The sequence below is a fragment of the Pteronotus mesoamericanus genome, unplaced genomic scaffold, assembly GCF_021234165.1.
Source record: "Pteronotus mesoamericanus isolate MK-2021 breed Mesoamerican mustached bat unplaced genomic scaffold, CSHL_Meso_final contig_1193, whole genome shotgun sequence".
Taxonomy (NCBI): Eukaryota; Metazoa; Chordata; class Mammalia; order Chiroptera; family Mormoopidae; genus Pteronotus; species Pteronotus mesoamericanus.
The window spans coordinates 2546989-2678930 of NW_026555039.1; the positions used below are offsets into that span (position 1 = coordinate 2546989).

Here is a 131942-nt window from a genome sequence, read left to right on the forward strand (position 1 = left end):
TCGGCTTCGCTCGGACCCGCCCGCTCGGAGCTCGGCTCTTCTCGGCCCCCACTCGGCTCCGCTCGGCTCCACCCGCCAGGGAGTCGGCGCCGCTCGGCTCCTCTCGGTCCCGCCCACCCGGGACTCGACCCTGCTCGGCTCGTCTTGGACCCGCCCGCCGGAAGGCCGCTCGGCGGGGGCGGGGGCGGTGGCGGCGCCGGGGGCCCCCTTTCCGGCCGGGGCCGCTTCCTGAGCGGCTGGGAGGGTTCTCGTCCCACCGCCGCCGCCGCCGCCGGCTCCCAGAAACCCACACGCGGCCCCGCCACAACCGCAAACGAGCTGAGAAGCGGGCGGGACCGCCCCGCGCAGGCCCACCGCACGCCTCGCGACCCTCTCCAGGACGGGGCGGAGCACACCGCGGGGTCCCCACGCGCGGGGCGATGTCACAGCACGACCTAGTTCCCCTCACGACAGGGACGCCACAAAACATGACCCGGGTCCCATATAAGACGGGGACTCCACACAGTACGGCACAAGGTCCTACGTAGGACAAGGACGCCATGAAACAGCGAGGGCTGCTAACGGGTTCAGGTGGAAACACCCCAGAGACCCCGTACAGGAGACGGACACCCCGCCGCCGTCCCAGGACCCCCAACCGGCGTGAGGGCCGCTTAGCCCTGCCCCCAGGTGTGATGGACAAGCAGCACCCACCGCGTCCTGACCCTGCACCTTGGTCCCCACCACACAGCCCGCAGGGCTTCGTTCCGCGCCCCGTGCTCCCAGGGCAGGATCACCGGCTGCAGGGGCGGCGCCGTGTCCAGGACGCCGTGCCCTGTGCCAGGCCGGGTTGCCGTCCCGGCCAGGCCTAGGCTGGGTCCTCCCAGCCCAGATCCTCCGTGCCTCGGGCGGAGCGGGCCAGCAAGACCCTTACCCTTCAGCCTCCCTGGCCACCGAGCCCCATGCACATCTGCGGGGCACCAGGGCCATGGCCAGAGTGAGACCCCAGTGCCTGTCCTTCCGCACACTGTCTGTGTCCTGGGGAAGACACAGAAGGTGCCCGCTGGGAGCCCGGCGGCCCGAACCGGGTGGCCCCCAGAGGCGGCAGAGTCCGGCGGAGGCCTGGGGTGGGACTCGAAGTCAGGGGAACAGTCCTGGCTGTTTTAAACCTGAGTGAGGGCAGGACAGGCCCGCAGAGCAAGCGGTGGCACCTTCTCGGAAGATCGAGGGCACCCTCCCCAGCCTGGGCAGTGGGGAGACGTGGGGACCCCTGCGGTGCTGGGCAGAGGTGATGGTACCACACCCGCTTCAGCCTGGGTGACCTTCAACTTGCCACCCACCACTCCTGCCTCCCCAGTGGAAGCTGGAACTGACCCCATACCCGGGCCCCTGGGGGCAGCGCCTGCCCGGGGAGCTGACTAGGCGCCTCTGCGGACCTAGAGGTGCAGGCGGGTCCCTGGAGAGGCAGCTAGGGCCATGGGTGACCGCACGCCCTCAGGGCAGAGAGGCTGCAGGCACCGGGTGGGGGCGGGGCCTGAGTTTCAATGCTGTGTGTCACGTTTGAAAACCCTACCCCGCCTGTGCCCTGGGGACCCTCTGTCCTGGTCGTCACTCCGGGCCCCCAACGTGCGGCGGCCCCCACACAAGGCTTCTCTGCGCTCCAACACGAGGACACTGAAAACCAAAGAAAAGGGACGGACTTGTCTCCAGAAATCAGTTTCCTGGCCCACACTGGGACCAGGAATGTTTGCACTCACCCCGAGGGCCTCAGCTCCTTCCATGGGGACTGGAACCCTGCACAGCCTGGAGCCTGTCACTGAAAGAAGGCGGCTGGTGAGCGCGCAGAGGGCTGGCCGGGTGGGGCCGCTGGCCACGCGGGGAGCCCTCCGGCTCCTTCGGCCACCGGGCACGGCCCACCCCAGCGGGCATGCTGACGCACCCGCTCCCCGCCCGAGTGCACCTCCTGGCTTCGCGGGGCTCCGGGGAGGGGGGTCAGGTAGAGCCCGGCCCAGGGCCAGCACGTCCACGCGGCCGCAGAATCCAGGGAGAGGCCCACGGGGCTGTGCGGGGGTGAGTGGTGGGGGGCGCGGCAAAGGAGGAGCCCCCAGGTGCGGAACGGGGGCCTGGCTGCTGTCAGAGGCTCCCGCGCCTCGCTGGACGTCGAGGCCTCCTCCCGTAGGTGCTGGTGTTTCTGGGAGCGGCCGGGCCCTCGCCGCCCACCCAGGACCAGGGGTCTGTGCTGAGCCGCCAGGCCCTGCCCGCTTCCGAGCCTGAGCCTCGGGGGGTGGACGGCCCCCACCTGGCGGCCTTCCTCCCTGCCGCCCGTCCCAGCAGCCACGCTGGCCAGCAGCCCGCTTCTCCCGCTGTCCCGTGACCACGGGCCAGGCACCACGCCGGCAGGCGGAGGGCCCAGGCACTGGCACGGCCATGCACCTTGGGGGCTGAGGCAGGGCCCCAGCCCTTGCCCCATGATGGCTGTGGGCAGCCGGTCATGCGTGCGTTCGCTCACTGGTAAACACACGGAGCGTACGCCCCGCAGGTGCCGGCCAGGGGCCTGGGACCACTCAAGTTCTCCCCGCGTGGCTTCCATCTCCTGCCGAGACAGGCACAGAGTGGAGGAGACTGGGGACGGAGTGAGTTCTGCAGGTCCCCAGGAGGCTCCCGGGGGCAGGGGCTGCCCAAGGAGCCGCCTGCGCTCCCAGATCAGCCAGAGGAGGCTGCTGGTGACGGCGCAGCCCCAAGCCCCGCTGGGGAAACCGGCTGCGAGGCTCGGGCTGGTAGGCCCCCCACCAGAGGCCCCACAGACCGCCTGGCCTCGGGGGCAGCGCTGCCCTCCCGGCTCCCACCGCCCTGCCCCCTGCCCCATGGGAAGCACCAGGAAACACCTGCTGGCAACCTGGCACAAACCCCCGCTGTCAGGAAAGTGCCAAGAGATTGTCTTAAAACTTTAAATTTGGGAGCGGGGGGCATTCTCGAGTCACGTGCTCTTGATAAAAATTTACAGAAGAGTTTTTTGTCTCCGTTTGAGCTCCACCAAAAGTGACCTCGGCAGAAAGAGCGGCGCAAACAGCTTCCTCAGGAGGCCATCGCAGGACACACAGCAGGATGCAGTGGGAGTGGGGGAGGGGAGGCAGGGCTGGCTGCCCCGGGGCTCCTGGGGCCCCGGGCAAACGAGGGAGGCGCCGCTGGAGCGCGGGAGACTGCAGACAGGCCGCGCAGACGAGGCAGCTCAGGCCAGGCAGGGAGAGGCAGGCGACCTGCTGGCAGGGCCTGGAACCCACGCCCAGGAGCCACACGCGAACCGTATGGCGGTGTGGGGTCAGAGTTCGCGATGAGCACATTTTACTGTTCGTCAGCCGACAGAAAAGCTGCAGGCGCGGGTGTGTTCGCGCAGGTCTCCGCGTCACCCGCAAGGGCGACGCCCCAGCAGCAGCGAGCACGCCCAGAGCCCGCACCTTGGTTTCTAAATTCCACCCTCGGCTACAAGGCACCGGAGCTCTTTAGGGAAGCGGCTGGTCCCAGGGCTGGGGCAGGGCGGCTCCAGGACAGGTCTGGAACGTGTCACTGCGCCGGGAAGCGCGGGAGGGCTCCGAGCCTGACAAGGAGGGGTCGGAAGGGCTCAGGGTCCCCCCTCGGGGACTCACAGGCAATCGGAGACCCCAATTCTGCTCGTGGATCGTAACCGGGGAACGAAATAGGAAACCATGCGTCCACGCACGCTTAAACATTTTTAAAAGACTTTATTTTTAGAGAGAGGGGCAGGGAGGGAGAGAAACGGATGTGCGATCAGTTCCCACTCACGCACGCCCCCCAGCTGGGGGCCTGGGCCGCAACCCAGCTGTGGCGACTGGGAATCGAACCGGCGACCCTTTGGTTCGCAGGCCGGCGCTCAATCCACTGGGCCCCGCCAGCCGGGGCTGTTTTTCAAAGAAATATATTGACAGGCTGAAAGCTTGAGGAGAAATGGACCCTTTGCCTGGTTTTAAGGTTACTCCCCCTAAGCTCCCATTAGTCACAGAGGGAAGGGGTGCGAGGTCCCAGGGAGGCCAGGCGGACGCCACCGTCACCGCCCCGTCCCACACGTCATCTCTGTGGCTCTCCGGCCAAAGAGGCACAACCCGCACCTGACTGTGACGAAACCTCCGGCGCCCACGTTGGGGACTTTGTACGGCACAGGCCCAGGGCCCTCAGAAGTGTCCAGGTCGCGCGGCAGGGAACGGCCAAGGAATGTTCTGGGCCGATGGAGACCGGCCAGACAGGGAGGCTCGGTGCCACGGGTGGGCCTGGGTCTCGTCACCGCGGAGGGTGTGGGCGTGGCCGCCAAAAAGCCTGGGACGTGGCAGAGGAGCGGACGGCAGCCCCCGCCCCCGCCCCGGGCGTGCGCTGCGGCCCCGTCACGTAGCGGCCTTGCCTGGGGAGCGGCAGGATGCCGTGTGGGCATCGCCCGTCCCGTGCGGGGCGGGGGCACTCCCTGTACGATTCTCGCAAGTTTGCGGGGAGCTGGAGGCCGTGGGAAAGGCACACACGTCTGCACGGGTGTCCTGGGGGGAGGCCTGAGGGGACACAGCGGGACCCCGGAGCATCTGCCACGACTCCGAGCCGCAGGGCAAGGAGCTGTGCCTTCCTCGTCCCCCCTCCACGCAGGCCAGAGGCCACAAGGATGCTCTTGCAACGTCCCGGGAAGGGGCCCCGGGAAGGCAGCTCTGCAGCGCGGGAGGCAGGCGGCCGCAGGAGCGGGGCCGGCCTCGCACCTGCAGGGACGGAGCCCAGGTCCCCGGCCCTCTGAGATGGGACCGGCGGCACCAGGCTGCGTCTCGACAGCCCAGGCTGAGTAGGGGATGGAGGCGGAGCCCAGGGAGCAGCCGGCCAGACCAGGACAGGAGTCCACAGGGGGCCGGGAGCGCGGGACGTGCCCGGCGAGGTCAGCCCGGCACGAGGGCCGGCCGAGGGCGGCGCGATGAGCGGCAGGGACGGAGAAAGGCCAGCAGAGGAAAAACTGGAGCAAGGCAAACAACTCCAGGAAAAACAAAGGGGGCACCTCAGCAGAGCGCACTATTTGGCCCGGCAGCGGACAATATTGACACAGTGGGAATAGTGTAAACAGCCGAAATGATGCAAGGCCTGTGGGGAAGATGGATGGAGAGAGCCCGGCCAGGCGAGGCTGCCGGGTGAGGGCCCCGGCGCTCCCGCGTCCCGGGCCGGTCGGCGAAGGGAGCACGGCGGCGGCTGTCCGGGGCTCAGAAACATGGAGGGAAACCAGACCGGCGGCCGCTGAAGGAACCAAGGGGCCGCCGCCAGGGCGCCAGGCCAGCGCGGGCGGGGCCGGGGACGCCGCAGGCTCCTCACAGGGATGCTGGCCCTCTGGGCTCTTTCTGTTTTTTTAAATCTGTGTGTCTTTCTTTGGTAAGAGTTAAAACAAACAAACCAGAACTCTAAACTAAAAATAAATAACAAAGGAAAACAAACTGACATTCTCGCCACGAAGCACTGCAGTTTGGGACGTTACTTGGAGCAAGTCATCGATTAAAGGAGGAATCAAAAGGGAATCGCAAAATGTCGACGCCGGACGGCAACGACGGCCTGTCGCCCGGAACCCCAGGGCCCGCGCGGCGCCTGGGTCTCCGCGGCCCGCAGCTCCTGCGTCAGGGGACAGGAAGGCGGGGTTCCCTGAGCGAGGGGACTGCAGACATTTTTAATGTCTCCTTTGTGCCGACCTGCATTTTCCAGTTTCCAAAAAAGCTGCTTTCAGTTTTGTTGACCTTCACCGTGGTTTCTTCGGGACCGTTCCGGCCGGGAGAGACCCTGCCTCCCGCACGAGTCTCTGTGGGGCCCGCCGCGTGGCCCACGCAGAGCTGCCAGCCCCACGCGGCAGACGGTGTGTGCCTGCCTCCCTGGGGCGGTCGGGGGCTGGGGTCCGCGTGGCATCACACGGGGGTCCCCGCCAAGCGGAGGGCCGCGGCCTGGGCGCAGGTCCTGCCGCTGTCCCCTGGGGAGGGGCGGCGGCGAGCCCAGCACGCAGCTGCAGGCGCTGGTCCGGCAGCGGGAGTTGGCTGCCTCGTGCCGAGCCCCGGCCCTCCCATGGCCCCAGCCGACAGCACCGCGTGGGCCTGCCGCGGCCCGGGGCTGCCCTTGGGTCCCTGGAGGGAGGAGGAGGGGGAAGCGAGGGTCCGTGTCCCGTGCCACACGGAGCCGTCCAGGTGTCCTCACGGCTCCGAGTCACTGCCAGACCACCACGCTGCCCAGCCCCCGGGGCCCGGGCAGGGCCTGGGCTGTCCTGCGAGCCAGAGGGTGGTCTGACCAACCTCTGGACCCAGAGCCGGGGTGGGGGGAGACCGCACACCAGCCCCAGGCTCGGGGCCGAGTAGACCAGACTGACTCTGGAGCCCCTTCCCCTGGGGGACCCCTGCCCAGCCCCTGCGGGGCCAGCACAGGGGACCTTGTCCTTGAGGAGCAGCAGCAGGAGCCGGGCGGGGGCGGGCGGGAGGAGCAGGGACACCGAGGCCTCAGCTGGTGGGTGATGGTGGCCAGGGCCCAGCCTGGAGGAACGTGGAGGGAGCCTGCGCCCGGGCCACCCGCAGGACCCTGTCCCCTGAAGCGTCCTGTGCTGCTCTGGAATGCGCACCTTGCTGGCCACGGCCTGCCTGGGGCTCCGGCCACGCCCTGCCGATCAAAGGGTGGCCGCCTGGCGCCTGTACCTTATAGCCCCGGGCCAGCGGGGGCCCGAGGCCGGAGCCCCTCCTACGTGCAAAGCGCGGTTGGGGGTGGGGGCGGAGCGCGAGCGGGGCTGGGCCGAGGCCTGGGCACCCCGCTGTCCTCATTCGGCAGACGTGGCCGGCAGCCGCCAGGCCGGCACCGGGACCGACGGAGCAGGAAGGCGGGCCTTGCCCAGAAGAGGTTTCCCACCTGCGCCCTCCAAAGGCGGCCGCAGGCCCGAGCGCCGGGCAGCAACGGACGTGGGGCCGGGGGTCCTTGTGGAGGCGGCTCGGGGCTGGGCGTGAGAGAGCCTTCACACGTCGTGCCTCCGCGGTGCCACCGCCGAGTCAGCGCAGGGCACGCTGAGCAGGGCTCAGGGCGGCCCGACACCATGTGGCAAGGGGACAGGAGCCCAGGGGAGGCCCCGCCACCACGGCGGGGCGGGGGCAGGCAGGCTCTGAGGGCTGGCTCCCCTGGCCCTGGAGCCGTCCCACGAGGCCCATCTTCCCGTTTTATGGAGGGGTCGCCCCTCCCGCCGCCGGCCCCGCGTGGCTCTCCCGCCCTCTCCCACGCGTGCCCCCCCTGCCCCCGCCCCGGGACACGGCTCCCGCCCCTGCTCATGGGCCCCTGGCTCCTCAGCCGCCTCCCCTCTGTGCCCATGTCCCGGGAGAAGGAGGGCCCTGTGGCCGCCCAGCACTGGCCTCAGCCCCGGTGCCCCCCGCCCCTGCCCCGGGCGCCCCCTTCCCCGCCAGGGGCCCGAGTGCTCCCCTGGCCCTCGGGCAGGCGGCCAGCGGCCTGAGGCAGTTCTGAGCGGAGGAGCCGGTGCCCGGCCTGGCCCCAGGCCGGGGCCAGGCATCCCCGGCTGCGGTGCCTGGGGAGACAGTCCCACGTGTCTGAGGGGCGCTGCCCCGGGGGCCCTGCTACACCTCCCCGAAGCCCCTTCCCTTCTCTGGGCCTGCGGTGGCCCTTCTGGAGAGGGAGGCCGGCTGGGCCGACCTGGGGTCTGGGCCTGCTGCAGAGGAGGCAGGGGTGGGGTGGGCCACATCCCAGAGGGGAGGGGGCCGGCGGGGGCAGGGCTCGGGTCCCTGGCAGCAAGGGGGAAGGGAGGGGCCGTCCCCCCGAGCAGCCCCCCCGACTTGCTGGGGAGCTGGGTCAGGGCGGGAGGCGAGAGGCCGCGGCAGCTGGTGCCCACACTCCGAGGCTCCCGGCTGCTCCCCAGAGGGTCTGGGTGACCGAGGAGAGGCCTTGCTCTGGCCTCAGGGTCCTGGCAGCGGCCGGCTGCAGCGGGGCCAGGGGAGCAGAGCGGCTCTGGCCAGGCCCGCGTTGTCCGGCCGGCAGCCCCCCGGCCACACGGCCAGGCCCCTCTCCTCCCGGCAAGCCCCCGCCCGCCCTCCTGCCGTCACTCCTGGCAGGCGCTGCGGTGAGCTCAGCCGTCTTACATAAGGCATGTGAGCTATTCCCCTCCGCGGGGCTCCGTTTCCCCCTCTCCTTCTCCAGGCACCAGCCACTGCCGCCCAGGGGGTCCGGGCCGCACTCCCGGGGCCCCGCCCAGCCCGCCCCAACCCTGTGTGGGGGAGGCAGCCCCGCCCAGGCGCCCGCCCCCCACCCCGAGAGCGGCGGCTCCCTCCTGGCACCCCAGGAAAGGGCACCGGGGGCGGGGGCGGCGGGCAGCCCCAGCCCCGCAACGGCCGGGCTCGGGGAGGAAGGCCGGCACCCAGGGCCACGCGGCTGGCTGCTGCGGCAGTCGCTGTCGGGGTTGGGGGCGCTTTTCGTGCTTGACATCGGGGTCTCCCCGCTGGCGGCCCCCCCGGTGCTCTCGGCCGCTCCGAGGGCGCCTGCCCCCCGAGGGCCCCGGCAATGGCGTCTCGGCCCGGACGCACACCCCCAGCAGGGTCAGCGCCCAGGCCCCGCTTCGGTCAGCACGAAGAGCCCCGGGGAAGTGCCACCCTGGGGGAGGGCCGCGCGGTTTCTGGAGGGGGACCCCTCCTCGCAGCGGTGGGGAGCCCAGGACCGGGCTTGCTCTGTCTGTCCTCGGCCTCGGGGCAGGGCACCTCGGGGCCTCCGCCCCATGGCTGTGGCCTGGGGCCGAGGGTGGCCCGTGAGGACACCGTCGACACCCACAGACGCCGCTGGAAGGGACGTGCCAATGGCCCGTGTCAGCCTCCCGAGGGGCTGGCAGGCAGCAGGACGGTCACCTCCTCGGCTGGAAGGAAGGTCGGGGGGAGGTGGCTTTTCTCGGGAGCTGGGGGACAGGGCGGAGCCCCTCGGAGGCTCGGGCGGTGGGCGGCCCAGGGGCCCCGCTTCCTCTTTCGGCAGGAGAGCTGGGGGGGCCTCCAGCGCCTCCTGCGCTGACCCCTCCCCGTCCCACTTAAAGGAAGTCCACGCGCTCCGGACTTCCAGACGCTTCTGCCGGGAGCCTGTCACGCTAGCCACACCCTGTTTGGGGACAAAGCTCCCAGGCAGCAGGGACGGGACCTTGTGCCAGCACGCGGCGGCTGAGCCTGAAACCCCGAGGCCCCTCCCGCAGACCCGCCGCGCTGAGGCCCCGGCCCGCCAGAAGCAAGCCCGAGCTTTCCTTTCTTCACAGAGACTCCGTTCTTGGAACTTAAACCCTCTTGGGTTTGCTATTTTTACCCACCCCGAGCCTTCCGGTCTCCATGGCGACGCCTCCAAACAGCAGATTCCAGGCAGCAATGACGTCACCTTTCCCTCTCCTGCCGCCCCGGCCTGGAGGCACCGCCCGGCTGCTGCGGCCGCCCGGGGCTCCGCTCTCGCCTCCCTCTGCACCCGCTGCCCGGCGCGCCCCGTGCAGCGCCCCGCTCCCGCACCCCCGAGGGCAGCCCCGTGGAGCCCCGGGCCGAGGGCACGGTCCCAGGAGCTGTGCCCCTCCTGCCCCGGACGCCCGCCGCGCCGGCTGCCCGGTGGGAGCTGCCGCAGGCCTTGGCGGCGGGCGGCAGGGGCGGGAGGCGCGCTGGCTGCTGGGGCCGCAGCCCGTCTGGCCTGGGAAGACCCTAGGCCGGGGTGTCCGGCCCGCGGGCCACGTGTGGCCCAGGGTAGCTACGAAGGCGGCCTGACACAGAATCGTGCGTTTACTTACGCCCTTTTTCTCACTCATCAGTTTTCGTCCATGTTTGTGCGTTCGATGCGTGGCCCAGAGACACCAAAAGGTCGGACGCCCCTGCCAGCGTCCACAACAGACCAGTGACGGGGGCAGGGGCCGCGGCCTGGTCAGCCCAGGGCCCGCCACGGTGTCCGCAGCACCTGGCGCCTTGGTCGAGGACGCTGGGCGCACTGGCCAGGGCTGCCGCCCCCCCGCTCGGCGGAGGCCGAGCCCGGGCCGCCCCGTCCTGACCGGGCCGCCCCGTCCTGACCGGGCCTCAGGCCGCAGCCCCTCCTCCAGGCCCGGGTCTCTTGCGGCCGGTCCTCGGGCTGTGCCTGTGGCTGGGCCACACTGCGCTGCTCCCCCCCCCAGTCTGAACCGAGGGTGGGACCCTCAGGGCCGGAGGGCCACCGCTGACCGGGGCAGGCTGGGAGGTGGGCCCCCTGCAGGCTGTGCTGCGCCCCCGGAGAGGCAGCCCCCCGGGGGCGCTGGCTCTGCCGTGATCTCGGGCCTTTGCCGACAAGGCCGGGGAGGCTTTGCAGGGCCGTGCAGGGTGGGCGAGGGCCGCTCGGAGAGCTGGGTCCCCGCCCGGTCACACGAGAGCTTGTGGAGGCCTGCCGCTTGCCTGTGGGTGCTGGGGTCCCGTCCCCAGGCAGGGCCTGCCCCGCCCATCGCCCCGCGTGACTAAATGAACCGCCGCCTCCCCCCGCACCCCCGCCGCGCGGCCTGGCGACAGGCCGGTCTGGGGTCGAGGGGAGGAGAGCAGGCAGGGTTGTGGGCTCGGTGGGGGGTGGGCCCCAGCGCAGGGTGGCGGGGGTCGGGGCCCGCGCCATCCCGCCGCACCCAGAAGGGCCGAACAGACGCCGAGCAGATGCCTCGCCAGCTGCAGCCTCTGCTCCCAGAAGGGGTTGCGTGGCTCACATTCCAGCCTTTCTGCTGGATTTCAGGCGCGAAGTCCCGACTCGCCCTGCTCCGACTCGGGCAGGTCCACGCGCAGGTCTGGGCACGGGGCGGCAGGTGGGCAGCCGTCTGCAGCGCCCCGCACCCCCACCGACCCGCTCCCAGGGAGGGGTGCAGAGGCGGGGCCCGCCGCCCCGGGGCCTTCCCCCGCCGCCTCCAGGAGCCCCCTGTCCCCCGGGCGCGGAGCTGGGAGGGCCCCGCGGGAGAGGCCCACACGCCGCTGCTGTGCTGCTGGATCTGGCCCCCACGCCTGAGCGCCGGTGACTTCAGCGGAGGGGTGGCCGTCGCTCGGGCAGTGAAACACCTACTTTGGCGAGGTCCGGCGGAGAAGGGAGCCGGAGGGGGACAGGGCCTGGCACTGCACCGTGGCCTGCAGGCAGCCTCCTCCGCCCCACGTCCTTCCCCGGGGTGTTTGTGGGAGGTCCAGGGGGCGGCCCGGCCCCTCCCTCCGGAGCCCCTGGGTCTGCGCTCCGGTCTCGGGGTGCCCTGCCCCGGTGGGGCCCTCACCCGAGGGGCTGCGCTGGGGGGGCGCCACCAGGCGGGTGGACTTGCTCTCACCCGGTCGCCCACTGGCCACGCTGTGGCCAGCACAGTGCGCCGCCACCGGTGCCCCAGAGCCCGCAGACCCCAGGTGCTGGCTGAGGCGGGACGTGCTCCTCGGGAGGAAGCGCCAGAGGGAGGCGGTGGGGAGCGGGAGCCCGGGGGCTCCTGATGAGAGGTGGGCAAGGGTGGGGAGTCCTGGGCCGCGGGGTCCTCATGGGTGGGGGGGAGGGGGTCAGGGTCGTGAGAGGAAGGGGGAGCGGTGGGGGGGCAGAGGCAGGAGGTAGTTGTTCGCCCCCAGGGGGTGGGGGCCGGGGGGCGCTGCCCTGAGCCGGGGGACCCCGGAGCCGCGGCCCGCTGGCCGGCTGGGCATGGCGCCGCCTGCAGGGCGGTGGGGGGTCTCCAAGCGGGGGAGAAAGCGCAGCCAACAGCCTCCGCACCTCCACTTTCGTGTTGGGAAAACCGAGGCCAAATGAGGATCAATTTGAAACAGATGAGGCCGTTTTTCTGAACGTTTTGTTCCCAGTCCCGCCCCCAGCCTGGCAGAGGGCTGGGGTGACCGGCCGACAGCCCCCGGGCGGCCCCTCCCTGCCGGCCCGGGACCTGCTGCCCGCGGTCCTGCCCGCTCCGGCCGAAGGGCAGGGGTTAAGTCAACAGGCGACTTCAAAGGGCGGGACCTGAGGCTGGCAGGACGGGGACCCGGGCGAGGGCGGCCGCCGACGCTGCAGGGAGGGCACCCGTGGCCGAGGCCTGGCAGCGGCCTCCACCCGCGCCCCCCACAGACCGTCCACCTCCAGGCCGCACGCTGCCCCGCGGGCTCTTGTCCCCGTGAGCAGTATTTAACTTGGAAGGGCCGACGGACAACCGCGGGCTGAAGTTAACAACAGGCTTGGAGTGCAGCGCGCTCCGGCGGGGGGCGGGGGGCGGGGGGGGGGCGGGCAGGGCTGAGAGGGAGGCAGCAGGTGGGGGCTGGGGACCAGCCACGCCAGGGGACTGAGGGGCCCAGACCCTGACAAGCCACGGGACCACCCCCTCCGTGAGCCAGAGCTTTGTGGCTGTAGGGCCAGAGGCCCACAGTGGGTCGAAGCTGAGCCCTGCTGCCTCGGTTTCCACCATGGGACCCACCCTGCTCCGGAGGAACCTCGGGCTCCAGCTCTGGGGCAGGGACACAAGACGTGTGCACACAAGACGTATATACAGCACACGCGCAAATCACAGGAGAACACACACGTCACGCACGCACGCCACACGTACACGTGTCACACACGTCCTACGCATGCACACGCGCGCGCACATGCGTTGACACGTCACGCATACGTGCGTCTGCACGTCACACGCATGCACGTCACACGCACACGTCGCACACGTCGCACACATTACACACCACACATGTCACACGCGTACACGCGCCACATGTGCACCCATGTTGTGTGCGTGTGATGCACGCACGCCCCACGAACACACAGATCACGTGCAGCCGTGGGCAGAACAGCCGCCCGCAGCTCTGTGGCTTCAACCCGCGGGCGGAACCGCCCAGGAGGCAGGGCCCAAGGTGAGGCCCTCGAGGGGCGGGGGGCAGGGCCGGGCCGTCCCCAAGAGAGGATTCGAGCCCCTGGGGTTGACGGCCAGGCCTGCGGGGCCGGCCCCTGCCCGGTGCGCCCCGGGCCAGAGCAGCTCCCCAACGGCCTGCGTCCTCCGCCCGCACATCTGAAAGCGCCGGGCAGCGGGGACGAGGGTCGAGGGGGCTCACGCCCGCGCCTGCGCCCACCACGTCCTGGGTGCGCCTGGCAGTTTGCGGAGCCCTGGGCTATGGTCCTCAGATGAGGGGGCTGTGATGAGCATCTGGGGCCCTTTGTCCCCGCGGGGTCCCCGCAGCCGCGGGGCCACCCTGAGCCCCGGGCGGACTGAGACCTCAGCCGCCTCCCTCCCACACACGTGGTCAGCACCTCACTCCCTGCGCCCCGCGGCCAGATGCTCTCGTCCCCTGGGGAGGACAGGCGGCTTATTTGGGAGCCCTACCCACCCCAGGGCTGATCCCCATGGGGGACAAGGAGGTGGCAGCCGAGGCGACGCGGGGCGGCTGGTCCGTGCAGCTCCTCTCCGGGTCTCCCGGCGCCACCCGCAGGCCTGTGGCGCTGGCAGGCCAAGCACCCAGGCCCGGGGCCCCGGGGGGGCACCCGCCGCGCAGCCGGCGGCAGGGCAGTGGATGGGGCGTGCGCCTAGGGAGGCAGCCCAAGGCCGCGGCAGAGCGTGCGGCTGGGCCCGGGCACAGCCTGGCCAGGACCACCCTCTCCCTGGGGGTGTTGGGAACAGCCGGTGGGGGCGCCTGGCCACCGGGGCCGGGGGGAGCCGGCCTCCCCTCTGCCCGGCCCTGGGGGCGTGGGCGCAGAGGACGAGCCCCAGGCTGTGCCCGGGGGTCGGCCCACAGGGCAGGCTGTGGGAGGAAGCGGGCGGTGGGCCCCTGGCTCAGCCGACTAGGTCCTGACACAGCCCGAACGTCTGCAACCCGGTTTGGTTCTGAGACCTGGGGGCCTGCCCCTGCCCCGACCCAGGACCCCGGCAGGCCTTGGGGCCACCGGCCAGCCCGAACTGGCCTCGGCCTCCTGCTCTGCCCTCCCAGAAGGGTGGACAGTCAGCACCAGGCCGAGCAGAGGGAGAAGGAGGGTGCGGGGCCCAGCCCCACGCACCGTGGCTCCAGGGCTGCCCGCTCAGCTGCGATGGGCCTGGCCGGCGTGGTGTTCCGGGAGTATGGCCCCAGAGAAGCCCGGCCGCAGAGGAAGGAGGAGGTGGCGGGGGAGGCGCCGCGGGGCTGTGCCGGGCCCTGGAGCCGCGGTGGCGGGCAGCTGGCGGCCCTCCCCGGCTCTGCCTGGGCCTCAGCGCCACGGAGCAGGGCGGCGGACGTGCCGCTGTCCCGGGAGGTGGCGGCGGGGTGCCCGTTGCCTGGGGTGGGCTGTGGCCCGGAGAACGGCCCGTTCGTGTGTCCCCAGGCCCATCACTGCCCCCTACCCCCCCCACGGCCCCCTCCCCAGTGCCCCCTCCCTCTCTTACCTCTGGGGTTTCTCCAACTTCCTGTTACTCCCCCTCCCCAGCCCCTCTCCTCTGAGGGGCCAGATGGCCTGATGGTGCCTGAGGGACTTTGAGCGGAGAGGCCAGCTCTGTCCCTGGGCTGCTGACCCAGCCAGGCCGCCCGCCCTCCTGCCAGCTCGGCAGTGGGACCTGCAGAGCAGGGAGGCAGCGGCGGGGGCCGGGGGCAGCGGGAGGGGTGGGAGGCCGGTCCGTGATCGCCCGGGTAGCCGCTCGGCGTGTTGCCAGGCTGGGGAGGCAGGAGCAGCTCAGCACCCACCTCAGGCCCGGCCCGGGGTGGCGGGAGAAGGGGTGCTGGGGGCCGTGCGCTGCTCCTGCCTCCTGGGTGGCCCTGGGTGCGAGGCCAAGGGGCCTCTGGGCAGAGCCACCCGGCCCTCTGCCCCCCGAACCGGACCACAGGCTGCCTGCCCTGCACCTGGCAAGTGGAAGGGGCGACAGAGACCCTCCCTGGGACTGGAGTCCCTCGCACGTCACAGGCTGATGGCCCCGTGACCCCCGGTGGCCCAGGGCTCCCCGAGGACCCAGGGCGGTTCGGAGGCAGATCCGAAGAGTTCTCAATATAACGAGAAAACTTTTCTTTTATTCCTCGCCCGAGGACACGTTCATTGATTGTGGACGGAGAGAAAGGCGGGGGTGGGGGGGTGGGGGAGAGGGTGAAACGCCGGTGTGGGAAGCAGGGCCGCCCAGGCGCGTGACCTGCCCCGCGGCCTCGCGGTTTACGGGGCAACGCTCCGCCTGCCCGAGCCGCACCGGCCAGGGCAGGAGAAAGCTTTTCATTTTAGCGAATCTCTACGGGGAGCCGCGGTAGCTAAAACCTCCCACGGGGCGTCCGGCCTTTCGGGGTCCCCGCGCCACGTGGGAAGGCGGGGCCTCGGCCAGGCATCAGTGCATGGCTACACGCCATCGCAGCAGCGGCTAACAACGCTTCAGGTGAATTTACGATTTTGTGTTGGGCCACGGTCACAGCCACCCGGGGCTGCCCGTGGCTGTGGGCCGCTGGCTGGACACCCTGCTGTGTGACTCGGACACATGCGCCTCAGGCAGCAACGGGTGCCAGCCATTTCCCCATAAAACTGGACAGAAATGACACAGGATAGGCAGGCGACCTAACCTGGGAGCGTGGGCCCTGGGATGGGGTGGGGGGGGCGGCGGAGGGGCAGAGGGGAAGGGAAGGGGCGGGGGGAGGGGCGGCCACCGCTGAGGCCCAGGGGCTCCTTGGTGAGCACCCTGCCTGTGGGTCCCTGCAGGAGCCACCAGGTGCCCCCAGGACAAGGACAGTCCCCCCGCCCCGCACTGAGGAGGCCCCCAGGGCAGGAGACAGAGCTTTCCCCATCAGACATCCCTCCTTGACCTGGGGCACACGGCGGCCGGAGTCGGGCCGAGAGGGTGCAGGGGCAGAGCCGACTCAGGGCAGGGAGGCCCGGCCACGCAGATGGGGCGAAGCTGCTCCCCTGGGCTGAGACGTGGGGGTCCCCCCCACCCAGGAGACACTGGGCGTGCGGCTGAGCTCACACTTGCTGGGGGGGCCCCCTCTCAGCCCCTCCTGCGCTGCGGGCTGGTCCACAGGACGCGGGGGCCGGGGAAGCGGGTTCTGGAGCCTACGTGCCCGCACACCGGCCGCACAGGGTCTTGGAGAGGCCCCAGAGCCCGTGATGTCCCGTGGCCGCGGCCGCTGCACACGAGGCGGCGGGCGGGGGCCCGGGGCGCAAACTCAAGGTGCCACAGGGCCAGGCTCCCTCCAAGGGTCTTGGGGAGGCTCCTCCCTGCCTCTTCCGGCGTCTGGTGGCCCCAGGTGTCCCTGGGCTGGTGGCCCCGGCGCCCTGGCCTCTGCCCGTGTCTGGCTTCCCTCTCCTGACGAGGGCCCCGGCTGACTGGGCCTGGCCCCTGCCTGGCCGGGCGCAGCCTCAGCGTAACGGGATTCTACCTGCAACAACCGCGTTCCTGAGGGAGGTCGCTTTCAGGGCTCCCAGTGGACGGGGATCTGGGGGACTTACGTTCCTTCAGGGCACCACCTGCAGCAGTGGCCTCCCTCTCACTCGGGATTGGTGGGCTGGCCCCCTGAGGCTGGGGGTCACTGTGGGGGGCGGAGTGCAGGCTTGCCCTCCCGGGAAGCCAGGCAGCTCCCGGCCCAGATCCCCACTTACGGGCAGGAAACCCTGGTGGGGGGGCTGGAGAGGAGGCTTCCCGCCGGGGGTGGGGGGCGTTGCCAGAGCAGAGCCCCAGGGCCATCAGGAGCTGCCCCCTTGGGGGAGGAGACCAGCGAGGGCAGCAGCCTGAGCTGGGGACAGAGAAGGACCGCGTGGCTGAGGGAGGGAGGGCAACACCGAGGGGGCAGTGGGGGGTCGGGGGCCTCGCCGTGAACGCTGGGAGAGGGTGGCTGTTCCGGAGGCAGGTGGCGGCGGGGGTGGGGCCTTGGAGGCGAGGCTGCTGTCTCTCTCGCCTGCCCCCTCCCAGCTGCCCCTTGACTCTCGGGCCCCTGGGGTTGCAGCTGCGGGCTCGCCCGCGGGGCACACGCAGGCAGGCGGGTGCGGCAGAGCCTTAGGGGGCCCAGCCCCCGGGGCCGTCCTTGCCCCGCAGTCGGGCATAGGCAGGGCGCCCTGAGCGGGTGCCGCGCCGCCCGCCGTCTCTGAGCTGACGGCGTGCGCCTGCTGGGGTTTCCCTTGGGAACTGGAAGGGGCTGGTCCTGCTACCTAAGCTGTTGTAACCCCGCCGGATGGCAGAAGTGATCCCCCCAAAGTCAAAGAAGTGTGTGGGGAAGCAAAGCGGGGCCTGGACCACCCCACCCCCGCCAGCTCTGGACCAGGCCCTGCTGCGTGAGGCAAACCTGTCCCCCACTGGCCCCAGGAGCCAGGAGAGCACTCACACCTGTCCCCTCTCAGGGGAAGGTGCCAGGAGGGGCCCTGGCAGGCCGGCTGCACGCGCCATGCGCACCGGGTGCCTCGGAGGGGGCGCCGAGCTGGCTCTTCACCTGCCGCTGTACGCAGCCTGGGGCCTGACACTTCTGCCCCTCAAACTCTGCCTGGGGGGAGGGGCCCCTGCAAAGCGCTGAAGCCTTCTGGGTAAACATGGATTTTGTCTTGTACAAACTTGTTTCCGTGGTGCCAGCCCCGGGCCCGATCAGAAATTACTTTCCAGGAAAGCTCCGCCGTCGGTCCCAGCGGCAAACGTCTCAGAAAACAGGAGCCTGTTCACTAAGTTCAACGCTTCAAGCCCCCCCCCCCAGCCCCACCAGGGCCCCCGCAGCTCGCTGATGGCAGCGGGACAGCGGGGGTGAGGCGGGGCTGCAGGGCCCCCCTCCTGGAGGTCGCCGGGAGGCCTGGGGCGGGGGCGGCAGCTGTCGGAAAGCAGGGGCGGGGCTGGGGGACGGGGGCTTCCTGGCGCGCTCTGGCACCTGCTGCGCCCTGCTCAGGGTGGCCCAGCTCTACTCTGGGAGGAAAGGTTCCTCCCAGGCGGCAGGTCTGTGTGCTGACGGAGATGCCGGTCCCCGGCAGCCGGACGAAACCAGAGAGGAGCCCCGGTGACCTACACGCTGCTCTGGCCTGCCCTCCGCAAAGTGCCAGGCTCCCGGGGCCTCTGTCCCGCCTGCTGACACAGTCCGGGCCTGGGGCCGGAGTCCTCTCCCCGGTAGCCAAGGGAAACGAGGCCCTTTGGGGTGGCTAAGGCCAGAGGTCGGGTGGCCCCCTTCTGCGCCAAAGGCTTTATCCAGGCCCCTCCTGGGGCACCTGCCCTCCCACCAGGCCAGCGTCCTGGGTCTCTCTGAGGCCTCTCGTGTCTTTCGGGGTTTGGGCCATGGGGGGCGTCTATAGAGAAAGGGGCCCGGAGGGGCGGGAGTGGCCTGGAGGGGCTGGGACGCTGAGGACCCTGGCGCCCCGTTCCAGGCAGCGGCTCCTCCCTCAGCTGTGCCCACGGCTCCCCAGCATGGCCCGAGAGCCGGGCACACACTGGCCGTCGGAGGCCTGGTGCCACCCCCCCGGAAGGAAGGCCCCACGCTGGCTTGCAGAAGCGCGGCGACACTTCCAGGAGAGACTCTGAAGCCAGGGGCAGCCAGGACCTGGTCAGGGAACCCCAGGCACAGCTGTCTGGGCGTCCTCCGTCGGCTGGCACCTGCCGTGTGCCCGGGCTGGGAGCCCCCACACCTGGGCGCCGGCCAGGCACACGAGCCGCCTCAGGGGGCCGGGAGCCGCTGCTGCAGCAGCCGCGCTGGTTCTCGCATGGGGGTGGGGGCTGTCGTCCTGCGGGGACAGCCCTGGAGTGGGGGCCCTGGCCCTGGGGTCTGCAGCAGCGAGATCGGCCCCTGGCAGGGGCGGATGGGCGAGCACCCCGCCCCCGCCCTGCAGTGGGCTCAGGCAGCTGGGCGGCAGCCGGCCTGCGTCGCCTGCACTCAGAGACGGGGGTCCTGGGCTGGAGGTGCCCAGACTTGGGGCTTGGAGCGGGCGGGAATGTGACGTGGAGGGGGCTGAGGTAAGGAGGCCGGGCAGCGTCCCTTCAGAAGTAGGGTGCAGAGCAGAGCCCCCAAGCTGGGCTGGGGACAGCAGAAACGGCGGCGCCCCAGCGACATCTGCTTGTGTCCACCGAGAGCGGCTGCCTGACACCCGCCGCCTGCCCTCCACCACCGCCCGGTGGAGCCACCCCCGGGCCACCCCGGGGCTCGCCGGACAGTGCCCAGCAACAAGGTCCGGGGCCGCAGGGGGTGCCCGGGCCTCTGCTGCCACCCAGTGGCCGCTGGGAGCCGCGCGGGCGGGAATCGGGGAAGCCCCTCGCGGGCCCTGCACCTCCCGCGCCGCCCCGGCCCCGGCCCCGGGCTGGGCACCGGACTTTGTCGCCTCCTTTCTGTTTTCCTCTGTTGAGGAAACCGAGTTATGCCCTTTTGTAGGGACACGGTGACGGTCCTGGGAAGGAAGGCCAGCGGGGCCTGCCGAGCGGCGGCGGCGAGGCTCGGGCTGTGCCAGCCGGGCGTTGGGGCCGGCGCCGATGGGCGCTAAGTGGGGTGCCCGGGCCAGGGCCCGGCGGGACCTCCTCCGAGGCCTCTGCAGACCCCGGGCCGGCGGCGGCGGCGGCCGCGGCGGCAGGGCCCCCGCCCTGTCCGCTGGAAAATGGCTCCTCGGTGGAGGAGGAGGAAGGGATCCCGGCCTCGGTCCCCCAGGGACTCGAGTCAGGGCACCTTCTGCGCTGAGGGCCTCGCAACGCGGAGGCTCCCTCCGGGCCTGAGGGCCGGCCGTGGGGTCCCCGGGGGACAGGATGCCGCGCGCAGGGGTCAGCTGGGCTCCGGCTGCGGTCGGGGTCGGGGGCGGGGTCGGGGTCGGTGTGGGGGTGGGGGTCCTCGCGCGCGCCCGTGGGGTCCGGGCGGGGCCTGAGTCGGGGGCGGGGCCAATGCCCCCGGGGGCGGGGTCTCGGCCGCTGGTCGCTCACTTCCGCCGGACGCGCGGGCTCGGGGCGGATGGAGGCAGCGCGGAGACCCCGGCTTCGGCTAAGCCGTCGGAGGCCGCCCCCCATGGGCGGGTGAGGCCGGGACCTGGGGCGCGGGAGACGGCAGGGGAGGGCGGCGTGGTGCCCCCGGGCGAGCTGTGGCCGGCGCCCCTCCCCGCGCGCTTCCGGCTGGGCCCCGCCCCGCTGCCTTCCCCGTATTCCTCCTCCTCCGGTCCTGCCCCCCGCCCCCCCGCGGCAGGTGCCCCCTCCCCGGCGCCGACTGCTTCCCCGCGCGTCTTCCCCGGCTGATGTCCCCCCCACCGCCCCAGGCCCCCGAGCCCCCGTCCGGGGTCCCTTCAGGACGGCGACGGCGACGGCGAGCGCGCACGGCTGTGGGCTGAGCTGCTGCGCGCGGTGAGGGCGGACCTGGACGAGGACGGGGCGTCGCCGCCGCTGCCCGCTTTCCCGGGCCAGGTGGGTGGCCAGGCGCGCGCCGGGGCGGCGGGGGGTCTGGGGGCCTTCGGGCCCAGGCTCCGCTGACCCCGTCCGACCTCCCTTGTCCCAGGAGCCCAGGCGCGACCCCGAGCGCGTTGCGTCTCCTGAGCTCTTCACCGTGGGATCCGAGACCTTCTCCTGGACGCCCTTCCCTCCCGCCCCCAGGGGCGGGGAGGGCCTCGGCCGCTCCTACCGGGTGCTCCGCAGGGCCGGCGGGCGGCCAGGTTCCGCCGCCCGGTCCCCGCAAGGATGCGCCGCGCCCCAGCCTCGTGGGGTCCCCGGCGCCCCGGAGCAGCCGGCGGTAGACAGGCCGCAGACCCTGCAGAGCTGCCCCATGTGCCAGGCCGACTTCGCCCCCGGGTGAGTGCACCTGCCCCGGGTCGCTCCCCTTGCTGCCGCGCAGAGACGCTGCCAGTTGTGGAAGCCTGAGAGGAGCCTGAGCGCGGCTTTGGCCTTTCGGGGTCACTGCATGCATATGGAGTGGGCAGAGGTGGTGACCTCGGAGGTTAGCGGGAGGGCACAGGCCTGTGGGTTGGGGGTCCACCTGCTGGCTGGCCCACCGGCCCAGGGCCCCTGCAGGCGGCTTTCTGGCCACAGCCCACAGGCTCTACAGCAGGAGGTGGGCAAGCCGCCTCTGCCCTGGCCCAGTTGCTCTGATGCCGGGCCTGGGGGGCTGAGGCCACCTCCAGGGTCAGGGCCAGGCTGCGGGTCACCGGGAGGCCCCTGTTTAGTCCCACCAGGGCCTTCCCAGGGTGGGCTGGAGGTTTTCAAATTGAAGACTTGTGGCTACAAGACAGGTGTTTTTTCTATTTTTAAAAATCCAGCATATAACTGTACGCCTGGGCGCCACCAGCCAGGGACACAGATCGGGGCTCACGGGGCCGGGATGGCGGGGAGGACCCTGGGGGGCCTTGGTGCCGGTGCGGTGAACGCTCGGCAGGCTTTGGACCCGGACCTGCCCCACGGCTCCCGGGCCAGCAGCCGTGTGCGCTCGTGAGCCTGTCCAGGGGTTGCAGGAGCAGCAGCGCCGGAGCGGGGCGGGCGTGGGTTCCGGATCAGCAGCCAGCGACCCAGACGCGCAGAACAAAACCTGCACAGGCAGCTCTGCAGACACGGCGTCTCGTTCAGAGACGAGGCCCTGTCGACAGGCAGGGTCGCGGCTATCAGGCCGACGGTGCTGGTGGCGCCTGCCCAGCGGGCGCCGGCTGGTGTGGGGAGGCGGCGGCCGTCCACAGGGGGTCTGCGTGCCGGTGAGGCCCCCGCTGGCCCAGGCCCCGCTGGTCGGGAGCATCCGCAGGGCACTCCCAGACTCGGTGTCTCCCTGCTCCGGCCTCGTGTCCAGACCGGTGCGTCTGGTCGCCATGAGCCGCCGTACAGACTCGCGGGCCCCCTGAGCGCCGCAGAGTGAAGTTCTGGCTCACGGCCGTCAGAGGCCCGGGGCAGCAGGCGCGCTCGAGAGGCTGCGGGGCCACTCCTCTCCTCGGCAGCTGCCCTTCCTGGGGGCCTTTGTGTTTGGACCCGTCTGAAAAAAGATGGACGAGAGGGAGGAGAGGTCCCGTCGGGGCCAGGCTGCCGCGTGTCTGGAAGGTTTCTAGCTCGTCCTGTCGTCGGACTGTAAAGGAGGGCGAGCGAGCTGGGACCGGCACACCCCCCGAGGCTGCAGCTGCCCCTGGGGAGACCGCAGGAGCCCCGTCTGGGGAACCAGGCCCCCACGCTGCCGCGAGGGGAGGCCCTGGGCCCAGGAGACAGGCGGGCGCAGGAGAGTCGGGTGGCGCTTGGACACGGGAGCTGCCTGTCAGAACTGGTCCCAGGCAAACGCCGGGAGTGCCTTGGAGCTGTGCCCGCCCCCCACCCCCCACCCCCGGCCGAGCGAGGCACCTGGCCCAGTGGGACCAGCTCGTCCGGTTTCCTTTGCACCTCAGTGTTTTCTGGGCTGCTCAGAAGATCTCTGTTCTTTGATACGAGGGACCTGACAAGCCGTGTGTAAAGTGCCGCCCCTTTAGGGTCCCCTCGCTGCCGAATTCAGGTATTTTGTGAGCTTCTGATGCCCGTGAGTCACTTGGGCAGGCGGGCAGGCGGTTCCCATGGCCCAGTTGGCGGCAGAACCCACGTTGTGGGTCTCCCCACGTGGGGACCTGAGCCGCTTGAGGTCCCTCGGGCTGCGGGCCCTGGGGCTCTGGCCCTGTTCTCGCTCACGAGCCGCTGGTGCAGCTGCCTGAGTGCCCCCCTGCCCCCCTGGCTGTGCCGGCTGTTTATGCCCGGGCACTGGGCGTCAGAGGCAGCTCACAGGCATCGTGACGCACGCCAAGGACGGGCCGTGCCAGGGCCGAGTCCTGCCGCTGCGGGGAGGTCTGAGGCATCCCGGGCTGCCCCGCCAAGGGACCCTGCCTGGAAGCCTCTGGACATGGCAGCCCAAGCTAGGCCTCGGAGGCAGCCGTGGGGGCGCTGGCTCGGAGGACAGGCTGCGTGGCCCCAGCCGCAGCCTGGGCCCGGAGAGCGGCAGGCACTGGCTGCGGAAGAGGTGCTGTGGGGGCCCCGTGTTGGCTCCCTGGTGGCGCTGGGCCCGCTCTTGGCAGTGAAGAGGCTCGTTGGTTCAGGTCAACGGCTCCAGCTCCAGGGATGGGCCTCTCCGTTCTGGCCAGTTGGTCATCGTGGCCCTGGAAGCGCCTTGTCTGGGAGGTCCCTGTGGACAGGGAGGGCGTCTGCTGGACTCCTGGCGTCTCCCCGCCACGCCGTGGGGGCGGCTTGCGGGGGAAGCTGTCGCAGACTGGTGCTCGGGCTCGGCTTTGAGCTGTACCCAGGAGCCCGACATTGTGGAGCCGAATGGGCCCAGGCCCCGGGGGCTCGCTCGGACCAGGGTGTTCCAGGCTGTGGGCCCAGGAGCCTGAGAGCACGTGCCCGCTTGGCCTCCCGGTGTCCCTGTCAGGCACATGCAGAGCCTCTGGCCCGAGAGCGGGCCCCGGGGGCCTCCTGTTGGTGCGGCGGCTCCTCCCAGACCTGCGCTCGTTTCTGCCCGGCCCCGGAGGCCATCGGCGGGGCTTCTCCGGCCAGGAGCCCTTCTGTGTGGTGGCGTGTCCCTCCTGTGAGTGACCGTCTCCCCTCTTCCTCACAGGCTGACCCAGCTAGACATCGACAGCCACCTCGCACAGTGCCTGGCGGGCAGCGCGGACGATGTGGTGTGGTGAGCGGCCTGCGGCGGCCGTGTCCGGACCACAGCCCTGCACGCCATGCGTGCGGGTGTCGAAGCCGCCGGCCTGCTCGTGCCGTAGCCAGTCTGCTGGGGCCGCGGCCTCGGCTCGGCAGTGACCTGCTGCTGTCGGCACGGCGACTGACCCCGCGCAGACGGACTCGGGCCGGCGTGCGGACACCCGCAGCAGCTGGACCGGGCCCCGCACCCAGGTGGTCGCCGCGTCCCAGGACCTGGGTGTGCGCGTCCCTCCTGCAGCTGCCACTGCCGCCAGCCCCAGAGGGAAGGAAGACCGGCCGGCGAGTCGGGGCCGCTTCCCCGCGACCAGAACCTAAGGACGGACACCGCCCAGCGCCGTCCGGGGGCAGGGGGCCGGGCTGGCTCCCCGGGTCTGCCCGGTTCGGGAAGAGCCGGGCTCCGTGCCCGCTTAGGCCTGACGCCCTCCTCCCTGCCGCCCCCACGGCGGCCGCGGAGCACCGGCGGCAGGCGGGCGTCCAATGCGAAGCTGTGGGTGAACTTGCAGGCGTCTGTTTCATCTCAACGGTGGCCCCACGTCAGCCGTGAAAACGCGGGGCGGGAACTTGAATGCGAGTTCCTACAGGAAAGACGCCAGCCTGAAAAGGCCGCGTCCTGTGCGACCGGCACCGCGAGATTCCGGGGAAGACCAAACCGTGGCGCCAGTGGAAGGGTTGGCAGCGGGGACAGGTGGAGCCGATGCTCGGGCACAGAGACGCCTGTGTCATCTGTCATGGCCGACACATGTCATCGGACACCTTGTCCAGGCCCCTGGGGCGGGCACCACGACGATGTAACCCGGGGTTGCTGGGTGAAGGTGGCGTGCCCGTGGTGACATGCACACCGGCTTTGGGGACGTGGACAGTGGGGTCCGCTGGGCCTGGCTGGGAACACACCGGAAATCCCTGTGGCTGCCCCTCAATTTTGCTGTGAATATGAAACCGCTCTGTCAATAAAATGCTTTTTAAAAATGGCTTCAAAAACCTCTGTTCCCTGAAACGCCCCTGCTTAGAGAATGCAGCCGTGAGCGTTGCCACGAAGGCCTTTCACCGCGGGGCTGGCGCAGAGCTGCCCCGGCCGGGCCGGTGAGCGCCTCATCGCGGAGGGGCCCCCGGCGACGCTGCTGGGGACGAGCTGCCGGCAGACGTCACGCCGCCGATTGCAAACTCGGGCCAACTCATCCTCCGCCTTGTCCGCTCACCAAGACCAACGGCTCCGTGCAGAGCTGCCGTCACCCACCGTGAGCGCAGCGTCACGCACACGCTCTGCACACGCGCAGCAGACCTCCCGCCAGGGCGCAGGGCGCTCCTCCCTGCCCGGGTGGCATCACATCAGGCCCTGCTGCTGCCGGACACCCTGCTGGCGGCTCTCAGACGCCCGTGCTCCCTGGTCCGGGGGCAGCTCTTCCCGGTGGCACCTGGGCCCGGATGACAGGTGTCTCTCTGCTCTGTCCCCGGGGGCGGGGGGCAGGGACGACGAGGACAGGGCCGGAGAGCCGGGCGTGGGGGGGGCGCGCACCCCACGGCAATGGCTTCCTTCCTTTCGCTGTTCTCATCGTAACCTGCCCCCACCGCAAGCCACAGGGGAGGGGACAGGCCCTGCACGCCTCGGAGGCTCAGGACGTGGCTGCCGGGCAGGGGGGCGGCCGGGGCCCGTGTCTGCGGAGCCCTCACCGGGCTCACGCCCCAGCGAACGGGTCAGGGACCTGAAGGCTCAGGTGCTTGACCTCCTAGGAGTCCTTCATTTTGGTGTTTGGAGCTGTCCCCTTTCCCTAAGGGGGTGGCCCAGCGACACGCGCCCCTCTCGGGCTGTCACCAGCAGGCGGTGTCAGGGACGCACAGCGTCTGTGGGCGCTGTGGGCGTGGCTCTGCTGTTCAGCCCGGGCCCACCGCGCACACATCTTACGTTTTTCTAATTCTGAGCGCCGCCGTGGCCGACGGAAACTCCCCCAGACCGGCTCCCGGAGACAAGACAGGCAGGCGTGCTTGCTGTTTTCAGACATGTATTTTGAGCAAATGGAGTTTTCAATTTTTTCTTTTTCTTTTCTGATCTCCTGGTGCTTTGCTGAGCGACGTGTGAGAATCTCTACCCCAATTTTCCGCATCCGCGGCCAGTGCACTGGCGGGGACGCGGTGCCGTTCGAGGGGGGCGGGGGGCGTCGGACTCCACGGCCGCATCCACGCTCAGTATGGAAACACGTGTTAAATATTAACAACAGGAACTTACCAGGATTTAGAAAACGTCCCGCGTCTGTACAGACTCTTCATCGCAGGCACTTAGACTCCCGTCCCCAGCCCACCTGCGCACGCGCCGCGCTCCTCAGCCGCAGCGCCAGCGGCGCCGCAGAAAAAAGCCAGCACGGGCGCGTCTACACCATCGGCACGTTTTATTCCCAGGACATTACAGGTAAGTCTCCCGGTGGAGCGGGTCAGTTCTGTGTCTGTGGAAAGTGTGCACCTTCGGAATCGTGGGACCGTGTCTCCCTCGGACGTGGCCGCCGTGGGGCCTCCGCGACGCAGGCACAAGGAGCAGAGTCCTCCGGCACGAAGCTGCCTTGTGGGCGGCCGGGAGGCTGTCCTGTCCCGAGGCGCCCGGCCGTCCGGGCGTGGCCCCAGCGGCAGCGGCGCCCCCGCCGGCACGCGTGCGCTGTGGGGAAGGAGGGCGGGCGTGCACAGGCGTGGCCGTGGCGCGGGCTGCCTCACACGGCCTCCTCGGTGGACAGCAGCAGCGGGTTGATGTACTCGAACCCCGCGAACTCCGACTGGTCGATCCTCTTCAGGGCGTCCCTGCGGCACAGGCAGGCGGCACGGGCAGGCGGCGCGGCTCCAGGGCTGCCCTCCTGCCCCCCCGCCCCCTCAGGACAGGCGTCCAGCGCCGCCCCTGCCTCGCCCGGGGCTTACTCGTCATCAGGGGTCAGCTGCACGGGCTCGCTGGTGAACTGCGTGTCGAAGTTGTCCAGGCCGTAGTCATCGGTGATCTGCGGCTGGAAGGGCGGCAGCGCCTGCTTCTTCTCCAGCTGGGGGCACGCGAGAGGGCACGTCAGCGCCGAGCGTCCCCTCGGCTGGCTCACGGCCGCCGCCAGAAGGCGCCTGGCAGTCCCAGTGCCTGAGACATGAGGGCCCCGGGCGTGGCCGTGGCTGCGAAGGCGGAGCCCACAGACTCCCGCCCACAGGGGAGCAGATCAAGGCCGCCCGTGCTGTGGTTGACGGCGGCCCAGCTGACTCCCAGGCCACCGTAGCTCTCGCATCCCTGTCTGCACGCCAGGGCCCTGAGCGGTCAGGACCACCGTGCCGCCGCGGAGGCACCCGGGAACTGTGGGGCCGGTCAAGTGTGAACGCAGGCTCTGCTGATGAGCCAGGGGAAGCACGTGAGGGCGGCCCAGGAGCTGAGGGTCCCCTCACGAGGCTGCATGGGCTCAGGTGCGGCCAGTGTGGCAGCCAGGCCCCCAGCGGTGACCACAGCCAGGCCCCGGGCAGAGATGTGTCCATCTTCTGTCACCACGGGGACAGGAAGGGGAGCGCTGAGAAGAGGGGCCGTCCCTGTGTGTGCGCACATGAGCATGTGCACACGCGTGTGAGCGTGAGCATCCTGAGACCCGGCGGCGACGGGCCGCAGCCGGGCAGCCTCGTGGGCCGTGAGGCGTTGCCTGCACTTGTTCCTGTTTCCCCGTCAGACCCACGCTCTCTCGTCAGTGTGAAGTATTTTCTAATAAAAATGGGAAAAGGCAGCGAGTCTGAAACCACTCCGCCTGCCTCGGGTCTCGGCTGCTTTGCAGAGACGTCAGCAGCGACAGGACGGGCCAGGAAGCAGCGCGGCTGGGCGCACATGGAGGCTGTGTGACCCCCCCCAAAGTGCCCCGCGTGCCCAGGCCGCCGCCTCCTTCCTCAGCCAAAGCAGTGGCCGGGCCTACCCGCCCGGCCGGGGCCCTCGGGACGGCTCCCGCGGAGAAGGGTGCTGGGGGGGGGCGGCCTGTCGCCCGAGGGCATGGCTGCGGCCGCTGGCCGCGCTCCCAAGGCCCCGTGGAGCTGGGGGCGCCGGGTGGGTGCAACCACACCCGGCTGTGCAGTGCGGTTGGGGCCAAGGAGCCAGGAAGGCCCGCACGCCTGCCACCGCTGCGCAAGCACTACCGCCCGTGAACGTGATGAGACCTGCTGGCTGCCAGGCGAAGTCGTAAAACTTAAACAAAAACAAAAAAGAAAACCCAGGAAAATCCCGAGGCCGATGGAAGGACACCAGGCCTGCGAGGCGCAGGGACGCCGAGGACGACCGCGGAGGCCCGGCACCCACGAGGGGCCCACGGCGCGTCTGCCCGGGGCTCTGCCGGGCCCACCGCGTCCTCTGTGCTCGCTGGGGAAGCACGGCACCTCCCGCACAGAGCCAGGCCCTGTACCAGACGGCCCCGCTCGGACGCGCGGCCGCCCGGAGCCCCGTGGCCGGGGCGCAGCCCCCAGACCAGACAGCGGCAGCTGCACAGGCAGGGCCGGCGGGCGGCGGCCGGGGCTACTCCGAGACCCTCAGATCCAGGAGGACGTGAGGGCCGAGGGGCCCCCGCCTGCACGCCCCCCTGGGTCCTCCTTCGCCACACGTTTCCCCGGCCGCGCGGCAGACCTCAGCCTGGGGACGGCGGCCGCCACCCCTCAGGGGCCAGGCCGCGTGGCTCAGGCACAGCACCGCTCACAGCCAGGCTGCCGCCCGCGCCCGCAAAAGCACTTAGACGGGGACGAGGGGCACGGCCCACACCCCCCGTGTGGTGGGGTGACAGGGGACAGCCTGTCAGCAAGGACCCAGTGGCCAGGCGTGACCGGGTGCCACCTCCGGAGGACACGGCGCGGCGGGCCGCTGGGGCCCTCCCTGGCTCTCCCCGGACGCGCGGCCCGGCCGGCGCTGCGCGCAGCGGGGCCTCACCCGGCAGGGCCGCGGTCACAGGCCAGCGCGGGCGCCAGGCTGAGGACGGGCCGGTGCTGTGCCCGAGCCGCACGGGCAGGGCCAGGAACCAGCCAGGTCCTGTCTCCCTGCCTTGCGCTCACGGGACAGTTACGTGGACGTTCCAAGTCAGCTTCTTACCACGTGCCGGTGCTCTGAGCGCCGCCAGAGTCACCCCCAGCTGTGGGGCCGCGAGTTCTGCCACGAAGCCGCCCAGCCAGGCCTGACGGCCACCGGGAGTGGGCGGCGCCTGTCCCCACACTTCCCTTGCCGAGCCAGGGTCCCAGGAACCCCGGCCCCACCACGCAGATGACAGTCCTGGGCACGGGGAGCCGCAGCGACGGGGGCAGGGGGCCGGCTTTCCCCGCTGCCGGCTCAAACCCAAGCTCCACGTCTACTTGATTAGCTAGATAATCTTTTCTCCAAAACAGCACGTTTTAAAGGTTTTGTTTCACTGACCCTGCGACTGTATATACGTTTTCAAACAAATTGTGTTCCGTTCTCCTTTTGGACCAGGAAGCACAGCACTAAACTGAACTGGCCCGCACACCTCGCCTCGACCGGGAGAATGCCAGGTTTTGGAAAACCAGTCAACAGGAAACCAAAGGAACCGCCCTTCCCTGGGCGATTCCACACAGAATCATGACTGGGGGTGCAGGGCGGGGCTCCCCACGGGACCCAGTGATCTCAGGGTCACCAAGAAGTGCCATCCCCAGGGACTGAGCTGGTCCCGTCCCCCTGTTCGGTCCCGTGCGAGCTTCCACACCTCCGACCGGGGCAGCACCCCCCACCCCCCTCGCACCCCGCGGTCGCCGTCGGGGAGGGGCTCGGGTGCAGGGAGGGTTACCAGGTCCCAGTCTATGCTGCGGAAGAACGCGTGGCTCTTGATGTCGGAAAATCCCGTCTGTGGCCGGCAGCCAAGCCTCTCTTTGGGGTCCTGGGGGCCGGAGTTGAAATAAGGACACGTCGGCTGGTGCAGAGAGGCCCCTCCTCAGCCTGCGCTGGCCCCAGGGAGCCCGGTGCCGGGGTCGGACCCGCCCTCGCGCCTCCCACTCCCGCTTCGTGTCCCTCTTTGGTGTCCCTTCTCGTCACTGTTTTGTCGAGTGTAAGAAGTGACGACTCACGGGGCAAGCTGGACCGGGAAGGAGCTTCCCACCGCACCCAAGGGTTCCGGGGGGGCCCTGGGAAACGGCTGCGGGCGGCGGTCCAGCCTCAGCCCCTCACGGAGCCGCAGCCCAGGGCGCCACCCACAGACGGGACCGGCAGCTGCGACCATACCTTGTTCAAAAATCCTTTCAAGACGTGGGAGGCTTTGACCGAGAGGAAGCGGGGGATGCGGATGGGCTTCTCCAGGATCACTGCAACGGTGGGGGCCGTCAGACACCGCCTCCTTCCTGCGCCCCGGGGCTGCAGTGCCCAGTGGTGAGGGGGCCGCGGTGCCCAGTGGTGAGGGGGCCGCAGGGCCCAGGCAGAGCGGCAGCCCGGGGTCCCATGGGGACCACCAGCACCCGCGCACATGGCACCGCTGCACGTGGCCGCCAGAGGGCGCCGCCAGGACACCCGAGGTCCTGGAGGCCTGGGCGGGGCTCCCCAATGGCCACGCCCTCACGGAGCCGCCCGCCCTGCCAGCCCTCCAGGGCGCACCTGGCCGGGGCAGCGGGGAGTCTGTGCTGAATCAGGGCGGGTTCTTCCCGGGGACAGGAAAGAGCGGTGTCCCCGGCCCACGGCTGGCCCGACCCAGTCTGCAGGGCACGAGTGGCCCCAGGGGCAGGGACCGGCCCGAGACCCTCCCAGCCACACCGTCACCTTGGAACAGGTAGTCCTCGGTGTTCATGTCGGGGTTGTCGGTGATGATGTCGAAGGGGGAGCGCCCGGCCATCATCTCAAACATGAGGACGCCCAGCGCCCACCAGTCCACGCTGAACCCTGGGGGGTGCAGGCACGTCACCCCGGGGCTGACGTCCGGCCCGTCGCTGGGTGTGCGACGCGTCCCACCCTCCCCTGCACTGGCCTCCCTCTGCCCGCTGTCCCGGGGGCGGGCGAAGGTCTCGCCTGACGCCTTCAAGGCTGTTGCGCATCGAGGACACGAACCTTCGAGCCAGCTCTGCACTGGTTACCGGTTGTCACTGGGCCCTTTACTTCTGCGTGTGGCACCTGAGGCCACACAGACAGGTAAGGCCGAGCCCGTCTGTGGGACAACTGTCCTCCCTCGCTTCTGGCTCGAGGACTCCCTTCCTCTCAGACGTTCTCCTACACTTTTTCCTACATTCATTGTTTTGGCTTCACGTTCAACACGGCTGGTCTGTCGGGGATGCGTCTCAGCGAATGGGGGTCCTGCCCGCGGACGGCCCGCTGTCCCCGACGTCCCCTCGCTCCCTGTGGTCCCGTGACTGTGGTCTGCCCTCCGCTGGCCCCCGGTGCCCTGAGTATCTCATGGGGAAGGTCCTGCCCACCCTGCCTACCCCTCGCTTTAATGAAAGGAAATGCTTAGAAGCCCCTGACGCCGCGTTTCACTGCGACGCCAGCACACGCAGGCCCATGCGAGGGCGGAGGGGCGAGGGCGGAGGGGCGAGGGCGGAGGGGCGAGGGCGGAGGGGCGCGCGCAGCCGGCCCGCAGGGCGGCACTGCCCCCTCAGGACGCGAGTCGGCCTCTGCCCCAGGCGCTCCTTCCCAGCCCCGAGGCCGCCTTGACAGGAGGGGCCCCGTCCCACGTTCTCGAGCGGGGACAGCGGGGACAGCGGGGGCTGCACAGCCTGAGGAAGGTGGCTCCGGCGTGGCCCGGCCAGGGAGTCCCGCCCCCGCCTGCTCTGCCCCGTGACCCCAGCGGCCCCGGGGCCGGCCCCGCCTGCCGCTGCGCGCGCCGCGCTCACCATACTCCTCCCCACGCAGGATTTCCGGGGCGATGTAATTCGGGGTCCCGCAGAAAGTGCTCGTGGTGTCACCGGGGCCCAGGCCTTCCTGTGGGGACAGAGCCGGTTACCGGGCGTGAGCACAGCCCTGCTGCGGCCGGGCGCCTCAGGGCGGCGGGCGGGCCCGGGCGGCGGGGGACTGGGTGGGGGCCGCTCGCCTTGCACATGCCGTAGTCCGTCAGCTTGATGTGGCCATCGGCGTCGAGGAGGACGTTGTCCAGCTTCAGGTCCCGGTAGATGATCCCCCTCTCGTGCAGGAAGTTGAGCGCGACGCAGATCTCAGCGGCGTAGAACCTGGAGGGCGACCCCGCGTCAGCGTGCCCAGCAGGGGCCCGGCTTGGGGGCCGCTGGCCGGCTCCCCGCCACACGGCCGTGCCGCCCACCGGCGGGAGCGCGCGGCCCGCGGGACCCGGGGAGACTCGCAGCATCCTGGTTGTCGGGGAAACGCCGATCCAAGCCACGGTGAGAGACCGGCCATGGTCACTCACGCACACCCCCCAGACCCAAACCACAAGTGTGATGAGGACACAGAGACACTGGGATCCTGGACGCCGTTGGTGGGAATGTAAACTGGCGCAGCTGCCGTGGAAGACAACGTGGCACTTCCTCAAAACACAGCAGAACTACCCCACGACCCCGCAGCCCCCGGCTGGGCGCGCACTCGAGGACTCGAGAGCCAGGGCTTGAACAGACGCTGGCCCCCGCGTGCGCAGCGGCCCCGTGTCCGTGGAGGACGGACACACGCGGGGTCCGTCCACACAGGGGAGCGTTACGCAGCCCTAAAAAAGGAAGGGAGCTGTGCCGCGCAGAGAACATCCTGCTGAGTGACATGAGCCAGTCACAGGAGGACAGGGACCGTGCCGCTCCACTCACAGGAGGTCCCCGGAGGGATCAGACCCGCGGGGTCGGAGAGCAGACGGCGGTGGGGGGGCTGGGGGAGGGGCGGGGGGAGTGTTTGATCGGGACAGAGGTCCCGATCAGGAAGGTGGAAAGTTCTGGAGAGGATGGCGGTGGCGGCTGCCTGACAGCGTGGCTGTGCCTGACCCCGCGCTGTGCCCTTCACAGTGGCCAACGTGGCGAATTTTACACGCCGTGCGTTTCACAATTAGAAAAAGGAAAAGGGAGTGATTGAATAACTGCCTTTTCCCAAAAGGACCTCAGGCGACTGAAAACTGCACAGAAGTTTTTTTAGTGGGGAAACGAGGGAAGTGAAAATGGTGGAAAACAGGAAAGAGCCAGGCGCGCACGCCCACGCCCGAGGCACCGGCGCTCGGAGCTCCTTTCCTCCCCCACCTTTCAGCGAGAGCCTGTCCCCCACGTGTGGAAGAGCAGCAGCAGAGCCGCCGCAGCGCCATTCCACGAGACGCCGGCTCTCCCGGCGAGGCCAGAGCTCGCTCACGGGGCCTCCCAGGTTCACGACCCCGAGCGGCGCTGGAACGCGCCGCTCGCAGGAGGCAGCAGGGTGCCCGTCTGCCCGAGCCTCACCCCCTGAGCGCGGCTCCCTGCGGACCCCCCCAGGCCCCGCCCCGCGCCCTCCCCGCCGACCCCCGCCCGTGCCCACGCCCACCTGGCGTGCTCCTCTGGAAGCTTCCGCTGTCTCTGCATGTGGAACATGAGGTCCCCGCCATTGACGTACTCTATGACCAGGAACAACCTGGCGGGAGAGAGGGCGCGATGGGGGCCGGGACCTGCCCACAGGAAGGAGCCCTGCCCGGGCCCGCCTGGGAGCCCCGCCGCTGGTGACAGCCGGTTCCCGGCTGGTGGCCTGTCTTTCACTGCCATGCCAACCCCCCTGCGTGGCCAAAGAGGTGACCCGGGCGCCCTGACCCGCGCCCAGCTCAGCAGGGCAAGCCACGGGTCTGAGCAGACCCGGAGGGGGCAGAGCCCTGCGCCGGCCACCGAGGCCCCACCCCGGGGACGCGTGAGGCTGCCACTGCCCCATCCGGACCCCGACGTGGACCCCGGGGCCCCGAGCCTCCCCCACCCACTCACGCCGTCCGGCAGGGTCTGCTCTGCACGCGCTCTGCCTCCTCAGCGCCGGGAAGGCCAGGCCGCGGCAGCCGCACGAGGCCCAGAGGCCCAGATGGCGACAGGCACCGGCTCCGCACGTGAGGACACTCGAGGCGCACAGGCCAGGCGATGGGGTGATGGGGTGAGGAGGCCCCGAGAACCCCCCCTCCGCCGCTGAGTCTGGAGGGACCCCAGGGACGGGAGCGGGCGGAGGAGCGAAGGGGGCAGGCACCCTTTCGCCTGGCGCGGGGCGTGCAGGATGGAGCTGGGCCGCGGGGCGCGGGGCGTGGGCCCAGGGGCCAGCGCTGACCCGGCCACAGAGAGGCTGGGCAGCGGCGAGGGGCTGCCGTGCCCCGGGACGTAAAGAACCGTGGCCTGTCGATGTCACCAGATGCGCCCAGGGCCCTGTGCGTCCCCAGGCAATTCAGCACGTGGCTTCTTTCCAGATGAGCTTTCTCGCATTTAATCAGATTCCATTTTCAAAATTAAATTCACACACAATTTTCCAGAAATGCCCCGCTGGGGGCAGCTCTCAGGTTTGTAGGTCGCCGGCTGTGCCGGGGGAGTCGGGGAGGGACGGCCCCGGTGCGCGGGCGCCCCCAGGCTCTCGGTCCGTTCCCCGAGTCTCGGCCGCTTTGGGCCTCGCTCTGGCCCCGCCTCCAGAGGACACGCAGGGCGAGGCTCCGGTGGCCGCGACCTGGCCACGGGCCTGTCGGCACACGTCCCCGTGGCCCGGCCGCCTTCACGCCGCAAGCGAGAGGCTGAACGCGCACGCCTGGCCGCCCACAGGAGCGCCCGTCCCCGGGAGGGGCCGCAAGGACAGTCAGCAGCCATGTGGCCTTGGCATCGCACGCTGTTCTAAGCACAATTGTGTTTAAACCTGTTACCCTGGGGAAGGACCCAAGACCTAAAAGTCCAGTTTTTTTCAAAAAAGCATACGCCCAAACTCTTGGGTGACTTCAAACTCTTGGGTGACGGACGTCTTTTGGTCGCCACGGGGCCTGTCCCTGCGGAGCCGCTCCCCTCAGCCCGGCCCCTGAGGGAGGCCTCGCCCCAACACGGAGCACCCGCGGGGCTGGCGTCTACACGGGCGAGGCCACTTCCGGGGAAAACGAACGACTGGCTCTGGGAAAACCCCACACCGCAGTGCCCGCCCCACAGCCCAGGCGGGGGAGGCGTGGACGGGAGGGCGGGTTGGGAGGGGCCCTGCGGCAGAGGGTGGGGGGGGGTCCGGTAACTCCCCCGGGCCACGCGGTTTCCAGCCAGGAAGAGCCAACGTCACACCCACGTGGATCCCACGTCCACTCGTGTCCCCACCCCACGGGTGGCCGCCCCCGATGCTGCCCAGGGATGGCGGGCAGCGGACGAGACGGGTCGACCTCGGAGAGACGCTCAAGGGGTAGGACAGCAAGACAAGCTCCCAGGCTCCCAGACGCAGGACGAGGGTGAGGATGGCCAGGAAGGGGCCTCGTCGGCGTGAGGGCACGAATCAGAAGCGGGACAAGCAACGGCACAGCCGCGGTCACGGCCCGAGTCCTGGCTCGGCGAGCGGGAGCCCCGGGAAGGCGTCGCAGAGGCGGGGGGCCGACCGGCGGGGCCAGGAGCAGCTTCGGCTGCCCCGAAACTTGGACCGGGCGGGCAGCGCAGACCAGCCTCCGACAACGACCTTCACAGAAACTGGGGGGCAGAGGGCGCCTCCAACACCCCAGCCCCGCAGCCTCCAGGGCACCTGCCAACGCGATTGAGAAAGTTCCAGAGACTAAGATGAGGGAGGTTTAAGATTCCAGTAAAGACGGCATATGTCGGGTGGAGGTGGAGGAGAATATACGGGGGGCGGGGGGCGGTGAAAGGTAATAGGAAAATACGCAGTAAGAAAACTACTTAAAAAAAAGATCGCACAAGAAAGGGACACCACAGGTGGATCAAACATCGGTATCCACGAAGAGACCCTGACCGGACGCGGGCGCCCAGACAGAAACGCCGCACTCAGACCCGCGTGCCCCCGTGCCCCCGCCCCCCAGCGGCCGAGGGCAGCTCCGCGGCAGGAGGGCTCCGGACAGCCACCTCCCTCCCAGGACGACCGGTGAGACAGCGCGCGGCCCCTGCTGTAAGACAAGCGACCGCCCTCGGCCCTCACGGCCCACGCCCGGCCGGCCTGTGCCTCCGCCCAGCGGGGGGCGGCAGCCTCCAGGCGGCATCTCTCAGGCCCTGGGGGGCCCTGGGGGACGCGCGGGTCCCCGCACCAGGAGGGGCTGGCGCCGCCCTGGCCTGCAGCCGGGCACAGGCCCCTCTCTGCTGGACAGACGCCGTGCGACGGCCGCAGGCGGAGGCCCTGGTCTCTGCGCCCCTTGCTCTCCCAACGGCCCTGCAGCCCCTGCGGCAGCAAACGCCGGAGCCGGCCACGCCCCGTCCGCCTCTGTCTGTCTGAAACAGGCGGGCGTCCGGCCCAGCTCTGCCGAGGCCCAGCGGCCGGCGTGACGCTCGCGGCGCACGCGCTGGAAGGTTCCCGCGGGAACCGCTCTGCCCGCCACGCACACTGTCGCCCCAGGCGAGGCCACGTCCCTGGACAGGGACACCAGCGACCCCGGGCCCCCTGGGAGGAGGGGCGACGGGATGAGACGTCAGCTGTGCACACCCGGAAACCCGAGAAATCTCCCCGAAAATTACCGCAGAGAGGACGCCCGAGCGACGGGCACAAACGGGCAGCAGCGTGTCACTGGCTGTGATGGGAGCAGAGAGCTCGCCAACCACAGGAACGCGAGGGGCCGGCGCTCGGGGCGGGCATTAGGCACAGAGGCGAAAACACTGCGGGGCAGCGACCGGCTCCCCCAAAGGGGGCGCCCGGCGGCGGCAGGGCTGGGCGGGGGGAAGCGGCCGGCGCTGGGGGAGAGGGTGGGGGGTGCGCCTGATGTCACGGGAGCATCCGCCTTCGCCTGAGAACTCTAAACGCTACGTTCCGAAGAAAACCCAGTTTCTTTCTCTTTCTGGAGTGAGGCAGTTTGATTCCGAAGTCTGTACAGGAAAATAAGCAGTTAAAACTGGATCAAAAGAGAAAACCACGAAGCTCCGGAGCAATGGGCAGGCGGGTGGGTGCCGTTGTGTGGCGGGGGTGGGGGGCGCGGGGGGGCGGCGGGGGCGCGCACCACGGCCACGCCCTCCTGTGCACTTTGCTGCGCGACGTGCGTCATTTCAAAAGGAAGCTGTTATTTTACATGGTCGCTGATGGTACTTATTTTCAATTTTTTTCTTCCCCCTGATATCATTCAACAGTTGGGAAAAGCACAGCTTCCGGTCTGGGCCTGACGGAGGAGCCCGGACGCCTGCCCCAGCAAGGCCCTGTCCTGGGCGGGGCGTCCGCGCGGCACCACGGCCTCGTGTCTACTGGTCGGCCCAGGTCGCCACGTCCTTGGGTGGCCCTTCCGTCCCCAACAGCATGCCCCCGACCCGGCCTGGCCCAGCAGGCAGCCACCCCGGCCCAGGGAGCAACAACAGACCGCGTCCCCTCGTGTTGCGTGTGGTCCCCAACAGCAGGAGGGCGCAGCCCCCAGGCTCTGGGAACCGGGGCCGCGTCCCCAGGGTCCCTCGCTGGCCAGGGCTTCATGATTCCCACGGCCGCCAGTCTACTGCCTCGATGCAGAAAGAAAACCACCCCTGAAACCTCTCCAGCGCCCTGGCCCAGCTGCCACGGCCCCCAGGGAAGGACCGTGTCTCTGTGACATCCTCGCGGACAAGTGGGTGCCCGCCTCGGGGCCCTGCGCTGAACCCGGGGGGCTAGGGCCGCGTTTTACCCATTCTGGGCGACCTGGGGGAAGAGCAAGTGAACTCAGGGCCTGTGAGCTGTCACTGTGTCTCAGGGGAACAAAGGCTGAGCCACGCCCGCGCTGCCGTGTGTCACTCAACGCCCGCTCTCCCTGGGCTTTCGGCGGTGACTGTCACAGACTCCCTGCCTTCGGGAGATGCGGTGACGTGTGTTCCCAAGGAGGGCGGCACCCGCCTGTCAGGGTCCTGGGTGACGGTGGCCGGGTTCACGGCCCCTTCGCCCGGTCGCCGCCCCGCAGCCGTGACCTGTCCCGACAGCAGCCCCTCCTGTCACCAGGGTTTGCAGAGGGTCCCGCCGCGCACTCAGCGGGCTCGCCTGCTTCCCTCCTCCTCAGTCGTGCCCCCCTCCCCGCCGGGGCCATTGCTGTCGCCTCTGCGGCGCCGTCGCGCCCCCATGGGCACGGGCCACGGGGCTCTGCCACGGGCACCCGCCACGCGGGAACGCGCCCCTCGTCCGGAGCGACGGCGGCCGGCAGCGCCGCTTAGCGCCGCCTCACCGTGCCTCGGGGGGCCTGTCACCGCCGATCTGCGATGATGCCGACGTGACTCACGTGGCCCCGCAGAGCCGTCGGGTGCAGGGTCGGGTAGGGGCTGAGAACAGCGATTCCCGCCACACGCCTGTGTCGTTCCCGGGAGCGGCCGGAAGCGCAGGGGTGTGCGGGCGGGGGTTTCCTGTCACACCGGTGTTTAGTTGGCATTAAATCAACACACCGGTGGGTCCTGCTTTCTGCACACGTGGGGTGACACCAGGGCCGACCGACACCCTGGGACTCCACGTCACCCTGGGCAGGGGACACAGTGCTCGGGAAGGGCACCCCTGGATTGGGGGAAAGGAAGGGCCTAGTTCTCCCCTTCCAGAGACCCCGTGCAGCCGCCGGGCTGGCGGGAGCTGCGCTGCCGGTGGACAGATTTCTGCCGGGAGCCGCAGGGGCTCATAGGTTTTGAACTCCGCTCCGAGTGGGTGGTAACGTCTTTACTAGCCCATTAACTAGCAAGTCAGCGAAACCCGGCGGGCACTCACGTCGCACTCGTACGCAGGACACGAGGCTGCACCGTAAGCGAGTCACCCGCGGACGCCAGGCCGGCCCACACGCTGTCACCGGCTGTCACCAGGACACCAGCCGGGGAGGGGCTCGCGCCCGCGCGGCACAGAGACCAGGACGGCCAGAGACACACCCTGTCCTGGCTCGCCGACGGCTGGCGGCCGCCAGGAGGTCGCTGCCCGAGAAACCACAGGCGCACGCGTGCTATTCCTGGGCGGGGCCCACGGCGGCTGCTGAAGGCTGGAAATGAGTCCCCAGGCATCAGCGTGAGAAAACGGTGCAGGAAGCAGGGGCCCCACAGCGACGGCTCATGGACGAGGTTTTCGGAGCGTGACTCCTGGCGCCTGGGACCGTGGGAGCCAGAGGTGTCTGCTCGGGCGAGGGCTGCGAGCGTGAACCACCTGCTCCCTTACCTCCCTAAAACCCAGCACAAACCAGAGCATGTGCCTTCCGGGGGCCCCGTGAGGGGGTGCGGGGCGGGGCGGCCTGTGCTCCCCGGGAGGATCCGGCGTCCTGGGGATGGCGGTCAGGGCGGAACCGAGGCCTGAGACAGCGTGCCGAGGGGGCGCAGGAAGACTGTGCCTTCCCAGCGAGCTCCGGAGCGGAGACGGGGCGAGCAGAGGACAGGGCCATCCCGCCAGGCAGCGCAGCCGGTCAGACGGCGCTGGGACCGGGGGCGGAGTCCGGGCCAATCCCGGACGCAATGGCAAGAGTAGCTGGAAGCTCTGTGGAGCCGGGGGCAGACCCTTGGACCTGCGTTCTCAGAGCCTGTCTCAGTGCCGACATGTGGTGGCTGGCGGACCAGGGGCCGGGCAGGGTTCAGGCAGGGGGGCAGGGGGGCAGGGGGGCAGGGGGGCAGGGGGGCAGGGGGACCTGAGACACTCGGGAGGTTGAGCACGAGACCCAGGGAGGGGGCAGAGCACGCCAGGCGCTTCGGACACGCGGGTGGCGGCCAGCCGGAACTGGGCGGGGAGCAGGCGGCAGGACAGGGTGAGCTGGGGGCGGGGGCGAGGGGTGTGTGAGCTGCTGGTGTGACGCACGGCCGGGCGCCCAGGCCGCAAAAGGCCCGCTCCCCTGGCCGGCCCTCAGCAGGCAGGGTCCTGCGCAGAGCCAGAACTGCCCAGAAGAACCTCAGCCCCGAGCCCAGCGACGGCCGAGCCCTGTGCATCCCGTGAACCCTCGGGGGCCCCGCCCCCAAACACGGCCGCCAGCTTTTCAAACAGACAGACTGGCTGATTCAACCCCACTGGCCCAAAATCCTAAACACAGTGTGTGTTAAATGTTAAATACCCTGGACCAGTGGCTTCCGAGCCTTCTCCAAGCAGCCGAGTTCCGCCCTGAGGGAAGCCTGTAGGGGAAGCCGTCCGCGTTCACCCTCCAGCCCAGGCCGCTGACCGCTCACGGGGTCGCCCCCGGACCCGGCCTGATGCCCGCAGTCCTACGACGCTTTCCATAAATACTTTGTACATGGAATTACGTAATTCGGGTTTGGAGGCATGAAATTCACCTCACGTGGCGCCAACCAGTGAGCAGCGCAGAGCTGGCGGGGCGAACCAAAGCCCCCCACACCTGCCACTCGGGGGCCTGTGGTGCACGCCCACCGGCCTCCACGCAGCTGGAGACGCCGCGCGGCCCCCGGGGCCCCGCCCCTCACCTGCTGGTCGTCTGGAAGCAGGAGTGCAGGCCGACCAGGAAGGGGTTGCTGGACGCCTGCTCGAACACGTGCTTCTCCGTCTGCACCCAGTCGATGTCCTGCAACGGAACCCGGCGCGTCACCGAGGCTCCCGAGCGGCCCTCACCTCCGGGGCAGGAAGGTCGGCGGGCGGACGCCTCCCCGCCGCCGCCGCCCGCCCTCCTCATCGGCTCCACGGTCACGTGACTGTCGCCACCGCCGCCACTAGCATCGTCACCGTCACCCTCCCTCACCGTCACCAGCGGCGTGGGGGCCTCTGGGCACTCGCACACAGCCCTGGGCGGCTGGCCTCGCCCCTGCTTGAGCCCCGAGGAACCCGAGGACGTGGGCGAGCCCACGAGCGCCCCCGGCCCCGCCCCTCCCTCCGGGCGGCCCCCACTCCGCACGGGGACCTGGGGCCCGGCCGGCGGCCAGCGGGGACGCAGAGGGGGCGGCTGCCGCGGAAGGCGGGCGGGCGGGCAGGCGGGCGGCTCCCGGAGCGTTCGCCGTGGAGCTGCCTGCCGACCCCGTGGGGCGCCCCTGCCCGAAAAGACGCCCCAGGACTGAAGGAGGGACTCAGATGCCATCACACGTACGTCCGCAGCGGCTCTGCTCACGGTGCTCGGCCGAACGGCGGAACCCGCCCGAAAGCCCACCCCCAAGGGCCGCGCGAGCTAGAGGGAGGCCTGGCCCCGAGCCGGGCTGCGGCCGGACACCGGCTGCCCCGCAGGGGAGCTGTGGACACGATGCTCCGCAAAGGCCCGGCCACACAAGGCCCCGCCGTGGGCGACTGTGTGACTGTGTGACTGTGTGACTGTGGGTGTGGGTGGGTGTGTACGCGTGGGGCGGGGGTGTGTACGCGTGGGGCGGGGGTGCGTCCGGAACAGGCAGATCCTCCGGGACAGAGAGCAGATCAGGGGCCGCCGGGGCCGCCGGGGCCGCCGGGGCGGGGGAGGGCGGGGGAGGGCGGGGAGGGACACTAACAGGGACGGGGGCTCCTTCTGGGGGCGGACATGCCTGACAGCAGCCCCACGCAGGAAATGTGCACAATGCCACTGCCGTGTGCGCCTCAGAGCGGTGACAGCGGCACGTTCTGTGTGTTTGGCCTCAAGGGACAGCAGGAAACCCCGGGGAAGCCGGAATGGAGGCCGCGGGGGGGAGGGGGCCAGGAGGGGGCCAGGGGGGAGCCCCGGGGCTCCCGCCCCGCCCTGCCTGCGGCCCCGCCCCTGCCCCACCCGCGGCCCCGCCCTGACGCTCGGCCCCGCCCCTGCCCCACCCCCGCGGCCCCGCCCCCGCCGGCCCCGCCCCGCCCCACCCGGCCCCGCCCCGCGGCCCCGCCCCGCGGCCCCGCCCTGCCCCGCCCCGCGGCCCACCTCGTCGTCGTGCACCAGCTCCTTCTTCACCACCTTCATGGCGTAGATCTGGTCATTCTTCTTGAGCCGCACCAAGAGGACCTTGGCGTAGCTCCCACGCCCAATGACCCTGATGAGGTCGAAGTCCTGCAGCCCCAGCCCCTGAGAAATTTTGATTCCGTCCATCCCGTCGATGACTGGCTTGAGGTCCTGGGCGGGGGGGACACAGAGGGGAGCGGGGAACGTCCGGACTCAGAGACGAGACGCGCCAGGCGCCGCCGCCAGCCTCGGCGAAGACCCCGCACGCCCCGGACCGCGGGCCCCATCCGCTGGCAGGTTGGGGCTCCGCGTCCTAAAGGTGCGCCCCCCACCCCAGGAAGTCAAGCCCAGAAGGAAGGACCGCGCAGCTTTTTTTTAAAAAAAGATTTTATTTGTTTTTAGGAAGGGGGAAGGGAGGGGGGAAGGGGGGAAACGTCGACGTAAGAGCAACGGCACCCCGTCGCCCTCTCTGCGCCCCCAGCGGGCGCCGGCCCACGGCCCGGCCGCGCCCTCACGGGAATCGGCCTGGTGCCCTGTCGGCCTGCAGGACGATGCCCGACCCGCTGAGCCGCGGCGGCCAGGGCAGGGCTGTGCCGCTTTCGGCGGAAGGAGCTGGAAACCCGAAAGCTATCTATCCCCACAGCCCGTGGCCGCTGTGAGGGACCCGGAGGCCGGGACAGCCTCACGCCCACGGCTGAAGAGGCGACTCAGGCTCCCGCGCCCCGGCCAGCACTAGCTCCCGGCGGACAGAGCGCGCATCGCTGGACAGACGCGAGGGCAACCGGACTCAGAACGGAACTCGCTTCCTCCCTGCGAATTATTTCTGGCAAGGACGCTGGGGGCGGGCGAGGGCGGTGACTGAGGGGCCCTGACTCACTGCAGACTTCATCACCGGGCAGAAACGCAAGAAGGGGCACCTGTCGAGCGCCCGGGGAAAGCTGTGGCCGCGGAGGGGCGGCCGCCTGTGGTCTCGGGGACAGAGGGCGAACACCAGCTGTGTGACTGGCGTCCTTGCTCACGGGCACAGTGTGGGTGTGCCTGTGTCACCCGGAGCTTCCGCACACGGAGGTCGCCCTGAACGCTCGGCTGGAGCTGGGGAAGGGCTGGAAGGGGCAGCAAGGTCCGCTGCCCAGAGAGACCACCCTGGGCCACCGCGTGACAAAGAGAACCCTGTACTTAGTCCTCTCCCGGGCCAGACAGAGCCGCTGAAACCCCCAGAATTTCCTAAGCGCCAGAAGGTGTCTTTTGTTATGCTAATAAGGCGACTTTTGAAAAGCCCCAGAATCACCGAAGATGGGGGCCGGTTGCCAGGGAGACGAACCACACGCTTGGAGTTGGCGCTCCAGCCCCACCCCCGACCTCCAGGGAGCAGCAGGGGCTGCAGAGCAAGCTCCCTCTGGGGCAGATCCTGCCCGAGCACAGAAGCCCCCCCACAGCCCCCGGGGCACGGCCGGGAGGCGACCCGGGGAGGGCGCGCCTCCCCGGCCCCCGGCCCCCCTGACCCGGCCCTTTCCTACCAGGCCCGTCACCCGGCCAGTGCGCCGTCTCCGAGCCCCTGAGCCGCCCCGGGAGGGCAGCCCGCTGGCCAGGGCACAGGGGGCAGGCTGGGCTCGTGGTGACCCGGGAGTGGGGCCGCCCCAGGACGGAGCCCCTCCCGCGGGGCCTGGCGCTGTCTCCAGGGGACGGGTGAGCCGGCGATGAGCCGGCGATGAGACGGCGGGACACCCGCCAGCGTCTGCCGAGAATGGGGCCCTGCCGGGTGCTGGACGGCGCGCGGGGAGGAAAACGGGGGACACAAAGCCTGACAGAATCAACGGCCGGACGGAGAGTCCAGCTCAAAACCAGCCTGGACCCGCTCTGCCCTTGGGAGACAGGGTGCGGGGACACCGCGCCCACAGCAGAGGGTGGGCCCCGAGCGAGGGTGGGCCCCGAGCGAGGCTGGGCCGGGATGCGGCGGCAGCCTGGCAGCCGGCACCCAGGCCTGGGCGCCCCGGACAGCCCGGCTCCACTGCACCCGCACCCGTGCGCAGAGACGGGGCCCCCGTCCGTGGAGAGGTGCCCGTGGACACCGGGGTCTCGTGGCCCCGCAAGGGGAATGCCTGCGACAGGCTGCAGGGACGGTCCCAGAACGCCCGGGCACGCGGCCCCGGGGCCGAGAGCGCCGGCTTCGCGGGGGATTCGGTGAGCACCCCAGGCCACCCGTCCCCGGGCCCACGGACAGTGCCCACCCCGCAGGCGCGCCCGAGATGACAGACAGGCCAGCGAGTGCTCCCTGCCACCGGGGCCCGGCCTCCCAGCTGCTCAAAGCCCCCGCGCCGGGTTCCGGGCGGGGTCACCTGTGCCGCTGCGGCGGCCCGCTGTGCTGGCCTGTGCCCCCCGCCCCCGCGAGCCCTGCTTGGTGTGTTTATCCTCAGAAAAGGCGGTACCGTGTCCAAATGGCACAGCAGTGAGGCCCGAGGTCAGAGAGGCCCCAGGCGCCCTGGCCAGCGGCAGCTCGGCCCATCCGCACCGCCGTGGGATCACGCCCCGCGCCTCAGCATGACGCTCAGCAGGGCTCACGGGCTCACAGGCGGCCACACTCACTCTCTGCTCCCCGCCCACCCTCCCCCCGCCAGGCGCCAGAGACGACGTCTGGGCCAGACCTCACAAGAAAGGCCCCGCGGACTTCCGCCCGCCTGACCCCGTGCACCGCCCGGGCACCACGAAGCCGTGCCCTCGCCTCCCGTGGGCAACGGCCCAACACTCCAGCCCATGTGACAATCCCACAGGCGCCCCAGAGATGGGCCATGAACTTCCGAAAGGGACCCGGAAATTCCACGAGCCACCCGCACACTCACCTCAGAATCATCTTTAACGCCGTCGCGTTTCCGGGAGGAAGGGATGTAAGGAACTGACAGAGAGAAAGGAGAAAGGAGAGTCACAGGCACCGACAGGAGCAGGTCCCCGGTCTCGGGACGAGGACCGGCGCCGGGGGCCCCGCCAGACCAGCCGGGCTCAGGAAGAGCAGCTCTCCGGCCCCGTCCACCCCGGCCGGCGTTTGGGCCACCGTTTGGGACACATTTTCCCAGGGGTTCGTGGTCCAGAAGCCGCTGTTTGTGTAAGACTTGGTGTCTACCCTTCCAGTCTCTGTTCTCAGAGCAGGCAGACGGATGGATGGGGGGCGGTGCTGAGTCAATGGGGGATGAGGCGAGGTGACTGGGGGGCTGGCGGGTGAGCGAATGGTGGTTGGTGGGCAGTGGAGGGTGGGAGGGTGGACGGATGGGCGGGTGGTGGTTGGTGGACTCGTAATGGGTGTGTGTGGGCGGGTAACTGTCAGGAGTCTCCTCCGCGTGAGGTGCTGCGCTCGGAGCTCTATGGGCCTCATTTCGTCCTTCGGGGCCTCCTGGGACCGAACCCCCGTGGACCAGGTGGGGGCGGGGCTCCTGTCCGCCCTGTGCCATCCACAGGCTGGGAGTTCAGGGCTGGGCTGTCAGCCACAGGGTGTCCAGAACCCTTCCCCACAAGTGCTTCTTAGCATTAAAAAAAAAAACTTATTCCCACAGGAAAACAACAACAAAAAACCAAAACCCTACGAAACCCCGAGAACCCGGCCAGGGCGCGCCGTGTGCACAGCAGCCGCCCTGCAGCCTTTCCGCCCTCGGCGGTCGCGGGGCAGCCGCTGGTCTCGGATGGGGCCGGCGTGGGGGCTGCCGCACCGAGGGCCTCCTGGAGCGCCCCACAGCGGCCCGGGGAGCCCCAGCCCTGCTCCCGCGGCAGCGACTCACGGACACGTGGGCCCCAGGGAAGGACAAGCCCCCGCCTGCCTCTACTTGGGCCGAGGGGTGCCCTGGCGAGCATGTCCCCGGCCCCACTTCCGGCGGCCACGCGACGTGGGCCCGGGAGAGGGGCCGGCGCAGGAAGGCCTCGCGGTCAGAGGGGCGGAAGCAGGCGCTCCAGGGCCGGCGGAGGGAAGCAGCCCTTACTGCCATCGGTCTCCTCGGAAGGAAGGTCCACGTCGTCGTCCTTGTCATCTACTGCGGGTTCTTGGGAAGGCATGACAGAATCCTGCAGAGAGATGGGGCGTCACCAGGGACCGGCGGGGGCGGGGGCGGGGGCTCAGCTCCGGGAGACACCGGGAGGCTCTGCAAGTCTCCCGTTGAAGCGTCCACGTTGTGGCACCTGTCCCAGCGCACACTGCACCCACGGTCACCTGGCTGCGCTGAAGTGACGTGCGCCTCCACAGGTGGGCGCCACTCAGCGCCGCAGGCGGTGGCCCTTCCAGCAGGCGCTTTGCGGAACGGGCCTCTCCACACAGCGCCCGGCCCCTCCCCTGCCGTCGGCAGCCGGGCAGAATTCTGAGCCCTGCCCGCCGGAGCTGATGTCACAGTGGAGGCCGTCCCCCCAGCGGTGCCCGGGCTGCAGCGTGGGTACCCCTCAGCCCGTGGCTAACTGGGCCCCGTTTCCGAGGCTAACGTGGACCTCGGGGGTCACAGGGTGTGTGTGCCTTCATGATTCTCGGCAGCCGTGAGCAAAAGGAAGCCCAGCGCCAGCCTGCGGGGGACGCCCTGGCCGGATCGGGTGAGACCTGGACTCTGGATGAGCCCCAGGCCAGGGCAGCAAGGGCACCAGCCCCCCGGGGGGAGGGGGTCCTGTCCCAGCCTGCGGGCCGGGGCCGTCGCGCATGGCCCACCTGCGCCCCCCAGTCTCGTCCGCGGGGACAGGGCCCCCCTGGGTGAGAGGCCCAGGGCCACTGGGGCGTGTGGCCGGCCAGCCGCAGGCCCCACTCACCATATGCCTCTTGCAGGTCAGCGGGACGAGGACGTGGCAGCGTTTATGGACCAGCAGTTTGCAGTGGACGCACCTGTAGCCCTGCCGTGCGAGGCCCCATATCCGCTCGCTGCACTGGCCGCAGTACGCTCTCTGCGGAGGACAGCGGCGGCCGTTAGGTGGGGCCTGGCGCCCCGCAAAGCGCTGGCTCAGATGCCCCGTGAATGACATTCTCAAAAGACGACACGGAGCTGGGGCAAGAGGTGGCCCGGACCCTGGTCACAGGGGGCACCAGGTCCTGCCTGGGCTCGGCAGCCCACACTCAGGCCCACCCCAAGGCTGTGTGGGAACAGCCGCGGGGACCTGTCTGGGGGGAGGGGCCCGGCTGGGGCGGTGTGGGGAAGCCCCCGGCCCTCGCCCACATGCCCTGCCCACACGACAGAACAGAGGCGGACTCTGCCGGGCATGCAACGGTCTCGGTGTGTGTTCTATTATCTTGAACGCTTAAGTGGTCGCCCCGGCTGGTGCAGCTCTGCGGACAGAGCGCTGGCCTCTGAACCACAGGGTCACTGGCTCAATTCCTGGTCAGGGCACAGGCCTGGGCTGTGGGCCGGGTCCCCAATGGGGAGCGTGCGAGAGGCGACCGATGTTTCTCTCCCTCCCTTTCTCCCTCCCGTCCCCTCTCTAAAAATAGTAAAATCTTAAAAAAAGAAAAAAGACTCGAATGGCCCATCTTTGCTCCTGATGGTTCTGAGCAACCTGAAAGCGCTGGGGACAGCCAGCTTGGTCACCAGCCCCGCGGCTGGACGTCTCCATGCAAGGGGAGGGCCTCCTGGCCGCCGGGTCGAAGCCGCAGCACGGGCGCCGGACGTGCCGCGCCCCAGGCCCGCGGGTCCCGACCCGGGTGTTTTCCAGGCATAACTCATTTACGTGTTTCCGCTTCCTCGGCCATTTGCAACAACTTTCTTTTGAAAGATCTCACATTACCCCCGGAGATCAGTAGAAAGGGCACGCCGGGTCCGGCGGCCGGCACGGAGCTCAGGTAAGAAAGTCGGTCCAGCCCGACACCGCACGGTGCCCGAGTGCCAGCTCGCCGATGGCAGCACCCCAGCGCCTCGACCGAGGATCTCACGACCGCGGCCAAGGGTCCGAGACCCAGGCTGCGCTCATGACGCAGCACCGCCTCGAGGGGACCCAAGCGGGGCTTGCACGGCTCCGGCCACCTTGCGAGGCGCCTTCGTGACCGGGAGGCAGCACGGCCTCTCCCCCATGAGCGGAGCGGAGCCCAGTCTGCTCCCGTTGCCTCCTTTCTCTGTGTTTTTAAAGCGGCACACGCACTCGGCAGACGGCACACACGGCACAGCACGCGGCACTCGGCAGACGGCACACACGGCACAGCACACAGCACTCGGCTACGACAGCCACGAGCCCGCGTCCCAAGGGGGTAGCACTCACCCTGTTAAAGCGCTTGGCTTGGAAGAGGTGGCCGTTGGCGCGGTACAGCTTCCTCCATCTTCTGGCGCCGCGGCGGTAGATGGATTCTGGAACGAACGAGACAGCGTGAAGAACCACACACGAGGGGCCTTCAGGGCGGGCCGCCCCCGGCGCGGGCCGGGGTCCCGGGCGGGCAGGACGTCAGAGGACGGCCCGCGGCTGCCCGCCGGCCTCTCCTCGCACGTCCTCACGTCGCAGCCCCGGCAGGGAGGACGGACGGGGAGCCCCAGTCCGCAGCCGGGACGGCTGCCCGCCTGCCAAGGGCCTGGTTGGGGACCATCCGAGGCCCGCGTGTCCTCCCGCTCGTCCTGGGCCCCCCAGCCCTCCGGGCACGGACACCAGGCACCCCTGCAACCAGCGACACGGTGCAGGTGAGCCGTGAGCTCAGCTGACAGCTACGCCTCACTGTTCCCCGAGGGGCAGCGGCCGCCGCAGGGGGCCACCCTCAGGCTGACCACAGCGCCCCGCGGCCATCCCAGCCCCTCCCCAGCAGGAGAGCCCCCGGGGGGCCCCTTCCGGCGACTCGGGGGGCAGGAGCGGAGCCAGCGAACCGAACGCTTATGCTGATCCCTGTCACCAAGCCGCTTCCAGGGCACGCGTGTGGCATTTGAAGTCCCAGGGAGGAGGGTGACAGACGCCCCCTCGGACGCGGAGCCGCCCGTTCCCGTCTCCGGACGCTTCGAACTTCGCGCCTTCGAAACCCTCTGAAACGAGTGTGTGCGACCGCAGCGTCCGAGGACACAGCGCAGCCTCGCGCTTTTACGGAGCCCCGCAGCGACGGCGACGCTCAGGAGCGGAAGGGCTCGGAGACACGGACGTGGAAATCGCGACGCAATGTTTTTAAAACAAGCAACTGACCGGCTCAGGCCGGAACCTGCGGGCCTCAGGGCGCAGCACTTACGAAACCTGCTTCTCCCCCTTTTCTGACACTGAGTCAGAAACCGGGGCCTGGGCTCCTCGGGGCAGGAGCTGCGTGGCCTGCCCCCCCACAGGGAGGACAGGCTGGAGGCGGAGCCAGCGCCTCCCCTCCCACCTGGCGCGGCCTGGGGTCCACGGAGGCTGAGTCCCCTGGGAGCGGCAGCACCTGGGCCTGTCTGCCCATCACCTCTAAGGAGCCCGGGTGACCCCCAGGGCTTCTGTCCAGGCGGCAGGGTGCCCCCCCGGCTCACCCGGCGGGGAGCCTGGCCCATGGCAGGTCCCTGCTACCATCTACAGGGGCGACTGTCCCTGCAGAGCGAGGGAGAACGTGTGGAGTGACAGAGACCGAAGGGGGACGCACAGCCAGCGCCGACAGGGGAGCAGAGCTGGCCGGATGGGGACGCACCAGCACACGCGCCACGCCGAAGTCTAAGCTAAACATACACCCACCGATGTCACACAAACTCGACGGAAGCTGCCTGGAACAGAAGCCCACAGCCGTCCCGGGGAGGCCGAGGGGCGCTGGGGAGCCCGCGCAGGCTGCGCAAGCCGGGGCGGGACAGCGGGCGCCGGGCACGGCAGCGACCCCGGTGTCCACGGCGACAAAGCCTGGGGCCCGGGCGAGGGTGGAGTGTCTGCGTCCCCCTCGGGTCTGCATTTGGAGGCGGGCCCAGAAGGAACAGGGAGGGTCAGCGGAGGTCACAAGGACGGGCCGCGGTGGGACGCGGGCTTCAGGCCCCAGGACCGAGCGGCCTGGTGCCCCACCGCCGAGTCCGGGACGTCCTGTCGGCCACGCTGGCCCAGCCGCCAGCCTCGCGCCTCATGCCGATCTGTCCCCGCAAAAACAAGGACTTAAATGCGAGAGGCAGATCGACTACACCTCTGAGAAGGAAATGCAGATGTTAATAACCGAGGGGGCAGCTCCGAGCTCAGGGCCTCCTGCATTTTGCCTCTGGAGGCTGGCGGCCCCGGTGTCCGACGTGCGGCCACAGCATCGCAGCGCCCGTGTCCAGCCCCAGGCGGGGAGGGGCGGCCCCGCGGCTCGGACGGGCCCAAGAGCAGCCGTGCGGCGCTGCCTGGGAGCGAAGGGAGCGCGTTCCCGGCCTGACGAGGAACGAAAACCCTGTGCCGGGGCGGCCGGGACCGGTGGTGGGGAGAGCATGTCCTCCGCCGTGAGACCGGGAGGGGCAGGCGGAGGAGGGAGCCCGCGCCTGCCTGCTGCCACCCCTCAGGCTGCGGGAGTGCCCCCCACCGCGGTGACAAGCGCTTTGCGAGGGCAGAATGGGCGCTCGGTGTGGGGGGTGGGGGGCAGAACAGCAAACGCGTCCGCCGGCCAGCAGCGTCCCCCGGAGGGCCCCGGGGCTCTGCAAGGACCTCGGCGGGGACCCTGGACACAGCGACCCCAGTCACGTCGCTTGGTCACCGTCCACGGTGCTGACTGTGGCAGCTTATGCCTAGTTGGGTTCGTCTCCTCCTGGGCCCGGCGTGTAAAAGCCCGCCCCGCCTCGGGAGTGCGGGTGCAGGGACACACGGCGCCCGCGGGGCTCGGCACCGTCCGCGGTTCAGGCATCCACAGGGGCCCAGACTCAGGACCCCGGGGGTGAGGGGCAGCGGCGGTACAGCGTCCCCACAGACCCCGGCCCCTGCCCCCAGCAGACTCTTTGCTAGGAGACCCCAGCACAGGGCCACCGCGCACACAGCCCACGGGGCACCTGCCTCCTGACCCCGAGCTCCAGGGCGCCCAGGAAGCGTCCCCCCAGGCGGCGCCACCAGCCTGCTGGGCTGTCGGCTCAACCGCCGTCACTGTCCCAGCATCGGGGCTTCTGCTGGGACAGCCCCGGCCCTGCTCCTGGCCCACAGTGACAGCCGCAGTGAAGAGGAGGGACCGGACAGTGCACGGAGCGCTTCCGAGGGGCCGGCCCGCCTACAGGGCAAAGACCAGCGAGGGGGCGGCGAGGGCCGCCCGGGGCCAGGGGTGTGGGGCAGAGCCGCTCGGCCTCGGCCGGGGCTCGGCGGGGCCCCACTGGGTCCAACGGGGCCCGGGCGTCACCCTGGAGTGGGGCTGTCGGAAGGCGCGTGCCCACAGTCCCCCAGCCGTGCTCTGCGCGCAGGGCTGGCGGCAGCAGAGGCCTGGTGGCTGCGCCGGCCGCGGGCGTGCCGGCCCCCCTCGCAGCCCCCGCTCTGCGGCCCACAGATGCAGCCCTCTGCGCGGCTGCCACTCTATAATTAGGATGCTGCAGGGAACTCTAACCAGCCGTTCCCATGGCAACCTGGCGTCGTGACAGCTCTGACAGGCGAAGAAAATACAGTGAAAAAACCAAGCTAAGAGCAACAGGCTGCGGGCAAACCGCGCGCCTCCCAGACCTGGGGGCGCACGTGCCTGTGCTGCTGCCCCCAGGGCTGGGACGGCGGCCAGGGTCCCCCGGGCACGGGCCGCTGCTGGTGACGGGCCCGGCCCGGCTGCACTCGGGGACACGGCGCCCGGGCCAGGGCCCAGCACCATGACCGGAGCGGTCCTGCCACGCGGGGCCAGCTTCCTCCGGGGAGCGACCCCCCCGGGTCCCGCGCCCCAGGGGCACGGCCGCCCCTTTCTCGCCAGGCGGCCCAGGACGAGGCGCAGCACCAGCTCGTTCTAGGCAAACATTCGATCGAAAACGGCAACAAGGACAGGGCCACGTTTCTGGGGTCGAGGTGCGTGGTTGCCCCGCCGTGGGGGCTGCCGGCAGGGACCTGGGTGTGGGGTGCGGGGCGGGGCTGGCCCCCACGGGGCCCCCGGCTGTGCCCCCGCCACCTGATGTCGTCGGTCACCGTTAGGAAAGCCAATCCTACTGGACGTTTTCAGGGGGAGGGGCCGTTTGCAACACTTCAACGCCCTGGTAATTTTTACTGCAGAGAAAGGTGTCACCACACGAATCACGTGAACGGACTGACCAACACGCCACAGATTCCATGGAGCGATGTCCTCCAACTTCCTAGGAATTTGCTGTAAATAAATTCACACTGAACACAACTCCTTCCTATGCGGAGGCTTCCCTCACAGATTCACTTAAACACAAATCAAAGTGCTTCAAGCCGCCTCTCCCACCGGGGCTGGGCTGGACAGGACCCCGGGCCCCGGGCCCCGCCCTGGGGAGCCGCGCGGCCAGGACCACATGCGTGGGACCGGGCTCCAGCGCCCCGGCGTCCCAGACCAGGAGCAAGAGCCGGGACGGGCTGAGATGCCAGGGGAGGGGCGTGTATCCTCAGCGTTCACTGATTCCATGGAGGCCAAACAGGAAAAGGTCTAGAAGCGGGAACCGAAGGCGACGTGGACAGAGGAAGGTCTCAGCTCGGCTGCCCCCGCAGAGCGGCACGGACGGGGCAGGGACAGCCGCCGTTTCCCACCGCTCCCGGCGCGGCCGGCGCGGCCCGAGGTCGGGGGCCAGATGTTGGGGGCCGGATGTTGGGTCCCGGGGAGCCGACGCGCCTTCTTGCTGTCCTCGTTGCGGGGGCTCTTGTCACAATGACACTCGTCTGGTCCTGAGGGCCAGGACCTCCCAAAACCCCCCCTGGGGGCCGCGGTATCAGTGTCGGGTGTGGGGGGACACAAACATCCGGTCCGCGACACCCCACGCGGCCCCGCCCCCCAAACCCATGCCCGGCTCGCACGCAAACACGGCCGTTCATTCCAAAGGCTGCCGACGGCCTCACTTGCAGTCCCATCGAAAGGCCGCCTGAGCCGCGAGGGTGAGACTCGAGGGGTGTCCACCCAGAACACCCCCCACCCCCGGGACGCTGTGGCAGCCGTAAGTGACGGACGGGCTGGGAGGAAGGGGGGAAAGTTCAGGTTCCCTCCCGCAAGCCCACAGCCCAGCCCAGCCCAGCCCAGCGAGCCCGCCCCCCACCCAGAGGCTCTCCCCGACCCTGGAGGAAAGGGAACGTGGCCGGAGGGCCCCAAATCCAGGGCCCGACTCCCCTCGGGGGCGCCTACTGAGGCCCGGCTGCACGCAGCGCTCGGGGCGCAAGGCCAGGAGGCCCAGCGGGCAGCTGCCCGAAGCACGGCCGCGCTCGGCGGGGGGATGGCCAGGGCCGCACGGGAAAGCGTCGCGGGGACGCGGGGACCCGGGGACCAGGGGACCAGAGCACCCCAGGAGCTGCAGCCAGAGAGCGGCGAGAGGGGAGGAGGGACAGGCCAGGCCGCGCTGGGTCAGGGCGACCTGTCCACACGCTACCTGCCCGCATGAAATTACGTCTTTTCATGAGGAAAAGGACAGCATTCAGGCCCCGCCGTTTTCAAAATAATACCCGATATTCAATCAAAAACTGCCAGGCAGGCCAAGAAACAGACCGAACAAAGCTAATAAGGGGGGACGGGATAATAGCGCTTGATTAAACCAGCGGAAGGACCGAGGGGTCGACCCCCGAACAGAACGGCGACATGTTTAAACCGCAGTCTAAATAAAGGATGACATCACATGTAAACAGACCAAACGCGGCAATGAGAACACGCGGCTCGCGCGGGGCGACGCGGCCGGTGGCGGTGCGGGCCCGTGCCCGGCTGGGTGCGCGCAGGCGGCCACGGCGCGGAGCTTCTCTCTCCCATCCACGCTTCCCTCCCGCCCGCCCTCTCGCTCTAAAAGCAATGAAAAAATGGCCTCGGGGGAGGATTAAAAAAAATAAAAGACATGGATTGTCAGCCTAGATTAAAACCACTTCCGCATGTAAGAGCCGTTTCCAAAATAAGATACAGAAGAGTTGAAAGTAAAAGGATGGAAAATATATATACCCCATAAATGCTAAGCACCCCCCGAAGCTGGCACGGTTACATTACTATCAGACCAAGGAGACTTCAATGCCAGTCGTATTTTTAATCTTAAAGAGCAACATTTCATGAGGATAAAAGTGTCTGTCTGAAAGAAAGATGGAATGATCGCATGCATGTATCACCTAATATAAATTAATATAAAAAGCAGAAAACACATGAAAACAAAATTAAAAGAAGATGAATCCTCCAGAGCAATATGTATAGATATTAAAAATATTTAAAGGAAATAAAAATATGAACTATGTCAGTAACTATGCTTTAGGCTTTAAAAATCCTTAAAAATACAACTTACTAAGGATGACAAAATGAGAAATACAAAAGCTGAATAATTCCTTTCTATTTAAAAATTAAACGCAGACTTTAAAATATTCCCACGGAGAAAACTCCAGGCTCCAAAGATTTTACTGGTGAATTCTTAGAAATAAGTTAGCGATACATAGCGTTAACCTCACGTGAAACCTCCCAGGTATTTTAAGGCGGCTCAGTGTTGCGAGGCCAGCACCTCCGTGTTAACTGCGCTCTGAGGACGACCTCAGAGCCCACGCCGCACACAGAGCCGCGAGCGCGCCAGGCAGGCGGGCAGCGAGTCGAGTCCAGCGACGCACGGAGGGCGGACGCCGGCGGCCCCACGGGTTCCCGAGGGGGCGCGGTGCTGCTTCGCGGTCCGCGCCCCCGCCCCCAGCGGTCGCCTTGGTAACAGAACAGCGGAGGAAGTTCCAGCATCTTGTTGACACATGAAGCAGCAGCAGCATCTGACAAAATTCTACGCCATTCAGGACAAAAACTCTCAACCAGGAATGAGGTGGACCCCCCACCCCCCGCACTGTCTGGTGGTGGGATTTACAAAGAGAAGCCACTGGGTAGACGACGTCCCTACTGGTGACGCCAGGACATGAGGCTGTCACTGCTGCTGGGGCCAGTGCCAACGGCCGCACCCGAAGGGCTGGAGGGTGCGATGAGACCCATCCGCCGTCGCGGGGGCAGCGCGGGTGGGAAACCCCCACGGCCCACCGGTGCGGCCGCGGGGCCGACACGAGGCGCGGACACGATGCTGGCAGGGGCAGCGCCCGCGCTTCCGCACCGTTTCCGTACACAGACGAGGACCAGACGGGAGGGCTCACGGCGCAAGACGGCCACGTTCTCAGAAGCGGGATGGTAACGGGACGGTGGCCCGGAGACAGCCCCGCCGAGGGCCGCCTCGTGGGCCAGAGGGCGCCGCAGAGACGAGATGCGCGGGAAGCCACGGCGGGGGCCACCTGGCGCTCGCCCGGGGACGGGGCCTCGCCCCGCCTCACACCCCCCCAGCGCGCAGCCGGGCTGCCGGGGGGCACACGAGCCGGGCTGGGTTAGGGGGCAACATCTGCAACAGGACAGAGCCCTAACGGCAACGCGCCGCGCTCTGCCCATCGGGAGCGAAGAGCAGCGGCTGGAGAGGGAAGGCGGCGGCCGCCCCAGGAGCTCACCCCCCACAGGCAGGAAGGGCCCCGGGCCAGCAGAGGCCACCAGCCCAGCCACGCGGCTGCTGACCAGCCCTGCCTGCGACCAGGCCGAAGTCGGGCCACGCCACCCGGAAGCGGCTCCCACGTGGCCGCCGGCGCAGGCAAGGCAGGCCGCTGCCGGCAGAACTGAGGGGCTCCCAGACCCCGCACGGGAGGGACAGGGACAGGGACCCCACAGCGGGACGAGGCATCTACGCCTGAGGGAACACCTCATTTCAGCGGGAGAGGGAGAAAGAAAGGAAGAGGATGCAGGGCACAGAGGGGCCCGGACTGGAAGGTCTCCGGCCCACGGCGTCCGGCCCACAGCTTACCTCGCTCTTCCTTTCTTTAAAAAAAATTTTATTTACTTTTTAAATTTTTAAGTTATTTTCCATCACCATTTCCTCTTTTCTTTATTTGCTCCCTAAGGTGAACTTCTGGGTGCACACCCAACGCTCACCTGCTCCATGGTCATCCTCATGTGTGACTTTACAAAACTACTGCGGAGAACGAGCATGCACACGCTCGGCTCTGTCTGAGAACAGGGCCGTCCTCACGCCAGATGCTCCGTCGCTCAGACGCAGGACACGCGTCCCTGCAGCCACGGGTGCCGGCAGCGCACACGCTCGGGACGAGCCCCGGCCGTTGGCCCGGGGCGGCGGGGGGGGTGCGGGCGGTCACTCAGGCGGGAAGCTGGACGGGCCGCCGGGAGGCCTCCCTGCGTCCTCCTGCACCGCTCCCGGCTCGGGACGTCCTTGTCTCAGGTTCTGTGGCCACCGTCCGTCTCTCGGACGCCCCGGCGTGCACGGCGCCTCCTGTGAGGGCCTCACACGCCTTTCCCGCCACTTCAGCAGCAGCGCGGCTGCGCCCCAAGGCTGGCCGCACGGTGCCCTCGGTCGGACCGTGGGTCGCCCGACCCCCTCCCCTCCCCACCCTCCAAGATTCGGGCCCCCTTCTCTCGGCTCCACACACGCGACCCTGACCCTCCTCCTCGGCCACACACAGACCTGCTGCTCTCGGAACCACCCCCGCAAGGACTGGGCCCCCCACCGCGTCTGCGTCTCACCCCGCACGCCCCTCGCGCCAACGCCAGCCCAGCTCCCAGGCAGCTGCAGACCCTCAGGGGCCGCCGGCTGCTGGGAACACCCTACTCGATGCGCCTCTGGGAGAGGGAAGAACTGGCCAATGGCACCGGCACGCACACGCGCGCGACACCGCGGCCTCGGTGACACCAGGGCGAGGGGCTCCGGCGGCTCTGAGAGGAGGCCGCCCTGTCCAGGGCTCTTCCACTGGGGTGGGAACTTGGGAGCCCCCAGGTGGACAGATGGCTGGACACACACACGTGCCACATGTTTGTAAACCCTGAGAAGCAAGGTTTGGGGAAAGGGCCCGGACGCCCCGGATCAGGAAGCAGACAGGGTCTGGCCAGCGTGGGCTCTGCCCGGGCAGGGCTGAGAGCCCAGGGCGGGTGAAGGGGCCCAGGGCGGAGGGCGAGTGTGGCGGATGCAGGCTGGTGGCAGCCTGGAGCGAGCCGGCCTGGGCCAGGTCACTGGGCCCAGAGGCCCCGTCCCGCCTTGTCTGCCCGACTCCGGCGGCCACCCCCACCCCCAAGCTCTGGGCAGAGCCCAGGCGGCCCGGCTCCCGCAGACGCCCGCTTCACCACCCAGTCTCACCTGCTTGCTCCCTCGCCCTCGCCCCCGCCCCCACCTCGGCTGTGGGCTGTTGTGTGGTCCTAGCCCGGCCCCCCGCAAGGCCCCCCAAAACAGCTTTCAGTCTTTTTTCCACCACACCCGCTGTTATGGGCAGAGCACGCACCCCTCAAATTCAGGTCGAAACCCTGCCCCCCAGAGCCATGAGTTACGAGGTGGGGCATTGGGGGCGACTCGGTGCAGTGAGGTCAGGAGGGCGCCCCCCCACTGATGAAACCAGCGTCCTTAGAGGAGAGACAATGAGAACGCGGTGCCTGCACACCAGGAAGAGGCCGCACCGGAGCCCGGCCTCCCGCCACCCGAGCCGCGAGGGGAACGGTCTGCTGTTGGGGCCGCCGGGGGGGTGCCTGCTACAGAGGCTGAGCGGGCAGAGGCGCCTCCTGGGCCACAGCCACCTGCTCCCCCACCCCACGCTCTGGCGGCCCTGCAGCCAACGCCGCCGTCCCTGCCCGGCCGGCTCGGGGTAGGCCCACCTTCGCTCTGACCCCATCGACCCACATCCGCAGACGCCAGGACCCTCCGCACAGCAGGCGGCTCCCGTACCCCCCGCCGCCTGCCCACCCGCGGCCACGCTCCTTCCTGTGCCCGTCCCGCGTCGCCTCTCCCCACCGCCCACTGCCCACCTCAGTGGCCGCGGCGTCCAGTCCGTCTGTGCACAGAGCGAGGCTGCAGTGACGCGCGCCCTCCCTCGCCCACTCGGCCGTGCCCACGGAAGGCTGCCCGCCCACCCCCGACGGGGGGCGCGGCCCTCGGGGAGGCCGGGCTGGGAAGCAGGTCATCTCGCAAAACACGCTGGGGTGACCGGCGGGGCCGCTCGAGGGGGAGACCCAGGTGGCCCCGTCTGAGCCTCGGAGACGCCCCTCCAGCGCCCGCCAGGTACTTTCGGTCCTTATTGCTGTCCCTCACCCCCCACCTCAGACTCCGCTGGTGAAGGTCTGAGGGGGGGCCGGCGGGACGCAGAGCCAGGCCGGAGGCTCTGCTTGAGCCGCAGACGTGGCCCGGCAGCAGCAGCAGGGCCCCAGGGCGGCGGAGCGAGGGCGGAGGTGGAGCTCCCTCCCCCGTGGAAGCCAGCGGGCAGCGCCGGTCCGGATGGAGGACAGGTGGGCGGCTAGCAGGGGTCGGGGCGTGCGGGGGCGGGGCCGGGGGGACCAGAAGGGCCGCAGCGGGGGCTCCTGTGTGCTGGAACATTCCATGCCTCCACCGGCCACACGCGGGACGAAGTGGCAGGGCCTGGGCACGCTCGGGGGCGCTCGCCGGCCGCGCAGGGGCCCCCCCGGGAGCTGAGGGGAGCGGGCGCCAGGCTCTGCCACCCCAGCCACTGCCAACAGCTGGTAAGGGTCTCGTTTAACCGGTTCAAAGGCAAACCTTATTTTAAGAAAACTGGGACAGTTGGGGAAACTGGCATATTCGCTGCCTACTTGGTGATATTAAAAATGACTAGAAGCGTTTTCTGCTCCGTTTTGGGGAGACGGTGTTACTAGGGGACGCCGGCCCCTTAGAATCTTGGCTAAAACACCTCCCACGACGCGCGGTCTGGGAGTGGGGGCGGGGCAGGGGCATGGGGCGACCAGGACTTGGGGGCGGGGCTGGGGGAGGGCGCACGGGGCTGCATCAGAGGGTCCGGCCTCTGCGGATGCTCCGAATCCTCCTCCTGAGAACGGTCTTTCAAAAACCCCCACCTGACTTCCATGTTTTGGCTTCCACGCCCACCTGGGCTGGAAAGCAAGCCCCTCGGGCCACTCAGCCAGCAGGGTGGGGGGACCCACGTGGCTCTCTGACCTCAGAAACAAGCCGAACGCAGACGAGGCCAAGGGGACCAGCGCAGGGACAGGACCAAGGGGCCTCCAGGAGAGGGCCAGCGCAAGGACAGGGGCCTCCCCCTGCACTGGCCGGCAGCCTGGGCCACGCAGGTGACCTGGAGGGGCCCTGCCTCGGGACTCCTTCCTCCTCGGGGACAGCCAGGTCCACCCTGGAGCGAGGAGCGTCGTTCACGGCTGCTTCACGTCTCCGGGAGGTCCTCCCGAGGCAGCGGCCGGACGAACCCAGGGGCCTGGCCAGCCCCGGGCCACGTGACTACCTGCCCCAAACCCATCTGCTAAGACAGACGTTTAGAAAGACCTGAGCGGACTCAGCACAGCGGACCGACTGCGCGCACATCCCAGCCACGGGTCGTGGGGAGGCGCCGGCTGCCAGGGAGCCTGGGTGAGCTCCCTTCGCTCCGCCTGCAAACCCCCGACGCTCACCGGCGTGTCCTGCCTGCGGCCCAACACAAACCGTAAATTTACTGAAAACATTACGAAGCATTTTTGGTTTCGTTAGTGTTTGTGTATTTAAATGCGTGGCCCAAGAAAACTCCTCTTCTTCCAGTGTAGCCCGGAGACGCCAAAAGCCTGAGCGCCCAGGGTCCGGGTCCCCGGTCGGCCGCCGGCCTGGAGCGCTGTCTCCTCCCTCCATGCAGACCGGGCGCCAGAGGGGGTCAGAGGGGCTATGCGCCCTTCGCCCCCCAAGCCCGTTTGCTCCCAGGCCCTTCAGTGAGGCAGGGAGGGGCTGCACTTTCAGTCTCCTTTTCTGCAAAGGTGAAATAAGGAAGAAAAAATACACAATGTTTCTAGGAATCTGTGGCTGCTTCAAACAAACAAAAATGTAACAAAGTTGCAGCAGGCCCGGAAAAAACGAACACCAGACCCTGAGGAAAAGTGCAAATGAAGAGAGAAACCTGGGTCAAGGCAGAGGGGTGGGCGCCAGGAAGGCCCAGCCTCGAGGCGCGGGGAGGCCAGGCCAGGCCTCCCCACGGACGGGAGGGGCCCTTCTGCGGACGGTCACGGGCAACGAGGAGCAGGGGGCAAGGAGAGGGGCTGCTTCCCCAAACCCCACCCGCATCCCGCATGACAAAAATGCCTCAGACTGTGGGGGGATCACGGGGACACTGGTGATTCATCACAGCAAACGCTGGTCCCATTACGTATCCACCACGTATGTTATGCAGCAGCTAAGTGTCTACTGTGTACCTGCTGTAGCCGTCACTCTTGGAGGTGCGGAGTCCGCATGTACCATGTCTCTCTGCTTTGTATCTATTATTATAAACCTGGGTACCTACTCTCTACCCACTTTGTGCCTATTCTGTATCGACTGCATGCCTCCCCTATGTTTCTAGTCCACATCTCTATCTAGTTCATAGCTACAAATGTATCTAGTCCATATGCACGATGTATCCAGCCCACATCCACAACTGTATCCAGCCCACATCTACTATGTATCTAGTCCACACCCAGGATGTGTCCCCAGTGCCTGGCTGTGTATCAGCGGCCCTTCCAGACCAGGACGCGCTCCAGCTTTTCCTGCTCCCAGGACTCCGAGGTGGTGGCACTGCCACCTCCATTCCAGAGGCAGGGCTGCCGGCAGGTGAGACCCTGGTGCTGCCTGCACTCCAGGCCGGGTCCATATCTCCAAAGCCCGTTTGATCCTTAACCCCAAGTTACTGAGCCTCATGCCGACAGCAGCAGCAGGTGGGACACAGACACACACACACACGTACGTCCCGCGGGCCTCGCCGAGGCGCCTGTGCTCGTCCCTGTGATGGCTCTCCCCGCCCTGGGCCCCGTTCCTGGGGGCGCTGGGACCACCGCTGGGCAAAGGGCAGCACGGAGCCGGGAAAGGGGGCTCCCACCACCGGCAAGGCAGGCACGGCCACCACCTGGCCTCACTGGAAGGGGAACGGGGCCCGGGGAGCCCGAACTCTACTATCCTGCGTCCCAGCGCCCAGCTGAGGTGGCCGGCTCGCGGTCTCGGCCGAGCGCGCCAATGCAAGGGTGCAGGAGGGAGTGAACGCGCTAGCGAGCCCCGCGAACTGAAACGGGAACCAGCGGATTAGCACCAGAGCCTCCCACAGGCGGCCGCCCCAAGGGTTTCAGGACAAGGTCCACGGGGCAGGGGTGGGGGTCAGCGCGAGCACAGGGATGGGGCTCCGCCTCAAAGAGGGGGCAGCGGGGGTCGCCCACCAGCCACCTCCACTCAGAGGACTAGCCCCGGACGTTCTTTAGATTTCATAAACCAGGGCTCAGATTCAAACAGCTTTAGCAATTACGCACAAAATAGGAGGCTGTTTTTCTTCTAAATTAAGCCTTTTGAAAGGTCGTAAGGATATACTGGGGGGAGGACCCCAGGCACCACTCAATCCAGCCTCAGGGGCTCACACGGTGCACAGGGGCGGGGCGGCCTCCACAAAGCAGCACCGTGTCCACGTCCTTTACGAACTGAAGGGACGTCTGCACCGTCCCACCCTTTTTAGGAAGTCAGACTGAGGAAGTAAGATGTGCTTGCAGGAGCCCCTGGCCTCCAGGACGCAGGATGGCACCTTGGGGACAGCATCTCGTGTCCCCTGGGAAGTGACGGGACCCACTGGAGGGAGCCCCAGATGCTCCCAGGGTCAGCTGGTCCCCGGGGTCAGTGAAAAGAGAGGCGCCTGTCCCTCCTCCCTGACGCCCCACCCTGGGAGGCCCGCTTTTCGCCCCAACTGACGTCTGAGCTCCTGAGCTGGGGGGAGGCCTGTGCACAGTGCAGACCCAGGGCGATGGCCTCACTTTCCCGGCTTCCTGCCCCAGGAGGGAGCTCGGCTTCCAAGCTGCCCACGAGCACCCTGCCACCCCCACCCTCATCCTGGGGGGCTGACAGAGCCAGCGCCCAGGTGAGGCTGTCCTCAGCGAGAACAGGATGGGCATGTAGACCCAGGGGCAGAGCCCTGGGAGTAAAACCCAGACCTGAAGGTCAGGGAGGCGGCCGGCAGCAAAGGGCAGCTGGTTGGGGCCCAGGGGTGGGGACAGAGAGGCAGCGGGGGACCCTCCAGCGAGCAGGGTGACAAAGTGACACTCTGGCCCAGAAGCTGCTGCCTCCGTGGGGTCCTCGGCTCCTTGACGTGCACGTTTTCCACGTGGCAGGTTCTGAAGTAATTTTAGCAAAACCCTTTCTACAACCGCAAAATAAAACTGAACCCAGCAAAAGATGGCCACGTTTGCCGGCAGCGACGGGTCGGCCACGGGCGAGGACGTCGCCTCGCCTGCCTGGCCCGGGCGGAAAGGGTTAGTCGGTCGGGCTGGCCAAAAGTGCGTGTGACCCTTCCCGAGCAACGGAAGACACGGTTTCACTTTGCCAGGAACACCACCGATTGGGGTGTTTTGAGTATGTCGGCTGCCTCCTGTGCGGAACAACGCTGACTTCTCAGTTCACGTCTTGATTCGATCCGCCTCAGCTGGTCTGCCCGACCGTGGAGCATCGTCCAGCGAGGAACCTCCAGCGCGGAACTGCGCGGAGCGCGTTTGACACGTTCGGTCGGTCACAGCACCTTCTCCACACGCGGCGCCCGCCCCTGTGTGTTTCAGGAGCATTCTTACCTTTCTTGAAACAAAAAAGGCCAATGTACTGAAAATGTTGCATATTTTCTTCCACCTTCAGCATTAAAATAGCTATACAAAAATCCACCAATTTTGATTTTCTTTTTTAAACGCAGGCCGGTAAAATAGCTATCGCATACAGTCTGACAAAATTGTTTACCATGAGGTTAAAGACAACTAAGCACCACGAGAGCCACCGTATGGAAAAAACCAACCAAACTTTTGGGCCACCCCGATATTAGGCATCAGGGAGACACCGGGGGGTCCAATTGGAGGCACTGAGAGGACGAGACAGACCACGGTTTGAAGGCGCCGGCCCAGGCCAGGCGCCCGCCACACCCCGCGGGCACAGCTCCGGGCGACCGGGGCGCGGGCCCGAGTGGGGTCCTTTCCCACAACCAAGCATCCCTGGCCTGTTCCAGGGCTTTGAGAACGTATTTCAAGACACTGCTGCTGCCTGTGCAGAACCCGATCGAGTCAGATGTGGACACACTTGATGTTCTGCTTAATGGGACCAGGGAACAGGTCACACCCAGGTTTCGGTGTCACTGAATGAGCGCAGAGGCTCACCAACTGCACAACTAACAGACGACAAAGCCTCCGGCACAGCCCCCCACCCTCACCCCCACCCTCGCCTGAAGGCCATTCTGCCCGGGGGGGCCCCACCGCCACCACGAGGGCCTCAGTGCCCAGGGTGCCCGGTCTGCGCCCTCCACCGCCACCTCATCGTGCCTGGGCCTCGCCTCCCGGGCCGCCCCCCACCCCCGGGACCAGACGCACCCGCCCCGGCCGGTGGCTCTGTCTCGGCTCCGCAGTGCCGGCCTCCAACGCTGATTTTGATCTGGAACTCTAAGTGGCCTGCCTGTGCGCCTCTGCTCACAAACAAGGGGCCCTGCCCTCGGCCGCCGTCCAGCCCTCAACCAGCGGCCACTGCTGGTGCGCATGGGTGAATGAATGGCAGGGCTCTCGGAAGAACTTTCCAGAAGAACCTCACGCAGTGAAACAGCAGCCCCTTCCCGAGTGCCCCCGGGCGGCAACGGGGCACTAACTCCCTAACTGACCGTCCCAGCGGCGGGGGGCGGGGGTCATGCGTGTTCTGTGGCGGGTGATGGCGTGGCTCCCAGGCCACCCAGAGGCGAGTGGCCCCGGTGGCGGACTCCTCCCACGGGCCTCCCCAGGCCCCGCGAGGGCCCAGGCAGCAAACGCCTGTTTATTGGGGGGTCAACGGGCAAGCAGAGCCGCTTGTGTCAGGAGCCGCTGCGCAGGGTGGGGACGTCCGTGACTTCTGTCGCGGCCTCGGCACTGCTGGCCTGGGGTTTGCGTGGATGGTTCGGAGTTGGAAACCTGGCTCGGCGGTAAACGGGCCGGTGGCTCGAGGGCAGGAACGGAGGCTGGTGTCACAGCCGGCAGGGGCGGCAGGGGCGGCAGGCCGGCAGCCCAGGGACGGCGCCGCGCTCGCGGCCCCCGCGGCTTTCTCTTTCCGTGCAGCTGCTGCTCAGGCTGGAGAACCGGCCCGCAGGCCCGCACAGGACAAGAAGCTGCTCGCCGGGCCCTGGGTCCCTGGGGCGGGGGCGACCTGAGGGACCCGGCCGGCTGGCACAGCTCTACCCTCTCACTGGGGACCCCGCTGGGGGCGGGGGCAGAGCAGGGAACCTGCTCCAGCCCCTGCAGCCTCCATCAGCCTGGAGCACCTCCAGTCCCGCCAGGACGGCCCCCGGGGTTCCGCCCACCGGCTGTTGCTGGGCCTCGGGCCCCTCAGGGCAGCGGCAGCCGGGCCCTGGGGGGCGGCCTGCCCCGGAGGCTCCCCCTGAGCACCACCAGGCAGCAGCAGCCCGAGGGGGGTGTGCCCCACTCCCCCAGGTCCTGGGGCACCGCGCCCCTCCCACACGACCGGTGGGGGGGGCAGACCCAGGACCCAGGAGCAGGCACGGGCGTCAGAGTGGAGAGCGGGACCTTCGTCCAAGTGGACAGGAGCAGGGACCACGGGCCTCGGGGGGAGCCCCCACCCTCATCGGCCGGGCCCCGCAGGCCTTCCCCCCAGCCACTGCCGGCAGCTCGCTGACACAAAACGCAACCAGGGCTGCGCCCCAGCCACCTCGGTGCACACTGGTGCCCTGTCCCTCGGTCAGGACGCCACCGGGTGACGTCCAAGGACACGCTCGGTGACAAGCACTGTTGGCACCCCCTTTGCTGTGGTAAGTTACATGGGCTCTGCCTGGACATTCGCCAACTCGCCTTTCTGATTGCTCCCCCTCCCCCGCGAATGCTGCAAGAAGCACGGCTCGTGCAAGGGGGGCTCCCCGCCCCACGGCGCCCAGGGAGCTGGCGAACAGCAAGCCCGTCTGGGTGCCGGGCCCAGCTCTTGGTTGTGAGCCCCTCCCAGGAGGGCCGCTGGGGGCAGAGGCGGAGGGCAGCGTGGACCCCTCCCATGACACTCCCCCCAGCCTCCGCCAGAGGAAAACCCAGGCGTCGGGCTAGCAAACCTGGCCTCCTGCACGGGCAAGGCCCGCCGGCCTCGCCGCCTGCTCCCCTTGAAGACTCTGGCCTCTACTCCCTCAGATGCACTGCCCTTTAAAGCTTAAAGATAATTAAATGTAAACGTTCTCTTAGAACAAAAAAGGCAAGCGAAGATCCATGAATAAATTATGCTTGTTTTGCTCGCTTATACGAGAACATCCGTGTGAAGCTCACAAAGTCACACGCTGCACCGCCCACAAAGCCTCGAGGGCTCCCGACACAGGTCGCCCCAGAACCCCCAGGCGCAGGGGTGGGGGAGGTTCCCTCCGGCCTGTGGCCCTCGCCTGAGGGCCCAGCGGGGCTCCCGGAAGGTGAAGGGGGCCGAGCACCGAGCAGGCGGCGCTGCCTCGTTCCCGGGCGGGGCACCCGCTCCCCGCAGCACGTGGGGCGCCCCCGGCGTCCGCTGGCCTCCCCTTCATGCCGAGCTGGGGCTCCTCCCTGCCCCTCCGAGGCTCGAGGTTCGAGGCTCGCGCTGCCCTGTCCCCCTGCCCCTCCGTCCTCGTGCTCCCGTGGGGGTTTGCCTCCCACAGGGACACATGGGGGTGGGGGCGGTGCCACTGTCGTGACCAGAAAACTGGGGGCAGCCGCACACGGGCAAGCGAGAACGCTCCGGGCGGCGCCGCCGGCTGCCCCTTGGCACCGGTGTCTGGGCAAGGACGTGACCTCGCGGCCGCCGCCGCTGGGCAAGGGGGGACCGAGTGGCGCTCGCAGGTTCCGAGCGCCTCCCGGCACAACAGGGCCTCTTCCTGACGGGCGAGTTTTCATAAACACCGCCCGATCGCAGTCTTGGGTAACCGCAAACGGAAACGAAAGGAGGAAACAATCGTCCACTCTCGTGCCGACCCCGCGATGCCGGCTGCTCCCCACCCCAGGAGAAGGTCAGTGCGCATGGTCAGTCACACTGACCAGGACAACTCGACAACGAGGAAACAGGTAACCAGGCATTTCGCCACAGAAGACACACCTGTGGCCCCTGAGCACATGGCAAGATGCTCAGCATCCTCCCGGATCACCAGGGAAACGCCGCCTCACCCCCTCCCGCCCCAGGATGGCGGCCTCCGAAAAACAAACAGAAAACGCCAGTGTCGCAAGGAGGCGGAGACCCCGGAGCCCGGGCACCGCTGGCGGGGGCGTAGCGGGACCGGCGGACGGAAGACGGTGCCGCGGCTGCTCCGGTGTTTAAAAATGGAACAAACCACATAATCCAGCCACTCTGCTTCTAGGGGGGCCCCAGAACAAGCAAAAGCAGGGACCCTCAGATATGCACCCCCACATTGGCAGCAGCGTCGCTCACAACAGCCAAACGGGGAAACCGCCCAGGCGCCCGCCAACAGGTGACGGAGAAACGCACGGACGAGGGTCCACCCGGCCTTAAAGAGGGAGGAAGTTCGGACACACCCTCCCCGCGGACGCGGACCGGGCCAGACGCAGCGGGACACGCGCTGCCTGAGCCTCTCGCGTGAGGTCCCGGGAGTGGGGAGCCCACGGAAGCAGAAAGGAGACGAGGGAACTGGGTGGGGGTGGGGGTGTTTCATGGGGACGGAGCTTCCGTTTGGGAAGATGGAAAGTTCTGGACGCCGAGCACTGGGCAGGGCGCTCAGGCCACGCCCCTCGGTCAGCGGGCTTCTCTCCAGGGACACACTGTGCACCACGAACCCTGAACGGAGAGGCAGGCTCAGGGGTTCCCACCGTGTCCCGCGTCCCAGCGGTCAAGTGCCCCGCACCTATTTCACAAATTCTTAAATGTAAGAATGCGTTTATTTCTAGTCCTTGCTGAGGAACTGTCCTTCTGGGATTCTGCACCAGGGAAACAAGGCGGGGTCCCAGATGCCCCCAGGAAGGACGCGCTGGCCCCGGGGCGGGGGAGGGGGCGAGCCCGAGGACCCACGCGCAGGACGGACTGCGACCCGCTGGCAGGCAGCCGGGAGGTGCGCCGCGGGCCTGCGGCGGGGCTCACTCCGAGCTCCTGAGCGGGAGCGGCCAGGCCCGCGCTCCACGGCCCGCGCTCCCGCGAGCGCTCTCTGCCAACCACCCGTCTCCAGTTTCCCCTCGTCAGCACGTGTGGCTTTTACAACCAGAAACGCTGCTTTCAGTACAAAGTGCAAAGTCCATTCTGGGGCTGCCGCCCCCGCCCAGCCACTGCCCCGCCCCGCTACACCGAGCGCCGGTGCTGCGGCCACAAAGGCTCCTGGGCGCCGAGCAGCACACGTGACCCCTGGGCGGCTCGAGGCTCCGCGGCCTGACCCGATCGCTGCGGGTCAGCCACCCGGCCAGGCCGCCCTGCGGAGCCCTCCCAGGCCGTTCCGGGGCCTGGGGCCTCTGGAGACCCCTGGTGCGAGGAGGCAGGAGTCCACTACTTCTCACCGAAGGACGTCCAGTAAGCGCCCGGCGAGGACACACGAGATGAAGGCAGATACCCCCCACCCCCCCCAGAGGCCACTCTGGGTGAGGGTCACGCAGCCCATGAGCTGGGGGGTGGGGAAAAGGGGTGAGACTTCAGGGAGGGGCAGCGCCTTGAGCACAGACCCCAGGAAGGAGGGGGCAGGAGGAGAGACCAGGAGACAGGAAGGCGCCGGGGGCAGGCCCAGGCCAGGGCAGTCCTGGCAGAGGCAGGGCTGGGCCGTGGGGGCCTGTGGACCAGGGAGACCGCAGGGGGCGAGTGGGGGGAGGGGCCGGAGCAGAGGTGGGGGGCTGTGGAGGGGGGTGGCCCCAAGGGCCGCTCACAGGCCCTTCAGCCTGCAGGGCGGGGTCAGCGGGCAAGGGAGGCGGAGCCTGGGCCAGAGAGGAGAGGCCACTGCGTTGGGGGGAGCCCGCGGGAAGGACAGGCAGAGCTGATCACCCCCACACTGGGCCGCACACAGGCGGCTAGAGAAAGCCGCCATTCAGACGCCAGACTGGCCCAACTCGCCGGGACAAAGACGCCTTCACGCCGTGTGTCCCGGCAGCCAGCACGTGCCAGTCACCACGCAGCCGGCTCCTCGCGGGCCAGCTCTCCTGGCGGCCGGCGCCCAGTGTGGAGCGGCTCCTGCGCCGCTTCCAAGACGCGCAGCTGCCCCTCAGCCGGTCGCTCCCGCGACGCTCGCCCGCTGCGGACAGAAGGCGCCCGCGCCTCGCCCTGACCAAAGCGCCGGGGTCAGGAGACAAACCGCCTCTGAGCCGTCCGCCTGTTCCTTTCTCAATGAACGGCACGGCCCGTCGCTCAGAGACCACGTCACGTTCCTGCGGCGACACGGCACCGACCTTCTCTGGGTGGTGGGACAAGGCCAATGTGACTTCCGCTCACAGGGCTTTTTAGGGCCCCTCTGAGCAAAGGCGTCATGTGGGTGGCACAGAAGCCGCCGGAACCCCCCGGCACCTCCAGACGCCGCCCGAGGTGCTGACGTGACAGATCTCGGCCCGTGGGGCCCCTCCCCTGTGGAGGCGGGACCCCGGACAGAGCCTTGACCCCGAGGCCGCGGTGCTCAGAGCTACAGCTTGGCCCCCGTTTCCTAGAACTTCTCTCTGTCGCTCACTGACCCCCCGGAGCGTCGTCTTGTCCGGAGGCGCCACTCCCGGGCCACCGCCCTTTTTACGCCGCGTTTCCCCTGCAGGTCCCCTGGGTTTACACACACGCGCCACCGCGCTACAGCCGACCAGGGGTGCGGCCGCGCAGCCGGCTGCACGGGCTTGAGGCCCAGGTGTGCGCCGGCCGCACCGTCCGGGCGATACGCGGGCCTCCGTGGCATCCACACAATGACAAAGTCACCCAATGACAAGTGTCTGAGAGTGTGCCCTTGTGAAGTGGTGTGTGACTCTCACTTCAGGGTGTTGCTAATCTGCTAAGATGCCCTGTGTGACAACCATTAGTCACCAGCTTCCCAGATATAAAGCACGGTGATCACTTGATAAAAGCGACAGCTAATGAGAAGTGAACGGCGTGGCTTAAAACACGTAAGACGGCGTCTGTGGGCCCAGGTCTGTGGTAGGGCCACAGGCAGCTGGTACTTCTGGGCGGCAAGTGTGCTTTACTTGTTTCCACAAAGACACCGCGTCGCCACGCACTTCCCGCACCTCTGAGCGCCACAGCGTGAATGAGGACGGCTCCGAGCCCCTCCAACACGTGTGCCCACCCGAGGGCCAGGCGGCGAGCGTGGCTCCGGCGCACCCGTCCCTCCCAGCGCACGCGAGGCCGGCCGTGCCCACGGAACGTGCCATGTTCTCAAGTGCCACGGACCTTAAGTGAAAGAAACTGAGATTCTTCCCAAATCTGAAAAACAATCCTAAAAATGTTACGTGACGGTATGAGAATAATTTGCGAGGCTGAAAAAATTTTTCTAACTGGCCACAAAAGTAAAATTTTGACAACTATATTATATGGAACACTCAGGATATTATCTTTGAGGTTTCTCTACAGAAAATATTGCAACATTGTCACATGAGACGGCAAAGCATTTGCAGCCAGAAGATTTGGCGGGGGGCGGAGGGGGGGGGGAAGTGTTACAGGACCATCTAATGACAGGTCTCGGTGCTATTTTCCTGGATTTTAAGATGTTGTGGGTCTGAAAATTTACCACTCACTTTGGTTTGTATTCTCATTGTAAGTATCCATGTTATTAATGCTTTAAAAAAAGTAGACAAGTGTAACAAAGTAGCAAAGGGTAACGGCCTCATGCAACTAGAAAGTAAATACACAGCTGAGGCTGATAAAAGGAAGCAAAGGCAGGCTCCACCAGGAGGCGAACCGGATCGGGCCATGAGGGGTAGAAGTTTACGTTATTTTTGCGTTACGTAAATATTTCACACACCCCATAAGCAAAATTTAAAAGGATAAGGAAAACTCCCTGAAACTGAACACAAACAGAAATTAATACACCCAGTGACCACGGGCTTGTCCCATGACCCCCACGAGGACAGCACCCCCTTAGTGCCTGGGCCCCACGCCCACTGCCCCTGCACAGGCCGCGGGAGGACGAAGGCTCCCGGAGGGGCCCCGCTGCCCCTGCTCCGATGGGGGGAGGGGGCGGGGACAGCCACAAGCACCCAGATGGCGGGGGAGGGGAAGCAGGGGAGCTGGGGGGCTGTGCTGTGAGCACAGGGACCCCGGGCCCCCGCTTCCAAGTTCCTTCTCCCCCAAATGGAAGGGGCTCCCAGGAGAGATGCCCGTTTCAGGGGGCCCGGGGTGCACACGTGGTCCTGGAGGCCCCAGTGCCAGAAGACGGGGGACAGAGAAGGATGGGAAATGTCAGAAGCACGTGGGACAACAGACAGATGGCATCTCACAGAACTGCCACTCGGAACCCATGTAACTTCATTAACCAATGTCATCCCAATAAAGTCAATAAAATTAAACGCACGCACGCGGGTGCCCACGGGAGCAGCCTCAAGAGGCTCCGCCTGCCAAACCGAGCGAGCGAGAGCCTGAAGACCAGGAGTGACAGAAACAGGCCCCAGCAAACAGCCTCCGAGCCCGCCGTCCGCCCTGGCGTCGCACGTTTTTGGACGCAGAGGGGACGGGGCGGCCCTTCCTCGCAGCATACGCCACCCAATGGGGCAAAGGGGCGAGAGAAACAGCCACCGCCACTTTGGCACAACCAGGATCTGGCACAACGCTCCGGGGGGAGGGCGCGGGGCCGCGGAGGCCTCTGCCCTCGCGAAGCCTCCGTGGCCGGAGCAAAATCTCCACTCGCACTTGGCTCCGCGTGTCTCCAGATAACAAAGGGGTTTGAAAACACACAATGAACAAAAGCAAGGCTGGCGGAGGGCAGGCTGGGCCTGCGGCCGCGGGGGGCCCACCGGGAGGACCTGGGACTGTTGCTCCTCGGAGCCGTGCCAGGCGCCCGCCCAAAGGCGCCCGGGGTCCCATTGCTAGGGCGTTCTGCACAAGCGCCACCGCATCCCCGGCGTGGGCGCGCCCCGCCCCGAGGCCAGCACAAACCACCCGGTCGAGAGGCCGCAGAGCCCCTCCGGGTCCCCCTCGCCCCGTCACGGAAGCGCAGGAAGCACTGAGACGCTTCCGGGCATTGGAGTTAGAACGGAACACCGTGTGACGAGGGGCCGTGGAACGACACAGAAGCTAAGGGCGAGCCCGCCCCCGCAGCGGACCCAGGGGCTGCCCCAGCGCCGCACGCCCCCCCGCCCGCCCCCCGCTGCTCCGATGACTCCGAGCTCACCACCCCCCGGGAGTCTGTTCCTGCTCCCCGTTGTGCCACAGGGCCCACCCCGTGCTGGTTCTGGCGCCCCGGGGGGGGGCCTCTGCGCACTCGCCTGGCTGCCCGCGCCCCGTGCCCCTGGCGGAGGGGGTGCAGCGGGGGTTGGGCAGACTCACGCCCATCACACGGTGCCGACAGTCCACCCGCCTCCCGTGCCTGGTCCACCACACCGCCCCTCGGTGACAGAGTGCAACCACGGCCCCACGCGCCCCCATCCAAGTCCACAGGCAGGCGGGTGGGCCCCCAAACCACAGGGCCAAGGGGCCCAGACCCCCTGCAGGGGAGCCCCGAGGCACACGGCTCCCATCACGGGGAGGAGCGCGCGGCGGAGCGGACCCACGCAGCCGCACACAGGGCCCGCGGGACTCGGGGCGCCGCGATCGTGATGCTGGAGCCCGGAACGGTCCCTGATCCGGCCCCAGGCGCCACAGCTTTTAAGGAAGGACCACTAGCCATGCCGGGCGGCTCAGTGGGTTGGAGCATCGTGCTGGGTTTCATCCCAGGTCAGGGCACACACCTGGGCTGTGGGTTCAGTCCCCGGTTGAAGCACATGCAAGAAGCAACTGCTGGATGTTTCTCTCTCCCATCGATGTTTCTCTCTCTCTCCCCTCCCTTCTGTAGAATCAATAAGCACGACCTTGAGTAGAATTTAGGGGGGAAAAAGGACCACTCGTGGAGTTTTAGAGAAATCCCAACAAAGGCGGCTCACACTTACCCAAAAGGGCTGTTCAGACACCCCGAGCGTTTCCAAGGGCTGCGTAGCCCTTGGCCACGGGGGCCGAAACCAGCAATGCCGCCGACGGCGGCCGGGCAAGCGGGGCACGCGGGCCCGTCAGCCTCGTGCCGCCGCCGGGCTCCGCAGAGACGCCGCCGCCGCCTTCTCACGCAGCGTTTTCTTTCAGAGCATCGTCACGTTCCGTTAAACAGATGTTATTTACGGGAACACACGTTGTAAAAGAAATTTTACAATGATTTTTAATTTTTTTTTAATCCTCACCCGAGGATGTGTTTATTGATTTAGAGAGAGAAAGGGGGGCAGAGAGAAACACCGACCAGCTGCCTCCCGTATGCGTCCTGACCGGGGATCGAACCTGCGACCTTCTGGTGCACAGAACGACGCTCCAAACGACTGAGGCCCTTGGCCAGGGCGACGGGCTGGAAATTTTAAACGAATGAATTAGTAACTATTTCTCGTTTTCTACTCAAAGCACAGTAAATCCTGGCAAGTCGAGTCCACTGATGCAAAGGCTCTTCGCCATCGTTGTCACGAGTGCGAGGCGACCCTGAGCTGTCGGAGGGGCCGCCGGCGGGCACACGCCTGGAGGAGGAGCGGGCGTCCCCGGGCTGAGCGTGCGGCCACACGGGCCTCCGCACACCGGCTGCCCCACCCGTCCTCCCTGGGGGCTTGCCGCTGACCGAGAAGGAAGTATTTAACGCCGGTCTCCGCGGTGTGACCCCCCAGAAATGAAACTTCACGTCTGACCCACCGAGGCAGACGACCGGGCGGGGGGTGGGGGGGCAGCTCTGCAGAGGACAAGAGGCAGCGGGGACAGCGCCATCCGGGAAGCGGACACTGTCCCTTCACCTGCGTCTGAATCTGACGCCCAAAAGCTCTTACCTGGCTCAGGTGCCACCCGGAAGGGGATGGCCGGGGTGCCCCGGGAAGGGTGTCATCTCCTGAGCGGCGGCGACGAGCGGAGCAGAACCTGGTGAACCCGTCCCCTTCTGCAACGGAGGAGCCCGCCTCCTGGGCACAGCTGAGGGGCGGGTGCCAGCGCTTGAGCCCTCCCTCCCGAGCGTCTGTCCCCAATACCGCCTTTGGGGACGTCACGTTGTCACTGGCCCAGGGTTTCCTTTCTTCCCCCGAGAGCCGGGTGGCGGACGTTCCCAGCACACTGCCGCCCCGTCACGGAACCCGCCTCCCAGACGGCCGGCCGCCGAGCCCCCACGCGCGCCCGCCTCCCCGCCTGGCCCAGGCAGCCGCAGCGCCGCCACGTGTCCTCCCCCGTCTGCGGCGGCCGCTCCAAAGCGCACTTCGCCCTGACCGCCACCCGGCGGCCCCAAGTCCCCGTGTGACCGCGCCTCGTGCCCGGCACCCGGGGCCCCTCTGCGCAGACGCAGCGGCGGAGCGGGAAGAGGCGCGGGCGGGGCCGCAGCCGTCCACGGGCACCTCCCTGCAGCCCGGGGCGTCTGTCCTGGGCCGCCACGCGGTGTCCGATCGGCGACGCCCGCCGGGGCCAGCGCGCCGGGCGGCCTGAGTGTCGCGGCCGACGGAAACGCGGACAGCTCACGGCGGGGGCCGCCTGTCCACACGCAGGCGCCGGCCAGAGCAGAGCCGCCGTGAAGGGGCGCCTTCGGCGTCTCCTCACCCTGAGAAGAGCAGCACGGTGGGTCCCAGGGCGCCGGGGCCAAGGGGCCAAGGGGAGCCTTGTCGGGGCAGAGCGGGCAGGCCCGGGCCCGCGGAGCTGCCTGGATGGGACCCTGGGCGCGAAGAGGACACCAGGGGAAACCAAGGAAACCTGAAGGGGTGAGACCTTGGCTGACAATGTGTCCGCATTTGTTTGTTCATTAAAACGAGTCCACGCGCTAACGTGACCAACTTTTCAACTTCTCTGTAAACCCGAAGCTGTTCAAACACGTGAAGCCTTTATAGTCTCCTGCGCTTCCGTGACTCACACACCCCTGTGTCACGGGAGCACCGTGGGCCCCAGCTCCGCCCGCACGGCCTCCACCCCGTGCTCAGAGCCCGGCGGCCCCAAGGTCCGGGCTGTCAGGCACCCTCAGGACGCGCTCACTCAGGGGGTCCGCGCGCCTACCCCGCCAGGCGGCCCCGTCCTCGACCGGGACTCCGGGGAGGTGCCTCGGGGAGGCGCCGCCTCGGCCGCGTCCAGGTGAGCACAGCAGGGGCAGCGGCAGGTCAGCTGCCGCGCTTCCTCCCCAGGCCGGTCAGAGGACACACACGGACCCACAGCAGCAGCGGGGACAACGGGAGGGGCAGCACCGCCTCCGACGCCAGACAGTGGGCGACCGGCCACTGGGGGCCCGGAGGCTTGGGAGTCGGGGTGCCCATGGGGCGGGCTACACGCCTCTGAGGGCGAGACCTTGTCCTTGCCCCGAGCGGCCGGCGGAACGCAGGCTCAGCCTGGGGACACCCAGACCCAGTCCAGCACGTGGACAGGCCCAGCCAGGACCGACCGCGACGCCCAACAGCCCCCCAGTACCCGCCGTCCATGCGAACACCGGGGCTGAGGGAAGCCTCCCAGGCCCAACCAGCCGCGGAGAGGGCCCCCGCCGGAAGAGCCGCGTAAGGACCGAAGGAAACACAAAAGGCAGACTGACCGCTCCACGTGCCGCCCTGGTCCCTTTTCACGGGTCGGTCTGCACACCTCGCTGAGTGCCGGCCGCCATGTGTCACTCACTCCATCCTCATCCGTGGGGGCCACGCCGTTCAGCGGGTGGGAACCGCAGGGCGGATCGCGCCGGGACCAGGGAGCTGGGACCCGGTCGCAGGCTGGCCAGCGGCAGAGCAGGAGCTGCCGCCGTCCAAGAGCGTGGACGGCCCAGCTCCACCACGCACAGGCGTGTGACCGGGGTAAACGACCAGACCTCTCTGGGCCTCAGGGGCAACAGCGCCCCAGGGCGGAGCCAGCGGCACGCGCCATGGGGGCACGGGGAGGGCCGCACACGTGCACACACGTGAAGCCTTAAAGCCACAGATGTGCTCAATAACCTGCTGAATTACTTTCTCGCGTGGAGCCTCTCACCATGATTAATAACCTGCACTAACAGGTGCAATCTTACACCTTCAAAACAGGAGCAGGACTCCATTGTAAAAGGGACCTTGAGAACTCTTGGGAATTAAAAAATAGAGACAAGATAACCAACTTATTTCTGGTTCTCCCTCTTCCCCGAGGCTGCCTGGGCGGCCCCGTGGCAGCTGCCTGCGTGCCCAGCGGAGGGCACTTCGGATGGGAGGGCGCCCCGGGCGCAGCCTGGGGTCGGGCCGGCCTGGCAGAGGGGGCGGGGTGGTCCTTTGGGGGTCCCGGGGGTACGGGCTCCGAGGCAGACGCCTGCCACCTTCCAACACTGTGCAGCTTTCGTATCCGATGTTGCTTGAGCCTGTAAACCAACCCTATGGAAATAAAACTAACGGGGGAGGAAGGGCAGGAGAACCCAGGTGTTAAGGCTTCGCCTTAATTGATGGGTTCAAGTGACTGGAGCTGCGACTGAAGAGTTAAAGGGCTTCGCCGTGACGGACAGGCTCCGGGGACTGACGCACGCACGTGGAAAGCTGTTATTCCAAAATTGCGGCTCCTTTATCACCAAAAAAAAAAAAAAGACCAAACAACAACAAATTTAGTAGGTGGTTTGGACAGAAAACTGAAGCTGTGTCCTGGAAAATAAAACAAAGTGGACAGAAACGGGAAAGAGACGAGAAACCCAGGGACCAGCCGGATGGGAGCCGCAGACACTCGCGTCGCGGAAACGGCAGGAGGGAAGCGTCCGCCGCGCGTCCGGGCCCCCACACTCAGTCCCCCAGCACCAGAGGCAGGCGGCGCGACGTCACGAAACTCCACGGCACGGGAGCAGAGGCCCTACACACTGTCAGGAGCAGGAACTACACAGCAATCGAAGCGTCTCCCGACTTCTCCATCCAACGGGAAGCCGAGGGAAAGCTGTTAGTCCTCCGAGGTTCTGCCCCCCAACAACGGGCCTGCGGCCAGAGGACAGCATCTTCAGGCTGCGCCTCGGGACACGCGCTCCCGCGCCCCCGGCTCGGACGACTGGTGGAGATGAAACCAAGAGAGGGGCGCGGGGCCAGGGACAGGGGGAGCAGGCCGAGGAGAGACGCGGGGCCCCAGGGGCCGGCAGGGGGCAGCCCAGGTCGCCGGGGCAGGCGTGTCTCCGGCACCGAGGGGCCGCCCGTCTGCAGGCGACATGACAGGCAAATTTAAGACAGGACGTCTCAAAAACCCTAAGAAAGAAAACCGTGAAAACGTGGACACTCGGCAGAGGCACACACACGGCGACCTGACCCTGAGGGGCCAGAGGACGGGCTGGCCGAGCAACGCTCCGAGGCGAGGGCACCCAGGAACGCCCCAGGTGGGAAAATCTAGAAACAGCGGCCCCGACGCGCTATTCAGCAACCTGGAAACGGACTCCACGGCCCTGCCGCGACGGAAGCGCACCGCCTTCGGGGACAGAGGGGACGCCTGCGGCCAAGTCGTCTGCACCGGGCGACTCGGCCCCTCCGAAGAGAACGACGCAAACTCGACATCACATCCCAGACGCGGCCCTGACGCGTGGGGCGAGCGTGTCCTGCCGGGGCCACAGGCCGGGGGCGGGGGGGGGCGCCGGCCGCCGCGTGCCCACCGCAGGCTCCGTCCCGCCGCCGGCCGAGCCTTTTCTGCTCCCCACAGAGCAGACGCTATGAAGAGCACGCTCTCAAAAGACCAGGCCCATTCGAACCACCAAACGCAGACAGCAAACTAGAAAACCCGCGCTCCCCCACCCACTGGCCTTGCGAGTCAAACTTTTATTCGCCCGGCAAGTAAGGAGTAAAACTACAGCGAACCGGCCTCCACGTCTGCGGCAGTGACAGCACCTTTGTCCTGAGCACCCACAGAGGGCCTGCTGCCCAGGCCGGGCGGCTCAGTGGGTGGGGGCGCTGGCCCCGTGCGCCGAGGTTGCGGGTCTGATCCCCAGTCAGGGCGCACACAGGAATCAACCAGGGAACGTGTCAGTGAGCGGAACAACAGATCAATGTTTCCATCGCTCCCTTATCCGCTCTCTGAATTCATTTTTAAAAATTAATAACACAACCACAGAGGGAAACGCATCATGAGTCACTTCTGTGTGGCACAAAATATGTATTAAAAAACGAGAAGAAAGGACGTGTTATCAGCGTGCCCTTTCCCCCTCGCCCGCCCCCGAACCTCCCCTGGGGAACCGCAGGCCCCGGGGGGCCAGGGTGGGCCTGGACCTGCCGGGGGCCTCGAGGCCCGAAAGGGGGAAGCCGGTTGTAGATGAGGAGCCTCCGCCAACTCCGCTGTGTAGGTGGCCCTAACGAGACCGACCACTGTGTGCAAGGACAGCTGCAGGGCGCAGCCGGAATGTCCTCACCCACACAGCGTCGGACGCATAGCTGGTTCAGGGGGGTCATTTTGAACAAGCTTCCCGCCGCCACCCCCCCCCCGCCAGCAGCAAGCACTGTGGACGGCCTGCCTCCTCCGGGCCCCGGGGTGGGGAGAAGGGAACAGCATGTGCCAAGGCCCGGGGGCACTGCCGATTGCGCAACCAGCGCAGACCTGCTGGCCGGGCCTCCGGTGTGTCTTTCCCACAAGGTCCAGAGAGGAGATGCCTCTGTCCTCCAGCCGTGAACATCAGAGGCATCAGACCCAGAATGACAGCTTCTGCCGGTGGGCGGGCGCAGCCCCGGCTCTGGAGCCTGCCTCCCCTCCGTGACCGCCCCTGCTCGCGTGTCCCCGCTTGAGGTCAGTGACGCAGATGATCGCTACCCGAGCCTTTGGATCCTCAGCAGAAGTCGGGGCTGACCCCGGGCACTGCGGCCCGAGACCTGAGAACGGGCCTCCAGGCAGTTCGGCCCCGGGCTCCGGTCTGTCCGGGTGACCAGAACTGCCCCGCCACGTCCAGGGAGCTCACCAAGCGGGAAGTCTCCGCTGGGCCAGGCAACCCCGACCGGGTCCCCAGCGGAGGATGGACGCTGCGGAGCAGGGAGGCCGGGGTGGCATCGTGGTGTGCTCTCTCGGGCCTGACCGGGTCCCCCCGCTGCCTCCCGCAGAGGCAGCCCCGCAGGGGAAGTCGGACGGGCAGCACACTCGACTCCTTACGTAACTGCCAGCGGCCGGAACTTTGGGAGGGTTTCTGGTTGGTGGCTGACAGCTGGGACGGGACTTCAGTGAGTCCACACACATTTGGCCAGGACACAGGTACAGGTGACAGGCAGCCACAGCCCCCTCTGCCGGCATCAGCGCAGAAAGGGGGTGTTTTGTTTTTGGGGGTGCTGCTCCCACCTGTCCCCTGCTCATAGCTCTGGCCAGAGCCAGCCGAGGCTCTGCCCGGGGCCCCCAGTCCCGGTGGGGTTCCCCGGCAGCAGATCCGCGCTCTGAGGGCCCGCATCAGCCCCGCATCAGCCCCGCATCAGCCCCGCATGGCCGGCGAGCGATCGCCCGGAAGGAGGGAGGCCGCGCCGCCAGGGGACCATGACACAGCTAATCTCCCCCGCAGCAGGCGCGGGCGCCGCCAGCCCGCTCCCTCCCGCAGCCCGAGCCCGCGTTCCAGGACTCAAGGGCCCAGAACAAGCCGGTGGCCCCTCTGCTGCTGGGGGAGGGGCGCAGCCTGCTCCGAGGCGCCCCTCGGCCTCCCGCACCCGCCCCCGTGTGCGCACGCGGGACCTGCCGCCCCAGCCCACACGCCCCGCCGCCCCCACTGCCTGCGGGGGGCTGCCTGCCGCCAGCGTGTTTCTCGGGCACACCTTGCAAAATGGACGTCAGAAAAGCACCCGCTCCCCACCCCCGCCCCCGACGCAGCCCCAGCCCCGCACAGCCCGTCTACCTCCAACCATCTCGGCGCGGAGAGGCGGGCGCCCCACGCTCATCGCCTGCGAGGACCCTGCAGCCAGCGCACGTCAACACTGGCCGCACGGCTGTCGTCAACGCAAACCGGAGCCAGGACCGGCCGGGCGGCGGGAACGGGAGCCGGGGCGGGCTGGGCTGGGGGAGCAGGTGCCGCCGCACCGGGCTCCCCGCTCCAGGCTATGGCCGGAGGCCGCCACCCACGGCACCTCCAGGCGAGGGGCCAGCCACGCACATGCCCCCAGCCTGCCACTGACAGCAGGTCGCCCCCGGGCCCCCACGGGGCCCAGACGCAGCTGCGGCTGCTCCCTGACCCACAGCCCAGCTGACGGGCCTCGGGGCGGCCCCGCCAGGGCGACACGCTGCCTTCGCAGCCTCCGCAGCCGCGGCAGCCGCCACCACCTCTGCGGGCTCATCCATCAGCCTCGGGGACAAGGGCCTCCCCGCTCTCCCCCGCACGCCCCGCTCCACGTCTCCGCTGCAAACATCTGTGCGGCTGGGAGGCCGGGCCGCAGCTTGGCCCGCGAGCACACGGCCTGGGCGGGCAGCGACGCAGTACTCACCCTTCCTCCTCCTCCTCCTCCTCCTCCTCCTCCTCGGCGCGGGCGCCTTTATGCTCTACGGGGCAGTGGGCGTGAAGGCAGGCATCTTCCTGCCCTCTCAGGCCCGGGGCTGCCCTCGGTCCCCTCCACCCCACCGCAGGCGGGCGGGCTCCACGGCAGGGGCGGCTACTTAAAGGCAGGCTGGCCGGCTGCCCCCCACCGCTCACATCCCTGCCTCCTCATGTCTCCAGGCCCGGGTGGTACCCGGCTCCCCTGGGAAGCTGGAGCCGGCAGCCGAGGCACCAACGAAAACACGGCCTGGATGTCGGGGAGCTGACGTCACGTGAAAACAAGCATCTCTGCACTGAGCAGCCCTGGAGCCGCGGCCGAGAGGTGGCTCCGCCTCGGCGAGCGCCGCGTCCAGCCTGAGGGGGGCCGAGCCCCGCAGGCTGGGGCCCTCCGGCCGGGATACAGGGACACAGCGGCCACCCAAGTGCAAGTGACCTCTGACCCGTATCCACAGAGGCTGAGAACAGACCCGGGGGGGTGCCCGGGGCGGGGGCTGAGGTGGGGAGGGGAGAAGCTGTGGGTCCAGTCACAGGCCGGACAAACCGTGGGTCGGGGGGGCCCCTGAGGGGGCCGCCGCTCTGGGGGCACCGGGAAGGGCAGCAAGGGGGACGTCCCTGACACAAGGAGGTGAGACTGGGGTGACGGAGCGACCGAGCACGCTCACACCCACCGGCCTCAGGTGGGAGGGCCCCGAGGCCCACGCAGGGCCTCACGCTCCACCTGCGTCGTGCCCGGCGGCAGCCAGAGCAGACCCCAGCCGCGGGGGACAGCCTGACCCTCCTCCTCCCTAGGGGCACCCCCCACCCCGCCCCCGGCCTCCTGCAGCACCGGAGCCCAAGCCCACTTTCCTCAAACCCGAAACACGCGCAGGACAGTCCGGGAGCCTGAACTGCCGGAGTGCCCGGCGATGGCCTTCGCCCTGGGGCGCAGGGCACGGCGGGACACTTCACCCCCAACAGCCGCCGCAGCCGCAGGCCGGTCTGCAGGGCGAGTGTCCCCTCCGGCACCTCCCATTCCCTGCAGTGACAAGCAGGTGTCAGGCTTGCAAATCCATGTCCCGCGCTCAGCGCAGATGCCAGCCTTGCCCTGGGTGCGAACCCTGGATCCTCAGATGCCGCCATGTGGCCTGAAGTCCCTCGAGAGCGGCCTCAGGAGCGGCTGGGCAAGCGACGGCCATTCACCACCGCGAAAGTGCAAAAATAACACCCAGAGGCTGGTCCCCACGTGTCCTTTACTGGAAACGCACGCCTGCAGGACACGCAGGCCGGCAGGGCCGTCCCAGCCAGCAGGCTACGGCTGGCTCTCGCAGCTCTGATCAGCCAAATAAAATCCAAACAGTAACATTTCAAGGCACGTGAACATTACAGGGAATACCGACGCGGTGTTCGCGAGGGACGTGCCGCCGCGGCACAGCTGGGCTCGCCGCCGACACTCTGCGGTGGCCGCGCCCACGCCGCAGGGGCAGGGGCAGCCGAGGGCCTGCGGAGCCCCGGCGCACGCTCCCCGGGCCGGCGCAGACAAGCCGGCGGTGGCGGCGGCCCCGGCCGAGTCTATAAAATCACGAGACAGCGGACCCTCCCCACGCGCGAGGCTTCCCCAGGAAACGCAGATTGCGCAAGTCCCATGCAAACAGGCGCATGGGGCAGGCCCCACACCGCAGCCAGCGCCCTCCCCAGTCCCCCGAATGCGTGCGGCTCTGCAGGACGCAAGGGAAGCCAGGCTGAGCTGGCAGGTGGCTCGTGTTGTTGGAAGCCCGCTGCAGGTGGAAACCCAGGTTTTCTAGTTATAGCAAATAATCTGAGACCATTTGAATGAAACTGCCTTTTTAATAAAATAATAGGCATCCCTATAAAAACCAGGGAATTACAGATACGAAGTTACCTCGGAAGGATCCGTGGTACCCACCTGTTGTGCCTGGAGCGTGTGCCCGATGGCCCCCGCCCCTGGTCCCAGGCTTTCCGCTCGGCCTGCGGGTCACCCCCAGCCCCACGCCCACCTGAGGTTGGCTAATTCCTTCCCCGCGCTCGCGAGGACGGCGGGCCCAGGCACCCCAGGCGGGGCGCTGGGCCTCCCACTCGGTCACCGCGCCGCAGGGCGCAGCTGGGGCGGGCCGGCCTCGCGAAGCCCTTCGCAGGCCCCGGGGCCTTTCCAAACCCGGTCAGGCTCCCGCGGCCCCCGCGGGCGCTGCCACTCCAGCCTGCTTTACGGAGGGGAGGCAGAGGCACAGGGCGCCGCGCCCGCCCACCCCGCTGCCCGGCGGGCTCGGCACCGCGTCAGGATCCGGCCTGTAGCGCAGCCGCGTCCACTGAACGTCACACCTGCCACCCTCCGCGCTCTCACAGACACACGTCCCCGGGGGCCACCACGGCCGCCGGGGCCACCACCTGGCTCCCCCAGTGGGTCGCGATCCTGGGGACGCCCTGGCTGAGGCCCCGCCCCGCCCGGCCTTGCTCTCTGGGCTGCGGTCCGGCTGTGTCCAGGGACCGCACGGGCTTGGAGCCGGCAGCCCCCGGCCCAACGGGCGGGCGCAGGCAAGACAGCGGCCGTGGGTGGGTGGGGGCAAGCGGGGCCGGGCGGCCGGGGAACCTGCTCCGGCCCCGGGGGAGCCCCGTCCCCTCCAACACGCTGTGACAGCCCACGGCCGCGCCTGCCAACCCCAACCCACTCCCACGACAGGGTCATGCGCCTCCGGCACCCAGACAGAGGGGCCCGGCGAGCCCGGCGAGCCGCCTCCGGGCGCTCCCCCCCACCCCCACACGGTGAGCGCGCGTCCGTCACCCCTGTGGTCCGAGCACCTGCCGAAGTGCTCAGGCCGCGGCACTGTCTCCCCAGCGTCAGCGTGGAAAGGCTTGGGGGCCTGGCTTCAGGGGCGGAGCGGGGCCTGTAGCCCCCCTGCACACACATCTGACAGTCACTGGTGGAAAGGGGGCTTCTCAAGACCCCAAGGCCCGGGCTCCGGAGCAGGGACACAGCCGCAGGCGACCGCAGGGGCACCTGGCACGGTCTAACCCTGGCACCCCAGGCCGAGGCGGGACCGCGCCCCCCCTTCCCGGGGTCCTGAGCCACCTCCCCTCCAACCAGAACCCCAGAACCCACGCCCAGGGCCAAGGCAGTATGGAGGGGGTCACCTGCTCGTCAGAACGTGGGCGCCCCGAGGCGCAGGCCAGAGCACAGGCGCCTGGCCAGCCCAGGGCCACCTCTGTCACTCAGTCTGTGGACTGGGCGGAATGAGCCAGAGGACGGGACCCCTCGGTCCCTTGGGTGCCCCTGCCCAGCCACACGCTGCCCGGGCCTGTGGCTGCTCCCCAGGGTCCCTGGGGGTGCCTGGGCTGGAAAGATGCAGAAACATCCCCAGGAGGGACAGCTCTGGTGCCTGAAGCGCCCGTGCCCAGCCCTGCACCGCCTCCAGGAAGTCCCCCAGGGCAAACACAGAGGAACTGGCGCCAGGAGCCCACCCTCAGCGCCTGGAGGGGCAGCCACCCACCACCCCCGGGGAACAGCCCCGCGACAGAGGCGCTTCTACTTGCACCCCATTATTTCTGCTTTACAGGTGAGGAGAGGCGGCCATTCGCCCCCCCCCCCCGTGACGACAGCAGCCGCCCTGTGGGCGGAGCCACAGCTGCTGCCAGACACGCGCACGCACACACACAGAGCGCACATGTAAACACACATACAGGGCGCACATGTAAACACAGACAAGACATGCAAACCCACGGAGACAGACACGCACAGACACCACGCACACAGGCGGCAGCTACGCCTTCCCAGGCGAGGCCCCCCGCCGCCGTGCGGGGGGCGGGCCCCAGCCGTCAATCACTCCGCGGCCCCGGCCCGGGAAGGGCCCTGGGGCGCGGGCGGCAGGAGTGGCCCTGCCCAGTGCGGCCCACGCAGGTCTGGCCACCCCAGTGTCCAGGGCAAGCAGCTGTCAGAGGGGCCGGAGGAAGGGTGCTGGGCAGGGAGCAGGCAGCAGAGGCCCTGCAGAGGGCCACCCACTTGCAGGGGCGGGGGGCCCACGGCGGGGTCGAGACGCCAGCGACACACACCTGTGGGGCCGGCGACGAGGGAGGACCCGGGGGCGCCACCAACCCACGGCCTGTCCCACGGCCCGGCCCCGGGTGTGCTCCTGCCCACAGCACCGCTTCACGGCCCCGCCCCCGGCGGCCCCACGACAACGCGGGGCCCGCACCCCGAGCCAGGCCCTGTGTGAGCACCACCCACTGTGTGAGCCGGGCCCCCACCCCGGGCGCAGCTCGGGGAGGGCAGCAGGCCCCAAAACCCGCACGGCCGGAGCCAAAGCGCGGCCCGCGGGGCCGAGAACGGCCCCAGAGACAGACCCGCCGGAGTCGGCCGCCTGCCCGCCCGACCCGAGGAGACCGGGCACCCCGACCTGGACGGGGGCCCCCCACACCCTGCGGGTGGGCCCCCATTTGGAAAAAGGTCTTGGCCGGTGTGATGACCAGGTGGTCCTAACTCCAGTGACGGTGTCCCCGTGGGAGCTGACACGCTGCCCCCAAGGGAAGGTGCCACCACGTAGAGACGGAGACAGAGGCTGGTGTCCCCGCGGGAGGCGGAGGGGGTCAGGCGCACCCGGCCCTGCACCTCCAGGGCCATGGAGCCTTCGGCACCCAGGGCGCGAGTCTGTCCTTCTGAGCCGCCCGCCCGTGGGGCCCTGGGAACCAAGCTCACCACTCAGACACCACGGCGAGCAGCACCCCCAGAGGGCTGTGGGCAGAGCGCCCAGGAGTTGCCACCGAGGTCCCAGTCAGGGCGGGGCTAGCAGGGGACCGGCCCCCCCCCGCCCCTGGATGCCCCCGCTGGGGGGACTGACCTGCGGGTTGTCACCATGATTACCCACTTCCTGGGAACCAGGCTCAGGCCTGTGCGCAGCGTGTGGTGGACGCCCCACCGCCCCCAAACAGGGCGCCGTCAGAAGAAGCGGCGCAGATCCCTGAGTCCCCGGCCCGAGGGGTCACAACAGAGCCTGGGTTGGCTGCATCTCAGGCCACTCAAAATGGAGGGAGAGTCCAGTCGGACACCCAGGCCAGCCGAGCCCCAGGCACTGCAAACACCTGTACATTCTAGATGGAGCAGAACCAAGGGCAAGAGACAAATATCTTCACCATGGAGAAGCCAGAAAGGAAAATCCAGACAGATGTGAATGTGCAAAACCAAACATTAAGATGTTCACGCGACCAGAGGCACAACGCGGCTTCTCGGTTGCTCAGGCTACAACTCGCTCTGCCCTCCCCAGGCCTGTGGGCTCCGAACACGGGCCTGTGCTGGGAGAGACGAACGTGCCTGGGCCTCTCAGCTCCACTGGCCACCTGCTGCCGACAGCAGGGTCCACGGCCGCCCGGGCGACCCCAGCGGCACGTTCACCTGCATCACTTGTGTCTGACGGGTCTGTTCATGCAGGACCTGGAACCGAGCCAAGCTCAGGCCCCTTAAAGTGGGGACCACACCGGGCCCTGCTGGCGGATCATCCTTACGAAGCGTCAACACGCACAAGTGTCCGCAGTGCATGAATGGAGAAGCAGACCGAGGTGAGCCACACAACGGAATGTCATGCAGCCACCGATGACAACGAGGCAACACCGGGGCAGGAGACCCGTAAGGAAAGACGGGGAACCAGCCACAGCAGCCAACCGGGGAGACCTCACAGGCAGACACACAGCCTCCAGCCGACGGCAGCACGCGGTCTCCGGGACATGCGGCCGGTCTCCAGGACAGACCGCACGCGAGGCCACAGCTACGTCTCATAGACTTCAACGGGCATCACACAAAGCACCTTCTCCAGCCACAGCAGGATGAAGCTAGAAATCAGTCACAAAGGGAAAACCACACTTCCGGTCAAGACGGCATCACAGGCAAGCCCGGCTCGCCTCCTCCCACGACCACATCAAAATTACAGCTAAATTATAGAACCACCACCACTCAGAACTGTCAGAAACTGAGTTGAATGGAAGCCTGACAACCATGGAATTAAGGAAACCACATCCATCCAGACGGGCAGGAGTCAGGGAGATGCAGAAGAGGCGGGTCCCACATCCATGTGCGGGTGGATAAAAGTTCACGAGGGACATCTCAGGAGCGAGGAGCCCCAGCCCCACACCAGGCCCCCGTCCCAGGGTCCCAGTGCCAGGGAGGAAAGTCCCCACAACTTCTGGCTGCAAAAAGCAGCCGGGATTGAGTTGGTGGGAGGAATTTCTGGAGCCCCGAGCAGGTCCTCTTAAAGAGCCCACACACGGCCTCGCCTGCTCAGACTCACTCCTTCTGAGCTCCAGCGCCGGGGCAGCAGCCTGAAGGGCACCCATGGCCTGAAGGGAGGAACTGGGGTGTCGGACATCAAGGCGAGAGCTGAGGGACAGCCTTCTCCCAGACAGAAAGGTGGGGAGAGGCCACTGTCCCTTTTCTGAGCCCTCCCCCCGCAAAAAGCCAGGAGCCGCATCTGAGACTCCATCTACCTGAGTGCTAACACTGCGTGCCCCGCCCTGGAGATCCCCAGAGGCCCATCAGACTGATGGGCCCGCCCACGCTGCTTTTCCGTGTGAGTGGCTGGTCTCGGCTTGCGCTTCCCAACTTCCTGAATCCTCCCAAACAAGCGGCAGCCGACCTCAGTGAGTCCCCAGCCCCCATCCATCTTGCTAAGTGGCCCGGGGCCCGGCGCAAGCAGCAGCCACCTCAGGCTGCTTTCCGGCTCAGGCAGCACGGCCCCGGGCAGAACACAGGCGGGGGCTGACCTTGGCCTGCATCCCCCGGAAACCCCAGGGCCTGCGCACCCAGTGGGCAGCCGCAGACCACGTCGGGGCACCGCCACCCTGCCCCGCACAGCTGGTCCTCCAGAGGGCAGAGGTTGGTGGTCAGTGGTTGCAGCCAGTCCTTGCAGCTGACTGGCCTAAATTCCTCCCATTGACCTACCAACAGCAACTAAAGCTCAACTATAAGAGGAGGGCGTGCTCAGCCCACATGAAAGGCACACCTCAAGTCCGCAGCTTGGGTGACAGGGGAGGTTGTGTTGCTGGACCCTGCAGGACACCTACCACCTTAGGCCACACTATCAGGACACAGAGTCATACAGCCCTACCTAATACACAGAAACAAACACAGGGAGGCTGCCAAAATGAGGAGACAAAGAAACATGGCCCAAATGACAGAACAGATCAAAGCCCCAGAAAAAGAACTAAACAAAATGGAGATGAGCCATGTATCAGATGCCGAATTCAAAGCACTGGTTATAAGGATCTCAAGGGACTTAGTGAGGACCTCAGCAGCATAAAAAATACCCAGTCAGAAACGAAGGACACAGTAATTGAAACAAAGAACAATTTACAGGGAAACAACAGTAAAGTGGATGAAGCTGAGAATGAAATCAACGATTTGGAGCATAAGGAAGAAAAAAAACAACCAATCAGAACAACAAGTAAAAAGAATCCAAAAAAGAAAGGCTAGTACAAGCAGCCTCTGGGACAACTTCAAGAGATCCAACATTCGCCTCACGGGGTGCCCGAAGGAGAAGAGAAAGAGCAGGAAATTGGAAATCTATTTGAAAAAATAATGAAGGAAAACTTCCCTAATTCGGTGAAGGAAAAAGAAATGCACGTTCAGGAAACACAGAAAGTCCCAAACAGGATGGATGCAAAGACGCCCACACCAAGATGTATCATAATTAAAAGGCCAAAGGCTACAGGTAAAGAGAGAATCTTAAAAGCAGCAGCAGAAAAGTAGTTAGTTCCCTACAGGGGAGCTCCCGTGAGACTGTCAGCTGATTTCTGAAAAGAAACTTGCAGGCTAGAAGGGACTGGCAGGAAATGTTCAATGTCATGTAAAGTCAGGACCTACAGCCAAGATCGCTCTACCCAGCAACGCGATCGGTTAGAATTGAAGGGCCGATAAAGAGCTTCCCAGACAAGAAAAAACTAAATGAGTTCATCACCCCCAAACCATTATGAGATGAAACATTAAAGGAACTTTAAAAAGTAATAATCAAAACTGTGAACAATAAGATGGTAATAAATATATATCAGCAACTGAATCTAAAAAACAAACTAAGCGAACAAGAACAGAGGCGGAATCATGGACACGGCGGGCGGTTTGATGGTCGCCAGATGGGAGGGGGTGGGGGTGAGTGGGTGGGCGGGGAGGGGATTAGGAAGCACAAACAGGGAGTCACAGGGCAGCCGGGGGGTGCACAGGGCTAGCCCTAGGACACGGAGCAGCCGAAGGACTTACACGCCTGACCCATGGGCACGAACAGGGTGGGGGGGGCCTGAGGGAGTGGGGGCGCTGGGCGGAGGGGGGCAAAGGGGTAAAAAATGGAACACCTGTAATAACATCACCAGTGAAATATAATTTAAAGAAAGAAAAATTCACAAAACTGCAGAAATTAAACAACACTCCCTCAAAACCACCAATGGGTCAAAGAAAAAAATCACAAGAGAAATTAGAAAATACTCAGAGACAAAAGAAAACGAGATACGACAAACCAAAACTTTCAGGACGCAGAGAAAGCAGTGCTAAGGGGCAAGTCACAGCTATAAAACACTGACACTGAAAACCAAGAAAGGTCTCACGTCAGCGGCCTCGCTGACGCCCTAAGAAACCGGGCAAGAGGAAGGAACTGAACCCAAAGCTCCCGGAGGGAAGGAGACGACACAGATGAGAACAGAGAAACGAGACCGAGGACAGAAAAGCCACCAAGAAAATGAAGGAAAAGGTCAACAAAACCGACAAACCTTCAGGAAGAGGAACTAAGAAATAAGGGACTCAATCAATAACATCGGAAACGGGCCCTGGCTGGTGCGGCTCAGGGGACTGAGTGCCCAGCCTGAGACCCGAAAGGTCGCTGGTTCAATTCCCGGGCAGGACACCTGCCTGGGTTGCAGGCCAGGTCCCCAGCTGGGGGCGTGCGAGAGGCGAGCAACTGATGTGTCTCTCACACGTGGATGTTTCTCTCCATCTCCTTCTCCCTCCCTCCCCCTCTCTCTTAAAATAAAGAAATAAATATTTAAAAAGAAACAGTGGGTCGTTGCTCCTGATTCTAGAGAAATAAAATGGACTATGAGAACTGAACAGTTATACGCCAACAATCTGGATAACCGAGAAGAAACGGACAAATCCTGAGAAGCACAAAACTCCCACGCAAACCACAAGGAAACAGGCAACCTCCGCACGCAGACCTGTGAGTGGTGAGTGGAGTGACTCGGGCCTCAGAGTTTCCCCACAAAGAAAAGTTCCGGACCTGGCGGCCTCGTTGGCAAATTCTGCCCGCCATTTAACAAACTAACACAAACCTTCTCCAACTTTTTCCAAAACTGGAGAGGAGAGAACACACCCCTGAACTCACCACAGGAGGCCAGCACCGCCCGGACACCACAGCCAGACAGAGACGCGAGGGGGAGCCGCAGAGCAACGCCCCCTGTGAGCGCGGGGACACACAGACGCTCCGCGGCAAACCCGCGCGCAGAGGTCACGGTGCGCGGAGGGCCTGCGCGCGGCCACCCGTGGGTCCGTCCACGGAGGGCGGCCCCACGCACGAGCACTGATGGCAGCGCGGCACGTGCACGGGGCAAAGGGGAAAAAAAACAAGGGGTCGTTTCAATGGAGACAGAGAGGGCGCCCGATGGAGCTGAAAATCCTTCCACGGTTAGAATACTGGACGCAGCAGACACAGAAGGGTCCCTGGGTGCATCTTCCCTGTTACCGGACAACCCGCTCAGTCCTGAGGCCGTCTGCCTGGAGAGAGCGCCACGTGCACAGGCGAAGGGCTCCGTCCCATGCGCCTGCCCCCCACCCTCCGCCGATGTCAGATGCCAGGCCAGGCTGTCCCCTGTGCGTCTGACCCACCAGCTGCAGGTCGCAGGTTCCCCGACCCCTCCCGGCTCCACTCGTTCGCCGGAAGGGCTCACAATCGCCGTGTGTTGTGAAGGGACGTCCTCCGGGCAAGCCAGTGAGCAGAGGCGCGCAGGGCAGGGCAGGGACAGAAGGCAGCGCTCCCCGCCACTCCGCGGGCTCCCCCACCGGAGCAACTGACCGAACCAGGGGCCACCAGGGACCGGGAGTCCCAACGTCCTAGCCACGAGGTCTCTGTGGCGACCGGTCCCACCCCGGGGCTGTCTTGGGTGGGCCATCCCTACTCACCTCCACTAGAGGGCTCAGAAGGGACTCCCAACCAATGACAAAGCCACTCCTACCACTCAGGAGAGTCAGGAGTGCAGAACCTGGCACCGGGAACACGGGCCACGTCTACTTCCCATTGCGCCACAGAAGGGAAGCGCCTCACGCAGTGGGAGCTGCATACGAACAACGCACAGCGGATGTGTCGACGGTGAAAGGCTCAAGCCGTCCCCCAGGGTCAGGAACAAGACAGGGCGCCGCTCTCCCCACTTCTGCTTGTGCAGCGCTGGGCAGTCTAGCCAGAGCCACGGGCAAGAAAAAGGAAGAAAAGGGATCCAGAAGCATTAACCTGTCAGTTCACGGAGGACACAGAAAACTAGTAATTCTACAAAAAAGTCATTAGAACTCAAACAGATTCAACAAAATAGCAGAACACAAAGTCAAGAAAAATCAGGTACGTTCCTATACACTAGCAACAAACACCCCAAAAGGAAATCAATAAGACAGATGTTTACAGTGGCATCAAAAAGACACATTTAAAAAAACCTAACAAGGAGGTGAAAGTCTTGTACAAGAAAGACTACAAAACAGCACTGAAGGAAATTAAGGACGTGAATAAGTGGAAAGACACCCCACATCTATGGAAAAGAATATCAATTCCACCCGAAGCAAACACGGTACATGCAATCGCTATAAAAATCCCACTGGTGTGTTTTGCAGAAATAAAAAACCCCATTTTGAAACGCCTATGAAATCTCAAGGGACCCCAAATAGTCAAAAGATTCTTGAGAAAGAACGAAGCTGGAGGTCCCGACTCCCGGATGTGAAGCCTAGAACCAGCTACAGCGGTGAAAGCCGCGTGGCCCTGGCAGAGGGACAGACACGGAGCCCAGAGGGACAGAGCAGAGGCCCCGAGGGGACCCTCGCACCTGTGGGTGGACGGCTTCCAACACGGCGCCACGACCGTCAGTGGGGAAGGGACAGTCTTTTCAACCAAATGCCACTGAATTGTTCACTTTAAAAGGTTAAAACAGCCCTGGCTGGTGCGGCTCAGTGCACTGAGAGCCAGACTGCGGATCTCAGGGTCGCCGGTTCGATTCCCAGTCGGGGCCCAGGCCCCGGCTGCAGGCCAGGTCTCCAGCAGGGGGCGCGTGAGAGGCAGCCACACATGGATGTTTCTCTCCCTCTTTTTCTCCCTCCCTTCCCCTCTCTCTAGGAATAAATAAAATCTTTAAAACAAAAGGTTAAGATAGCAGATTTTACATGTGTACTCCACATAACTTTCTAAAAGCTGTGTAAAACCAATTAAATTCATATCGATTAGAATGTGTGGGAAGGTGTTTTGTGGAAAATGAAGACCCGCGGGGCTGGCACGAGGTGGCCCTTCCAGCTGGACACGCCCGGGTGCCACGGGATGGCCACCTTCCTGCCGTGGTGCATCGGTCTGTCCAGCCTTCCTAACGAGGGCTTCACGTAGCTCCAGGACGTACCCTGCCCCCGGCTGACCCCTCACATGCGTCCTCGGCACTGGGCAGAGCTGCCTGAGGCCATAGAAACTGACCAGGAACACGGGCAGCGTGGCCATGGGGTGACCAGAACAGGGCTGCCCCAACCGCCCCAGTTTAGCACTGAATGGGGCCAAGGGGACAGCGCATGGGAGAGGTCACCCACGCCGCTCGGCCCCAGGGGCCCGGGAGGCCCACGGCAGGGGCTCGGCCTGCACCCGACCGCCAAGACCAGGCCGCCCCGCCCCTCCTGGCTGCTGGCCAAGTGGACGCCCGTGCCCAGAGCGGGAGCCACACCGGGACACGCCCCCCGCCCCCCCCCGCCCCCACGTCAGCTGCCCTGGCTCCCAGGGCCCGCCGCCTCCCCGCACTGGTGGGGGGCTCTCCCAGAGCCTGTGAGCCGTCGCGAGCCTCTCTGGACCTGCTCCCCACTGCCCCGCGTCCTCGGCCCCCACGCCACAGCGGAGCAGAGGCGGGGCCGGCCCCAACCACCTTCCCCACGCGAGGCCCGCGTGCGGCGACCCCGGGCGGGGCGGCGGCAACCCCACGGGAAACGCGAGGCGGGCGGCGGGGCCAGCACGGCCCGGGCCCGGGCTGAGCCGACATCTGGCTCCGGCTCCTGGGGCGCCGCACCGCACGCAGGCCCATGCCCAGGCCGCACGCGCTGCTGGAGACCCCTCTGGACAGCCAGCCTGTCCCCACCGTCAAAAGCCTTCCAGGTGGCAAACAACAGGACGTCCTGCTCGAGAACCCAGCGGAGGGGACCGCCTGCCTCCCAGCAGGAGGGCCGTCTCATTTTTTCACGTGTCCAGAGACACGCACCGCCGAGTGTGACGGCGCCTTCCCATGGGACGTGGGCAGCCCTGGGGGACGAGGACCCGGAGACCCCCGTGCCGGCTGCCCGCCCCTCAGGCCCCCTCGGGCTGCCTGGGGCTCCGGCCGGCGGGATCCCGTGTCACGCAGTCACGGCCCAGCGCCCCCCAAACCTCTCCAGAAACCCGCCGCACGTCCACCTCACAACCCTCCTGCCGTGACCTGAGTCCCCGCAGCTCCCGAGTCCCGCCTGCAGGAGAACGGCATGTCGCCCGCGGTGTCTGCTGCTCCCAGGCAGGTGCCCCCCGGGCGGCCCCACCCTGGCTCCTCAGTGCGGCCTCCCGGCCTCCGCATCTCAGGCTGCACCCCCACCCCGCCCCAGCCTGTGCCTTCATCGCCACGCTTGTCACCGGCCCCCGCCGCCCCCCGCCAGCCGGTGCGCGGCTCTCCCTGGGCTCCCCACTGGGCCCTTCCCTCCTAGGGAAGGTCAAGGCGTTTCCAGGGCTCCTGGCAGCAACCCGCCCTGGCCCTGCTCGTGCACCAGGACGGACACGGAGAAAAGGCAGGGACCCCCCGCCACGAGGCGACACCGGGAGGGGGTCCCATCCTCTGGTCACTCCCGTCGGGAGTCTTCCTGGGGTAAACAGTCCTGCGCCACAAGCCACCACCAACGCCGCCTCCCCGTGCCAACAGACACGTCACAGTCCAAGCGGCGGCAGCGGCGGGGGCACGGGAGGTACTCACTGTCTTCTCCAGGGCAAGGCAGGCCGGGCCGCTCGGGGACGCTCGGGAACACTGCGCGGGAGAGAGAACCAGCGTCAGCCCTGCTGGGGCCGGCCTCCGAGAGGGGCCAGGCTGAGCGCGTGGGTGCACGGAGCCCGCGTGGCTGACGGCCGCCGCTTGGGAGACGCGCAGCAAGGCTGAGATGCGGGGCCCAAGCACGTGTGTGCGCCCGTCCACCCAGGTCCCTCCTGCAGGGCTTCGGGGCACAGGGGCGTCCGGGGGGCCGTCGGAGGGACGCAGGCGGCAGAGCCCAGGTGTGTCCTGAGCACCATGACACAGAGGGCAAAGACCCACGGTCACGCTGGACCCCAGTGGCAAAAGCCCACCTGTGCGCCTCTGTCCTTGGGGGCTCACGGTTCAACACCGCCACACGCACCTAGGACCCGAGGGCAGGTTACGAAAATAGAAGCTTAGAAAGTATGAAAACTGGCTCCGGCTGGGGCGGCTCAGCGGCCTGCGCGCCGGCCTGCGAACCGAAAGGTCGCCGGTTCGATCGCCAGTCGGGGCGCAGGCCTGGGTTGCAGGCCAGGTCCCCAGTAGGGGGCACGTGAGAGGCAACCGATCTCTGCATCTCTCACACATCAACGTCTCCCTCTCTCTAAAAATAAAGAAAGAAAATATATTTTTTTAAAAGTATGAAGACTAAAATGAAACAATCTTTTCTTTTTCGTCTGCAAAATAGTACGTTTAGGGCTCCCGCCACAGCGACGGAGCGGGGCGGGGCGGGGGGGGGCTGCAGCGGGCGGGCCTTCGGATCGGAACCGTGCGCCTGCACAGAACTACAAAAACAGGGCGTTTTAACCACCCACTGGCCCAGCAGGAGAGAAAATGACCGACTGACAGGGAGCGGTGACCAGCCTCACGCCCCGGTGCGCCCCCTGGCTGCCCGGCCACGGCCGCCGGAGCCGCGCCTCGGGCCCCCGGCGCCCTGCGGAACCCCGAGGAGGGGGACTGCGGTGTAAAACCCCCCGTTTAAAGGCTGTACTGGAACGGCCGCGGTTCTGCCTCTCGCACCCCGGCTCGGAGCCCAGCGGGCTGCGGGGGCCGTGAGCCTGCGATGCCCTGCTCTGCCTGCCGCCTGCGCCCGGATGCCGGGAGGGGGCAGCCGAACGGGCCCGGGCTCCTGGCGTGCCGGGGCCGCGGGCTCCCAGGACCCACAGCCAGGACCCAGCCTCTGCGTCAGGGGCGCCTTCCTGGCTCGCCCAGGGGGGCAATTTTTATCTGAGTTAGTAACACATGAGAGAGAAAATCCAAACTGCGTGACCCTCAGCGCCCTCCAACCCTCTGCCATCACGAGGGTCTTAAGCCGTGGCCCTCCGCGTGGCTCCCGGCCCCGGCCCCGCCCCGGGATGCCGTGGACGTCTGCGCAGAGCCCTGCCCCCTGTGCCCTACGTCCCCCGCCCGTGGCACTGACCGTGAATGATGAGCCCGTCGTTCCCGTGCTGATGGGACAGGCGGAAGGCCTCCTCCAGCTCCATCTGGGAGGACACAGTGCAGGGGTCCCCTGGGGGGGCGAGACACGTCGCTGAGGCCGCCGCAGGCCTCAGGCAAAGGGGCCCCCACAACAGGCGCTCCCGGGGGCGGGGGCGGGGCCCAGGACAGCCGGCCCAGGGCCCCCATGGGAAGCCGTCCTCCTCTGGGAGGGAGGTGAGCTCGCCCACAGCCCGTGACAGCCACGCGCAGGGCTGAGCTTCGTGAACTTCCGGACGTGGGCGAGACCCAGAGTGCTCTTCTTAGGCCAGTCCCAGCCCACAGGGAAAGGCCCCCGGCAGCACAGACACGCACAGGCCGCGGCCCGGTGGCCCTGTCCCCGCAGGAAGGGGCTCCCTGCGTCCTCCTGCAGTCAGTCACCCCAGAGAAGGGGACACTCCCGGGACGTGAGTCTGACAGAGGAGGAGGGAGTGGGGAGCTAGAGGCGGAGCGAAGGGGGTCAGAGCGGAAGGGGCTGCACGCCCCTTGCACCCCTTCCCTGAGAGAACGGAGAGCACTCGCCCTTCCGGACCACCCCCAGGAAAGGCCCCCCGTAGGGGGAAGGACGGTCAGGCGAGGAGGTGCGGCCGGGCCCCTGCAGGCCCGCGGCCCTGGCCCGCCCAGGCTCCCTTCCGTGGGGCCCAGCCTCCCCCCAGGACAGATCCGGCCCCAGGGGCGGGACGCTGCGGAGACCCCAGAGGGCTGGCCGCCCCGACAGGGGGGGGCGGGTATGCGCCCTCTGCGGGCCGCGACCCAGGCTACCTTCGCTGTCCACCCACTTGAGGGTGAGCGGCTGCCCCGGGTGCAGGCTGCACATCTCTCTCACTTCCGCGCAGAGCTCCTCGAAGGTGGTTGCCGCGTCCAAGCTGGTGATCAGCATGTCCCTGGGCAAAGAGGGTGCGGACAGGTCACTGGGGCACGCGTGTGCATCCCATTAAACATGGGCTACTGGTTAACCCAGTTCTTGGCAAAATCATTGAACCCTTCCCAGAACCGCTGGCCACGGTTTTGTTCAATAAGCATCGTGAAGGCCCTTGCGCGGAGGCAGGCGCCCCCTACTGGAAGCCGGGCAAGCAGCAGCTCAGGCGCCAGGCGCCCGCTCCACCAGAAAGGTCAGGCGGTGGGTCGTGCCTATAATCTTCATTCCCCAAAACTGGAGGGTGCAGAGGAGGGCGCCAAGTCCAAGGACTAACGCCTCCGGGAGGACCGGCGGGAGGGGCGGCTGGGGGAAAACTGTGGGGGGGAGGGGGGGGAGGTGGAATAAGTGATGCCCCAAGGACGCCCCAAAGAGACGCTCCACCTGCCTCCCTGCACGTTTGTTTTTTTAAAAGCGAGTTGCACAGGACACTACCGCCTTTCATCTTTTTATCCAAAGACGGGGGCCGACACTGGGTGGCTGGAGACAGCTCAGGGAGTCCGGGGGCCCTTCCCGCTCTCCCCAGCCCTGAAACAGGTGCCGGTGCTGCCCAGGCCGGGAGAGGGGGGCGGCGCTAACTCGGGTGGGGCGCAGCCTCGCTGAACGGAGAGGGAAGCCTGTCCTCAGAGCACAGGCTGGAGCTGTGGGGAAGATTCCCCCGTCCGGCGGCAGGACAGCGCAGAGCCTGCCGGCAGAAGTCCGCCAGCCCCGCCACGTCTGGCCCACGGAAACGCGGCGTCCGCTCGGCGCAGGCACCGCGGGCTTCTGAGCCCCTCAGATGCGGTGTATAAAGGCCCCGACCACAAGGCAGCAAGGCAAGGGCCCAAGGGCCCCGGATCTGCTCCCGGACAGCGCCCTGGCCCAGCCAGCCGCCCAGGGCCCCGCCCACAGGCCGCCTCCCGCTGATGGCCGCCAGCTGGCCACCCTTCCCACAGGAACTGCCACCGTCTGCTCAACGACCCTCCTCACCTGCCCCCAGGACCCCAGCATGCCCCGGGGCTAACCACAGCCTGTAGTGCTTCAGCAGGCGGGGAAACTAGGGCGCAGGAGGGGCCCGGCCGTCTGCGGGGGCTCCAGGGGCGACTTTCCACCCCTTCTCCTCGGGGTCACCCAGCCCTGGAACCTGGCACATTCGTCCTCTGACCCAGTGTCCCTGGTCCTCCTGCCCCGAGGAACTGTGGAAGCCAGGGACTGCCACCCCTTCACCTGTGAAGCGCCCCAAGCGCCCGCCCCCGTGTTTCTGGGGGGAAGCTAGCGCTTGCCCAGGAAGCCCCCACGCCATGGAAGTGCCCAGCGTGAGGCTGGACCGCTCCTCGTCACCCAGCCACAGCGAGGCCTGACCAGCAAGCCCGGGGTGGGGCCACCCTCCCGAGGGCACTCCCACCGTGAGACCCCTGACCGCCATCCCTAACCTCACCCCAACCCTGAACCGAGCAGGTCCCTGAGCAAGGCAGAGCCCTGGGCAGGGTGGCCAGGCCTCGGCTCCCAGCAGCCTTGCGGATGCCCTCCGGGGACGCCCAGGTCTCCTGGGCACAGGACCAGTCCTGGGCTTTGCACCGCAGGCCCTGGACAGCGGAGATTCTGGAACAGGAGGCTGAGCTGGACAGAGGAAGAGCCAGCAGTCACTTCTACAGCCTCCTAAGAGCAGGTGGCTGAGGCTCAGCCTGGCAAAAGGGGCCCCCAAACCACCTGAGCAGCACCCCAAACCCCCCTGAAAAATGCAGGTGCTGCCAGACCCCAGTCCGAAGGCCCCAGTGGGCGGAAGGGAGACCCTGACCGCAAGCCTTCTGGGGGGCCTCGGGCATGGGGAAGGATGACCAGGAGAAGCCATTACCAGTGGGGGCAGCAGAAGAACCCCCTTTTCTACAGTGTCTTCGCTGTGTCCGACCCTCAAGCCCTGGCCCTGCCGCACAAAAACGGCCTCCCTCCGGGAGGCGCCAGCAGCACCCTCTCGCCCAGAGCCAGATTTTTTCCTGAGCCAGAGTGGGGTCTGGGTAAAGGGCGCTGATCTGGGTGGGCAGCTTCCGGGCCAGCGTCCGGCCATGCTGAGGACCGGGTCTCCCACCTCAGTCCCCTGGGACAGGCAGGGGCAAGACAGCATGAGCAGGCAGGGAACAGGGAGCCGGGCCTGGGAAAGGCAGCAGAGAGAGTTGCAGGAGGGAGAGGAGGAGGAGGGAGAGGAAGAGGGGGAGAGGAAGAGGGGGAGAGGGACAGGAGAGCGGGTGACAGGACAGGGAGGGAAGAGCAGAGGTCGGGGAGGGAAGGAAGAGGAAAGAGCGCGGGGCGTGGCCTCATCCGCTAGGGAAACCAGACTCAACAGGTCACGTTACTCCCCGTAACCGTAACCGAAGTGCTCTCCAGGGCCGGAGAGGGGACTGGGTGGCCCGGCAGCAGGCCGCCACCCCTTTGACCTCCCCCACCCCCTGGGGAGCTCACGCCTGCTATTAACCCCTTGGCGGGCGGGTGGGCTCCCACCGCCCCAGGCCGCTCTGGGTGTGGCCATCTTCTCGTTCAGGATCCTCTCGGGTTTTTACAAAGTCCCGGCTCACTCCGCTCACTCCGCTCACTCCGCTCACTCCGCTCCGAGGCCCCGCAGTCCCAGTTTACCCAGCAGCAAACCCAGATGCTCCGGCCCTGGGGGCAGTCAGAGACCCGGGACTCAGCTGACCCCTCTTGGGCTCCAGGGGTAGCCCACCCTCCCAGGCCAGAGGACAAGCCCCCTCTGGACTCTTCAGGGGGGCTGGCCGGCGCTTCCCCAAAACGCTCTTCCCTCCTGCTCTGCCACTCTGCCCCTCCGTCCGCCCCCAGCAATCGCGCCCAAGCTGAAAGTGGCCGAGGGGCAGCGAGGCCTGACCAGACCCTGAACAAGAACCACTCAGGAGGTCAAGAGCCTGAAACCCCTCCTCGGGCCTGAGGACGCGCCCAGGGGGGCCCTCGGGCAGACCCCACGGACTGCCACAGTCGCCAGACCGACAGGTTCACCCGCAGCCCTGGATTGGCGCTGCGCCCCGCCCGCCCCGCCCACCCTGCGGGGCTGCGGCGGCGACCCTGACAGCGGCTGGCCCCACTTCGGGACTCCCGGAGGCCAGCACCGTGGAAGGAGGGAGCAGCCAAGGTGCCGAATTCCCCCGCAGCGCCGTCTACACCGCGCTCGGGCGCCGCCCCCTCCATCCCCACCGCGCTTCCCGCGGCCAAGCGCCCGGCGCTCCCCGCCACTGACGCCCGGGCGGCGCCCGCTCGCCCCCTTTCGCCGCGAGGCAGGTCGAGTCAAGGGCGCCGAGCGCGGCCGCGGGGCGGATCGGTGTCCGAAAGGTCCGGCCCCGGGGAAACCGGCCGAGCGCTGCCAACCAGGCGCCCGCCGCGCGCGCAGCCACGGGCGGCTCCCCCCGCCCCGGCCTTCGCCTTGGACATGAAGCTTTTCTCAAACTGAGAGCGCCAGCCGAGTACGTTGGGAAAACTCAGGAAACCCCCATTTTTAAAGTCGGCCGCAGTTTCCACCATCTGACCCAAACTCTAGTCTTTACAGGTATATGGCCTTCACGGTCCAGCTAACTTTCCAGGGAAAATGTCAACACTGCGCCCGGGGCTGAGGAGCGCGCCGCGGAGTCACCACGCATCCCGCGCGCAGAAACCCCTCGCGGGGTGGGGGACGAACCGGGGCCGCCTCTCGGCGCCAGTGCGCCAGGACCTCCCGGGACGCCCCGGGCCCAAATTGGCCTCGCTGTCCCCTCGCTCCCGCGCCGCCACCGGGACCCCGGCTCTTGGCCGACCGCCGCAGCGGCGACACGGTCCCCGACGGGCGGCGCGAGGCGGCTGCCCCGCCCCGCCCCGTCCCGCTCACCCGCCGTAGTGCGCCTTGAGGCGGACGCGGCCGCCGCTCCCGTCCATCTTGGGGCCCGTCCTGCTGGGCATGGCGCGCTCAGGGCGCCGTCAGCACCGCGCCCCGGGCGCTCGGGCCATGGCGCGGGGCCCCCAGTGGCCCGGCGCCAGGTGGGGCGGGCAGTGGAACGCGGAAGTGAGCGCGCGGGGTGGGGGTCGAGAGGCGCCGGGCCGGCCAACTTCGCCGAACTTGGGCGGTGCGCGCGCGACGGGGCGGGGGCGCGGCGGGCGGGGGCGCGGAGTCCGGCGTCTGGCCGGCCGGGGGGGGTCCGAACATGGCCGACCCAGCCGGCGGCCAATCGGCGGGGCGGGCGGTCCCGGGGCGGGGGCGGTGGCACCTGCGGCCAATGAGGGCGAGGCGGGGCCTCCACCTGGGCCAATCCCCGGGGGATCCCGCGTCCGCTGCCCAATGGCGAGGCGCGGGTACACTACCTGTCGGGCGGGGCGCGGCCCACCTGCGGCCAATGGGAGCGCGCGCGGCCCGGCTCTGCCCGGCAACCCTCAGCGGCGTCCGCGGCCGGGGATTCGGGGACCGCCAGCTTGTGCGTGGCTCCTAGACGCAGCTCGCTCCGGGGCCTCGCGGTTCCTAGGTGGGGTCCCCGCGCTGCAGTGCCCCGGGGACTTGGAAATGGCAGCTCTCGGGGCCGGATCCCCTGAGTCGAAACTCCAGCCGTCTGTGCTCACGAGAGCGGGGCGATTCCAGGGCGAGCGCTCATCTAGGGGACAGCGGGGAAGGGTCGCTGGTGACCTGAGGCGGGGGGAGGCGGGGCGGGCGGGAGCGGATCGAGGGAGTTCGGCCTCCCCTGAGGACGAGTCAGGAACTCAGGTCAGGAACTCAGACCCACGATCCCCAACTCGGTACAACAGCGTGTTCCCCTTCCGGCCGGTTTAAGGATGCGGAGATCGAGGCTGCGGGGAGCAGAGGTCCCGGCGGAAAGGGTCCAGGCTCCGCTGGTCGCCTGGGCCCAGCCGCCCTCCTCCCTTGTGATCCAAGATCCCACCGCAGGCAAGGCTTGCCGGCCCCCACTGGCCGGCTCCCTCTGCTCCTGGACCAGGAGGCCGACTGCGTTGGCCCAGGTCTCCCAGCACCGTCATTTCTGAATCCACAACGTCCTTCTTGGCAATTGATCCGAGCAGTCGGCTTTGAACCCCTGCCTCCTCCGTGCATCCTCGGCCCCCTCCGTGTAAATGTGGCATTGGGTGTCGCTGAGGAACCCACCCCTTCCAGGCTGCACCCACAGGGACCCACATCTGCTGTCAGCAGGACCTCACCTGGGCCCCAGGTCTGCAGCGCCCCCATCTCTGCCACACCCACCAAACCCCATCCTCCTGGGCTGAGCCCCCGCCGCCTCCCCCCCCTTCCCAACCCAGCTCCTTTGGTGACCTCTGACCCCAGACTCCACTCCCTGCTTCACCCCTGCTCAGCTGGACCCTCTTCACCTGGACAATTTTAAGGACGCCCCATTCACTCCCTCTTTCATTCCACGCATGCTTCCTGGCGCCTCCTCGGTGCCAGGCGCTGCAGGGACCCCTAGGAACCAAATGGACCATCTCTGTGGTCCTAGAGCCCTTGTTCTCCCGAGATGCAGCCGCAGAGAAACCTGCTGACAGCCCACCTCTCACCTACGTAAGGTGCTGGGGGCTCTCCCTTCTTTAAAAAGAACCACCTCTGCGCTCTGCACCCACCTGCCCACTTCCGGCTCCTCCTCACCGCACATTCCTTCCTGGAGCCCTTTGCATTCCTTGCTCCACTCATCTCTCTGGCCCCTTCTCCAGCCCCTGCCCCACCCACGGGCTCCGGTGTTTTAAGCGCAAGGGCCGCCCTGGCCAGGTGCCCAGCGGTGGGAGCGTTGGCCAGATGAGCCGAAGCTGCCCACTGGATCCCCCTCAGGTCACCGGGAAGCAGCATCCAATGGAGGCGCGAATTAGTGGGACGGCAAATTGACGGTCCTCTCTCTGTCTCTCGTGCTCTCTCCCTCCGATATCAATACAGGAAAGAATGCAGCGGTCAGCCCTCGGGCTTTTTCTTAACGGACCTGCCGGTGCACGGACAAACTCTCACCCAGGATGCCGCTCTCTCCTGCTGCCCTGCACCCCGCCCGCTGCCCTGGGCCTGACCCCTGACCGCTCGCAGGCTCTGCTCCACCCCACCAGCCCCGCCCAGCCAGGCGCCCAACCCGACCACCTTGGAGGCCCCTTGGCCCCTCCCTCTGACACCTCACTCCCCTCCAGCCGCAAATCTGGAACGTTCCACCCTCGACCAACTTCCAGGTTCCAACCAAGTCCTGCCACCTCCCTGGCAGCCACCTGGCCCAGCCGCCCCCAACCCCGTCTGTGCGGGGACTTTTGCCCCAGTCTCCACGTCCCTTAAAATGCGAGCCAGTCTGTGTCCATCCGTCTGTGTGCTGTTCAAAACCCCCAACGATTCCCATCACCCTCGGGAGAAGCCCACAGGCCCCACAGGGGCTGGGACCCCTTTCCTTCTGCCTGCACCTTCCTGGCCCCCTCTCGCCCCGGGGCCTCTGCCGGTGCCGTTCCCTCCCAGCAGCGCCTTCGCCCAGACCCACACTTCCCGCAGGTGCCACCTGCTCACCCGCCCCGGCCCCGTGGGCGACACCGTCGCTGTGCATGACCGCAGAGCTCCGGGGCCGTCCGTGGGGTGTGGAGGCAAACAGGACTCGAGGATCTGCGGTGGGGGGAGCCCTTTCTAGCCAGGGAAACCCTTGCTGGGGTTGGAGCCACACACGCCCAGTGTCCCCGGGCACTGGCTGCGGCCTCAGCCGCCACGTGGGAGCCGCCCTCCCGGGGGCTCACACCTGGGTCACGGCAGCGCCCGGTCCTGGGAAGTCCGGAGCAGGGAGCCAGCTGCCTGGTTTGGGGGAAAACTCTTCTCTGTGGGGGCTGGGGAGGGGAGTGTTCTAGGAGGGGTCCTGGGTCTGGGGCCACAGGCAGCCCCTGCTGGGGGTGCAGTGCCCCGAAAAGCCAACCCCCCCAGCCGCCTCCCCCCATAACCAGGGAGGGTGGCAGCTGGGCTTCTGCATTCTCCCCACTGACCCGCTCTGCGGCCGGCCCACGTGGGCCCTCAGACCGGCCTCAAGGGCAGAGTGCGGGGTCCGGAGGGACAGACAGGTGGGGGCCCATCCAGGCTCACCGTGTCCCTGCCCGCTCTGCACCCTAGTGATCCGGCAGAGTGTCGGTTCCGCCCAACTCCCCCTCCGGCCGTGGCGGGGGTCGGGGCCTAATGGGCCCCGGGGGACGGTGGTGTCTCCCCCCCCCCGCCCGGTCTCGGGGCCCCGGCACACGGTGGAACAAGCACGTGGCGGCATGCGTGCATCGCTGCAGCTCGGTCGCGAGAGCGGGGGGGCCTGGCCAGCCCCCTAGGACTTCGGCCGCTCTGGCCCCTCCCAGGGGCTACCAGGCAGGACAGCGCCACCCCCGCTGCAGTGCAGTCAAGAGCAGGAAGCCGCGGAGCCGGACTGCCAGCGCCCCTGGCGGGCGGAGCAGAGCAGGGAGGGGACCTTCGGACCCACGTGCCGGCCAGGACAGACCTGGGGGCGGCCCCTCCTCACCCGGCTGCGGCCTCTGTTGGCCCGCGTTCTCCACAGAGGCCTCCCGCATTTCCACATGGCCAACACCCATCATTCCCTAACAGAAGAGACAAGGGCGCGGGGTTTGTGTGTGTGCGCATGTGCGTAAGTGTTAAACACACTGTAAAAGCAGCACAGGCCTTGGGTTAAACCTCAGGAGCACAGGCGGATGTAGGCGGAGTGGGACCTCCCGGCCTGATCTGTCCCCTATCCCAGCAGACAGCGGCTGGGGGACAAGCGTGAGGAAGCCACCAGCCTTCCGGCCCCTCTTGTCACCAGGGACTGGAGGGCGGAGGTGCAGGGCGGTTGCCTGGCTGCACTTCCCCACCAGGTGTGGGGTGGGGGGTGGAGGCGGTGGGCAGAGGGCAGAGTGGGCGGCAAGGCCTCCACCAAGGTCCCTTCCCCAGGGGGCACCTGGCTCACCTGATTTGGTTGTTGTTGTTAACCCCCAGCTGAGGATAATTCCTCATTGTTTTTAAAGAGAGCGGAAGGGAAGGATAATTTTTCTTGACAAATGTTCTTTATGGTGATACTTTCAAACGACTTTGAGATCCTCGGGGTGAAGCGAACACCAGGCGGAGCTTGTGCTCCAGGAGACTCATCAGACCAAAGCCTACCATGCAGTCTGTCCCTCCCGTGGGCTCCTCCCCAGACCCCCAGCCGGGGGCCGCCATCCTCGCTGACAGCCTCAGGCTGCGTTCGCACCCACAGAGATCTGACTGTGGCATCTGGCACCTCATGGGGTTGGGAGTTGGGGGTGTCGGTCATCCTGGCGCTGGGAGGCTGACCCCGCGGGGTGGCAAGGACTCAGCAGGTCACAGGAAGAGCCCAGAACATCTGCTGACAGGCGCGTGGCCCACGCAGCTGGGGGAGGCCTGGGGCAGCTGGAGTTTTCTTTCTCTGTCACGGGATTTGTAGAAGCCAGTACAAGTGACGACATCCGCTTCGTGTGCCCGCTCACCCGTTCAGCGGATGTTCGCTGAAGGCCAGCCAGGGCCCCGGGTTGTGCCAGGGTGCAACGGGGAGCCGGCCAGACGTGGCTGCTCCCTCATGGGCCCTGCACACCCAGCGGGGGGACAGGCACTGCCCCAGGGTGACACAGACACGGCGGCTCCGCTGGAGGGATCGGGTCTGACCAGGCCCCGGCAGAGAGGCCCCTGTGACGTCTGAGCAGTGGGCGGTGGGGCGGGAGGGCAGGGCAGGCTGAGGGCGGGCCGGGGCAAGGGCCCTGTGGCCCCAGGGAGCCAGTGGCCTGCAGGTGCGGGACAGGCGTTGGAGCTGACCGAGCCTCATTCACTAAGGAGGGTGGGGGAGCCCTCAGGAGACGGGGCTCCATCTCCATCTCTCCGTGCACCCGCCCCCTCCCCCCAGGAAGGAGAGCGCGAGGGCTGTCGCATCTCCGCGGGCTCCTGGACCTGGCGCGTGTCTGCGTGCCCCTGCCCGCGCCCACGTGCCACTTAGCTCCACGTGATCCCTCTCCGCTCCAAGTCCACCGTTTACTCCCTGTGATTACAGACGGAGTCCTCCACCGTGGGGTCTCCATGCACGGCCAGGGCTGGGGCTGACCGCTCTTGGCTGCGGGTTAGGGTTAAGTTAGTGTTAAGCTCCTGCCCACCGGCCGCTCTGCTTCCCCCGGAGCGCAGTGTGGCGTGTTCCCAGTAGAGGGCGCGGGAGAGACACGCCGGAGGAAGGGGCTCTGCTTGCCGGTTCCCCCCCCACCACCTCCACCCCCCTCACCCCGCCGTCGCCCATCGCCGCGCTGCGCTGGGGCGGGGGTGGGGGGTGCCGTCTGAGGACACGGAGGGTTAAGCCCAGCCCCGAGTTTACAGCGCAGGCCTGAACTCCAGGAAGGGAGGGGGCCCTTCCAGCTCGCCCTCTGCGGACCTTCCTCAGCCCCCCAGCCCCCCAGCCCCCGCACCGTTCACGTCTCCCACCCGCCTATTCGGAGTCATCCCCCTTTACAGCAAACAACGGTCCCTGTGTAAAACTGCTGGAAAACCTGTCTGCTGAGTGGGCACAGTGTGCGCATGTCAGTGTGTGCACGCGGGCGCGCCGGGGCGCTTGCGCTCCGGCGCCTGAGCAGTGCGGCCGGACCGCAAGGAGCAGCGGGGTTGCTGAGTCCAGGGGCCAGAGAAGGGAGCGGAGGCTGGGCTGGGGGACGCAAGCGCTGCGAGCACGCTGACCGCAAGGCAGGACAGAGCTGGACGCTGCTTGCCAGGCCTTGTCCTGTGGCTCTTCCTGCACGCCCGCCGTTGGGTCTCACAGCAGACCCCCCAGTTGCTTGTCCCATTGCACCCGGAGGCACCCTGGTCTGCACCCCCATCATGACCCCGCCCCCACCTCCGAGGTCCCCTTGGTGTCAGGCCTCACCTCAGGGACCTTCGGCCCTTCTCAAGGATGTGGTATCACCGCCCCGTTCTCTGGAAGAGGACACTGGGCGTCAGGGTGGCCCAGTGCTTTGTCCACGGCCACAAGGCCCGCAAAACCGGGTCTGAGACACCACGTGACACCTGGCCCGGCCCGGGCCAATGGGGTCACACGGCTCACCTCTCCTGGGTGGACGCGTCCCCGGCAGTGACACCCAGTCTCCTTGGGGCCCAAGACGCGCGGGTCAGAGCACCGTGCAGGGAGACCAACGGCGGAGGCGGGACAGGTGGGTCCGCCCACACTATCCCATCCCCCCACTGCCTGGACTGTAACAAAACCCAGGCTGCTGCGCGGCTGAGGAGGCAGCACCCAAACCCTCGGTCACCACGGCAACGGGCTGGTATTTCATCCGCGTGAAGACCGACAGGGTCACGGTTCACTCCAAGCATCACGGAGAGACAGTGGCCGAGCTGGTCTGTCCTCGCCGGCCGGGGCCCGCCCAGCCGCAAGTACTAGGGACCCATCTGTGCCCTCCGAGCCGGCCTCCCCGGCTTCCTAGACCTTCTGCCCAGAGACTGAGCTGGCGGCGCCAGGCGGGGGTGGCTGGACGCCCGGCTTTGCTCATAAACTTCTCCAGGGTCAGGGAGACAGGCCTGGGGGCAGGGAGCAGCGAGGACTCGTGCTGGGACCGGTCCTGGCTGGGGCGGCGGAGGCCTCACCCCCCCGCACCTGGAGGGGTGGCTGGGGCTGTCCTCTCGAAGGCACGGCGACAAAACGCAGCCGGGGCACCAAAGATGTTCGTGTTGCTGTCTCATCCTTTCACTTCCGGGACTGCGTTTTAAGGGAAGAGCCACAAAGCAAGCACCTGTGCCTTGCACAGGTCTGCCCGGTTCTGGGCGGGGTTGCAGCTGGGAGGTGACACTGGCTGGCTGCAGCGCGGAGGCGGGGTCCACCGCGGCTCCGCGTGGCCTCTGAGCTCTAACGTTGCATACCCACACATGCACACAGACACACAGGGACGTGTACACACGCTGGCACCCACACGACCCTCATCCAGGCCAGGAGAGACGAAGGCGGGACCCTTGCCTGGTGTCCCCAACAAACCAGCACAGGGCCCAGCAGAAGACTTTGGACCCTGCGGCCTCACAGCCCAGCTGTGTCTAGCACCCTTCTCCTGGGAAAGCACCCAGCTGCCCCAGGGGAAGAAGGTCCCCTGTGACTTTGTCACCCAAGGTCAGGAGCCTCCAGTGGGCAGAGCTCAGGCTGCCACTCCCAAGGGACAGCCAGCCATGTCCAGAGGTAGCACACGGCGCCGGCTGGACCCTGACACCGCCCGCCCTGGCAGAGCCGCTGGAGCCGACACTGCGTTCAGGAGGGGCCCTCACTGGCTCTGTACAAGTCCTGCCCGATGGGGAAGGTGCGGGCGGCTGCCGCCGGGGCACACGCCGCGCCTCCCCGGGCTGCGCAGCAGGTCCCCAGGCACCTGGGGGGTGTTCTTGCTGCTGCTGTGACAGCCGTCACCTTGAGGAAGCAGTGGGGTCCTGAGCAGACGTGACCCCCCCGCCGTGTGAGGCCACGGCCCACACGCTGCACCTGCCACACGCAGCAGCCGCCCGGGGCACTCTGCACGGCGTGGCAGGGTGTCCGCTCCACGCGTCGGTGGCAGCCTCCGGGCAAGGGGAGCTGGCGGTAAATGCCCCGGCCCCTCGCTCCTCCAAGGGACAATTCAGGGGTGCCTTCCACACGCGCTGCAGGAGTCCCTGCTGGGACCGGGACCCGGTGCCCCAGGCCAGGAGAGCACCTTGTCGGCTCTGCCTCCTTCCTCCACTTTCCCTACACCTGTGCTCCTGCTTCTGGCCTGGCACCCCGGGGCTGGGCCGAATAGCACCCCCCAAAATGCACGTCCACCCCAAACCTCAGAATGGGACCTTATTGGCAAATAGGGTCTCTGCAGCAGCTATTAGTTAAAATTAGGTCCTCCTGGGTGGAGGGGCCCTGAGTCTGAGGACGAGAAGAGAGGACACAGAGGACAAGGCCACGCGGCTCCGGATGCAGAGGCAGGCGGGGCGTCGGCCCGCCGAGGGACGCTGGGCGCCCTGGCGGCGGCAGGAGGCGGGGGCTGGAGCCCGGGACAGGGCCCCCTCGGACAGAGCTGCGCCCCCCACACCAGAGCATGCGCTTTGGCCCTCAGGCCTCAGAGACAGTGATCTGCGGCACGTCCTGACGGCAGCCCGGGCGCAGGTGCCGTTCCCCAAGTAAACTCTGAGCCCAGCCCCCGTCTCCGGCTCTGCGGCCGAGGGAGCCCAGCTGACGCGCCCAGGTGTGGCGAGCGCTCCGCCTGCCGCGGTTGCAGAGGAGGGTCAGCGCTCGGGCTGCCCAGGCTGCAGGGAGAGAGGGGTCTGGGGCGCCTTCCCCTGACCCTCCGGCCCCTCCGGCTCGGGGGAGGGCTGTCCCGGCTCTCAGGGAAGCGCCGAGTCTCCGCTGACAACGTGCACTCCAGCCCCAGCCAGGGAGCCCGGACAAGGCGGCCTGGCCCCCAAAGACGACCCTGAGGGAACAGGCGCCTGGGGGGCCCGGCGGCAGGTGGCCCGGCCCAGGCCCCTCCCGGGCCAGCTCCGCTCAGCTGCGAGCCCGGCCCCGCCCCGGCCTGCTGCTGCCATCACACCAGAATAGAACGCGTGTTTAAAAAGCAGCTTTTCCCGTCCCTTTTCCTGCCCCGTAAATACACAGCAGAAATAGCAGCCTGCAGGCTGGAGGCAGTGACGGCTGGTGGCGAATCAGGCGAAGGCCCCCACCCGGGTGGGCCTCGCCGCGTGGGTGCTGCAGGCAGCACAAAGCTGGCTTTAAATAGCTCCTCGTGGGCTCCAACTGCTGGAGGAGGGCAGCCTGCAGGCCCGGGGGCGGGGGGGGGGGGCTGGGGCGGGCAGGGTCCCGCGCAGCCCGGCAGGCTCGCTGACCTCGGCACCCGGCCGGGAGCCCCTACGTGTCCCCGGAGGCCCGGCAGCAGCCCCAGGGCAGGGCCCCGGGCGCCAGGATGAGGGGTGGTGCCCGCGGTTGTGACCCAGCTTGGCAGCTGCAGGGCCACCCCAGGCCAGCCCGGGGAGCAGTGGCCCTGCGCTGGGTCACACAGACAGGCGGGGCCAGGCTGGGGCGGGGGCGACCGGGCTGCCGCGGCTCCCGCACGGCCCGTCCTTGCTTTGCTGGCTTGGCCTGGCCTGCCTCCCCCTGCTGTCCGGAGGTGGCCAGGAGCCCCAGCTGACCCAGATCCAGCTGCGCCGTGCCTGGGCCACCTGCTCTCTGCTTGCTCCCAGCGCCTGGCCACACAGGAGCCCTGAGACCCTGCTCCCTGGCCCCTCTCCACCCCCAGGTGACCCTGCAGCCTAGTCCCTCAGCAGAGTCTGAGGCACAGCGGGGTGCGAGGACGGGTCTTCGGGGGGGCGGGGGCCTCCCTGCTGGAGCCGGGCTGGAGGCGAAGGCAGTGAGCCCCACTCCGTGGCTGGGGCCAGGGGGCCAATGCCCGCCTCTCCCCTCGGACAGGGGCCAGTCCTTTGGGGAGCAACCAGGCCCTGGGCCCCTCTGCCCGCTGAGCCCTCTGTGGGTGAGCGTGCGCCCAAAGAGCGCCGTGGACCCCAGGGCAGGTGGCCCAGCAAGGGGCCCTTTCTGGTTCACGCCAGGTCTCTGTCATGCTCCCCTCGAGGCGGCCTGAGGTGGGGCCCCCAGGAGGGGCACCGTGGGGCCAGCAGGGCTGTGGCCTGGCTGCCACCCTGGGCACTGGGCACGGCGCCAGGCTGGCCACGCCCGCCGGAGCCGCACTCCGGCCGCGGCTGAAGCTGCTCCTCTAATGGCGCACCGTCAACCCCCACTGGGGCCTCGCGACCCCCCCCCGCCCCCGCCCCATGAGGACCTGCCTGTCGGATCTCCAGGGACCAAGGGTGGCTGAGCTGTGGCCTTGTCACCCACGTGCTCAGAGGCCGCAGAGGGAAGGGGCTGGAGGTGTTTGTGGGGACTCAGTGGCACCTGACCGTGGGACCAAGAGACCAAGGAAGCGCCGTGACTCCTAGAGGCCACCCCGACCTCTGCCCCCCCACAGACACCCTGGACGTGGCCTCCGGCTGAGACCCTGGGGGCCGCCCCCGAGCCCCTCGGTCCTGCGCCCAGCGCGCCCGCGGCTGGCGGAGGGCCCCCGGCCCCCAGGAGAGGGGCCGCAGTGCCGCTGCGGTGGCAGAGAACGTCCCGCCAGCCAAAGGCTTTGCTTTATTTCATGCTGGGACCAAAGGCCCATGCACCTTTGTCTCCACCTTGTCACCAACGTGACGAGCACCGTCCACGCCTGGCCTTGTCCCTCCTGCCAGGCTCAGTCCCACAGAGCAGGCCCTGGAGCCAGGCTCACTCTGCGAGTCCCCGACGTGCACAGGCCCCCAAGGGCCCTGCGCGCACCGGGCTCGGCCGCGGGGTCAGCCAGCTCTGCTGCGGGGGAGGGGGAACTGGCTGGATGTCTCAGGAGAGGCGGTGGGAGGGCCCGGGGGTGTCCGTCGAGGTGGGGACAGCGCCGCCCCTGAGGAGGCCGAGGCTTTCCTCCCGCTCTTGCCCCGCTGGAAACCTCACGGAGCGGCCGGTCCAGCCCAGTGTCCACTCTCCCTGGAGGCGTCGGCCCGCCGAGGCCGGCCTCACATGGTGTAGGCCGCCCAGTAGATGACGTTGACAGCCGCAAAGGCGGCGGGGAACACGGCGCGGGCGTACATGTCGATGGTGTCCGCGTCGATGGGCTTGAAGAGCGCGCGGAGGCCCCCCGCGCGGGCGGCCCCCTGCTTCCGGGCCTCCCCCGTCTCCACCTCCACCGACCGGTAGGAGCCCAGGAGGTTCCCGGGCAGGCGGCTTGGCCGGTGGGACGCCGCCAGCTCCTGGGAGACCCCGGCCGCCGAGAGCGAGAACAGCACAATGGCGTTCCTCACGTCCATCTGCCGGGAGGGCGGGGCAGGGCTGAGGGCCACCCCACGGACCCCGCCCCGGGCCGGCAGGCAACAACCAGGGAGTTGGGAGGCAGGTGTGTCCCCAGAGCAGTGGGCAGAGGGTCCTGAGCTGAGCTCTGGGAACAGTGGCCGCCTCCCCCTGTGCTGGGTGTGGGTGTGGGTGTGAGTGGCGGGGTGGGGGTGGCTGTCCTTGGTGCTGGGCCCCGGAGACCCGGCCTGGCCCACCCTCACCTCTGCCTTCTGCTCCATGACCTTGACCTTGGCCTTTTGCTTCTTCCGGTAGTCGGCGTTGAAGTGGGCAAAGGCGTACTCCACCAGTGCGGCAAACACGAAGACGTAGCAGATCCAGAAGTACACGTCCAGGGCCTTGATGGCCGACGCCCGCGGCAGGGAGGAGCGGGCGCTGACCATCAGGGTGGTCATGGTGAGCACCGTGGTGATGCCTGCGAGAGGCACGGGGTCACCTTGGCGCCCGCTCTCCCCGGCCGGGGGCAGGCCGGGCTCCTGTGACCAGGCCTGGCCCTGCGGCCCTCGGCCCCGCCCGGCCGGCTCGAGGGGCTGGGGGCAAGGCCTGAGGTCACGGCCCACGCGCCCCGGTCCTGCTCCCGGCCCCCGCCCTTCCACCAGCGACCCGGCGGGGTGGTCAGGCCGGTACCTAGAGACACCCTGGCGGGGACGGCGGCCTGGCTGATCCAGAAGGAGACCCAGGACATGGCGACCAGCAGGACGGAGGGCATGTAGGACTGGATGATGTAGACCCCCCGGTTCCTCCGCAGGTGGAAGTACAGGCTGAGCCGCGGGAACTGGCCGGCTGCGGGCAGGACCCGTCAGGCCCCGCCCTGCCCCGCCCTGCCCCGCCCGGCCCCGCCCTGCCCCGCCCCGCCCCGCCCCGCCCCGCCCCGCCCCGCCCCGCCCCGCCCCGCCCCCGCGGCCACGCTTAGAAGGAAGGCAGGCCCTAGACCCCATCCCCTCCACCTCCCCCCACAGCCTGGCGGGCCAGGGGTCTCCCCAGCCCCGGGCCTGGCCTTCAGGGAGAGGCTGCCCTGCCTCGGGGCCGCCCAGAGGGAGGCGAGGAGGCAGGGTCCCCCACCGTCCCCACACGGGCCCGGGGCCCCCCTCTCCTGACCCGCCGCCACGCACAGCCAGGCCCCAGGAAAGAGCAAGGCGGGGCCCCCCGGCCCCGGTGACGGGGCAGGAGGGGCCAGGACACTAGGCAGCCCCGCAGGCTTGGACCCTGAACCCCTGCAGCGCTGGGGTTCAAGGAGCACCTCACACGCCTCGCGTTGCCCCCAAATCCAGCGCGCTGCTAGCCCCCGGGAAGCGACAGGGGACTGAGAAAGAGGCGGAGAGGAGCTGGCCCCTGCCCACACTGTGCAGCCTGCGCCCCCGCTGCCCCCGCAGGGCCCTGGAGCCGGGCGGGGCCCAGCTGAATGCCCACGGAAACCCGGAGCCCGCGCCCAGGAAGGGGCCCCACGAGGCCGCGCTACCCGACTTGGAGTTCGTCAGCTCCGTGGCGAAGCGGTAGCGGGTGATGGTGAACTGGGCCAGCTGCAGCTTGTCCAGCCCATGGATCTGCTCCTGGTTTTCTGACCAGTAGTAGACGATGTCCTCGGACGAGTAGCCGTCTGCGGGAGAGCCCAGGTGGGCGGCGGAGTCCAGTGCCCTCAGCCCCGGCCGCCCCCGGGGGCCCGACCCAGCAGCAGCAGCGCCAGGAGCCAGGAGGCTCGGGCCCGTCGACGGGGCCAGGGGAGCGGACAGGAGCGCAGGTCACCGCTGCCCAGTGACCCGCAGGGGCCGCCGCCGCGGCCTGGCTGTCCAGGGCAGGGCGCTGACCCGAGGGGGCGGGCCGCTGCTTAGGCCTCGCAGCCCCTCCTGCCCCCGTCCAGGCCTCCCGCCCCACGGACGCCCCGTCCCAGGCGCCTCCCGGCCCCGAGCCAGGCCCCCGCCCGCCCGGGGGCACTCACAGCTCTCCAGGTGCAGCGCACACTCCTGCTCGTCCAGCGGGTACTTGGCCAGGTCCATGTCGCAGGCCACAGTGGAGGTGATCCTGTGTGGGCGGCACACCAGGGAGGCCCCGGGCATGAGGCCGGCTGTGAGCCGGCCGTGCCCACGCCCCACAGGCCGCGACGCCCCCGCGACGCCCGGAGCGGGGACTCCAGGGGCTGCGCCGGTGAGGTGCCTGCTTCCCGGCGGAAACGGAGAACTGGCCACTTTACAGGTGTTTGTGGGTCTTCCTTCAGGAACGAAGGACTGGATTTCATTCCCTTGCTTCATCCTGCCAAGCGCTGGACTTTGTGGCTGAGGCGGGGCCTAGGAGGCGGGTGCGGCCGGGTACCCGGCCCCACCCCGCCCGCGGATGGCCCCAGGCGTCCGTGCGGGCCACCAACAGCGGACCAGCGAGAGACGGCTGCCAACGTTCTGATTTTCCAAGAGAATTTAGATTCCCGTGGAACGCCCCCCCCCGCCGATTTTTAAAATGTTGGCAATTAATTCTATTTTTAAAAGGCATGTGTCAGAAAGCACATGTTCAAACACTCAAACACGCATGTTCACAGCCGTGTGGCTCAGTTGCCAGAAGGTGGACACAGTCCAGCATCCGCCCAAGAGGCGGGTCCAGCCAGGCAGCCAGCATCCTGGATGGGTGGATGCAGAAACCGGGGGGCCCATGTATGGGATGTTAGCCCAAAAAGGCATGAAGTTCTGACCAACGGGACCACGTGGCTGAACCCCAAAGACAATCCGCCGAGTGAAAGCAGGCAGACAGGAAAGGCCACGCGGCGTGTGACTCATTTTATACAAAGGGCGCAGAAGAGGCAAATCGGCAGAGACTGAAGGCGGCCCGGTGGTTTCGGGGGGGAGGAGGGCCACCACTGAAGGGGTACGGGGTCTGCTCTTGGGGGGATGAAATCTTCTGGACCCAGAGAGAGGTGCTGTTTGCACAATATTGTGAATGTGCTAAATGTCACTGAATTGTTCATACATACATGGCTCATCTCGCAGATCACAGCGAGTGGGGGCCGTGAGGGGGCGGAGGGATCGAGCCGAACGGAAAAAGGACTCATGGGCACGGACAACAGTGTGGGGACTGCTCGGGCGGGGGGCACGAGGGGACTAACGGAAAGAATGCAATAAAGGTTAAATAAAAAACAAATAAGCGGTTCATTTTATGGGATGTGAATTTCACCCCAATTCTTTCTTTAAAAGGCACTGCGTTGGCCAAAAGCTACGTCTGCCAGCGTCCGGGCAGCGACGCACGCCCTGCGCCGCACGCCCTGCGCCGCTGCTGGCTGTGCGAGGGGGTGGCGGCCGCCCCCCGCCCCGCCCCCCCCACGGGCCCCGGGTTCCCCGCGGCCGGCCAGGCTCACCGGATGCTGTACAGGATCACTCCGTCGGGCTGCAGCCGGATGAGCTTGTTCTCCACGGTCACGTCGTGGAACCAGGCGGACTTGGCGTTCACGATGAAGGTGTCTGGCAGCCAGAGCTTGTCCACGAAGCGGCTGTCCAGGCCCAGGGTCTCGTTGGTGTGGTTGTAGGACAGCCTGCTGTCCCGCCAGCTCTGGTGCAGGAACACCGTCATGGTGTACTCCTGCGGGGCGACCGGCGGGTCAGCGCGGCCCGGGCGCCGCCGCACAGGGCGGGGCGGGGGCGGCGGCACCTACCATGTTCGCCTCGGAAATGTGGTCGATGCTGGCCACCTCGATGGCGAGCGCCACGTTCACAGGGGGGCCTGCGAGGAAGGGGCAGGGCTGAGGCTGGGCCCCCGCCCCCGGCCGGCGGGACCGGGACAGCCGGGCGTTTTGGGGAGGGTGCCGTCTTGGCGCAAGTCCGCGGAGAGGCCTAGCGGGCCCCAGCTGTGTCCCCGGGGCCGGCGGCCCGCCCGGAGCCAGGGGACCCCCGCACCGCGGGCCCGGCGCCCCGGCCGCCCGCCCGCCTGCTCACCTCCGATGCCCGGCCGGAAGTTTCGGGCATAGCCCTCGATCAGGCCATCCAGGTTGGGGAGCCAGGATATCTCCAGGTTGGAGCCGACGTAGTCCCCGATGTCGTTCATCGCCCTGGGAGAGAGGGGTCCCCGGTCGCGGCGCGGCACTGGCATGGCACCTGGGCCCCTGCCTGAGGCTGCAGCTCCGTGCTGGGCACCTAGGCCGGGGGGGTGGGCGAGGGCGGGGGGGCCCCCTGAGAGCCCCACCAGGCCCGGAGTCACGCTGGGGGCAGGGGCCCAGGGAGCTGTAGGGCCCTCTGCTCAGCGCCTGCCCTGCCGGCTCCACCTGGGTGGAGGCTGCCAGGGGCCGGCAGGGCCCCCAGCCTGGCCTGAGCCCCCAGGCTCCCTCCACAGATGACCCGGGGGGCCGCCAGCCCCAGCCCCCCATGTCAGAGCCCCTCACAGGACAGGCCAAAGCGGCCCGACCAGGGCACGCAGCAGACTTGCAGCCTCCGAGGCGAGAGGTCCCTGCAGGAGGTGCCTTGGGAGGAAAGGTGCCACCAGGAGGCAGAGGCCCAGGGCCGCGGGGGGGGGGGGGGGGGCGCAGGGGAGGTCCTGGATGGCACGGGGGTGGGGCGGGGGCGGCGCAGCCCGCCTCCTGCTCTCTGTCCCCTCCCGACCCCAGAGGCCCCACCTCGCCCTGTGCTCCTGGAGCGTAGTCTGACTCCAGGGATGGGGGCGGCCTTAGCCCTGGTCCAGGACAAGCCCGCAGACTTCCTGGTCATCCTGCCCCCGCGTGGCAGACACCTGGCGTCCCCACGTGCCGGACAGCCGGAAGCACCGAACTCCCCAGAAGCAACCCCCGCTCACCCTCCTTCTGCTCACCTGACCTGGGGTGAGCGGCAGCCCCCAAAACTCACGTCCACCCAGAACCTCCGAACGGGGCCTTATTGGAAATGGGGGTCTGCTGCTCCCGTTCGTTACGACGAGGTCGCGCTGGGTTGGCGGGACCCGCCGCCGCCGCCCAAGTACGGGGGCTGAGGCGGAGGGATGCAGCCACGGGCCAGGCCGGAGGCGCCAGGAGCCGGGAGCGGCTCGGAGCGGGTTCTCCTCAGGGCCCGGGAAGGAGGCAGCCTGCCCGCGCCTTGGCCTGCGCTGGCAGCCTCCGGGGCTGGCAGAGGGTGTGTGTCTGCAGTCCTAAGCCCCCGGGTCCTTACAGCAGCCCCAGGGCACTCACGGCCCCTCCTCCAGCCCACGGGGGGCCGTGCACCGTGGGGAGGCAGGGCGCGTCCCCTGAGTCCCAGAGCCAGCGATGACGAGGGGCACCCAAGAATAACCGTCCTGTTATTCTCGGAATCGTTTCCATTCCAACAAGGTCACCTTGGGCCCCAAGCCTGGCCTGAGCCCACGGCGGATGCACGCAGGGCCAAGATCCGGACCCAGGGTGGCCGGGACCCCTGAGACCAGGGCGCCCTGTGTCTGGAGGCAGACCCACAGAGCCAGCCACGGCCTCTGGCCCAGGGGCCCCCTCCCGGCCCTGCGTCCGCTGCGTCCACTCCCGGGGCCCCACTGTGCCGCGGCCGCTCCTCCCCTCCCGATGGCAGGAGCCACCGCCCCGGCCCCCCAGCCTGCTGCCCCTGCCCCCCGGGACGGCCTCCTCGTCCTCTGCAGCCGGGCGCCCAGCTCCTGCTGCGCAGCGCCGGTCAGCGCAGCCAAGCCGAGGCCCCGCCCTGTGTGCAGCCGCCGCGTCCAGCCCCTTCCCCGTGTCCCACGCGGGCCCCCGCAGTCCACGCCCGGTCTCTCCGACTCCGGCTCCTCCGGAGCCAGCCAAGGCCTCCTCCGAGGCCCTGTCTCCGTCCCCACCCCTCCAGTGCACCACCTCCCCAGGGACGAGCTCGCCACGGTCCCACCCAGGTCCCCGCACGCCCCGGGCTCCGGACCAGGCTCCCATTTCAAAACCATGGTGCTGGCGAGAGAGTGCAAGTCTGCCCCGGTGGGGGGGCAGCGAGTAAACGGGGTGGCGCTCGGCTGGACACACCTGGGGCAGCGGGGGGCCTGGCGCAGGCGGGGGGCCCCCGGGGACCGCGCGATCCTGGAGCTGCGGCGGGCGGGGGCTCGAGGTCCGGGGCTGAGCCTGCAGCCGGGCCTCGGGGCGCAGCCGGCCTGGACGAGGGGGTCTCACCCCGTCCTCTCAGGGGCTCCGGAACCCCCGGGGCTGCCTCAGTTTAGGAAGCCCCAGCAGGCGGGGTGCCCAGGCCCCTTGTCTGTTTCACGTGAGGCCTTTAGAAGATGGTTGAGTTGGCGCCAGGAGCTTCTCAGCTGATGACACTTGAAGACCCCCAACCTACCCCTGGGGCCACCGTGGGGGTGGCCCGCCCGGGGCGAGGGCCAGCGCTGTGTAACAGCGCGTGAGACGGAATGAAAGGAGCCCTGGCCCCAGGCAGGCGCCATCAAACAGGCAAAGGAGGTCACCCTGAAGGTCGACGGAAAGGGATATGAAACAGGCTTTATTTTTGGACTGGCCCAGCTGCCATCCAGCGGCAGCGGCAGCGGCAGCCTGGAACGAGGTCGCCAGGAGACGCCGTCCTTCCCAGGCCCCAGGGCAGCGGCGCAGACGGGGACACCTCCCCCTCCGCGCCCTGCCCTCCACCACGCACCCACGCCGGGGTGCGGGGCCAGGCCGTGGCCAGCCCCCGCGTGAAGCTGGCCTGGAAGTGGCCAGACACCAGAGATCGCTTGGCCTGTGCCGCCTCTGGGGGCGAGGAGGGGACGGGCTCCCCCCGGTACCACTCGTCACCTAGGATGGGGGCCGGCCGTTTTCCAGCTGTGAAGGGGTGCGCGGGGCCGCGTGCCAAGGGGGGCGCGCTGCCTGCCGGTCTCGGTACTGGGGGCAGCTGGGGGTGGGCGTCGAGTACAGGAAGCTCAGCCTGGAGTAAGAACGGGGCGGCCCTGACCGGAGTCTTGGGAGGGGCTTCTGCCCGGGACGGCCCGGGCCCGCCATGGCGGCCCAAGGCAGGGGTTGCCTTCGGCGCGGTGCCCGGGCGCACAGAGGCCAGTGCGGGCTCCAACCCCTGGGGCAGGGTGGCCGCCACGAGGTGACAGGCGGCTCCTGCCCTGCGCTCCGGGTGTCAGCAGACCTCCCGCCCGCCCCTGCCTGCTGCGAACAAACCCGCCCCTGGCTCTTGGCTGTGCCCCCGGGGACAGGAAGGGACGGCGGGTTCGCCGAGCAAAGCAGGGGCCTCCTCCCTCCGAGGCCCCCCCACCACACACACACCAGCCCACGGAGCCCTGACAGCTCTGTTTTTAGAGCAGCACCAGCCGCGCTGGCACCTCAGTTACCAAGGCGAAGCGGAGCCCCGCGCGAACGCACGGGGAGCTGGCGAGGCGGGAGCTGCGGGCGCGGCCTCTCCAAGGAGACAAGGCGCCGGCGGCCGGCGCGGGCCTCCCGCTCGGCGTGCAGCTGGTGAGCTCGATGCCCATGCGCCAGTGGACCGGCAGGCACGGCTTGGACCAGCCCACCGACGCTGGCCCGCGCGTGGCCTCTCGTCCCACCGAGCTTCTCCCACCCGCACCCCTGCGCAGCGGCAGCCGGGACAGGTACCTCCTGTTAGTCCCACTGTGCCCCGCGCCATGGGGGTGAGGACCTGGACGCCTAGGGCGAGGGTGCGGTTCTTCTGCTCTCTGGGGTGAGGGCACCAAAGCTGATGGCAGGAAAGGAGGATGTCTGAAGGCTGCCCCCCGAGGCCCACAAAGCACAGGTGACATTCCTCACCTGACACCCGGGGCCAGAGGGAGGTTGCAGGTCAGAACATTCCAGACTTCAGACAGGCGGCATGGTGCACGTGCAGCCGCGGGGGGCCTGGAGAACACCCCAGCAGGGCATGCACGAATACGCCCCGAAATGGGACGGATAAAGACAAACTTGTCGGAGCCGGGCGAGCTTTCCTGCCAAGTGAGTTTTGCGGTCAAGCTTGGGCTACGAAATTGGGGTTCAGAGAGCCTTGGGTTTCAGATCGCATCGCCGCAGCCGTGGGCTGGGGCACCGACAGATCGGGCGCCCAGGGCATGCGGCTCCGGTCCCCTCCACCTACCCCTTCCTGGTCCTGTGAAGCGGGAAAGGAGGAAGCCAGAAGGCCCTGGGGCTTGAGGAAAAGGCAACACCCTCCCGAGGACGGGGCGTGTCGGCACAGCCAGGGTCACGGCACAGTGGCCTTCCCCCTGCCCGGCCCAGGCCTTGCTGCCCTGCCGCCGCCCCGCCAGCGAGGAACTCTGGCCACGGCCGCCTCTCCAGGTGCGCGCCACCTGAGCGCGTACAGCCCCGCGCAGGCCGGTGGTCAGTCACCCCCGGCTCTGAAGTCTTTGACATCCGTTGGCTGACCATGGCACCTGGACACGGTGGGGGGCGGGGGAAGGAGGCGGCGGGAGGGTCTGTTTCTGCTCTGGTTCTTCTGCAGAGACCTTGCACCAAAAGGCCCCTCACAAAAGGTGCCCGTGGACGGTGGCCCAGCAAGGAGGCGAGCAAGCCCCGACCGTGCTGGTCCCTGGAAGCCAGCGGGAGGGAGCCCTGGCCTGGGGGGCCTTTGCTCTTGCCCTCACCCTTCTCTGGGAGACAGGGCCCTCATTCTGCCTGACTGTCAGGAAAAAAACCCGTGTTTCCAGCTGACAGGGAACCTGCCTGGCTCCCACCTGCGTGTTCCCGAGCTCGGAGGCTGCCCGATGAAAGGGCCCCTGAGAGGACACCCCGCGTCCTGGCCGCACGCCCGCAGCACTCCGGCGGCCGGGGTCGGGGGGTGGGGAGGCGGCGCCTTCCCGTCCGCCCAGACCTGCCCCGGGACACAGGCACCCGCGCAGCTCGGCTCCCGCGGAGCCTCCCCCGTTCTCAGGTCCTTTCTTCCTGCCCGCGCAGCGAGGCGCGTAGCCCGCGCGGGGAAGGGCGCTCGCTAGCCAGGCGCCGGCCAAGTGACGCCCGGGCTTGGCCGGGCAAAACTGGGAGCCGCGCCGACCCTTGTCCCGCCCCGCACCGCCGGTTCAGCACCGGGACAGCGGACAGCGCCCGGGGCGGTGGCGGAACAGGGTGCAGAGAGCGGCGCGGGAGCGCGGAGAGGGCGCGGGGCCGTCCTGGGAAAGGTGGGATCAGACAAGGGGGTGCCGGAGGGGGCGAGACAGGGCAAACTCGGGGTGGGGGCCGACACAAGGGGAACCGGGGGCGAGGACCGGCATGGGAGAATGGGGGGCGCACACGGGGAACGGGGGCGGTGCGTGGGGGCGGATGCGGAGGCAGCCGGGCGCGCAGACGGGGGTGACCGGGGTTCGCGCCGCTCCGTCCCCGCAGCCCGGTCTCGGCGCCGGCGCGCGCGGACCCGGGCCGCTCACCTGGTGCCGCGGGGCCGCTGCGCGCAGAGCAGGAGGAGCGGGGGCAGCAGCCAGGCCAGCGCGTCCATGGCCCCCGGCCGCTCGGGCTGGACGCGCGCGGCGCCAGGGTCCGGCGGGTCTCGGGCGCTCGCGAAGTTGCTTCTCCGGCGGCCGCGGCGGAGGCACAGGCGGGCGGGAGCGTGAGGGCGCTCGCGCGGGCGCGGGCGCGAGGGCGGGGAGCGCGGAGCTGGGAGCCGCCCCGCCCCGAACCCTGCCGCCCCGCCACCTGCCGCCCCGGCCGGCCGCCCCCGAGCCGTGGGCACCGCCCCCTCCGGCTCCAGCGGCCCCGCCCGGCCCAGCCCCTCCCCGGGGCGGGCGTGCTCCCGGCCCGGGGTCCGGCGCAATCCGTCCCACCACTGCGGGTCTAGCCGGCGCTAACGGGAACGTCCGCGCGTCGGCCCGGGAGGCGACAGGCGCAGGACCCTCGGGGACGTGGTCTCTGGCTGCCGGGTTAGGCGCCTTCGGACCGACGGAAGCGCAGAACCTTGTCCCCGAAGCGGAGTTTGCCCGGGGGGGGGGGCGCGGGGAGGCTGTTCATGGGGCTCAGAGCCAGAGAAGCTGGTTGGGGCGCCATGGGGAGGGAGCCAGCGCTCCCGCAGCAGTCGCCTTCTCCTAGGGGGGCCCCTCCAAAACCCTCACGCGGAGCAGAGCACTGGCCAGGGAGCAGCGCTGCCCACGGTGGCTGGGGGGCCAGTGGCAGAGAAGGGGGTGGGTGCAGGTGCCCTGCCACGCACCGCCATTCTGCGGTCCCGAGCCTGCTCTGGCCGTGGGTCAGGTGACTCCCTGGCCAGGCACCAGGCTCCAGTACACCTGTCCCCAGCCCTGGGCAGGGCACCGGGTGCTTGGGCTCCAGCCACGATGGCATCTGCCCTCCACATCCCCCAAAATGCTGAGAAAGTCAAGGCCCGCCACATTTTTGATTTTATAGAATTCCTCAGCAGTTTCCAAAAAAAGCTGATCACTAACTTCAGGCATTTATCACTTCTGGGCTCGATATCAGCTGTCACCAGAAAGTGCATTTCTCGTGGGAACACCTGAAATGGGCAGCTTCGTCCTGCGGGGGTCACGGCCTGGCCAAGTGGGAGCGGGCAGGGGGAAGCGTAGGCCAGGCGATGCTGCCAGGGTTTGCAGCCCGATCCTGACAGCCAGGCCTGGAGGAAGGCCGGACCCAGCCCTCGGCCCCGAAGCCAGGAACGGGCTCCGGGAAAGCCGGTCCAGGCTCAGCAGAAATGCCTCCCTCCAAGGCCCCCCAGCCCCTGCGGACATGGGCCCTTGCGGTGCAGAAGCTCTGAGCCCCAGGTGTCCACCCGCTGCACGGCTGGGCGCACGCCTGGGCGAGCCTGTGGCCTTGTGGCCTCCTCCCCACTCGCCCGTCTGCGTGGGTTGCTGGGAGAGCTAAGGAGTCAGTTCACAGGAAACACACACACACACACACACACACACACACACAATGCTCAGAGCAGGGCCTGGCTCGGAGCAAGCGCTGTGAGTGATTATTGTATTATTACTATTTTTAATCCTCACCCGAGGATATGTTTTTATTGATTTTTAGAGAGAGAGGAGAGGGAAAGAGAGAGGTAAACATACATACATACACACACACACACACACACACACACGAGAGAGAGAGAGAGAGAAATATCAATTGGCTACCCCCCAAATACGTCATAACTAGGGATCGAACCTGCGACCCTTCGGTGTCGGGAATGACATTTCAGCCAGCTGAGCCCCGCAGCCGGGGCCACGAGGGTTATTCTTATTGTCTACCCCTCCCCCGCAGATCATGGCTGTTCACAGTGTCGCCTGTGTCTAAGCCTCTGGCATGTGCTGGGTGCGTAGCACCCATGGGAAAACACACAGGGTCCGTCTCCGAAGCCCGGAAGCACTGTGGCCCGCAGCCCTTGATGGCTGTGGCCGTGCAGACCGCTCCTTCCCGAGCTGCGGGCCCAGGCGGGAGGCCAGGTCTCGGCTGGGCCCGGTGTCGACCTGGGGACCCTCTCGGTGCTGAAAGGAGTGTCACAGTGAACAGCTGCGGTGCCAGGAGAGACACTTGACATCAAATTGCCACCTCTTCCTCGCATCCTGGAGACGAGCACTCTAAAACCCGAGAAGAGAAAGAAGCGAAGAAGCGGCCTGCAGACCCCTGAGCCCGGCGGGGTTGGGGGCGGTGGGGGGTGGTCCCAGCAGCAGCCCTCTCTCCCGACACCAGGGAAGCGCCCCGGCCTTCGATCACAGGGCGCAACCCCTCCCCCAGAGCTTGCACGCTCCCAGTTCCTGTGAGTGCGGCAGGCCTCTAACCGGTTTAATTTGGGTCTAGAGAAGGGACACTCTCATCGTTCCTTCTTCAAGGTTTTTGCGAATGAGTTTGTGGCACGTCTGGGCTTGTCACATTCCACTGACATCAGCCCCACGGAGACTCATCGCTGGAGCAGGCCTTGCGCCCCCGCCGGCCGGGAGGCCCAGTCCTCGGGTGGCCAAGGGCCCGGCGGCGGCCCCAGCCGTGAGGGTCAGGGCTGGCTTCCCGGGCAGAGCGGCCTGCGTGCCAGCTCCGGCTGCTGCGAGGCCTCCTCCAAGGCAGTGCTTCCCGGCTTTGTTGATTCATTTGCAAACGGAGGGCGTGAGGGGGGCGGTTGGTTGCCTGGCATCGCTGCCCCGAGACTGACTCCAAAGAATGCGTTTCCTTCCTAATGATAACAGGTCGCGTTCTCTGGAAGCCACAGTCTAACTTGCAGATGCTTAGACCACCTCCCTTCCCTGGAAAATACTGTAGGACATTCTGTGTATTCTCGCCATTTCTGGTGTTTGGTGGGGAAGGAACCCCGCCCTCCAAGGTCCTTCGACTTTGGCGGAAACTTTGAAATCAATAACAAGCTGGGTGTCTGCGGGGGAAGGCTCCCGGGGCAGGGCGTGCGGACAACCCCCGCCTCGTCCTGGCCCTGGGGACAGCGCAGGACAGTGATGACCGAGAATCCCCGGAGTCCTCGGCAGCCAGCGAGGGCACTAAGTGAGCCGCTCGCCCTGCGCTGTCTCCCGTGTTGGCCCCGTGATCGGGGCGCCCACGCCGCCCACCGGCATGGCCAGCTCGTGCCCCCCGTGCCCACGGCTCCTTCAGCAGACAGGGTCCTCCCCTCTGATCAGACCCGGTGTGTATCTGACTAGGTGACACTGTAGCTTGTCCTGACTTACTAGCCGAAGGTGGCTTCCCAGTCAGGCAGGACCCATGCAGAGCCCTCGGGCTCCGGGCGCAAGGCAGCGGCTGGCAGCTTGTGCAGCGCAGGCAGGTGTCATGCTCCCCGTATGGCGCTCAGCGGGAGTCATGCACTTGGCCGCGGGGTGGGGGGTGGGGGGAAGGGGGGAAGCTGCAGCCACAACAACACAGCCCCGGCGGACAACGCCGGGCGACATCCACAAAGCCACAGATGTCAGGTCTGCTGGCCCTCTTGGCTCCCGAGACCATCGGCCGGCAGCCTCTCTGCGTTTTTCTCTGGGTAAGCACTTTGCCAGGCGCTCGCAGCGTGTGGGAAGGGATGGCAGTGAGTCCGGGGCTGGGCGGAGGGCTGGCCGCAGTCCACCCAGGCAGCAGGATGAGCCCCGGGCGGCCGGGGTGAGTCATAGGGAGCTGGGAGGGGAGACTGTGCTGGCTAAATTTAAAATCCTGGCCTGCTCTGTTTGTGAGGTTGCTTTATTATTTTCCTGGGGAAATGTACCAAATAGAGACTGTGGCAGTGACACAGAAAAGCATTTTCTTGAGCTTAGAGTATAATTATTAATCCTATGATTTTCAGATGGAATCCATTCATTTGGAGCGGCGGAAGAAACTTGGCAGGGAGGATCCAACGCGAGTGCTTTCCAGCAGCCTGAGATCGGTGGGCTGTGTAAGCAAAGGAGGCAATTCACTGGGAAACAGGCTTAGTTTTGTTGCTGTTTTTAGTAACCAGGCCCCTGAGAGCCCCTACACTTGGCCACCAGGAGGATTTTTTTCTGCGTGAGTTAACTCGATGTCCAAGCACAACTGCTCGCGGTTACTGCGGCGGCGTCAGAACTCTGCCCTCATATCTTATGTTTTTTCAAGTGGCAGTTTGAATTATTTCATGGGATAAAAAATGTTACACACGTTAACAATTCCTGACAAAAAGGCTGTCAATCAAGTGAGAAAAACATCCTCCTTTAGACGCAGCCACTGAATGTCAGCCACCAGCTCCCACAGAAGGCTGCGGGCGGGCAGGACGGGCTGCCTCTCCGCGGAGGACCCCAGGGCCCCTCGGCCTCTCTCTGGTCCCGAGGCGGATCCTCGTTGATGCGGGAGGTTGAAGAGAGGGGAGCAGAGTTGCCGTCACCTTTGAACACGTTCATTAAACTTCTTCGAGAAAGGCCCATACGCAGATCAAAATTCACCTAACAGATGCGTACGTAATGATCCACCCTGTGTGTGCCAAGTATTGATCTCTAGTGGTTGGGTGTGAATAGGACGTCAGGGGTCCCCGCCAGCCTTGGGCTCACGTCTAGGTGAGAACGGGGACAATCAGTGAGTAAACAAAGAAGAGACGTTGCTTCCAGTGTAACACATGCTGTGCAGGAATTGAAGCAAGACAGACACAGTCCAGAGAGACTGCATTGGGGGGCACTTAGGGCGCCCCTGAAGATCTTCCCGTGAGCTAACCTGTGAGCTGATGCTTGAACTACACCTCGCCGCACTGGGGAAAACGCCAGCCTCGGGCGGCCCAGGTGTGTCCCAGGCGGAGGAGGAACGGGCAAAGGCCGGGGGCAGGAAGCGGCTGGCAAGTTCAAGCGGAAGCACGTGCCCTGGCCCCTGCGGGCGGCGGCGTAGGCCAGCAGACCGCGCCAGACCCTGCGCCCCCCGGAGGGTCGCAGCCTGGAGTCTGGGTTTTATTTTACTTTATTTTTAATCAGTGGTATTGAGATGTAATTGACATACAATAAAATCCACCTGTTGTGAGTCTGCAGTTTGTTGGGGTGGGTGCCACGGTGGGGGGCTGTACAGCCGCCATCACAGCGTGGCATTGCCCGTCTCCCCGCTCCCTGCCTCTTGGCTGCCACCCCAACCCCCCAGCCCTGTCCCCGTGAACTGGTGTCGGCCCCTCGTCACCCCACGTGTTTTTCTGAAGCCTCACGTAAACGGAATCGCAGGGTAAGAAGTTGGTATAGGCAGCCTCCCGAAAGGGCGTGGTGCCTCCCCTCCCCCGGCCTGGGGCCGTCCCGGCGACTCGTTCCAACCCGACGCTGCAATGTGTCCCAAACTACCAGCCAGGCAGCAGGGATCCTGAAAGGGACCCCGTTGCCTTTTGGGGGCCCCCCACAATGTCTTCTCACGTGAGACAGAGCTCGCGTATCCTGGGGAGAGGGGAGCCACCGTCGAGGCTCTGAAGCCCCCGGAGAGCGTGCGGAGCCCCAGCCTTCAGGGGTGTCCGCCCCGGTGTCCGCACCTGGTGTGTCGAGGTTCCCCAGCCAGGACCCCGCCCTTGGCGCTGACGTTCCGTGTATCCACAGCTCGGCGCATCCCGCGTCAGCCCTTGCCCCGCTTCCAGCCTTTCCCTTTCCTCCCTAGAGCAGGGTAGGGCCTCTTTGCGAACCAAGGAGCCCTGGCCTTCACACTCAGCTTCAAAGTTACCCCCGGCCTCCAGCTCTTCATGACCCCTCCACGGGCGCCAGCGCAACCTAACAGGCAGGTCACCGAACTGCACTGACATGCAACTCCCCCGTCCCCTTCCCGATCCGGGGACCAGCCACCGCTGTCCGCATTTATCGGTGGTGAAACCTTGTTTGAGGCCTCCACATAGAGCCTGTCCTCGGAGGATCGTTTCGCTCAAGGTCATTTCATTATATCAGCGATGAGAGGTTTTTGGATCCTAATTCTTGTATACGTCAACCTACAGGTAGTTTCACTTGGTCACGGAGCCTGTCGACGGCCTGAGACCAGGGCCGACCGCACCGCCTGGGGCGGGCTCTTCCTTGCCAGCTGGCCAGGGTCACAAATCCCGTCTTGCCACCTGCTTCACCGGACCCTTCCTGGGCCGTTCTGTCTCCGATGCCTTTCCCTTTTTCCGTAGATGATGCGTTAATCGTTCCCAAGGAAAGGCCCAGAGATGCAAAGCTGGTCAATGAGAAGCCCCATCATTCAGGTGGGGAGAGGGAAGAGAAGCGTCATTTCTCTCTCAGAAGCGGTCCTGGTGACTCAGGGCCATGCCTCGAGCCGAGAACTCCAGGAAGGGAAAAGACCTGGGGCGCCACTCCGGGGAGTCAAGGACAGCAGTGATGTGGCGAGGCGAGCGGGCTCCCAGGGCTCTCACGCGGGCGGTGCTCTTCCCCAGGCTCGGTGGCTCTGCTGGGCGACCATCCCGGGGCAACGCTAGGAAACTTCCTGGGCCTCGCTGTGGCCGTAGGGGCCTCGGGTCACAGCCCGCAGGGGCCGGCAGCCTTGCAAGGCACGCACCAGCGGGGAGCTGAGAGGCCGGCTCACTCCCGTCCCAGGGCCGGGCAGCGAGCGGACAGACGAAGGGAACTTAGTGAACACGCCCCGCACCTGCGCGGCAAGCGCCCCCGCCGCGGCCAGGAGGACACGTGGCGAGAAAGGAACAGAGTGGTAGGGGCTGGACAAGACGTGGGGGAGCTCAGTTCAGCTCCAGGCCGGTTTGCCATGGCGTGCCCTGAGGACCCTGAGAGAGGAGACCTACTACGGAGGGCCCGTGGTGGCTCCCTGGGCTCAGGGTTTTTTTAAAGCTGAGCCCGGCGCCGTTTCTGTACAGGGGCCCCGTATGGAGCCTGCGCTCAGAGAGCAGCCTGCACTGACCTGCCGCCCACACTGTGTGTCCTGCCTGCTGAGCCTGCGCTTATAATGGACTTTCTGGAGTTCTGTTTCAACCAATAGGACTGAGGTTTTCCCCCATCCAATCAGCGCTGCGCAGCCATAGCCGCCGCCCAATCACAATCGTCACCAACCCATCAGAACAATTCCAATCTGACCAATGAGGACAGTGTCTTTTGAACCAATGAATCTGAGACGATTTCGAGTCCTTATTTGCATGAGGACTGACCAATCAGGGACCAGGGGAGGGGACTTCTGTCCATATATGTCAGCTGAGTGATGGGGTGGAAAGTGGGAGAGTTTTTCTTTTCTCAGTGAGGTGTGTGTGTGGGATCCGTCACTGAACCGCTGAATCCCGCTCCCTGGAGCGGGTGGAGTAGGGAGCTCAGGACAGAGGGGAGGGGCCCCGAAGTCGGGGCGGGGCCTCGCAAGGGCCGCCTGACGTCCTAGCTGTGCGGTTTCGTGATGGCGCCGTTTGCACTAAGTTTCCTTCTTCGCCACATCTCAAATTGGGGATTCCTGTTAGTGTTGAATTCCCATCAATGGCCATAGACTGACAGCCCCATCACCCTCCTTAGAGAAGTGGGAAATCCTGATTTTACGTGAATTTTCCAATTTCTTAACTTGGGAAATAACCGGAGCTTCGACAGGTTTGGGCCAAACCGGGGAGGCTGGTACAGAGTCCGGGAAGCTGAGCCGCACTGGGTTCCTCCCTGACAGCCTGGTGGCCCTTGCAACCCGGACCCTCCATCCCCTGGCCTAGGCCTCCACTTGGGGTGCAGAGCCGGAGGCTGAGATCCCCGCGCGGCAGCGGCTCTCAGCTTCCCGCGCTCCCGGGCGCACGCGGCGCCAACTCGGCCGCACCGCGCCCGCGTGGGGGCGCCCCTCGCCGGACCAGACCATCCCCGAGCGGGGGCGCGGCGCGGCCGTTGGACCGAGCCATCGGCTGGTGGGGGGCTCGCGCCGCGAGCACCTCCCCTCGCTCTTGGAGCCGTCCGTTGCCATGGAGCTGCCGCCCCAAACCGCGCTGTGGGCTGCCTGGAGAGCCGGGGCGAGCTGCTGCTGCTGCCGGGGGAGTGGTCGTGCGGGGTCGTAGCCAGGGTTTCGCCGCCCAGACCCCAGGCGGGTCGACCGCGAGCGGGGTCTGTTTGACTGGAGCCTGGGGCTGAGCTCGGGGGCTTTGGCCGCCCCCCCAGGCTGAGACCGACGCCTTCGCTGACTGGTTTGCAGGAGCCCCGGGGGTAGGTTCTGCTCTGGGCTTTGCGTGGAGATGCGTGTTTTCACGTCTCGTTTGTGGGACTACTAAGCAGAGCTCAGCCCAGGTGCTAAGGTGGGACCCTGAGTGTTTGGGCAAGTGGAAAGAAGGGCCACCTGGCGGTAGTTGGTAATTCCGGAGTCTTCCAACTTGGTTTTAAATGAATAACCTGTTTTGGGGAGTGGATAAGGGTTTCTGACTTTGTTTCCAAGAACGAACCCTCCCGTGTGCTCCCATGTATGTGCCTGGCAAACAGTCCTTGGACCGTCACCTGTGAGCCAGACACTGACGCTGACCGCGGCCATGGGCGGGCTGCCCTGGGTCGCACCGCGCAGACCGATTCCTGACATAGGCTCTGCAGATGGTGGTGGGAAATTCCCATGTGCAGCGTAAGGGCTGGTTGCGGAGCGAACATCAGACGCCGCTACCCAAGTCTAGAAGTGGAGCCTCGCGGGCAACCCCCGCAAGCCTGGCACAGCCCCACGCCCCAGGCTGACGTCTGAGGCCCTGATTCCCTGGCTTCTTAGTTTTGCCACCTATCCCTGCATCCCCAAACGATGGAATTAGGTTTCACCTGTTGATAAGCTTTAGGTACGTGGAATAAAACTGCATGTGTTCTTTTTTTAATTCTTGAAGCCATCCCAGATTTACATAAAAGTTCGGCACAAAAAAACCTCCTGCTCTGGCCAGTGTGGCTCAGTGGATTGAGTGCCTGGCCTGCGAACCAAAGGGTTGGTAGTTCGATTCCCAGTCGGGGCACAGGCCTGGTTTGGGGGCCAGGTCCCCAGTAGGGGGCACATAAGAGAGAACCACACACTGATGTTTCTGTTTCTCCCTCCCATTCTCTCTGTGTGAAAATAAATCAAATTTTTTAAAATTAAAAAAAGAAAAGCCTTCTGAACCATTTCAGAAACACTCGCCTGCGTGGTGCTTCTCCCCAGCTACTGGAGAGAGCGATTCCTACCCACAAGGACAGACCCCAGTGTGACCGCAGCGTGACCACTGGGCATGAACATGACTCGGACGCGTCACTGCAGCTGATCCCATGAAGTCACGAAAGCCCAAGGGTCCAGTCCGGGACCACGTGGACCACGGTTGCAGAGGGGCCGTCGTGGGCCAGAGCGGCCCTCAGCCCCTCCCTGCCCCCGACGCCTCTGAAGGTTCCGGGCCAGTCACTGTGGACAGCCCCCCACTCGGGTTTCTCTGATGTTCCTTCGTGACTGGGTTCCCATGACGCGTCTTTGGCAGGAAAGTCGCAGGAGCGATGCCTTGGGCCCACTTTCCGCTCGTTTCCTCTCGCCAGGTGGCTCCCGGTGTCCGTGTGTGACATTATTGATGACGTTTGCTCTGATCCCTCGATGAAGGGGTGTCCGCGCGTCTCCCCTGGGAAGTCGCTTCTTCCCTTGGCCATTGACAGGTGTTTCGCTGGGAGGCACTTGGACGCCCTCTAAGTGTCGTCCTTCCCAGACTTGGGCTCGGTGGCGCTCAGAGTGGGCACCCGCCCGCCCTGCCTGGGCCCGGGTCCCCTAACCGGACGCCCTCCGTGGGCTGCCGTCCTCCCACTCGGGCTCTGACGCCCGGTCCGGGCCACCTGCCCCGCCTGGGGCACCTGCTTTGAAAGTGAAGGAGAAGAGGGGAGCAGGGGGTGTGCTCTTGCGGTCCCTCGCCCTCGGCCACGTTTGCGGGATTCGTCCACACGGCGGCACGGAGCTGAGCTCATCCGCCCTCCCTGCCGTGTGGCACCCGCGGCGCAGCCAGGCTGCTGAGCGGCCAGGGCCACGGGCGCGTCCCGGAGCTGCTGCGGCCACTCTGCGAGAGCTCGTTACGGCCCCGTGGCTTATGCGCGCGCTGAGTCAGGTTGTGTCTCCTCAAAAACGTCCTGTGTTAAAGTGACCTCATTTACAAGCGGGGTTGTTGGGGATGTAATTCGTTAAGATGATGTCATTCTGGAGGAGGGTGGGCCCCAATCCAGTATGACAGGCGTTTTAAGTTTTTTATTGTGTGTTTTCCATCACTACTTGGTCCCCTTCCACCCATCCCAATGCAATCACCACTGTTGCCCGGGAGTCCTTGTTCCTTTTTGCTCCCTCCCTCCCCCCCAGCTGCCAGCTGCTCTCCATCTGTGAGTCTGTCCCTATTTTGCTTGTTCAGTTTGTTCATTGGATTCCACATATGAGTGAAATCGTGTGGCATTTGTCTTCCTCTGCTGGCTTAGTTCACTCAGCATCATGCTCTCCAGGTCCATCCATGCTGTCGCGAAGGATAAAAATTTTCTCCTTTTTTGTAGCTGAGTACTATTCCACTGTGGAAATGTGCAACAGTTGTGTTATCTGCTCATCTGCTGATACGCACTCAGGCTGTTTCCAGCACCTGGCTATTGTAAATAACGCTGCTATAAACCACGGTGCTTATGTTCTTTTGGGTAGGTGTTTTGGGTTTCTTCGGATATAATCCCAGCAGTGGAGTCGCTGGGTCAAAAGGCAGTTCCACTTTGAATTTTTTGCGGTAACGCCACACTGCTCCCCACAGTGGCTGCACCACCTGCGTTCCCACCAGCAGGGCCAACGTGCCCCCTTTCTCCACGTCCTCACCAGCGCTTGTTATTTGCTGATTTGTTTATGTCGGCCATTCTGATGGGTATGAGATGGTACCTCATTGTCGCTTTACTTGGCCTTTCGCTGGTGACTGGCGATGTTGAGCATCTTGTCATGTGTCTGTGGGCCCTCTGTATGTCCTCTTTGGAGAAGTGTCTATTCAGGTCCTTTGTGCGTTTTCTAATTGGATTGTTTGGGGTTTTTTGGTGTTGAGCTTTGTAAGTACTTTATAAGTTTTGGATATTAACCCCCGACCCGATGTATCGGCGAATATGTTCTCTCATTCTGTGGGTTGTCTTTTTATTTTGTTGACTGCTTCCTTTGCTGTGCAAAAACTTTTTAGTTTGATGTAGTCCCCTTTGTTCCTTTTTTTTCTTTTGTTTCCTTTGCCTGGGGAGAGGCATCCAATAAAACACTGCTACGAGCAATGTTCGCGGTTTTGCTGCCTGTGTTTTCTTCTAGGATTTTTATGGTTTGGGGTCTACCATTTGAGCCTGATCCGTCCTGAATTTGTTCCTGTGTGTGGTGTAAGGAGGTGGCCCAGTTTCTTTTTTCTGCACGTGCCTGTCCAGGTTTCCCAGCACCGTTCCTCTGTCGAGTGTTAGTGGACTGTAAAGCTGCGGGTTTGTTCCTGGGCTCTCTGTTCTGTTCCATTCATCTGTGTGTCTGTTTCTAGGCCACCACCAGGCTGTTTTGGTTACTACGGCCTTGTACCCTGGGTGGATGTCAGGCAGTGCGACCCCCCCAGCTTCGTTCCCTCCCGGGGTCGCTGCTGCTCCGCGGGGCCGTTGAACACGCGTCTCTGGGGGACGGAGCCTGGGTCCCCGCGCCGCACGCGGTTGGCTTGTGTCCACAGGCCCTGCGCCTCCTCACACCTGTGTGTGTGGAAGAAACGGCCACTTGTTCCACTGGCTGTGACCCAGGCCTCCCGAGTGCCACCCGCTGGGTCCCCGCTGACGCTCCTGCGCAGCTTTTGTTGTGTGGACGCCTGACGCATCGCATTCGTGGGTGTCCTCGGAGAGGCAGGCTTTCCGGGTCTTTCTCTTCTCTGGTCTGGTGAATGGGAATAGAACTGGTTTTTATTAAGAATGTTTGTATCTAACATCATTGCTAAGCTGCCTCGATAACTGTAATGTTCTGTAAAGCCTTCCAGGTTTCTGCCCACACGGTCCCGCTATCTGGGGGTAACGCGCTTCCCCGTTCCGCTCCTTGCGACCTTCTTTCTCCGACGTGGGGGCTTCGGCTGGAGACCTCGTGCCCGGCGCGTGGGGGATCGGTGAGCATCGTGTCTTGGTCTCCATGGCGAAAGGGATTTCTTGAAAAGTGAGCGGGATTATTGATACTTTTTTCCTATGTCTATTGAGTTGATCACGTAATCCCCTCCCTTTGGTCTGCCACGCGGCGAGTCACGTTGACCCTGGTCACGACGTGTTGTCCTGCTTGTACGGCGCTGGGCGTGGGCCTCGTGTGCGTGTGAGCGAGGCTGGGCTGGAACTTCCTCCTCTGGTGTCCCTCTCGGGCTTCGGGGATAAAAGCGATGTGCGCCCCACGGCATACCCGGGGAGGGGACCCCCGGCTCTCTCCCGGGAGAGGGTGCGGACTCGGAGCGTGTCGCACCCCCACGCTTCGTGGAACGCCATCCCTTTCGTGCCTGTGGGGCTGTTCAAGTTTTCTCCTTTTTTCTCTTGAAACAATTTTGGCCAATGATATTTTGTAATAACTTGTACACAGTCTAAATTTTCAAATCCATTGGCATAAACTTGTTCGTGACACTTTTTATTTTTTGATGTCTGTAGCATCTGTGGTTATAGACCCCTTTGTTCTGAGGTGGGCTTTTGGTTTCTTCTCTTTTTATTGATGAGTTTCGTGAAAGAGTCATCAGCGTTATCAATCTTTTAAAAGAACAAACTTTTGGCTTTGAGGACCATCTCTATCACGTGTTTGTTTTTGTTGCACTGATTTCCCGTCTTTTCAAATTCTCTTGTACTTTTTTGTCCAGTTTACTTTGCAGTTTTTGTAACTTCTTGAATTGGACGGTGAACGCATTAGTTTTTAGCCAGTGTTGCTCCCTTGTACATGCACCGAGGGCTCTGAACTTAACCCGGACCCTTCAGCCACGCTCCATCTGATAGTTAACATTTTTGGTGGAGTTCAGTTCCAATATTTTATAATTCCATATGATTTTTAATTCAACCTACAGTTTATTTAGAAGTACGTGTCTCATTCGCACAAAAATGAGGGGAATTACCATCCCCCACTTGTTGATAATTTTGGCTGATTGCTTTTGGTCAGAGCGCCGGCTCGGGGTGGGTTCAGCACTTCGCAGTCAGGGAGGCCTGCACCGGGCCAGCAAGGAGGTTCGGGGGCGCCGTCTGCGGCCTTTGCCGCGGCCCTGCCCCGTGCGCCTGCGGGCCCGGTTGTCCGTGGTGCCGTCTATGTGCGTCACTGGTGACCGTTCGATCAGGCTTTACTGCCAGTTCCCGGGAGGGGAGTGTTTGAGTTTTCCGTGAGAAACGACACACTGCCCCGCTCTCCTTCTTTGCTCTGTCTACCTTGTGGCTGTTGCTGGGCGCGCCTGGATTTGGGGCTGTTGTATCTTCCTGGGGAGCGCCCCGTCGGCCTTAGGGGGACCTCTCCTGCGGTCACTGCTTCTGCCGAAAGTGTTTTGCCTGTTTCCAGGCGACTACGCCAGCTTCCCACCGGCCGTTTCTAACTGCGCGCCTTTTCCCGACCGTTAAAGCGGCGCTTCTGTGAGCGCGCCTTTCGGTACCTCTTTTTTAGGTGGTAGAGTTAGATTTTTTTGGTTTATTGGTGTTTTAATCCAATTTGGTAAGATGTTTTTCTCCAGCTTGGTCATTCAATCTGT

General features: G+C 67.0%; 3 protein-coding genes across 7 annotated transcripts; 1 reads left to right on the forward strand and 2 right to left on the reverse strand.

The window, feature by feature from the left end:
• Positions 1 to 19779: 19779 nt before the first annotated feature.
• FAAP20 (FA core complex associated protein 20) lies at positions 19780 to 24424 on the forward strand. The gene is made up of 4 exons (XM_054583442.1): positions 19780 to 19852; positions 20089 to 20233; positions 20325 to 20614; positions 23367 to 24424. Exons 1-4 carry the CDS (start codon positions 19791 to 19793, stop codon positions 23437 to 23439), a joined length of 570 nt encoding a protein of 189 aa, XP_054439417.1. The 5' UTR covers positions 19780 to 19790; the 3' UTR covers positions 23440 to 24424.
• A 1401-nt stretch (positions 24425 to 25825) lies between these two features.
• PRKCZ (protein kinase C zeta) lies at positions 25826 to 98642 on the reverse strand. Of its 5 annotated transcripts, none has more exons than XM_054584077.1 (18): positions 98605 to 98642; positions 94117 to 94238; positions 93299 to 93388; positions 91846 to 91896; positions 47425 to 47510; positions 45991 to 46122; positions 45186 to 45267; positions 44061 to 44113; positions 41206 to 41394; positions 39815 to 39912; positions 32856 to 32942; positions 31447 to 31582; positions 31250 to 31337; positions 30186 to 30305; positions 29658 to 29737; positions 29227 to 29316; positions 26357 to 26472; positions 25826 to 26242 (listed from the first exon to the last, which is right to left on the reverse strand). In XM_054584077.1, exons 2-18 carry the CDS (start codon positions 94232 to 94234, stop codon positions 26155 to 26157), a joined length of 1704 nt encoding a protein of 567 aa, XP_054440052.1. In that variant the 5' UTR covers positions 94235 to 94238; positions 98605 to 98642; the 3' UTR covers positions 25826 to 26154. The 5 variants fall into 5 exon arrangements, with proteins under 5 accessions (XP_054440052.1, XP_054440046.1, XP_054440054.1 ...); XM_054584071.1 differs by lacking the exon at positions 98605 to 98642 and adding an exon at positions 98112 to 98219; XM_054584079.1 differs by lacking the exons at positions 32856 to 32942; positions 98605 to 98642 and adding an exon at positions 98112 to 98222.
• A 9699-nt stretch (positions 98643 to 108341) lies between these two features.
• GABRD (gamma-aminobutyric acid type A receptor subunit delta) lies at positions 108342 to 118456 on the reverse strand. The gene is made up of 9 exons (XM_054583456.1): positions 118366 to 118456; positions 113013 to 113125; positions 112733 to 112800; positions 112439 to 112659; positions 111038 to 111120; positions 110561 to 110698; positions 109729 to 109884; positions 109305 to 109516; positions 108342 to 109061 (listed from the first exon to the last, which is right to left on the reverse strand). The coding sequence occupies exons 1-9, from the start codon at positions 118431 to 118433 to the stop codon at positions 108771 to 108773; spliced, it is 1350 nt and encodes a 449-aa protein (XP_054439431.1). The 5' UTR covers positions 118434 to 118456; the 3' UTR covers positions 108342 to 108770.
• Positions 118457 to 131942: the final 13486 nt, after the last annotated feature.

Coding starts and splice junctions, on each gene's coding strand:
- FAAP20 (XM_054583442.1), top strand. CDS start 19,791: ATGGAGGCAGCGCGGAGACCCCGGCTTCGGCTAAGCCGTCGGAGGCCG. Junction 19,853..20,088: donor AGGCCGCCCCCCATGGGCGG/GTGAGGCCGGGA, acceptor CCACCGCCCCAG/GCCCCCGAGCCCCCGTCCGG. Junction 20,234..20,324: donor TGCCCGCTTTCCCGGGCCAG/GTGGGTGGCCAG, acceptor CCCTTGTCCCAG/GAGCCCAGGCGCGACCCCGA.
- PRKCZ (XM_054584071.1), bottom strand. CDS start 98,182: ATGCCCAGCAGGACGGGCCCCAAGATGGACGGGAGCGGCGGCCGCGTC. Junction 32,943..39,814: donor TGCTTCCAGACGACCAGCAG/GTGAGGGGCGGG, acceptor CTCTCCCGCCAG/GTTGTTCCTGGTCATAGAGT. Junction 29,738..30,185: donor CGAGGACTACCTGTTCCAAG/GTGACGGTGTGG, acceptor CCACCGTTGCAG/TGATCCTGGAGAAGCCCATC.
- GABRD (XM_054583456.1), bottom strand. CDS start 118,433: ATGGACGCGCTGGCCTGGCTGCTGCCCCCGCTCCTCCTGCTCTGCGCG. Junction 111,121..112,438: donor GTGATCCTGTACAGCATCCG/GTGAGCCTGGCC, acceptor CCGCCCACACAG/GATCACCTCCACTGTGGCCT. Junction 109,062..109,304: donor TCATGGAGCAGAAGGCAGAG/GTGAGGGTGGGC, acceptor CCCTCCCGGCAG/ATGGACGTGAGGAACGCCAT.